Source organism: Atractosteus spatula, chromosome 16, assembly GCF_055471065.1.
Source record: "Atractosteus spatula isolate fAtrSpa1 chromosome 16, fAtrSpa1.hap1, whole genome shotgun sequence".
Taxonomy (NCBI): Eukaryota; Metazoa; Chordata; class Actinopteri; order Semionotiformes; family Lepisosteidae; genus Atractosteus; species Atractosteus spatula.
The window spans coordinates 171,978-316,156 of NC_142721.1; the positions used below are offsets into that span (position 1 = coordinate 171,978).

Genomic DNA, 144,179 nt, shown 5'->3' on the forward strand with positions numbered 1-144,179 from the left:
GGTTGACATGTTTGAAGAATATTACTTCAGGTGGCCGTTGTCAGTCCATCAAAATATTCATTCATTAATTAATAAAACATTAATTAATTATAAGCATAATTGTTATACATACCGTTAAAAGTTTTGAAGAGAATTGGTGATTATTAGTTCTTCACAGGATTTACTTTGATTTGATCATGACACAGAAGAAGCAAAGCAATTGATTCCTTCCATCCATCCATTTGCTAACCTCTTTATTGAATACAGGATCATGAGGGAGCCTGAGCCTGTCCCAGCAAGCAACGAGCAAGCACAAGGCAGGGTACACTTAGGACAGGACAGTCCACTGCAGGGCACACACTCACACCAGGACCAATTTTCCCAGAAGCCAATTAACCTGCCTGTATGTCAGGGAGAACATGCAAACTCCACACAGATAGGTCCAAAACTGAACCCAGAGCTCCAGCACTGCGAGACTGCAAAGATAACCACTACACCTGGGTGCCTCCCCACAACTTAATCTGTAATTCCATGTTAAAAGCAGTGTTTGAGTCAGTCATCCTGTCCCTAGGGAAGTGACAATCAGATAGTGCTGAAAACAAGCAGCATTCTTCTAGGTGACATTCTGACCTTTGTAAAAGCAAAAACCACATTAAATCCTTTATTTCTAGCGTACAACTATGAATATTTGCTAGATATTATATTTTCAGTTTCTCAATTAAATATTCGGGCTGCCTGGCTAAAATGACTAAGTTTTCTTTTTCCCTCAAACTGAATGATTGACTTTTCAGTCTTTGCCAGGAAATTGCACTTAGACTCTTCAAGGTTTCAAAGAAAGAGGTGGTTCACAAGTTGGGAGGTATTTCTTGAGGATTAAGAATCATAGCACTTGCTGTAGTAAGTAATCTAATGACTGAGTGGATTACACAGGGCCCCGTTCTGTGATGAACAGGCAGTTTCTTGTCAGACACATTCTGAAGGTTTACCATAGGTTTTGCTCCAGTAAGTATAAAGAATGAACCATTATTATCAGTGCTCAGTGCCACTCAGATTAAAACATATGAATAAAGTCTTTGCTTTCTGCTTTGGGGCCTTACAAAGGATTTTTGTTGTCTCTTCTGTTTTCTTAAGAAGATAAGGGCAAAGATGGATGGTAGGCAGACCAGCCTGACAGAACAGAAGAGGGTTCAGTTTCAGCAGATTGCCAGTCTGCGCAGTCAAATCGAGCAAGTGCAGGCACGGGTATGTGAAACAGAATCGCATCTTTTCACCAAGCCAAACAATCCCACACCATAAAAACAACAAACATACATCATTCGAATGACTGTTCAAGCACCTTCAACACTTCCTAACCTTATATTAGTTTAATGTTACAGGTCTGCCATGTAAAAAACTGCTTTTTTCCTGCTAACCCCCTGGCGTTTTGCATTTTTCCATAGAAAAACTACATGACTGTTCAAATTCACAACACTTTGATTGTTTTACCTTGTGAGAAACAAGTCTGGCACTAGCAGAAAGTCCCACCTCCAGTGCTTATTGCCTCCTCAGGACACCACTGGCAAAAAGAGTTTTATTAAATAAAGTAATGATGGCAAAAATGGAGCGCAGAGACCCTCCACTCCCTATAAAGTGAAAAATGAGCAAATTAGACTCTCCATCTCAGAAGGCTTAAACAAATGAGTTAGGGACCCTGAAATATGACAAAGGCCCCCCACAAAATAAATATCAGCAATCACTAATGGCAAAACCTTGTGCTAGTCCTGTTGGCAAACAGTTTTGTATTGTTTCATAGAGAGCACATCATGAATTACGTACCTGTAAAAGCATATTTTGTTAAGAAACTGTCACGGGCTGTAATGTTCCATAAATCCTCAGAGACTGTCCAGGGTATCTTCAGAAACAAAGAGAAACTTTTTAGCCCAGATCTAGTGGTGTGTGAAATTAACGCTCTCAGGCAGCGAATCTGCTCTGACAGTGCTTACACTGGCTTTGTGGACTTGCAGGTCTGTAATTACAGTATGATTTTGCAATGTATTGTAGATGTATTTATAATACTAACAGGCTTATGTTTATTTTTAGATTTTAATAGTGGCCTTACTGACAGAGATTTCTGGAAAAAAAGATTTTCTTCAGTAAAAGAGGGTTGAAAATCAGCACTGTAAATCCTAAATATAAAGTATAATTTAGTATTTAGTTCCTATCTCTTCTAAACGACTTCTAATTTGATATTAAAACTGAGTATGATTGACTCTTGACAGATTTGAGGTAAGCTTTGACAAAGTGCATGTTACTGTATGTACTTGAAATTTAAATCAATTAAATTTCTCCCTAAAACTATACTATTTACAAGTATTTATTAATTGACAGCTCTACACTATAAGAAACATAGAGAAATGTAAATGAAAGGCTTATTTAAAACACAGTTTTCATAAAATGTAATTATTAAATCAAGTATTTCTGATATGTTTGAAGTTTCTGCTAAAGAACATTCTAACAGAAGAAAGAAAATGCAACATATTTTTAGAACCGTTTTATGATGACCAAACTTTGCTACATATTTTGCAATGGAACTGATGGAGAAATAAAAATGGATATTTTTAAGTGTCATCCAGATATACCTGTAAGAACATTAATGAGAATTATTTAAGGTTAGACAAAAATGAAGTAAATTGTTGCCCCAAACTTTTTAAAGCTTCAGTGTTGACAGTAAAACCACTCAGGTCATTCAGATAGATTGTGCACTAGCTCTGAGGTGATACTACAAATGGTCTGGTAAGGATGAGGGTTGTTTCAGAAGCTTTTGTCATTGTTATCTTACTGGTTTGCCCTGTTGTGGTCTGATCTGATTTGAGTTGGTGTGACTCCAGGTTCTTGTTTTGTTTTGAAATTCCCTTGACTTTGAGCAAAGAAACACCACAGCCCATGTGCCTGATCTCCCAGTGTCTGAAGTCTTACTTGAGGAGCCCCTGACAGGATCAGACTTGTCCAAGAATTTGTTTTAATATGATTTACACCTGTGTGTACCCTCTATGGCCCTGTGTGATGAAGGGTTTGTCAAATTAAGAAGGACACTCATTGTGTACTCCCACAATCACGCCTTACAAACTGCTCTGTAAACTAGCTGAAGATACAGTGAGTCTGACAGTTGCCCTGTTATTCTGCAACTACTACAGCTTTATTGCACTTTGATTTTTTGGCAAAATATGTAAGCAAAGCTCTGCCCTGCAATGGGCTGGAGTCTTGTCCAGACTGTACCCTGCCTTTCACCGAAGCTTGCTGGGATAGGCTCCAGCTCCCTGGAATGGAATAAGCCATTAGAAAATGGATGTAAGCAAAACTGCATTTGTAACTATCTGAAGTAGCTTTTATGGTAAAAGGAAAAAATATTGATCGTGAAAAGAAGTAGGAATAGTGCCCTTTGTTCATAACAGCTGTTGCTTTCTTATTTAATCTGGTAAACTGAGTTAGACAATTATTCTTAAACCAATTGCCACAACACACCCAAAAGATTAATGCAAATTCCTATATACAATTCAGTGAATAAAAATGTAGTTAAATTAAGAATGGAGAGCTATAACTAATGGATAGTGAGAACTATGTCCTTACAACGGTCAGTGAGTTAGCCAGACTCTCAGGCCCAAAGAGAGCCAGTATCCAGTGTTCCAAGTTCCTCTGGGACAGAATTTGAGTCATCAGATGTGCTGTGTTCTTGCCACTGGCAGTGGCTGTTTACTGTTACATAATCATGGGTATTCACACAACAATAGTGAGAGAACATTTCTGCTGCTTTGCAGAAAGCACAGTCTTAACAGGAACTGTGTAATGACCCTAAAATAGTTTTGCAAGAGCTGTCATTTTCCACAATGAAGTCAGTCATCATTTTCAAAGAGTAAAACTTCCAGCCGGTCATTGATTTGTACGTCTCTACAGTTTGCTTATGTGCTTTTGCCTGAGAGACACTCATAGGTCTAGTGAATAAAGCTCTTTCATTTTTATTCAGTTCATCTTTTATTGTGTGCTGTGTTGGATTTTGAGCAAACGGTGACTTGAAGAATCCAGAAGTATTCAAAGAAGTCATCCCAGACAATAACTAAGTAGAGAAACTGAGACATAGATTGAAATGAGTCTAAAGAAATTAACTCCTGTGCAGGAGTGAAGCAAGACATGGCTGCTTTGAACAGTGCTACAGGTAGATAAAGCTGCCAGGGCATGTTGTAGAATCTGGTCCTTTGATTTGCTTTAAGGAACATATTGAAATGATCACAAGAGCAATAAACCCCTGGTACACAGTGGGCAATGGGAAGAGGTTCTTATATGTAACCTAATGTCCCGATTGTGACATCTGAATGCAGGCCTGGAAAGAGAGCTGTGAATAACAGGGACAAACTGGGTTTTCACAGGAGAAGAATCTTCTACAGTACCTGTTTAAGATGCCTTCAGTCTTCAAATACACTAATGAGTCATGTTTTTTTAATGTGCGGTATTCCAGCCTGTGTAGGTACAGTACACATTCAAATGCCACCATTCAGAGATCTTTATTCAATGAAGCTCTGCTAATCACCCTGTGAGTGACCGGCGAGGGCCCTGCAGGTGTTGCTCATCCCAGACATGACCGAACAGATCTGGGATGAACACATTGCCGTTGGCATCTCACTCTGACATGCTGCCAGCTGGCACAGGCAGTAAGCCAGGTGGTACGCCTCACCTGTGAATGATGGCTGTCTGTTGTGAGGATCAACTCTGCTCTCAACCCTGCAGCTCCTCTGTGCCTCAAGCAACATGTCTATTAATATAGTCGGATAAACTGTAAGGGAGAACCTGTCCTGCCACAGGGGAAAATGTTCATGTTCATGACTGATCAGACTGATCTTAATGATTGACTTCACCATGATCAAATGGACAGTCTGTGTATTTAAAATATTTTTATATCCTTTTCCTGATGTGCTCCTTTCTACAACTTTATCACTAAGTTATATCGAACGCTCCTTAGTCTTCATGGTTGAATATTTGCTTGAAATGCACTACCTAATGAGGAACAGACACTTATATACTGTATGTTCTGAAGTCACGTGAGCCACTATTATTGTACACAGAGTCACTTAACTAGTGGTTTAACTTTTTAAAGTTTGTGCACCTCAACTAATTTAGGTTGTCATAGCAAAGGTAGACACTTCTTATGCAATCACCATATTTTAGTTTTTGATTATTCTTCGTGGTTTTTGCTGACATTCACACCATGAAAGTGATTTTGAATTAAAAGTCTTCACTTTAAAAATGTGTACACAATTTGTTATTCAGCACAATTTGACAACTTTTTGAAAGAGGGTGAACACTTTTACCTGACTGAATTGGCTGTTTCTAAACTTGACATAGCCACTATAGTCCCAGCCAACAAATGGGGATCTAACTATTTCCAACTGATTTTAGGATGCCGTTTGAAAACATGAAATTTCAAAATCAGACCATTGCTCTGTTAGTAGAGCCTGGCATTCCTACAACAGGTTCTGTGAAAACTCACATTGCTTATAACATCCTATTTAATTAAATTCAGATTCTGGGAGAGGAAGTGAACCGAAAGCTGCTTGCCCAAGCATTCAGGGAGCAGTCCTGCCACCACAGACAGCTGGAGAAACTGGAGTCACAGCTTCAGGTGAGTCAGACCTACCCATCTGCTGACAGCAGTGCAGCTATTAATGACACAGTTACCCTGATGCAGTTAGTGTCCTTCTCTGTCACTGCTGTGAGCCTTTCTGTGAAGGTAAGGAGAGGTACTCCACTGAATGTAATAACTAAAGTACAAATTGAAATTAAACAGGCAGCTTCACAATCTAACTGTGGCTGTAATTAATGGAATAGACAGCTGTTCTGTTTCCTTTAAGATTACACTAAAAATAGTTTAGGATCTCTCAGACTATTGCAATGGCAGTAGTTATCCATATTGTAGGTTCAACATATTCCAGCACAAATAATTTACTGAGGCCTTTTTATTTGTTACATATAAAATAAAAAATTGCCAGTTTTTGTTATAAATTTCAGAAAGTCTACGACAGGTGAATATTCTATTTTTCTATTGTTCTTCAGAACTTACACACACAAAACCATGTGCCAGCATTAAGGTTCTTGTCACATACTGTGCTTCAGTGCATTTACAGTGCTGCACATTTTCACTCCCTTTCATAGCCCTTGTTGGCTTATTCCCTTCATACATAGTTCCGTGCTGCTGTGTCCTTTTGTTCTATACCTTTGTTATCAGAATTTTCCTATGCTGAGATACACCTTCAAATCAGCAGTTTATGATAATTTGTCAAACCACACGAATATATAATAGGAAAACCTGAAAAACAGGGCACCTCAGATGTCAGAATTCCTGCCTTGCAGCACTGGGACCCTGGATTCAGTTCTGGATCTAGGTGGCATCTGGGTGGAGTTATCATGTTCTTTCTGAGTTTCAACCCGCAGTACAAAGACATACTGACTTCCAGGAAAATTCCTGGTGTCCTGGTGTGACTGTGTCTGTGTGTGCCCTGAGATGGACTGGCATCCATCATCAAAAACATATCCTTTATTGAATATTGGGTTTCTATTAAATTTTTCTGTGTGCATATTGTATTTGCACAAAAGTACCATGGTTCAATTAGCTTCTCTTTATTCATTTTCAGACTGTCCAGAATGAAGTCTGCCAGCTGATTGGAGAGCCTGGTTTGGTTCTATACAGCAATTTCTTAATGACTCCAACCCAACTCTCAGCCAGAAGGTCATGTCCATTCTTGTTTATCCATTTTAAAATATAAAAGCATACCCAACAGCATGTCAAATTGTCTTCAGGTTTTCTATAGCTGAAAGGGCCATTAATCACTTTGAACTGTGGTTTACAGTCACCAAAATGTTTCAAACTCATGATTGTCTGTCAAATCAAAAATGTTAAATGTGGCAATGGCAATCATAGGAAGTTTTGTGATGCAGAAATTAGAAATGCTTTGTATCTCATGAAACTTACAAACTACTCCATTCTTTGAATGAGACATAAAATTGAGATCCTGCTGTAGGACAATTGGAGCACCAACTTTTGATATGCAGTTCATCACCTGCATGTTGTCTGGGACATCTGTGAAATGACTAATTGTTGTAGTTCTAAATTTCTAAATTTATCTTCCACAACATTTTTAGTTTAGTCTGATTTATACATTAAACAAAAAAATACTTTTTATATTAAGCATAGTTTTTGTCTAAAATGAAATGCTCACCAATTAGAAATTTAATGTGATATAGCTTTAGAAAAAAGTGTAACTGTTTGGTTTCAGCCTTTAAGGTTTGAATGTTAACATCCAAAGTAACACAACTGCAGAGGAACTTGTTAGAAAAACTTAAGTTTGAATGCAGATTGTACACTACCAGCAGCAAAATTCAGGCAAAATGCAGAGGACTTATGTAAGAATTGTTAGTTTTGTGTATCTGCTACAAAATAAGATCTGCATTCATGTTATGCAGTTCAGATGATCTTTCAAAGAATCTTGGCCTTCAGACATGGAATCAGATATTATAAAACAGATTCCACAAGAAAAGGTGAACAAGAAAAGTAGCTTCAGCTACATTATGATGAATATCAACTGCAAACAATAACAGGAAGAGTGCCACATAGGAAAACACAGAAGTTAATTCCATGATGAAAGTTGAAATGTTGAAAAATAAACAAACACAATGCATTGTCTGTTGTGCCTTTTCAGTCATGTGTATATGATGACATTCATTTAATCATTGATTTCAGTAACTCAGGAATCAGTGTTGAAGGTTTCAAAGGTGTTAAAAGCTGACTGACAGCTCCTGTGTGACGTCTGAATTGTGGTAGTTTCTGAAAAGGCTATTATGCATCACTTAAATTATCTATCACTGAAATTTCACTTTAAATGGCCAAGCTTCACATATCAGTAGGTGTGAGTGCTGCTGTGGGATTTTCCAGTTCAAAAAAGTCTCTTTCAGATGCTGTGAAAAAACAACAGTGCTAAAATCATGCTTGTGTCCTGGCTCTATTTCAAGTATATCTTAATGACACTGCTTGGGTACGTCACTCAAACTGTCGTAGACTGACATAGACTGAATTATCTTTACCTCTGTTAACAAAGCTATATTCCTTCTGCCAGTCTTCTGAAGCTCTTTAAACTGCATGGGTTTTATTGATAATTATTAATTTGTTTTTTTATAGCACACAGAAACACTCACCTAGTGCTTGGGCAAATGACCAACACATGGTAACCACTACTGAAGCTGAGATGCCTGCAGATAGACTATCTGACAAGGGGAAATGTGATGGAAACAGTGAGCCCAGCAACTCTGTTACCTTCTCAACTCCATATATATCCTTAAAGGACCATTCAGGTAAAATGTTTTATATAAACCATTTATATTGAACACAGAGAGAACATCCATCCATTTTCTAACTGCTTTATCCAATACATTGTCGCAGGGAGCCAGAACCTATCCATACAAACAATAGACGAAAGGCAGGATACACCTTGGATGGTACACCAGTCCATCGCTGGGAGCACACAGACACAGATACACACATTCACACCAGGGTCAATTTTTCCCAGAACCCAATTAATCTCCCAGCATATCTTTGGACTGTGGGAAGAAACTCAGGCAAACACAGGATAGCACCCCAGCAATTGAACACAAGGCCATAGCACTAGGAAACAGCTATGCTAAATACTGTGCCACAGTGAAAACAAGTATTTAAACAGAAAATTCATTTAAGGCCTGCACTGCAGATGGAATTTATAAACACCCCCATTTAAAGAGTTTGTTTTCATGCCAAAAGTAGGCAACTGGGTGTTTTCAGACCAGACTAACAAAGAGGTTTGGATGGGATTAAAAAACATTAGTGAAAGTCCAGTGAAGAGCAGCAACTCTGGGGGCTTAATTAAAAGGAAATTAATTAAAAGGACAGGCTGTAGGAACTTAATCTTTTTAGTTTCAAACAAGATATCTGAGAAGTGATCTGATCAAAGGTTACACTAATTTCAATTTCACACTAGGGAAAGAAAATGTTTACAAAGAGAGATATTGATGTAAGGAATGCAATACAGAGTCTCAGAGTGGAACTATCAGATTTTGGTGTGGTGCTGTGATAGACACTCAGCCTGTAGGAAAATAAGACAAACCCCAATAGGCAGAAAGGCCTGTTCTCTCCCTCAGCTTTAGAATAAGTATCCAATGATGCTGTCACAGTGATTGCACTGACAAAATGTAGCCATTCTGTACGTCTTTCTATGAGAACAATGTCGCAAATGAAACCTAATGTACCTAATGTAGGCATATTTGAATCTCCACCCAAACATATAAGATTTTATAGCTGCAGGTAGACAAAGCACATATCATGCCTGAAGATCGTTAGTCATCTGGGAGTGTCATTGAGAAGGAGCAGCTCGAGGCTCAGTGGCACAGCCACACCAACCATCTCAAACACATCATCACATATTTCCAAATGCGATCTGATGCAGAACAACCCTGAAACATGTGCAGGTAGGTACCAGACACACTTTGATTGTGATGCAGAGAGTTGGGCACAGTCTTGATATGGAATTACCAGCCTGGAATGAAGTACATTCTATATCCAATCTAACACAGATTAGCTGATGAAGGAGAAAATAACATCCTTTATTCATCTCAATCAGGACTGCCATCCATTTTGTCTGTCTATCCTGTATTAAGACAGCTGTGAGGAAGGACTTGATTTTGGATTAGGTAAGAAAGCCACAGATTTAGAAAACAGCCTACATGCCTCGGGGTGACTGATGAAACAAGCAACCACTGGGTGATCTGGTTCAGGAGCGTCTCCTCACACACCGTGTGTGCAGGGCTGGGCAGAGGCCAAGATACAGGGAAAATAAACAAACGAGAGAAGGGCTAATAATTGGTTGCTAAAAGCTAATTCATCAGAAGATCTCATTCTGAAGACATGACATGTCACATTAATTAATTTTAGTCTCCCACCACCATTTGAACAAAGAAACGTTTTCTAGTCTCCCCTTCTAATTGGCTCTGTTCACTACTAAATAGATGCAGTTCCCTTAACTTGTCTCACTTGTTGCTCTTACCTGTATCAACATTTTGCATTTTACGCTGAGAAATTAATCTGGTCATGCTTATTGTACAAGCATTTAAAGAGACAACATTTCATGATTCTAAAGTTATCTGAAGACAACACTGACATTCATGCTGGATCATTTAATTTTCAGATATATTCTGTCAGAGGACGTCCTTGTCTACACCATCAGGAGCTGATGACAGCACGTCTGATGAAAGTACTGTCAGTGCCAATTCTTTCAGCAGGTCTCAGGAAATTCTCAGCTTCTACCTTTGCTTGCCTTTATAGGACAGACAGTATTTTCCTAAAGGCTTTACTGAAGGAAAAGGCAAGATAATTCATTTTGGGGAGTGCAATGGGCATTACCATCCATAGGCAGACTTGAAAATTTAGTCTTCCCTCTCGGTATTACTATATCTCCATATAAACATAAGGTGAAGAAGGCTTCACAGCCGAAACGTTGTGTTTTCTCTCTTCTCTGGAATAAACCTATTACTTGTTCCTTATTAAAATGATATATTTCTAATTCAAAAAGGACGTCCATCCTCATGTAGGTACACTATATTATTCAAGGGATATTCTTACTCTTAACCCCTTGATATTAGTTCCTTCACTGGTTATTACTTTTTGTCTTCATTGATATCTATAAAGCGGGTTAGAAAAACAGCATTACTTTCCAAACTCCCAGTTCCTGTCCTTCCTTGCCTATAGCTCAGCAGGTTTGCTGGAAGTGAAGGAAGTGAACTCTGCTGGACACTTCGTCAGGCTGCATAACACCTCGCTGAACAGGAACACAGACCTGGGAGGCTATACGCTTCAGCAGCGAGTCGGAGGGGCTCCTGTCTCGCTGTATCGCATCCCACCTCACACGTGGGTCCCTTCTGGCCAGTGCGTCACAGTAAGTGGGCGCTGAGTGAGGGCAGGTGGGAAGCTCACTGGAGGTGGTATTCAAGTTGGAGTTTGGGGCCCCCTAGTGGTACTCAGTGGTAGTCCAAGAAAACCTTCCAATGAGGCCTCACCCGCAACAACCCGAATACACTGTCAGCAATCCGCTAATCCGCTAACAGAAGCTGTTGATTACAGCCATCGTTGAGTCCCAACATACTAAAACAGTGACAAATGACAACATTCCGGGAAACAAAACTCTTTCATTACAGGGAGGGAGAAGTCAGAAACTGTCTTACACAATAAATTAAGAAGGATTTTCGGAAGGTTAGGCTGAGAATCCCCAAATTTAAAATTAGCATGGACACTGGGGTTCACACACCTTCTCTTCTGAAAAGCCCCAAAGGATCTTTAATAAACTAAAAGTCAGGACTTCGGTTAGCACCTCCTACAGTGTACCCTGTCACCATACTGGGGCATCATTTTGAAATCTCTGGTCCAGGGGGAAAGAACCACCTGCTGGTCCACCAGCACCACTTACAGCTACAAGGTGCAGGTTCTCTTCACGCATTTTGAGCTAAAAATCAGGAGGGCCTCTGAGGTGAATGATGATGTTGGATGTCAGAATCAATCTGATCCCATGTTCTGTTAGCTGTGCTGACACGTTTTATTTCATTTTTCACAGATTTGGGCAGGAGGAGCTAAGGTCTCCCATAATCCCCCCTCAGACCTTGTCTGGCATGAGCTCCTGCGATTTCGGACAGGATCCGAGTGTGCCACAGTGCTGTGCAAGCCCAGCGGACAGGTGAGCACATACTCACAGTGCACAGGTGAGCACACACTCACAGAAGACAGGTGTAAAAGCACAGCACACTGCTGAAGTACAACCTCTGAGGTACAGAACAACTGGTACAAGGCATAGGCAAATATGTGAAAAACAATGCAAGTACAGCACCACAACTGGAAAACTTGAAACATACTATGAAGATGTACAAAGGGAGGACTGATGTGACAAAGGGTGAACATCTTTCCTTCTTCAGGAACAGCCATTCCATATCAAAGACCCAGAGCCTGTATCACTGAACCAGGGAGACTCTCATGTATCACATTAATGCATCATTAACAAGTCCTGATGGCTGATATTAAGCCATTTGTACTGTCTTTGCCTTCTGTGTACCATCCTTAACTGTCCTACAAAGTCCTAATAAAGTTTCATTGGCCTTCATATTGACAAATATTAACACTAGATTGGTTTGGCTTTTATTGGCTATCAGAGATTGTTTTGATTTTTTGAATCAGTGATAACTGAGTATTTGGCTTTGTTTAGATTTAAATTGTAAAGAACTTCTGTGAGTTTGTTCTGTAATGAAGATGCAGGCAATTTTACTCTAAGACTGTATGTTTATTTGTTTTTATGGGTGAGATCTCTTGACATGATAAATACATTTGTACAGTAAAAACCTGTACAATACACATCTTGTTGAAAAGATAGTAGGACCTTTAAAAAATAGGTTTGAAAAATAATATTTCACCCTCTTGTGGTCAATATGCATCATTGTATTAAAGACAAACCACTAGCCTAAGCCAAGAACAGTACTGTATCAATTTTGTGTGAAGTACAAGAAATAAAGCTCAAGGATTGCTGAATGTGTTTTACTGAGACATCTGAACCTGCAGTGAAATTACATTGTAAAAAGGCACTGAAATGCAATTAAGTGACTTTGTCCTTTCTTCCATATTGCAATCTGCATCTTGTGTACTTAAAAAGTCAGCAAAAATAACACCTTAATATTTATGTTCAGGCTTTTAACAATTTATGCTTAAATCCATACTGAACAGCATATAATTGGTTTACTTCTAAGATGTACTTTATTGTCGGGTTTCTATATCCTAATGTCCTTTAATTCCTATCGTATCAAATCAGAAAGCAAGGTAGTGTGGACGTTAGCACTGTAGCCTCAGAAGGGGGGAGCCTTCAGTTTTGGGAGTTCTATGGAGTTTCCTGTTGCTCCACTTTCTTCCTACCTTCCAAAGGCATGCTGGTTATGTTACATGCTGTTTCTAAATTGTTATTGCCAATTACTCCTTTATGCAAAGACTGGTGGGAGTCTGCAACAGGCTTTCCAGTCAGCTGGTTGAGGCCCAAACTCTGAGCACAATCAGGAAACAGCAGGATGAAATTTTAGGCTCACTTAACTCCTAAACTACCACATGGGCCCAGCAGCTCCTTCTCACTTGCAGACCTTACTTATGTCAGGTACACTGGTGGGACCGGTGTCCTGTCCAGGGTGTGGCCCTGCTTTGTGCTCAGTGTTCCTGTGATAGGCATAGCGGTCTTGAGCTTTATCATGAATAAGGAGTCTTCTGACAAACAATGCATGAAGTGAAACTGTTTTTCTAAATCTCCACATGATCTGTGCTGCAGTATATGAAGTGAGAGTATCATTTGCTGGCAGCCTGCTTTTTTATTTCCTTCTGAATTTTGTTTTCTCTTCTCTCAAGCCTGTGGCATGGCTCATGCCCCCCCAGCAAGTCTCTGTAGCAATGCCTTTTAACAGCGAGACAGTGAGTGCCAGGTCCTGCCACAGAGCCAGCACAGCTCAGGGCAGGAGGCCACTGTTAGCCTCACATTCAGTCTCTGCTCGCCAGCTTCCAGAAGATCAACAGCACAAACGCAGCACTTTGGCTCCACCACCCAAGAGGTAAGACCACTTTTTTCTTGAATAAACAGAAGGGAGTTGGCGCAGAAAAGATCACTCTTATCCTCCTATCTGGTGCCCCCTTCCCGAATTTCCCCCTGACGTTTACTTACCATGGCCTCCTAAGAATCCCCATCTCTGAACTGCTCTCCTCCCCACTGAGAGCTGGTGGCTGGGGAGTATACTGGCTCACTCTGGCTGCCGTTGCATCATCCAGGTGGGGCTGCACACTGGTGGTGGACGGGATCCCCATGACCTGTAAAGAGCTTTGAGTGTCCAGAAAATTATATCTCTGCTGGTGTTGCTGCCTGTTCTCTAAAGTCCAGAACACTTTCAGAGCCAACCCAATGAAAAATTTTGGTTTTCGTGATTCAGGGTTGGCACCAGTTATTAGATTTCATCCAATGGTCAGAGGTAGTAGATGACTGGATTGTTAAAACAGCAAGTTGAACAAGAGACTTTAACAATTGCACAAACACCGGAAGAAATAATTATAAAATACCCCCCCACACCATCCAAACATTTTCTAATTTTCAATTTATGGCAAGCAATGGGCACAAGGCTGGGTACACCCTGGATGGGATGCCAGTTCACAGGGCAGACAAACACCCACAAAAGCCAATTAACCACCCAGTATGTCTTTGCACTGTAGAAGGAAACCAGAGTATCCAGAGGGAACCCACACAAACTCCACACAGACAGCCCCCCCAAGTCAAGAACTGACCCTAGTGCTAACCACTGCACCACAGTTGTCATACTTGACCCACTGAGCAATCAGGAGGATGGACCCTGTGCAGTACCTTAGGAGGTCAGGAGACAAGCAGGTAGCTTCCAGAGTAAGCAAGGGCTAGGCAAGTTCCATGGTTCATTCATATCATGAAGAGCAAAGAGGCGGTTTAAAAAATGAAGGCAAGGTATGAGCTCTAAAGAGCAACCAATACCAGGCAAAGAGCAGAGGATTTTGGAGGGTTTAAATATTGTGAAAGGAGGAAGCTGCGCTGATTGATGGAGTGTCGTGGTTGGCTGATTGGCAGGAGTGGTGTCGTTTGGAAGAAGTGCTCGGGGCTGGTGTCTAATTAGCACAAGTGCACTTCTGTGTGGGAATCTGGTTGGATGAGGGCATGACAACAGTGCCGCCTACTTCCCATGTACCGAATAGAATAATAAGTTCTCTTTAGTTATAATTTTTAAATATGATGCAGTTTCATGACACTGTAATACTATCACTTCATCAGGATTTGATGCTTCCTTCAAACATTTATTCATTGCACTTGATGGACAAACCTTAAAAACCTCTTCATGCTGAATTGGATCTGGAATTAAAGAGGCCAGGAGATAAGCTTATCATTTGCTTCCTCTAAATGATTAATTTAATACAAAGATTTTCTCTTATCTTCACATTTCAAGATTTACTGGCTAAGACTCATCTTCTGTATTACTCCAGCTATAATAGTAATTCATTAACTCATAAATTATATTCTTTGGATATCTGATCATTTTGATAAATCCCTAATTTTATTTCTGTTGCTTATCCATGCATGGTTGACTTGCTTGCTTATTTGACTAATATGAAGAACAACAGCACCTTTCATATCCTGATATGTTTGTTTTAGTGTCACTCCACAGTATAAACATGATTGATTCTTTCTAATTATGTACACTACAGTGTTTGTAACTCTACTTGACAGATCGTTACAGAGCTGCTAATGCGCTCGTTATGTTAATATATTGTCACTCCAGGCTAAAGCCGCACTCCACTCCTTTTGCCCACTGGGACTGCTGTAATGTGTGACAGCTGGCTGAAAAGCAGACATCTTCAAACCTCTTCCTCCCCCTGTATCTCTGCAAAAAAGCATCGCATTGCTTTGTTGTATTTCAGGGAACACTGTTCCTACCTGGTTTCTCAAAAGCACGCCCAACAGCTTACCTTCTTGGTTTGGGAAAACTTCATTCCAAGTTCTATGTGTCCTCAAAATTAAAGGCCAAAACAAAGTGTTTCTAAAAGGAGTTTAGCTTCGTATTTTTTTGCAACTTAATTTTTATTGTTTTTCATCTTATGTGTTTTTTATTTGTGTTTTTCATCTTTTCAACTGTGCTGCAAGTTCTTGTAATTGCCAAGGACTATACAATTGCAACACTAGGAGTGAAATCAGATGCTATTTATGCAACAGAGCCGGTTTACTTCCTACAAATTCTATTAGCAGCTGCAAAAAAGGCGACTAATCTAAACCGCCTTAAGAAGAACTCTCATACCTTTGGGCAATGGTTGTCGGCAATGGAAGAAATGTATGTGATAGAAAGGATTACCTTTTTGTTGATACTGCAGATGAGGAATTTCTCAGAAAGATGGAAGCCATTTGTAGACAAGGTAGAAGGACCAAAGGATGAATTAGTACAATTAAGTTCTGATAAAAGATTGTAAAAGTTAACCAATGGTATGAAACTGCTCTTCCAGTTATACAGAAGTATAAAAGTAATTGCATGAAACTAAGACTCCTCTAGGTCACATTGATGCTACTAAGCTTGCCTGTATGTCTTGTAATTATGTTTTTTTATTTGTTCTTTTCATTGTAAGTTTGTTTCATCTGATTAACTTGATAACCACTTGTTGAGCACTTTTTCATTTTTAAACTAGGGTCTTCAAGAACTCAATGATTTTTCTGAGATGAAAAGAATCAGGAGTGTAGGAGATTCCATTTGTCTGCGAAGTATATTACAGTAATTGGCAGAAATTTTGTTCAAATGGAAATCTGTTTACATCCACAGATTACAAGAACTGTGTTACAATTCCAGCAAGTTGCTGTCCGGTGACAAGTCAGTTCTACTGCAGGAACATTAGAGTGTGACTGGGTGACACTGGAGATGAGATGGAGAACTAATGACATAGAAACAAATACAACAGGATTATTGAAGAATATAAATTGAACTTTTAAATTAATTTACACATACGAAAACACAAATCCATACTAAAATGTACATGTCAGACTTCACAGAATGGTTACAAAACCAGACTAGCTTGAGTGACAGTCCACACAATGGAACCATACAGGCCCATGGTCAACTTGCGTCTCCTGGACAGGCCACCTTCCAGCCCAACCAGCCACTTCCTGTCACAGACACCAGCTGTGTTTCTTCTAAGGAGACAGAAGAGAAACTTGCGCCCAGACACCCCTTTGCCTCCCAGCGCAGAACCCAGTACCAGTTACTGTGGGAAGGATGTGGACGACCTACAGGACCGGCACCCTGGTGTCACCGCGCTGCTGACACGAGCTGTGTCAGGTGGGCCCTTCACTCTTACAGTGGACACCAAGTGGTCATGGCCATCTGGCCTCCTCTTAGAGAGCAACAAGCCTTTCATTGTAACCAGGTCAAGAGTGAGCACATGGGACTCATTTCCCATACCAGGTCATAACTTTCTGGTCACAATTCCAAACTGTTTTACAAAAAGTGAAAAAAATATGACTGGAAATAGACAGATAGATGTATATATGTATGTATGTTTCTTTGTATGTTCTTAGAACAGTTTTTGTTTTGTTAATTTTGCAACAGTGTACATACTGTATGTACAGTACTGGTACATACAGTTTTAGGAGAGAAAATGGCCATGTCAAAATGCAGAGATTTATATACATATGCGTATGTGTGTGTGCTTCTTGATTTAGGTAAAGGTGGTTCAAGCCAGATTTCAGAAACAAGCTCTTGGAGAAGTTCAGCACCATCCAGTTTAATATTAGAAAAGCCTGTACTGGTGAGTAATGTGCAGAGACAGAGATTAACCTTTCTTGGCTTTTAAATAGAAAAGAGCTGCAATTTTATAAGTAGATGGTTGTGGGGTCCAATCTTAACTGGGACACTGCTGTTGTACCCTTAAGAGAGGACCTTCATGCACATTTACTTCAGTTAAATGTCATGTCCAAGTGGACAAATGAGTACAAATGTAAGCTGCAGAATCAAAAACTGAAATGCAGGTATACTGAAACTTTGTTTCCTTCTTCACTAAAGACTACGTTGAAGCAGTGAAATGCTCACAAAACAGAAAGAACAAAACCCTAATGAAATAAAGAAATAATATGCATGTTAAAAGCCTGTGCATCTTTCAATGAAACTGTGGCAATGTCACTGAAGTGCTGAATATCATTAACTAACAGTAATCTCTGCTGATTAGCACACTGATGCAATGTTCTGCTCCAGTAAGAAAGCTTTATCAACAGTGTAATTAACTAAAGCTGAAACTGAGAATTCATGTCACTCTTGGTTCTGTGATGAAAGTGTTCTGAAAATTGAGTTAATAATTCCATTTCCTTTCCCCTGCCTCAACTCCTTGTCTGTCCTCTCATCTGTGTTGCAGCCCAGACTGAACAGGAAGTCTCCTTTAGTTGCGCTAATTGCCCAGAGAACTGCTCGTTCCAAGTACGGTTTCAAGTTCCTGAGCTCTCCTCCAATCACTGCAGACATCCACGTTATCAGGAGATAAGACGGCAGCCACACTCCCCTCAGCTTCACAAGTGTTCACTACTTTTTCCATCTCCTAAGGGATGACCACACTCCTGTCCATATGGAAAAGTTCCTATTTCTTGATATTGTTGATGTTGTTGATGCTATGGCACAGGCAACACCTGTGCTCAGATGGGATACAGAACCAAAAAAATCAATATAAGGCATCAATCTGGCTATAGATGTGATTCATTTTAGATTATGTTTTTTGTTCACTGTCAACAGATTAAACTTTTTTTAATAATAAGTGTTAAAAAGTATTATTTTCACATGCTATAGAGCAGGGATCTTCAACACTGGTTCTGGACAGTGCCAATCCAGTTTCTTACTGAATTTATAGTTGAGATAAGATTTTTTGGAAAGATTGGGATTTTATATTTTATTCTACATATGAAAAGTAATAGTTAAAAGGCAACCTCCAACTTTACTTTAGATCCAATCAGTTCAGTTAAGAACAGTCTAGTCTTTGAGGGTTGAAACATATGCAGTTTCAGATATTGTGCCAAATAATCGCTAATGTAATAATTGCCTGCTTAAATGTGTGCAATCAAATTTTTCTCAATCTTTAAAAATTGGTGATTTAATGGTGGCTTGGAATATTACATGCTGTAGCTGGAATAGGACTCTCCATGCTGTGGACAACAAAGTCAGAGAGCCCTGTATGTGCTCTTGTATATTGTATTGTATATATTGTACTATGTAAGTAGCAGACTGATAAAAGTTACTGAAATACACAGAAAATCTTTTTGAACCCTATTTTAATCCTACAGAACAAAAAAATGAATAAATGGACTGAAAATATATTTTTTATTTATTTGCATTTTAAAAAATCATTTTCTTCAGGCACACAGGCTAAGCAAAACATGCATACAAATATTTTTGTTATTTTACAGTGAATACAAATTCTTCCTTTAAAATACAAATACAATTATAATAGGTCTTCTGAAGTTAGCTCATTCATAAATAAGCTAACACACAAATATAATCTCTCCACAGAAAGTCTTGCCACAGCTCCCTAGCACATATTTCTTATTCAGACACTTGATAGAGGCCCTAGCTTTGATTCAGCTATTTATAATTCTTTTCATGTGAAATTATCACATTCCATAGACACATGTCAACAGAATGCTATGTCTGTTTTCCTTCTAGTCTCACAAATAAGGACAAACATCGTGAATCCATCATACTGTAGGTAATCATAGTAATCTCATAGAAAGGGGACCGCCTTGTCTCCAGATAGCCAAAATCCAATAGATGTTGACAGAGATATTTTATCCTCATCATTAATCTCTTGTAAATCATCGTGTGTCAATCAACAGATCATCTTGAATTAATTCACCAAGGTGGTGAGTTGAATGACACAAGAAGAAGAACACAGCAGCACAGGTTTAATTTGTGTTCATAGGTCTGTGTGTTAGCACTTCTAATTCCATCTCAATATTACAGATGTAGGTTTAGTTTCTCTTATTCTTTGAATAAATAACATTGTTTATAAGGTGTTAAACAGGATGCGCACATATTCTTGGGTTAACAATCCTTCACTTGCACATTTGTATTTTTTTCTGTTATCTTCATTAAGACACAATTTGTTTTTGAGAAATTGTCAGCCCTCAGTTTCTTCACATCCTTCAAAGACACAAATTACATAAGATTTCCAACCAGGGAACTTCTTATAAACCCACACATTTCAAAAGAGCATTTAAGATATAGGATTTTGAACAAAGGAAAAGTGGTTAAAATATTAATTAATTAATTTTAAACAGAACTGTGGGAAACAAACGCTCAACTGTTTTACTGACATCAAAATATTGCTTTCAGTGATATAAATATAGAAACATTTAAAAATGTTATCAAATAGGTAACAACATTTCCTCATTTTATTTTTGTAATAGTGGTAGAATGTAATAGAATGTTAAACACATTTCTGAATACTTTTTAGGGACATTCATCAAAATGTTGCAGATGAAGAACATTTATTTCAAAGGGGTTTGCGTGGAATTGTAAAATCTGTCATCTTGTCAGGTCCCTAAATTAATCTTCCAGATGAGTCACCTGGTGAAAACAGACGCACAGGACAGAAGAAAAAGAGGACATAGAAAATGAAATGGATTAAGGAAAGAGATGAAAGTGTTACTTCACACACACAGCTTAGCATCCACCCTCCATGATGCTGGCTTGCTCCACTCCAGTCCTGATTCGCACTGAGCTCCTTGCGCTCGAGATGCACCTGTGTTTCGCTGGAGAGACAGCCCCTGCCTGCGCCGTGACCCTGCAGAACAAGGGTCAGGCCTCAACTGGAGCCGGTGCCGCCCCTGGCGGGGAGCACAGCCGGCCGGCTGGGCAGCCTCTGAAGGGCGGCCTTGGCAGTAAAGGGCCGGACGGCGTGCAGTGTCACAGGCTTCTCGGGAGTCTTCACTGAGGAGCGTATGATGGGCTGGTGGCTGTCGATGTTTTTCTGGGAGTTTCTGTGAGTCGCTGAACTGAAATACAGCAGATTGCATGAGGTATGTAAACAGGTGATGTAGAACAATGGCTCGCAGGGATGTGTGAAATATTTTTACGATGCTAAACGAGATTATTTCTAGTATGTACAGTAGCAGTAACCTCATTTTATCTCTCGATCAGCTCAAGACTTCCTGAAGCAGTCCCCAGGTATGGTGACTGGGCACTGTGATGTATTCCTTTGGATTAGATGTTAAACTGAGGTCTTGACTCATTGGTCATTAAAGATCTTTTGGTTCTGCTGATAAGCATAGGGATGTTAAATCCCACTTTGGCCTTGTACACTCTATCCTACATTCAAATCACCCTTAATATAAATGGTGAAGTTATTTCTCACCTCTTCACTTGATCTGCTGTGTAGGGGAGCTGCTATACTGTATGTCACCCAGTGTTTCTATTTCTTTTAAACAGTATGAGAGAAAAAGTGCTGTTACACTTCCTATGCATGTGTCCAACAAGTGATGATCCTCCTGTCACAATTAATAGTTAGGTTTGTGAAGAAAACTTACAAAATGACATTACACTTCACTGCAATTACCAAAGGGACAGTTACATTTCTATAGCAGTTAACCTTAATTGATCCCTATGAAATATCCATCCATCCTTTTTCTAACCACTTCTTCAAATGCAGGGTTGAGAGGGGAGCCAGCAAACAAAAGGCACAAGGCAGGGTACACCCTGGACAGGAAGCCAGTCCATTGCAGGGCACACACAGACACTCACTCCTGAGGCAATTCTCCCAGAACCCCAATTTTCCAATCTTACCAGTATGTTTTTGGACTGTAGGAGAAATCCCAATAAACACAGGGAGAACATATAAGCTCCATGCAGAAAGCACTCAGTGAACCGATGGCCCCAGTGCTGCAAGGCTAACCATTGTACCACCATGCCACTTTCTACATGAACTAAATTTCTATGTTTTTTATAATGCAATTGTCTCTTTATGAGAGCTGGGGATACGTCTTCTGTGCACTGCTATCTTATCCTAGGAACAAATATCCGCACTGCCAAAAAATGCAAGCAGAATGTCTCCGGGAAGTCGCACCTCTGATTCCTGGACCCTCCAGCTGCTGGACCAGACACAGGCCTCAGGACATCCAGGCGGCAGTCTGGTGCAGCTGCCGCCTTCAGTTCTGGACGGATCTTGGGCTTCACCACCTCCGAGTCTGATCTGCCTCTCTCCGGGCCCAGCAGGGGAAACTCCTTGTCAGGCTGAAAAGCTCTGGTGGCACTGGAGCTCAGAGAGCTCTCCTGCTCCTGACTTGGCACAGGAGTGCGGAGCCGCCGCGCCTTCATGTCTGAGAGCCTCCGGGCAGCAGGGGGCACTGTGCGCGGAGGTGGGGGAGATGGACCCATCAGGGGATCGGGCGATACATAGTGGCTCCATTCCTCATGGGAGATGACCTCTCCGCCTTGCAAAAAATATGAAAGTCAAACCCAAGTAATTACTTGTGCTGCCAAGTGTCCCCTCAAATTTGTTTCAATTTTGACTAATTTCTGATTTCTGTCACGAACGTCCTGAAGATATTCCTGTGCACAGTAGAGTGTAGATCACCTTCCATTTAATTTAGATCAAGGGAGCACAACTCCTGTTCTGGAGAGTCAGAAGGTTTCTGGTTTTCCTTTCACCAGAGCCCTTTACTACCTCACTGAACTCATCTGCTTTTTGGACAAGTTGCAACCTTTAATTATTCTTAAGAAGATGGAAATTTATAACAATCTGCTGTTCAGGGTCTCTGGATGACTGCAAGTGGACTCCCCGATTTAGATCAAATGATAGTAAAAACAATGAATATACCGTCTTGTATACACAAGGTGTGGTAGTAAATGTTTAAGTGTCAATTTGGTCTTGCTGGATCTGACTCCCAGTTCCCAAATCTAATTCGACAGATGCTAACTGAAAGAACTGACATAACAATCAGTGCCTAAGCTGTATATTCCACAGCGTCCATACTTGACAGCATGCTCCCTTCAGTGTTTGCAGATCACCTGGCGGTGGGGAGAGGGCTCCTGGAGATTGGAAGGAGGAGTCTGGTGAGGCGCTGTTAGTGCCATTGCAGGACCAGGCTCCTCTGATCTCTTCTTCCTCACTGCTGTCACCGAGACTGCGGCCCTCCTCTTCCTCATCACTGCTGTGCGAGATCTTGAGAACCTGTGGCTCCCGCTCCTTCTGAACAGCCTCCAGGCGCCTGCAAGACAGTGCAGACCCTCCACTTCACTCAGCTGAGACAGAGGGTATCAAAGGCCACATTGCATGCACATTTAGACACATACTGTACCATGGTTTCTGTGACATTCTCGAACTGTGCTCCCAATACATCAGTCTCCAGAGGTGTACATTCTTTGATACTGATAGATATACTGATCTTTCTTAAAGAACACATTATTCAACATCATTTGATATCCGGCTCTTTGAAATGTGTTTTGTAGTTAAATGAAAAAAATACAAAATTAAGGAAATACTTGTTATGTTCCTTCCTCCACGTCCTCAGCTCTGCAAACACATCCTCTCGATCCCGGGTTTCCAAAGCTTCAGTGTCGTAGGTGTGCTCAGGAATATGTTTGTGCTGGGCAAAGGGGCTCAAGTGAGGGCTGGGTGCCAGCTGCCAACAGAGAGTAGGTGTGAAAAATGCATCTGCACCTTAAAAATACAGCATTTGTCCAGAACATGACATTGCAGACAGTAAAATTACAAATTAATGGTCTTGGGCATCACAGCCACATCAGAGCTCTGTTCAAAGTCAGAACCTTAAATCAAGCAACATCTTTAATCTTAAACTTCTGTCTTTCCATCTATTTAACAATAAATAAATTTTGTAAACCAGAAACCAGCTGTCAGTTCCTTTAAATATGATCACAGGGGGAAAGTGAGGACAGATTTTAAAATGACCCATATACATATTTTTTTTAAGAAAGCCAATGCACAGCTATATAATAGTGGAGAGGAGTGTGTGTTAATTACAGAATTCACACTATTTTTCTGAAATCTAATCCAGGATGTGTTTTAGAAACATGATTATTGGTTATTCATGGCCTCTTTTTTCTGTTCCTGACTTACATTCAGTTTCTGTTTCCGAGCACAAAGAGCTCTAACAGGGTTGCCACAGATCACCCTTCCGACACCTGCGGGAAAAACAAGTCAGACGTCAGCTTGGACCATGGGAACCCAGAAACTGGAAAAACGAAGAGCCATAAGAAACAGGATCCAGAGAAGCTTGCTCGGGCTGGGATTGTGCGCAGAATTCTGCAGGAAGAATGGACTGCATGGAAAGCATGCAATCACCCAGAGTGATTTCCTTCTGTTATGCGAGACTCTAAGCCAGGTTGCTTGGGTAACAGCTGCAGAGATCAGCATATGTGATAAAGCAAACCACTGGCTCTAAATCTGAAATATCTAAAATCTACACAAGATGTTTAGCGTGTTTGGATCTAAGATGTGGACACAACTTCATTTAACTGTTTACATTTTTATATTTGGCAAAAAGAATATAGGTTTTTGCCAGAAGAAGAAAAAATCACTGTGTTTACATAGCTATTCACCATAATATCCCTATGTGTCACAATAATAACCAGGAACAAGTAGCCTAGGTCTTTAGATTAGAATTATTAATACCTCCACCCAGGATCCATTAAACATGCCCCTGAATATCATTTTTGCATTATTAAGAAAACAGTACATTCCAGATATAGCATGAGAAATAGACATTACTTTTAATGGTTTTTAACTTTAAAATGATTTTGGAAGAGTTTTTGGAACTTGCGCCCTCTGATTTGCATTTCACTGTTCATAATGTTCCTGATGTTCATGCTCAGCTGAGCTGAAATCCTACATGATCTCCAGCCAGGTGTCGTGAGCTTTAGGAAAGGAGTGGGGAGCGTATGTGTGACTCTGATAAAAGACGTGGCCACCGTGTGTCAGGTCACTGGCGTCCTGCTCCAGAGATGCGGGGTCCGAGTCAGAGGACCCCGGGCAGGAGCCAGGGGAAGAAAGGGGCCTGGCACTGCCAGGACGACCCGCACTGACAGGCCAGGGTGCTGCCCAGGGACGGAGGGCTGAGCTGGGACGGCTGGTCACTGGGCGCAGACCAGAGGCAGGCCTGCCCGAGACTGCGCTTACAGCTTCTTCTGTGGAGTGAAGATAGAGACAGCTTTGAAAAATATATCTCTTTTCTATTGTGCTTTTAACACGCGTATGCTCAGCGTTAAAACCTCATTTTTTAAGTAGTCTTATCAGATCTCTCAGATCTGCTATTCCAAAATCTATATACACATCACTAAAAAACAATTTAAAGGTCTTTTTAGCACACATTCTCAGAAGGATCAATGAGCCCTAAATCTCTTTAGCCCAATATTGTACCACTGACAAGTGGTGACTATATTTTCTGCTCTCAGAAAAAAAAGCCTCATATTCTGGGACTCTCCCCACCCCCCCTCCCTTACACACACACTTTAATGGGGAGAGACTCTCTGTTTTGTTCTGAATTATCATCACCTACCCTCAATGTCCAGATCTTGAGCTAAAGTACTGTCTTTGATGGAGTCCTTCACTATAACCCAGTCTTCGCTGGGGGTGCTGGCAGGCAGAAGGCCCTTATCATCAGCAGGGATGTCGTCCAGGTACTTCAGCTGGGGAACCAACTCCTTCACTGCTCCTCTGTAGCAGTACTGCTCCGACTGCATATGGATCAAGGAAGTGTTGTCAGACACAATACCGATTCTCATCTGTTTCAAGCTCACGGGTTTGTCTTTTCACATAATCCCTTTCTTTTCTCTTAGACTATATTTTACAATCAGGCCTCAAACCTGCTAAAGGCTGTCTATTTGTAAATTTCAAGTTTTAAACATTGTATTGTTTTACAGCACAGTGCAACAATAAAAATCAAAGAGGCCAAAGGGGGTGGAAAATGGATGTGAGTTAAATGAAAATGACCTTTTGAAGAGTTTGTCTTTCATATAAACGCAATGACTGCTATAATATAAAGCAACTGAAATATTACACTTTCTTTTGACAGTACAAATCTTATCTCTTTTGAGGAAGATAGTTTGTAGCACCACACTGGACATCACACAATTCTGGCACTTTAGCCCAGCAAATGAAGACTGAACACTGCAAGAGCAGAGGTCAACTACAGAATTTTAATTTAATATTATTTTCCATTAATAAAGCAGCAGTACAGAGTAGTAGTAAGAAGCTATGGATTCATAACAGGGAGGATATGGGTTCTAGTCCCGGGTGGGGCACCGCTGTAATAGTCCACTCACATTGCTACAGCAGGATGCCAAGGAGAATACAAATATAAATTGTGCACGATTAAATCAGACCAATAAAATAATAACTTTAAAATGAAAAATAAATTTGAGAACCTGATTTGCTCCTATGAATTGTACCCCTTTTATTTTTTATGCAATGCTGACAAATAACATACAGTATGTTCAACTAGACTGCAGACTAAATTGAAATGTATTTTTTCTTGTTGCTTAAATGCTTTTCTTGAAACATTCCAATGGCCTGAGATATTATTCTTCAGCCACATCATTGTAAGTGCAGAGCAGTGTTTCTTAAACAGTGTACTTAGGAGACATGAGTGTATCTTCTGCAAGGGCAACAGATCACTGGTATCTCAGCAAATGTTCTCCTTAGAGACACTATGACTATAGCTGGAAGAGTCCAGTAAGCCTCATATTCTTTAATAAAACTAAAATTATTCAATCAGGTAAACAGAAAACCAAAGAATATGTAAACAAAAACCCAAAAGACAGTCTCCTACAGAATTCACCTATGCAATTGATTGAAGACTCTGTCATACACAACACTGCCATCAGGTTCTGAGAGGCATGTCTATGTTTTACTTATCTAAGCATTATTTTTAAGCTTTGTTTTGAAGTAGTACAGAACCACAGTCAATCAGAATATCAGAATAATGCATAATGGCTTTGGAGTACTATACACATGATACATCACTGGTTCAATTCCTAGCATTGCCAAGTGACTGACACAATACATTTTCAGAGGTGACCTGTAGATGACTGTGTCCCACATCTTGTCAGAGCTCTACAGTTTTGATCTTCCAAACATCAATGCCCTTAAATGTCTAAAAGATTTATTTAATTTAAAGATTTTAAATTGTTTTCTGTGTTTTACAACATGGATGTCTAGTAATTTTACAAGTTTGTATAATGTGAATCTGTTTTTGTTGAGGGAATGAAAATAAGCTCAAAATATTTAATTAAACAAATTCATGGTTTAATTATAGGTCAATGGAGAAACAGGTTAGCTGGAATAAAAGCCCAGAGATATTGTTTTTTTAGGTCCAGAACTGAGAAGCTCTGCTTTTTTTCTTTTTAGAAATTAAACTCTTCATATGGCTCAGCAGCTCTGCAAACTCATCATTATAATGACTCAGCAACTCTGTAAATTTATCATTCACGTGACTCAACACATCAGCAAACTCATCCTTAAGATGGAAAAGAAGGTGAGAAAATTGGAAAAAGAAGAACAGCGCCTTGCTTCAGGCCTGTGTCTCCTAAATACACCAGTCTGGGACTGAATTAGTGACACACTGCCTGTGTGGCTTAGATAAACGAGCCCGGTCTCATTTTGTTGTACTCCCTGTACAGTGAAGCACTTATGCGGCGCTTATGCATATTCAAATGGTTTCTTCTTTGAACAGCAAATGCTGCCCACTCCACTTAGTGGCAAAGGAAGGTTAATCTACAATACATATCTATCCAGTAAGTGGTGTTCTGAGAGAAAGGGCCATTTAACCTGTTTTCAGATTTACTGAACTTCTGTATCACTGGCAGGAATGGATAATTTTTATTCGCCCATTTCTTTACAAAATTAGTCAAATTAACAAACCAATTTGTTATAACAAAGATGCACAGTCATGGAGGAAAACTTATTACAGAAAAATTCTCATTCTGTCCTGCTCTTTGTTTGTCAAAATTAGTCAAATTCTGATCATGCATCAACACACAGTATGAGAGGTATAACTTCTAATAACAGTTATAGGATGCATAAAAATAATGTAATCATCTGATGTTTTATTATTATATTGATAATGATAGTTATTTTCATGTGCTGTAAATCATCATAGTTATACTCAGACCTGAGGCGTCATCAAAGTGTATATCAAAACAGTTATATCATTTCATGGCTCTGCCAAACACATCCTATTGCTCCATTGTGGGTTGTTTTCCTAGATGTGGAGAAAATTGCCAAGAAGGAATAGTTGATTCTTCACACTTCCATGGTAGATCAAAGAGTGCTTTCATGTTCTAAATTAAGAAATTGCATTTTCATGACCAGCTCTGCGATTATCTCTCAGGCCCACAAGGGGTATCTGAGAAAATTCATGCTGCCGAAGTAATCACAGTACACTAAAGCATGGGTGAGCTAAGCCCGTAATCTTATCAAGCAGACCCCCTTTTCTGCAGGGGAAGAGAATTAAAAAGCAAATTAAGAGGTTCCTTATATATCAAGCACACAGTTCAAATTTGGTCTTTGGAAAAAACATAGGAAAAGTGACAAAGGATTTAATTTGGTGTTTTTTATCGGATTAAATGCATTCGGTCACCTAATGCTTAAACACAGCTTAATTATAAATTCCGATTTAATAAACCACAACATCCGAATATAGATTTTTTTGTCCTTTTCCTATTTTCCTGCTCATTGAGCTAAAGCTCAAAATGGTGGAAAGAAGCACCCCTGAGTCAGACTACAATTCACCAATGGCAAAGTGTCTGTGTTGCCAATGCCATTACTAACAGAGACAGCAGACCATTTATCATATCAATAAGGGGTATCTCTAAGAATAATATTTATGCATAAACTCATTACACCAGTTTCACATCTCTTGTTCTGACTTATTATACTGGATGTTGCTTCAGATATTCTAATTTTTTATTGAACTTTATTGTAGATGCAGAAAGATGTTTAGCAGGCTTTTTGTGTCTAAATTCAGCACAGTTGTAATTCTAATGATGAATAGGTGCGAAACTACTTCTGAGTCAACACAGAATTTTGGACATTTGTTGAGTCAGAAAGTGGGCAATGTAATATCTGCCCACCCCAAACACAAGCATAAAACTCTCATTAATTATCCTTCTATATCCAGAATTTACACTCTCGTCTAGCTATGCCTGTGTTAAGGCAGATCACTACAGTGTGGCATGTGTGTGAATGACCCACACTGTAGAGAAGCTGTGAGCACAGCACACTGATTTAACAAGGCAGAAACCAAACTTGCAGCACAGTGCAACAACCTTGTTAAAATGATTTGAGGATCTGATTGATACTTCAAACGTTTTTCCTTAATGTGATTCATACATTTTCTACTGTTTTGGAATTTAAAAATTAAGACCAAAGGTGGGTGAACAAATCTGAAAAAGCTTAGAGCAGTTCTGCTTCCACTGTGATACGATGAGGCAAAGGTACTGTAATTCCTGATTTTTACACTCTTAATTGCATGTATTTGGGCTAACGTGCCTGAAAATACAAATATACATATATAATTTCTTAATTTAGAAGAAATTAGATTACTTTTTAAAAAGCTTGCCTTCGGTAAGTAACAGGCAGCCTGACTAAGTGTTTGAAAGAATGTAATATGCAAGTACCCAGAGGTACTTGCATGTAGGTATGACTAGTCTCCTGGATGTCATACAGACAGCTGCACAATCTGTCTCAAGCCAATAATCCATAAGAAGTCTTTGTCTTAGTCTGTATCTTATAATTGTTTATATACAATTATTGCTACTTTATGAAAAACAAAATCTCTAAAACATTAAAACAAAATACTCTGTGCAAAAAATCTTAACTAAAATTAAGTGTCAAAATTATTGTAAAGAAAACATCTTTAACTGAAATTATATTTAAAAATATGAATATGTCCGATTTCATTACAAAATAACAAGGATTAGAAAGCTTGAACAATCAATGCAAAATAATGTGTGGAATGATTAGAAAAACTTAATGCATTTCGGTGCTCTACATTTGCAGGTATTCTGTTTTACAGCACATCTTACATTGAATAACTGTATCTAATTCCTTTTATTTAGGGGTTAAAATCCTTTATTGGGAATAGACCCTGGAATCCACCCCCTATATTTATAATCATTCTTTTGGGGAATTAGAGTTTAATTTACATATTTTGTAATTCAAGAACTTGTATATACAGTAGCAGTAATTCAGCCTTCTATAGATCATCCTGACATTTACTAAGACAACAGAAAACACTGCCCCAGGGCCCGTCTGTGTGACATACATGTAAATTACATTAATGCAAGCCCCTGAGTTATGTGCAAGACACACTTTGTTTGAATAATGAAACCCAAGCCTGGCTTGATTAAGATAAAAAAATGATCTGATAGTTTACATTAGCCACTGCAGACTGAGAATGCAAGATGATTTTAATTTCAATTACTGGAGATACCAAGTATTTTTAATTATATCACATTTCTTTTTATTCAACGATAAAATAAAGTACTTGGGACAATGCAAGGCCAACTGCTACTGTATATGACAGTGTTGATATACAGTATATTAAATGAATGAACAACTGCTGAACACCTTAAATATATGATGTTGAGAATGTGCAAGGTGCAAAGTGATACCATAAAAACAACACATCACTATACACTAAATGTAAAACAGCAGTGCTCTTTAGGCCTCAAGAAATTAAGAATGGGCATGTTGGCTTTTTTTTTCTAAATCAGCACAAAATAACAAAAACATAGCATTTTTACAGATTTATGCTTTAGAAGCTACAAATATGTACAGTACATTAGTTACCGAAACAATAAAAAATCAAAACAGTGTTAATTTTAGGCTGCATTACTTTAAAAAAATCTGTTCATCTTGAAAAAACAAATTGAACCTGTCTCATCAGCGAACAGAGAGTAAGATATTAAGGGTTTCCTACTTTATTTTAATATGCTTTTTCGTTGCCTTTACAGTTGATAATTTGTTTCAATAGGTCCATTGTCTGATACACCTTCAGTGTTGGCAGCTGTTGGTCTGTAGCCCGATGCATTCTGGTTGTATCATGACTGAGGTTGAAGCCAGTACAAATGACATTATTGTGTGATTTACAAAGCAACCCAAGCAAAGCCCTGCAACCACAAGTTGACAGTTAATCTACGCAATGCTCTTGAACATCCTTTCTCCTACACCCAGGTTCATGAGTACCTGACAGCTGTTGGATTAGGTTCACATTAGTAAAGTCATTGAATCACTTAATAAAGTTTAGAAATAGATCCAGACACAGTTTCGTCAGTTCACCTTCAACAGTCGCTTTCTCAATAGAGTAGAGAAGCACAGGCAATGGAAGACAGACCGAGCAAATCAATTAGAATAACTGAAAGGTAATGGCATCATTACTCATATCGAAGTAAATATCCAGAAGCTGACCATTTGTTTTCACAGCTTTGGGATTATTTTTTTAATATTTTGCTCCACATATTTGCTCCCTTTAGATGACTTCAAACATCCACTTTTACTCTTCCTATCCTGGATGAGGGTCTTGGTAATTTCAAACTGTTTTTGCAAATTACTTCTCAATGAAAAATAATAAAAAAATATTGTTATTAATGTTGTTGCTTTGTTGATCTCTGTTTTTACACTGCAATTTTAGTATTTTGTGCTGGAAAACAAATCTTTGACAATTATCTTTTACTAAATTACCTTGAGGATTAATGTCTTTTAGAGCCCAAATTTCCAAATTCTGATATAGATACCAAAACCACTTTAAATAGTTCTGTATTGGAAACGTTTAACAATGATTAAAATTAAGGTTAACTATAATTATTGTCAACAATATAATATAATTAAAACAACCATTAACCAAATGTGGTTTGTTTTGGGGTAGTTGTTATTTAGTTCACAATTTGTGCTTCCGAGATGCATTTTATATCATGTTAGTGAGCACACTGTAAGAGAGCTACTGAAAGATGGTGCAGTGAAAAGGAATCAGACTCTGCCTCAGTCTCCTCTTTTAACTGGGAAAACAAATCCGTCTCCACTTTCCCTATGAGCATTGAAGATCATTAGGCTTTAAAAGCTGATGATCTCATGCAGTCTCTGCTGAATAACCGTGAACAAGGTCAGTTAAAAACAATTAGAGTGAACAGCACACTCTCTGGGCAAGAAACATATTTACCAAGAGAAATATATACCATGCTTAGGCTATGAAATGGTTTCTGACTGAATGTGTCCTTGCCATTGTGTTAAGTGTTATTATGCAGCAATGAGCAGCCTATTGTCAATAACAGTGTGATTACAAAGTACAAGTATGTTAGTGCTGTTCTTGCTGTTCAGTTTGGGTTTGCTATAAACTAGATTAGAGATTCAATTTAAGGTACTGATATCAACATGAGTATTACTGATATGACTCTCAGGCAGAATTTGCATGCGCAGCACCAATGCAAGTTGTATATAAATGGAAAGCTAACTACCTTTAACTTTAGTTGCAGGTTATATTAGATATTAGATATTATGAAACATTAAAATACAAAAACCCAAAGTCAGCTTAAATTAAAAAAGCAGAGATTTTCTAGCCGCAGGGTAGCTGGAGCCTATCCTGACAAGTAACGGGCACAAGCCAGTCCATCACAGGGCACACACAGACACAAACACGTACTCACCCACACCCACACCAGGACCAATTTTCCCAGAAGTCAAATAACCTACCAGTGCATATTCTAAATATAGGAGGAAACCAGGGCACCCAGAGGAAACCCATGTGAATATACTGAGAACATACGAAGTCCATGCTGATGGCACCACCGGCCTACAATTGAACCCAGGGCCCCAGCGCTCCGAGGCAGCAATGCTAACCACTGAGCCAACACGCCACCTGAATGAAATATATATTTTTATTATTTTGATTTATGGTGCCTTTTGTAAGGATCAAAAAGATCACCAAACACGTCACTCCAAATGTGAGTTACCAGGATCGTACGGCTTGTGTCCCTCTAAACCTGAGCTGTCTTCAACACCACAAGGGTTACGAGAAGCTGGGTACCTTGCCAGAGTCTGGATGTGGTGTGGAGCAGACAGGGTTACCCTCCAAGGTCAGCGTGGTCAGTCTGCAGCAAAGTCCCAGGTACTGGACCTGTGTGATGTCGTCAATATTGTTCCCTTCCAGATCCAGAATCTCGAGGTTATCCAGCATGCTCACCTGACTCAGGTCTGAAATGTCATTGTACGCCAAGTACAGTTCCTACGAAAATGAGACATAGTATATCATGTGAACAGCTGTGGCACTGGGAGTTGAACTGCACTTTGGTGTGCAGACTATTCAATGGCGATTAGAAAAAGCACTCCTTCTTAAGTAGGTTTTATATGGAGATAAAGGATGTCATGGAAGTCTGGGGACCACCCACCACCCCTTTGATAGTGTACAATGATTTATTTTAATAGAATGCTGTACAATAGAAAAGAGGAAATTACAATGAAACTCCCTTGAAAAAAGGAAGACATTGTTTGGATAAAGAAGCAAAAACATTTCTCTCTTGTAATCTCTTCCAAGGAAAAAAAAACAATGAACTACTCAATAAAATATTTTAAATATATACAGAATATTAACATTATGAAAGAATGTTAAGCTGTAGAAAAATTTTCAGAGCTACAAAGTTTGTTTTTTTATTTTATATGGGAGAGTGTGTGATATTTACAAAAGCCAGTGAGGTAAAACATCGCCTTAAAAAACGAATTCCCAAGTCAAGACAGGGCAAATATCTGGAAGATCATATTTAGAGCAAGTGCTGCATGTAGGTACCATATACAAACTATTTGTATATGAATATATCAATATAAAATAGAAATAAGAATCACTTGAAGAAGCTACTTCTGAAAAAGGCCTATGTGTTTATAATAACGTAATTTACAAAATCTCTGGACAATATGGTCAAGCACTAAAAAGGCAGACTGTTAAACAGAGTTAGAAGTGTAGAATTTGAATCCATTAATGTTATGCTGATAATTATATAACACACTAGCAGAATGTATTTATTTAGAACATTATGTATAATTTTGATCAGATTAAGTCCCATACTTAAAGGAATGTCCTTCTCTAACAGGCTTAAAGTACTGAATCTTTTTAGTCTTGAACAAAGACTACAAAGGGGAAATGAAAAATCCTCTAGGGCACTGACATAGTTAATTCAATGAACGTCTTCACAATCAGCAGTGTGACACAAACCAGTGAACACAAATAGTAACTGAGAGTGCAGTGAAAATTGAGAACATGAGGTATATTTTTACACAAAGAGTGGAGGGGTTTACCCAGCTGTATTATTGAAATTGATACTTTGACTTCTTTTAAGAATCAGATGGAAGAGATTGTCAGATCAATAATAACCAAATACTCTAGACAAGCCAAATGCCCTCCTCTCATTTGAAACATTTTTATGTTGTTAAAAACAAAATTTCTTCCTAGATAATAAAGACAGTGAATTTCTTATCATTAATCGAAGGTGTTCTTAATTTCTCTGAAAAATAGTCAACGTACTCAAATAATTTATATATTCATATAATATAAAATGCTAAAATAAACTATCATTACTTTTAAGATAACACAGTTTGGGAAGTGAACTGGTCATAAAAAAGGCATACTTGAAAAAAACACTGAACATCTCTGAGAGGTCAATAGGTTAAATGTTACTCTGACTGTCTTCATAATAAACTAACAAGATGATTCAGGTTAAATCACTGTGTACTGATTAAAATAACACTGCAGTCAGCATTAGGAGGTAGTAAACACAATTGTGACCATTTCCGTTTGTATAGCAAATGATTCATGGCCACATGCAACAAAGTTCAAGATTAAGTCCAAAGTTCAAAATACCTTCAAAGAGCAAAACGAGGGGATCCCGTCCAGATCCAGCAGCCCGCAGCGAGCCATCCACAACACCTGCAGGTGGGAAAGTGTGGTTCCCAGGTCCCTGGAAAAACACAGCAGAGGAATAAGCAACATTCCCCACTGCTCATATTCCACATTCTTACATCCCTTCTATCTGGATGCACTTGGTCTTGCGGGTTTTTGATTCTGTAGGACAGACAGACATCTGGAGGTCATCCTTGGAAGAATGACAGCCTATCCGTCCAGTTAACTGTCTTCCTCCCTGCTGGCTGACTGAGCCAAGATTCTGCTTTGCACTCAAGAATGGTGACTCTATAGCAGGCCCAATGACATTCACTTCTAAAGAGTATAAATAAAGCAAGGACTAATGCTGTGAGCCATAAAGAAGGCCTAAACATTTTAGATTGAAGAGACTGTTCATAATCACTGGTACATATTTATCTCTAGGCAACAACATTGAAGAAAAGGCAACACACTTTAGAAGTAAGCAGAAAGATGTAGAGGGCTGGAATAAGACAGATCTCCCTAAATTGAGAGATTCTAGCTTATGCTGTACATTGATAAATAACAATAAACAAACTAATTAGTTTCTTTCATTTTATCTGTCAATGGGCAAGTTAACTTTAAAGTTTTTAAGCTCTGAAGGTAATTAAAAAGATTGCAATCTGAAGCAAAGGGATAAGCGTGCGAGTCAGTCTCTTACAGCAATGTCACATAAAAGGACAACCCTTCATTTATATTTCTGCCACATAATGCAGCAATCACAAAAGTTTGAAGGCTGAAATTCTAGTATAAAACCAGATTGCCACTTGTGAAGATCATCTCAGTATATGGTGAGTGCCAGCTATTGATCATTCACTGTTGTAATCAAACTAAATGGAGTAACATTTACAATGAACTGCTACTGTAAATCCTAATCAGACATGTGAACTTAGGATACCGAGAGATAAATGCACATGCAAACTGTGTGGGCTGGACAGAGGTGCATACTGGCAGCACCTGGCACACAACCACAGAAACCAACTCACTGGTGTGTCCAATCAAATCAGGTGTCTCCACGACAGAGTGCTAACTTAAGCACTTGGAGAGGATCTGAACTGTACACACATTACATCTGCATCAAAAGAACTAAACCAGTCAACAAAACAAGGAATGGGCAAAAGAAGCATTTAGCAAACTGAGATAAAGACATTAGCTTATAAGACCTAAAATTGAACATCAGATTTTCCTGCAAAACAATTAAAAATCAGATTACATTTACAAACCCTCGATTATCAATTCCATTATCCCACGAATCAAGAAGGCTGTAGCAGTAAGCCACTGTTTACAATTACGGGACAATTATGGTCACAGGTGACTAGTGACAAGTGCACATGAAACCTGCCAACAGCTGGGCTGGGAGTAAAGTTATTTTAGTTCAATAAAGTTATATTAAGCTTTTTGTATCAAATAAAATAATTATCTCTATTTCAATCAATATCTGCCTGCATAACTGAAAAACAAACGAAAAACAGTCTAACTTTCGCCAGAGGAAAGCACAATAATTGTGATAATGCTGACATTATCAAAACAACAGCTTAACAATTCACAGGAGAATTGCAAGCTTTATGGCCCATCTTCATACAATCAACAATACACACGTTGATCTGATGTATGATTATTGTGTGACTGGCTGCCAGTATAGTTGTTTTTGCATCTCACTGATCTTCAGTTTCTAGAAGTATTACAGTACATGTCTCTGCTCATCCCTTTGAGGACATGTACACCTGTGCAACAGCTGCAAAGAGCAACACATAGTTTCTGAGTCCATTCTCTAACAAAGGGTGACGGCTTCAGCCCGGATGTCTTACAGTATTCATATCATCAACATTCTCTAAAACAGAAACCACAATAAATGCTCTAAGAAACTTAATTGACCATAACAGCTTTGTTGATAATTACAAAATTTTACTGCCACACAGAATGTGTCTGGTCTTGAACAGAACCACAGATTGCAGGCTGTTATTCTAGCTTTTGAAAGAAACCAGGTGTATGCATTTCCCAACTTCTGGATTTCCAGATAAGATCTCCTGCACTGTGTAGGACTGTAAGGCCGTTTGCCAAAAGTCTGAAATGTCTGATATTAAATAAAGGTATTTCTACAGTTCTTCACATACGTTTGCACAGGAGGTTTACCACAAAACTCAAGTCACAGTATTTTGTATATATTTCCCTGTAATACTCTGGAAGATTAGAAAAGACAAAAGTGTATCTCTGTGAAGTTCATAGAATTAACTGTACAAGGGCTTTCAATAATCTCTGTATTACAAAAGACAAAGGAATTTATTCTAACCTGCTGGAACTTTCAAATTATTTAAAGCAGTTCATAAACTCACCCATTTCTAGCACATAGCTTTTAAGCATACTTGACACATCAATGAAGAAAGAACAAGACATTGACAAGTACTGTAATCATCATTGTCGGTAGGCAAGAACCATCGTTTTCCTAGAAAATATCAAGAATTATCCGTTGGCTACAAAGTTTGACCATTAGAACACCTTGAGGAAACAGCAAAGTAAAGGTAATATACAGAGTGTGAAATAGCACTTTTCTGACTGTGCTAAAAAAACCTTTAAAAATATATTAATTGACCTATTCTTATGAAGTTCGTCACCTGTCAGAAAGACATCAAGAACATAGGTTTGGTCTATTACAACTGACCAGAGACAAACTTTTAAGAAATGTTATTCCAATCCCATTTTATTTAAACAATAACATAGTGAACACTAATACAGCAATCTTATTAGCAAAAACAGAAACTCAAGTGTTTTTAGGAAGGTATTGGCACACAATCACAATAGCATAGAGCAGCTATTACATGATCAAATTTGTCTTTGGAAATATTCCCAAAGGCACAAAAAAATGGGCTTTTAACAATGTAACTGCTTTACTGTAATTTCATGTCAAGTCAATTAATATAGTTTTTTAAGGACTGTCACTTACCTGTTATTTAAATATACTGAATTCTGATTTAAATGCACAGGGTAAGAGCTGTAATCAAATTTTCCAGTACTTGTAGCATGTTTATGGAGTTTCAGAATTCTCTCAGCGGTGACTCAAGACGTTTGACAGTAAGTCTCCCCCTTCCTGTATGAACTCAGCATTTAACGAACCAATATACTGTAATATAGCACTCTGACTCAGCTGCTGGTAGAAACTGCAAGAATTCTTTATGTACGGATGCCTATGGTAAAAGGTAATTTCAACCCACAGCAGATCACACTAGGCTTTTAACATGACAAACTGTGATCAAATAAGCAGACGTAGACTACATCGAGGCTGGGATATATTGGACATCACAATAAACAGCAGTTGTGATGTATTTCTGTTCCTCAGAAAAAGGAAGTAGAGGAAATGGTAGAAACACACCGAATTAATGGCACAAACTTAAAAAGAGCAAAGAGATAGTGGTAAAGTGGCGATTCCAATCTGAAAAAAAATAATCTACACTAAAGTAATGCGGAAATGCCCTGGACCATAATATGTCCAGAAAACATGTACTGATCAAGTTATCTTTTCTCTTCTTCAGGATAAGACATGCATTTAACATGGCATAGAGGAATTCTATGCTATATACAGGTATGCATCATAAAATACATTTATTGCACTTTTTTTGCAAAAGAAGTAAAAATCTATAGTCATCTTACCTCACAGAAACAATTAAACTGTTGTTCATCTTCAGCTGAATGAGGCTGGGCAAATAGGTGCCTATAAAATTACAAGGAGCATTTTCCAGTTATCAACAAAAAAAATGAAATGACTCAATGGAAATAGGCCACCTCTGGCATTTATCCATACAATCTTCAAAGACCCTCTAATCTAAATCACTGTGAAATACAACAGGTTACTGCCAAACGTGCCATTACAGTAAATCTTTCCCATCTGCATAAGCACAATGCCTACATGCCTGAGGGAAACAAACAAAGCTTTTCTTTAGCTGCTTTGCATGGCAGAAAACTGGAACCTGAAAACAGCATCAGAAAATGTCTGAGACTTGTGTGCCTTTTCTTCTTAATTTCTTTCTTAATTGATCTATTAACCTAACAGAGCCACTGATTTGTAGACTTTTTTTGGCCCTCAAGAAAATACATTTAAATGTCTGTAATCCATTCTCTACTTATTCCTTATATTGTCCCATGCTGCTTCTCATAGATTCTGTCACCTTTCTTCAAAGTCTGCTCTGTGGAAATCCTAAACCTTTGCTTGAGACCTGTGCAGTCCCACTACCTGACCTGTGCAGTTACAAAATAGACAGTACAGTTATACATCTATCTCACCAAAGTTTCCCAGGGTGTTTTCTCTTGTGTCCACACATATTTCAAGGACTTTCACTTCTTCCAGGTCAGATGTCCCAGTTATGGCTTGCTGAGTAGAGAAACATACAGAAGTAATTGATCAAATTGATCACTGAATTGCAGCTTCATATTGATCACTATTGATTTACAAATGCATTTTTCAAAACTGACATTTTACATCATAAGGTCCTAAAGTGATGGAAAGATACTAATTCTGCTTACTGTCTTGAATGTTTTGGTACCACAGAGGACAATAATAAAGTATTGTCAATATAAATGTAACATATATAATAGTATAATGGTAATTTTAGCAGCAGAGAAAAGGGAGAACTGTAACCGAAAGAAATAAAAGGCAGGTAAATTGCCACTAAGTATTCCCTGATGCAAAACTTTTATTGACAATGTTCATATTTCAGAAATTCTGGTAATTAATGAGAAAGCAAATAGATACATTCAGTAAGCTGTCCAAGGCCTATCGTTGATTTGGCTGACACTGAATGAAGCTGGGGGTGGCACAGTATTCCGGACCTGCCTTGCTGTCTGCATGGAATTTGTAAGTTTTCTCTGTGTTCGAGTGGATTTCCTCCAAGTGCCCTGGTTTCACACCACATTTAAAAGACATGCTGGTAGGTCAACTGGCTTCTGGAAAAACTGGCGTGAGTGTGTGCATGTTTGTGTCTGTGTGTGCCCTGTGATAGACTGGCATTCCTTCCAGGGTGTATCCTGCCTTGAGCCCATGGCTTGCTGCAACAGGCTCCGACCCCCTCATGACCATGAACTGGATGAAGCGGTTTAACAATTGGTGGATGCATAAGACTGAAAACAAAAACAGATCCTTTGATTTTTATACTGGTTCATGTTGCAGCATCGTCAACAAATGCATTTTAAAAATTCCTCATTATAACAAATAAAATCTGTTTTAAATCCACTGTAAACGGTTACACTTTGGGCCAAGCGTTCCAGTCTCTAAGAGAGTCTTCAGGAAGCAGCAGAGTTTATTGTACCAAATCACACCTGACTTTACTTTCTTAACCTGCCCTTTCCTCAATGATTTTCCTACCCATCATAAATATGCACTGCAGCCCCAAAGATTTTTTCATTTGTGTACTTCACTCTTTCAGAAATGAAATAAACGAACGGACTTTGCCTTGCGATACATCAGGATTTCACTTTGTCTAAAAAGTGTCACCACAAAGAATGCCTTTCAGCCCGTGGCTCATTATGAGAGCAGCGCAGGGGACTGATAATAAATCACATCTTCCAGCAGCTAAATGGCCAGATCTCTCTCAGAGTACTCAGCTGTCCTTATTCCCCAGAAAGCCATTTTAGCAAAGTGGTTAATGGCATGCCCACCAAGCCACTGCTCATTTTGATTTATAAGCTGACTAAATAATTTTCACAATGAAAGAGAAGTGTATTAGAAACTAAATGAACTAAAAAAAAAGCAACAACATAAATCAGTGAAAAATTGCACCAGCCACACCCTCCCAGCTGATTACTCAGGGTTGACACATGATTTCCATTCGTGGCTGAAAAGGGAGTGGAGGTTTTAGCTCAAATTAAACGTGTCTGATATCAATACAAATAAAGGAAACTGGAGGAGAGAACATTTTATATTTTCTTTAATGACACATCCTGTTACTCGAAGGCTCAAATAATCTGACTATGGCACTAATACAGAGGCATTAACCAATGATTTCAGCACTTCTCCTTCAATTTGATCATCAAGAGCAAGCAATAGTTTTGCTCCATATTTTCCTCCAGTACAGGAAATGAAAATATGATAAAACTGCAAGATTACAGTGGGGAGACACACACTTGTATCCTTGGAACAAGAATAAAGAAGGAGTGCTCTTGATCAGTAGGACAAGACCTGCTCTCCGCAGGGGTTTGCAGTACTCCATATGGACTCCACATACACCTGCTCCTTTTTGTTGTAGTTGAGCTCCAATTACAACTGAAACCTTAATTGACTTAAATAATTAGGATTAAATTGACCTGATTGACTGTTTTCAGCATTCAAATATGTTTGAGGTCACCTTTTAACTGTTATATTTCACTGAATAAAAGTCACGGCAAATACATCAATCAAGCATCTTGTTAGTTCTCTAAAATCAATGGTAACAAATGGGTAAAATCCTTACCAATTTCTCTGGTGAAAGATACTGTTCCACCAGAAGCTCAGCATCGTCATAAACTGCAGGACTAGGGTTCAGCTGGCCGGATCCGGCAAGTTCTGTCACCCAGATCCGAGCAGTACTGGGCCGCACCACCGAAAAAGGATCCTGAGAACACTGCATCGCACCTTTCTCGGAAAAACAACAAAACTTTGCTCCTCAGACATCATATCTGCTCAAGCTATCTCAGAGCTTAAGCAGCTATTAATCTTCAGTACCTTGATGCACAAGCTGTGGTATTTGCCATTACTTTGTGTGTCTAAGGAAGCATCCAGTAAGAGAAAAAGATTTAATTTAACTACTCTGGGGCAAAATATATAAATATTTTTGAAACTACACAGACTTTTTTAGATTTGTAGAAATCTTCACATCCCATGCCTCCAAACAGGTAATGTACTAGAACTTTACTGTGTAACTTGCTAAGATAAACAAATGTTCAACAAATTTAGAGAGAGGTATCACTGTGAAATAACTAAAGATGAACAAACAATATGTACTACACTTAAAATAATTAGTGACTTCATTCATGAAAAAATATGTATGCAATACTCCAGGTTTTGACAATACTAGTATAACACATAATCAAAGACTGACATAAACAATTGAGCTTAATAATATGTTTAAATCAGATGCTTTCTGAATAACAGCTGTACTACACACTACACAAGCAACAACTCATCTACATAAGACAGTGACCACCTCTGCAATAAGAAACAGAAAATTAGAAGAGAAGTTCTTTAATCTTCAAATGATATGTTCATTTCGTGAACATAACACTGAGATTAATCATTCTTAGTCATCAAGAGTTCATTGCACGAAATATGGTACTAAAGGAAAACCGTAAGGACAAAGAGACTACAAAAATCTGGAAACATGTTCCTGGGGGTGTCACAGTGGTGTTGTGGTTAGCTTTGCTGCCTCACAACACTGGGGCCCTGGGTTCAATTCCTGGGATGCTGTATGTGTGGAGTTTGTATGTTCTCCACATGTTCATGTGGGTGTTCTCCAGGTGCTCAGGTTTCCTCCCACAGTCCCAAAGACATACTGGTAGGTTAATTGGCTTCTGGGACAACTGACCCTGGTGTGAGTGTGAGTGTGTGCATGTTTTTGTCTGTGTGTGACCTGTGGTGTCCCATCCAGGGTGTACCCTGTCTTGCACCTATTGCTTGCTGGGACAGGCTCTGGCTCTCCTGCAACCCTGAATTGGAGAAAATGCATGGATGTTCCTTTGAATTGTCACTTGAAAACAGTTCAGTTCAGTTCATCCTTTTTCACTGTATGGTGCAGGAGTCTCCAACCCCAGTCGCAGACAGCACAAGACCAGCAAGTTGTGCGGGTAATCATTAAATAATAATTTTCCCTAAACTGGAACAGTTTTAATTGTGATCAACTAAACGTGTGTTTTGTTAAATGAATTAATTAAGTGATTGCTTGAAGAAAAAATCAGAATACCCTTCAGCACAAAAGAAACTGAAGATTGCTGAACCAGAGATGTGTTTAAGTTGGTGTTCCTTATTTTTAAAAGGGAGAGTCTAAAGCCTTTAGATACTCGGTTTCTCCAATGATTTTTATAGCACTTCCAAAAAAATGCTTTGAAAATTTAAAATGATTTGCACGGAAGACTCACTTTAACTTAACAGCCTTGGTTACAGCATGTTGAGCAAATTAAATTCATGCACATCAGCGAAACCAGTCTGGGCATAAGAGTTGGGGATCCAACTTTAAAAAAATATTTTTGCTTCAGCTACTGTGTACGCCTGCCTGGTGACTGACTCGGCGTGCTGGTAACACAGTACTCTGAAGTTATCACTCTCGCTTGGTGATTGCATGCGTATCAAACCGCAACGTGCACATCACCTGAAAATTCACCTGCCAATCTGAAAACACAGAATCCTGAAATGTTCACACCAGGAGACATGAGTGATTACATACGCACACAACAGTTGCATATATAAGTACAATTACTTGAAACTCTTAATGATCAATTTAAGGCGATTAATATACAGTGTACTGTTTGCTGGCGGGGATTATGTGTATGTTACAAGTTTATTAATGTTAACAGTAATCCACCAACAGTGGGAATCTATTCCTTTGTGCGAAGCACGAATAAATAAAAGAAATCTTACCTTGTACAAGCGAATTAAGGCGAACGCATTTTATTCAGGTATCAGTTTAGCCTTAAAAGATATGCGTACACATACAAGTTAAACACACATAGTTTGGTTAGCAACGCGGAAAGGACTTCCTGGAGACGGAGGGGAGTGCCTAATGCATCCTGGGAGTTGTAGTTTTAAACTCAGCCCGTTCATCCTGCCCACGCAAAGGATGCGCAAAACGATCTTCGATCTCAGACTAACTAAATGGCAGCAATGTAAACTATAATCTTTGAACACTAATATGAGATACTGGGACACAAAGAAGAACAAAAAGCAGGAAAAACTGGACTCCTGGAGCCTGGAGAAGCTCCGTGAAGTTGCCCCCCCTACAGACAGTACAAACGATTAAACCTACCTCATTCGTTAGTGTTGCGTTTGCACCGGTTTGTGTCGCTGTAAGTAGCGTTTGTGCTGCTTTCGGTCCCGAGATATAGCACCTTGTTTTTCGGGTGATCACGTGACTATCTACAAGGAAATTTACAGGTACCAATAATATCGGTACTCGAACTCCTGATTGTGATGTAAACAATGAGGACAATTTCTTTTCCGAGTCTGTCTGGTCGGGTGGGGTGGATGTTTCAATATATTTCAATACAGCGCCTTCTTTTCCTGGCTGTGACGTCACTCAGTGACGTACAAAACACCAAAGGCACGACCACCAGATCTTTCAGTTGTGATCCTTTGATCAGTTGACCCCAGACTTTGCAGCCTTTACACGAATAAACAGTCTTACATTTAGGAAGGAGTTACTATGTTAGTTCATCGGGTTAGGTGTTTTCTTTTCATTTTTAACCAAGTTCTCGAAAATGTATTGCTTGTGTACTCCTTTCATTGCTGAAGAGACACCAGTTTCCAAATTACCGCTGGTACAACACGAGAGCCCATATTCACATTTTTAGGAATAAGTTTCAAGATCGATATAATTTAAAAAATTAAAAACAAAATTGAAAGCACGAGCATAATAATATAATGAGCATAGACTTTACATTTCTATTCATTTTTGAAGTACAAAGCAGAAGGTGTTTCCCCCAACTTTAAAATACGATTAAAATTGTTCAAATACCATGTATTAATTACAGGAAGCAGCGGACACAGTTATATTGCAAATAACAAATGTATTTATTTCTAAGAGTTGGGGATATTGTGAATCAATAAAGACGTTAAAAAAATAAGCCGATGTAGTTATTTTGCAAATTAGTAAAGCATTTTAAAACTAGATTCAGTGACAGTAAACAAGCCGATCCACCTGGCGCTGCTGGCTTGAACAGCTCTCAGACCCGTGATTGGCTAAACCCCCGAGCAGCTCGGGCCGCGATTGGGTGAAGAGTGAGAATCGACACTCTGATTGGGTGAAGAGTGAGACTCGACACTCTGATTGGGTGAAGAGTGAGACTCGACACTCTGATTGGGTGAAGCGCCACAGCGGAAGTTCCGAGAGCATGTAGACACACAGGTGACGGATGTTCTTCTTGGTCCAGATACTGTAGCCCCGGTTAACCGTGTGTGCTGTATGAGTTTCCAATTACTAATCAATCTAAGAGATGTCGCCCTGAGGTCAAAACTGAATAGCAGACAAAGAATGTCATGGCATCCACAGCGTGTTCACGACTCCGATAGCATGTCATGTCATGGCGCCACTGTCGCGACATTAATCATATATCGCGATATGACATACCCCGACAAAACGCACCGCCCCCATGTCGCGACATGTAGCCCGCATATCGTTTTAACATACCCCTGCAAAAATGCCCCGCCCCATGTCGCGACATGAAAGGCCCTATGCTGTCGCAACACAACCTATCTGGGTACATCATGTCCTGATATGAAACCTTTGATGTGACAGCAGTGTCAGGGTGGCATGGAAGCAGACGCCAGTCGTGATATACACTGCCGCGATATACATGCGATATACATGGGGTCCCTGTCATGACATGCTGAGGAGGTCTTGTCGCGATGGTATCCCACAGTTACGCGTTTGTCAAGAGCGTGTCATGGTAGGGAAAGAAAAGGAAGACTTGCCTTATAAAAAAAACTCATAGATCTTACAATCACGGGGATTTTACATACATTACTATACAGGGAATAATGGGTATTTTTCGCATCTAAGGAGGCTCATATGTTTATGGATGCTAATTGTATTTAAAATGTTAAGGAACAAGCTAAACTGTAACAGGGCGTTTGAACTCGGCGGGGGGGGGGGGGGGGTGTCACCGTGGTCACATGATCATGGTCACATGATCACCGGAAAACAAGGCGCTATATCTCGGGAACGAAAGCAGCACAAACGCTACTTTCAACGGCACAAACCGGCATAAATGCAGCACTAACAAATGAGGTGGGTTTCATCGTTTGTGCTGTCTGTAGGGGGGGCATCTTCACGGAGCTGAAAAGAGATAATTACATTTCTCGCACCCAGGCAAGCAAAAAGGACCTCTTGTAATTTTTATGCTCGTAAACAGGAACGTCTTGTTTTAAAGCTGATAAGTGTTTGACACACAGTTGCAAATCGTAAACAATACTTATTTAAACATTGACTAAATCATATTACCTAAATACATGCACATACTGTATACAAGAGTAAACGCGATATATAACATTATTTAACGCGACTGCTGCTCCCGTCAGTGCTTATCAGACATGCATGTTAAGGGATGAACTATAAAAAAGCGTAAGCTCTCCAAAACTGTACCCTCCTGCTGCTTTCCTTTGCCTGCTGGATATGTCAGCACGCAGAAGCTGCTTTAGTCGCGGACTGAACTGGACCGGAGACCCGACATGTGGCGTGAGGGCTTTAAACCCGGCACTGCTGCTGTCGCCGGCCCCGCCTCCCCTCGCCTCCCGCCCCGCTCGGCGAGCAGCCCGCCCGCGGAGCGCAGGAGGCGTGATTGATGAGCGGGCTGGGCTGGGCGGCGGCGCCGTGCGCTCTCGGCACATTGCTCGGCAGCGGCGGAGCCCTTCCCCGGAGCAGCGGGAGAGCGCCTGGCGGCGGCGGGCATTGCCAGCACAGGCGGCGGACAGCAGCAGCGGCCGGGTGGGCGCGCAGAGAGAAGCACACCGGTCAGCCGTCGCTCCGGCCGGAGGATCGCGAGTTTGTGCGCTGGACTGCGCTGTCTCTGAGAGGTCGGCACTGCTCCCACCGCTCGGAGAGCGGGGGTTTTTGTTGGTAAGCAAATATCGTGCCGCTTTCTCAGTTTTTGTAATCATTCTCTGCTCGCAGCTAACGAAGCTTCAGATAAACATTATTTATTGAGGCGTGTGCGCGGTATTTTTTTCCTCCTTGGTTCTCCGGTCGTTTGGAGAGCAGCGGATCCGCCAAAATCAAAACAGCCGCCCAGCTCTACCGAAGTATAAAAGGCGTCGTTTGCATCGCGCACCCCGCTGATGGTGGGGTTTTTATTTGTAAGACGAGCTTTCCGTTTCTATTTCTTGCAACGCGCAAAATCGTGCGAGTTGTAAAACGGCTAAAAAAAGCGGCGATTTTCCCGAAGCAAAGCTACTGTTGTCGTGATAAAGCGTTTGTCTCGGCTGTGCTACCATTAACTTGCAGAGCGCACGGAGCCTGGAAACTTAGTGCAGGATCTGCTGCAGAGAGGCGAAGGGAAAACAGACACCGGGTCTCGGGAAAGATACTGCTGCCCGTTTTCTCTTACGGTGTTTAGAAAGGGCTCAGTTGGTTAATTGCGGCGAAACATTTACAGTATTTGCTGGTTTCCAGTTTGCTGCTTCTTGACTGCGGCTCTTTGTGGATCAAGTCTGACTAGGGTGTCGCCCGCCACAGCAAAACTGAAACCTCATTGTAGCACTGCGGAAGTCGCATTCCTCCACTCAACATCAGATATATTTAAAAAAACAACAATTTTACTTTATTCGCATTTTTTATTCTTTGAAAGATGCGGACTATTGCGTTGTTGACACAAAACCATTTTTAACGCGAAAGTGACGCCTCCCTGGTCGCGCTAATAACAAAGCAAAGCGGGAACCCGTTTGAAATCGATTATTGTTGCAGAGATTTATAGCAGCGCTTATATATAAACACGGTACCTGAATGTCATAGCTGAATGCGCGTCGATATATTGTATTTTTCAAAGTGGATTCCTCAGAGAACCGGAAGCTCATTCCGATGTATAAATCTGGGCGAACCCTTCTTCTGTCTAGATATATAATTTGACACTATTTAAGATCTTGCACGATGAATGCAAGAAGCATGCTTCAGCTTTTTTAACACTTATCCACGTCATTATTATCCTGGAAAAGACGGAGATAACACCGGTAGATTCCATATTGCATTCACAAATTTGAAAATCTAGACACATTTTATTGGAGTTTATACTAGTCCCAGGCTTACTGAATTTAGTTACCGTATTCCACCACCAGTAAGAAATCGTTCTTTAAATAAATCGCATTGGCCACTCGGATTTCCATTTTTAACAGTAAGGAACCGTAAAGAAGTTCCTTTCTCTTGCATAAAGAAGCGTGCTATGATAAGACATATCTGACATCACCCTGGTAAAAGCCAGTGTATTGGCTAAATGCACAGTATTGTGCTCTGTTTTAAATCACAAACCTCATTTTTAAAGCGTGCCAGAACAGCATGAGCAGTCGCACTTATTGAGGTAATGATTAAGAACAGTTTCCGGATTGGAAAAAAAACTTGGTTAAATTAGTTTCGCATTAACAATTTGTTGAGGGTGAAAAAAGCGGTCGATAATCCCTGTGGTTTCCAGTTGCACGGCGATGGACACATTGTGCGGTAGAGATCTTTCAGAAAGACGTCCTTATAACGCATGGCCACATAACGCCCTCAAATGAATTATCGACTTTTATTTAATAATAAATGATTTATATTCACAAAGAACTTTCAGGATTATTCCTCAGCGCTTCGTAAATTGGCCGTCACGATATCCTGAAAACCGAAGGTAGCCGACAGAAAGGGACTCAAACTCCTGACAAGTCTTTGGTGCAGTGTCCTCTGAGCGCACCAGATCGGACATGGACATGCACCTCAATGGCAAAAATAGTTCGGTAATAATGGGCGCCATTGTTTTGAGTACAAAAGTGAAACGCCGTTAGGATTTCAGTGAGCACAAGAATGATTACTGACGGGAAGCCCATTTGCTCCTGTGGGTGCCAAGAGCTAAATGATATGAGGTTCCCATTGAGCTATTCCTTAAAAAAGCCAGGGTGTCAGCTTCATCTCCATCAGCAGGCAGCTTGTTCCATGCTCAGACAACCCTTTGTGTAAAAATGTGCCTCCTCTTCTTTAAGTGCATTATCTCATAGTTTTCTCTCATCTTATCTGGTTAATGTTTTATGAAGTTCTGTTTTGGCCAAGCAAATGGTACAAATACAAACAGCCCCTGGGTTTTGCAGTTTTTTTTATTAACATCCAGTACCATCTGATGTGTAGGATTCTGGGGATTAACTTTTCTATATACTTGAAAAACTGGACACCCTACAGTAAAATAATTGATAATGGTTTGGGTAACCTTAAACCTTTTACCTTTCCAGTATACAAATCAATTTTTTGTCTCGGGAATGCTGCAGAGATATAACTAAAGCTTATTGACAAGACTGGTGAGCAGAAGAATTAATAGAAATGTAAGATTAGAGCCTTGAAGTAACTTGCATTAACAGATTTTACAATAACTATTCTTAATTGTGTCTATGAAATAGAGAGTGACAGTCTCTGGTTCATTGTATTTGAAGTAAGTTCTTGTTCTGACACAGGTTCAAAGACACTTGTGTTATTTATTGCCGTGCCCCCGAAGAACTGTGGTTTAGTTTCCCATTCCTGATTTTTATTTCAGCCAAACTTGATGACTTCATTGAAGCATTAGCTCAACTAACAAATCGCTTGATCAAAGTCTATACAAGGTTTTTTTTCGACTAAAATGTTTGGTATTTTATGTTACTTATGAAATTAATAGCACAAAGGCCATCTCCAACATGTTTTAGAGCTGAAAACAGTCCAACAGTTCAAATTAATCCTCCTGATTCAAGGGCTCAATTGTGTAACTGAGAGCAGGGCTGGAACCACATCTAGCAGGTGTGCGGCTCTCCAGGCCCAGGACTGGAGCTTGTGTTCCGCCTGAGATTAAGACATTTCATTTTAGTGTTTTGGTTTGTTCAAAGCCTTAGGCTCTTTTTGTGTCTGTAATTCTGTTTGCAAACTGAATCACTTGTTTGAAGTTTGTTTTGCTGCCTGCCAGCTGTCCTGAGCAGGGAGAGACACGGGGAGGAATATGGGACTATGCCTGTGTGTTTTGAAATTAGCGTCTGATGGGACTACGTCACCAGCGAAGGGAATACTCAAGGCAAAGGGAAGTGAGTTACTCTGCAATATTTGTGTAGGTCACACAGTTCCAGTATGCAGATAGAGTGTTGTCTTCCAGTCCTTTTAGGATTTCCTTTTTTCATACATAGTGCCCTTAATTTTGCTTTTTATCCAAATTTGCACCAAATTCTTCAGGGGGTCTATGGAAGAGTTCATGGTAAAATTTATTTTTACTCTTTGCTCAAGGCTTTAAAAATCAATATATAAAGAATCCAGGTTGAAGTTGAAGGGTTCAATTCTGGATCTGGCATTCTATCTGCATGGAGTTTGTATTTTCTTCCTGTGTTCATGTTAGTTTCCTCCCACAGTCCAAAAAACGTACAGGTAGGTTAATTGGCTTAAGGGAAAACTGATCCTGGTGTGACTGTGTGTACATCTGTGTGTGTCCTGTGATGGACTGGTGTCCCATCCAGGGTGTATCCTGCCTTGCACCCATTACAAGCTGGGATAAACTCCTGCTAATCTGTGATCCTGAATTGGAATAAGTAGTTAGCAAATGGATGGATGGTTGCACTTAGTCTCTTTGCCCTCAACAGTAATTGCACTCATCAGCCTCTTGTTATCGTAACTTGAAGCGGAGGTACGTTGTTTCTGTTCACACCTTGATGAGAGCTGGATTGCGTGGTTGCTGTGAACCTGCTGGGCAAGGCAACCTTTAAAATCACAGTGACCTTCAATAGAGCAGCAGTAGAAAAATGTAAACTGAACATGTGCTCATATCGGCTTAACTCACGGTCTTCCTTGTCAAGCAGTTTGCTGCTGAACAAGTCTAGCTGCTTGTCACTCTGTGCAAAAGACAGGTTGATAAATTGATCTAGCTTCTAATCACCCAAGAGTTTTCAGGTAGCAGGGAAAAAAGCCAGGCTTTCCAATGCAGACCCAGATTTAGTCATTGGAACTGCTGAACTGATTGAGCGTTTGCTCACTTTGAGTTTCTGCAGGGAAAGATAAACACAGTAATGCGTTTCCTTTCCCTCAGAGCACATTGAAACAAGCCTGTCCTTACAGTCTTCATCTGTGTCAACAATGAGATGAGGTGGAAAGTTTACCCCTCTTAATTGCCCTTGAAAATGAGTCTCTGTGTGCCGAAGTATTGACGTTCAGGGTGGCGACTGTGAAATGTTACTGTGCCTGACAGGGCCCAAAGAAACTGCTTCTGTATGGGTATCAGCTCTGTACTGAAGATTGAGCACCTGTCTTTAATTGCCATTTTCTAACTTCTTTATTCAGTTCAGGGACACAGCAGAACCAGAGCCTGTCCCAGCAAGCAACAGGCTCTAGGCGGGGTACACCCTGGACGGGACGTCAGTCCATCACCGGGCACGCACTCACACATAGGCCAACCTACCAGAATGTCTGGTAACTCCACAAAAATCACACAGCAAGAAAAAAAGCATGAAATGAGTCTAGAACATTGTGCTGGTGTCATTGATCAGTGAGGTAGCCCTGTGACTGTAAGAATCTTTAGAATGAATCCAGTTTTTCGTTCTAGTGAAGGGTGATGCAATTGACAAACACTGCTGCTAGGCTGAGGTGGTGGTTTGTCATTGTGAAGTTGTAGCAGTTTGGGTTGCTGAGCGGTGCTGTAACCTGTCGCAGGAAGAGAGCTGCTCTGAGGAAATCCACTGCTCAGAAACGCATCATTTACATCTTCTACACAATGTGGGGAACAATAAATGGCCAACAGAATTTTTGGCTATGTATTTAAAAGTGTAAAATTTAGATCATAGGATGTTATGTCAAAATGGAGTATTGTGTACAGTTTAGTCACCACAATACCAGATAATATTGCTGTCCTGGAGTCCAGAGAAGATCAACCAGACAGTCCTGGACTTGAAGGAGTGTCCTGGCCTAAGTGACAACCTGAAGGAGCTGAACCTTTGGAGAAAAGGCTCAAGGAGAACCTGATTCCAAGGGCTCAAAATCCTGTAAAATTATTCCTTTAAAAAATAATTTCAATCTTGAAAGTCAGCAGTGGTTATTTTCCAAATGAGCAGTAAGAGGAACTGGCTGACAACTATAGAAATGCAGTTTAAACAGAGTAAAAAAAAAAATGTCCCCTTTTCACTCAGAGTGGGTGTGGGGAGCAAGCTACCAGCCATATTGTTGAAACCCCCGGATTTGTGTATCAACTAGCAACTAATTATCAGACATGCTCATTGATGGTAGACTTTGGCCAAGAACCTCCTATCATTGAAACAGAAAGGAACATCTAAAAGAATAGTCTATACCAGCCCACGGATATCCAGATCTCATCTGGTGTTGAGTCGTGCATTGTAGTGAATGTAGTCAGGCTTGGCTAAGTGGCATGTTCATGTGCATGCTCTATTGATATACTGTATGTATGCCCAGGAGCTTTAGGAAGCAAGCTGGATATCTGTTGTTTGTTGGCTGTAGGCCATCAGATGTACATAAGATTGTCCAATAATGCAATTGTGGACATCTGTTAGTCAGACATGCTTCCAACTAAATGACATCAGGCTTTTTTTAGTGGGACTAAAAGTCAGCAAACTAGGTCATAGTTTATGACATTACATATTGTGGACTCGTTTAGGTTTTCTTTGTTTGACTGTGTACTGGGATGGATTGATAGTAGTTTTTAATATACATGCATGTCTTCTAGTAAGAGAAGTGACAGAACCAGTGAACGACTAATGGTGACATCAGAACTGTGTCCTACAAAGCAGGCATTGGTAGCCTTTTCCCTGAAACTTCAAGTATCCCTGTTTGTGAAAATGGGGGAGCTGGCAGCGTGCTTGCGTCTGCTTGACTGTTTCTTCAGAGCCCCTTGTCGCATTAAAAATGAGGAGCTTCAGAACTTTATAATTGCTCAGTTTGCCTGCAGAATTTTTGTGCACCTAATATTGTTCTTTCATTTCAGGACAGTGATTCAGTAAACGGTGTTATGAGATGATAATGTGAAAATCCACATTATACTCTCTTTCACGTGTAATTCTGTGTGTCCGAGAGTGCCTTGTCCCGTGACGCCCTAGACTGTGACTTATTGACTAACTGTGAAAACTTACTGTACCTCCTCTACTTGTTTTTTATATAGCACCACTGTGAGTGCCATGAAGGGAAATAAATGACATAAATTAGGACTGTAGTTCAAGTAGGTAGCTGCGTCAGCATGTGTAGGCTTCAAAGGAACAAGTAAAGGTTTATTCCATGTTTCACACCCGAAGAAGGCTCCACAGCCGAAATGTTGCGTTTCCTTTCTTCTCTTTTCAGCAGGAATAAACCTTTACTTGTTTCTTAATTAGGACTGGTCTGTTTTTATTTTGTATTGTACATTGAGGACTGCTCCTTGAGGCACAGTGGTATGGTCTCATGTAGCCCAGTGATGGCAACAACAGCAGCAAAGTTGTTTGGGAGTGACGGTGCTGGTCTGTCAGTGTTCAAGCCTCATTCTTCTGACCTTTCCCAGGAGAGGTTCTTCTTACCATTATCACTGCATTAAAAATCAATTATCCCTTATGCTGGCTTGTGGGTCTGCTAACATGGATCTTTTAACCAATTAAAGTCTCTAATGGCTATGCACAGGGGAAACAGACCCACTATCCCTGCACTGTTCTGCAGATTTGGATCCATTATCGTTGTTTTTTTTGGTTGTCTGCAGTAGATCTATATAAGGCGGATGACATGGTTCATCAATGATGCCCTGCTTTAAAAGGCAGGCTTAATGGAGGCTGAAAGGGGCAGCCTTTTCTAATTAAAGCAGTAGCAAAACGTGCAGGCCTTGCGCACTCCAGGCTTTTTCCATTTGCTCCCAAGCACAATTGTGCGAAGGGGACAATATGCATCAAGCCAGCTTTCATCTGATCTTGCCATTTCAGAAATACTCAGGACAACTGTGTCATTTTGTTTAGTGAAAACTCCCTCCAGATGTAGTGCAATTGAAGCATTTTCTTGGGTTGTTCCTGAGCTTAGGGTTGTGATAAGGTTTGGGCTCTGGGTTCCTGACTACAGGGCTCCAAAACGTTGCTTTCATTTGCTTTTTGAACAAAAAAACTTGATGTGTTGTGGATCCAGTTGGTCACGAGCACATTGCCTCCTCCTTTCAGGCTTTGATGGCTGAGCTGGTGGGCTGATTTGTAGAACACTTATTTGCCTTGAGCAGTTCATCACATTTTCATGCCTCTGGTAATCGCTTGAGTAAATTCCAATATCATCAGAGAAGACCTCACCTGCCTTGCAATCTTTGACCCCATTTAGGAGTAGTGTTCCCACTTCCATCCCCAACAGGACACCTTTTCTGCAGTCCATAACCATTACAAACATACTATTATCTAAAACCCTTCTGTATGAAGTCTTTCTCCTTAGAGCGGTTCAGTTATAAGTGCTATTTGTTATGAGGCTGGTGTCTCATTTTCCATTTAGGTTTGAGATTTCTTGGGATATTATGAGGAGAACCCATTGTAAAAGTATACTAAGATTTCAGATCTTTGGCAATAACTTTACAGTAGAGGAAGACGGTTACTGCTCCATTTTATTCTTAGTGCAAGTAAGAGCTTCATTTTATAACATGTCCATGGTCGAAACGTGTTGATAAGGCTGTGGGTCCACACTGCTGCAGCACAGCGGATAGGAGGGTGTGGCACACGAGCACCTTTCTACATTCCAGTCTATTTTTCTAGTGGAAATGCTGCTAAAATGTATTTTCGGAACTGAAATATTGGCTAGCGTAAGCACGTTTGGGAAAGTTTGGGTTTCCAAGGTGGGTGGAGAAAAGTGTAGGGCCCCCTATCTGCCAGCACACAACACAGGCATTGCTGCCTTCCCATCATTCCTCCTGGTTCCTGAAGCGCAGAGGCAGCACAGCTCAGCATTCGGCAAGATAACAGCGATGGTTAACTCTAATTGTTCTGCCAACGTTCTACAGTTTCTGGCCCACTGGGTCTTTTTGTTTACTATGATGGGTGATGTCACTGTTGTCGGTTGTTTATAAGCATGGCCTTTTATATACAGAGCTGTGATGTAGAGTGCATCAGAATTACCTTTTTGCTGCGTCTCCAGTAGCTGTGCATGTCTTTTGGGTGAATGAGGAAGTTATTTTACCACAGGTAGCAGCCCATTTTTTTCAAAAGACTTCCATTTGAGTTTACTGTTTGCTGTTTTTTCCTCTCCTGTCAGCTGCATGGACTGCTGGTGCACAGCTCCAGTCCTGCAGGGCCAGAATCCTGAAGTTGAAGACAAGTTGACAAGTGTTAAATCGGTCCAGTTAAGGTAATAATGAGGTCACTGTGGCCATTATGAGGAGAGATCAAGTGAAAACCCACAGATACTGCGCCCTCCAGGACTGGAGCTGTGCCCCACAGGCGTAGAATAATGATGCTTTCTTATTTTTGTGTTTTTCTTCTTTCATTAGGGCAATGCAACAAGTGCAAGGCAACCTAAATCAGGGCGTCTGTGAAGCAAATGAGTGTCGTTAGAGAAGTGGCATTAATCCTAAATTGTGTTAAAGCACATGATGTAATTTTGTGGGGAAGACATTGTCAAGATCATTTCATTTTAAGCATTTCAAGTTTACTGATGGGCATTGTGTGAACTACCCATCTCCCAGTAATATTTGCACACCATTGGTCCTGAAATTTTCTCCATCCCCTTCTTTTGGCATCATAAAGTATTACTCTTGCCTATTGTGAAAGCAGAGCCCCCTGTTACAGTAACAACACAAAGGTTAAGGCTTAATCCATGCTGAAAGGGAAAAGTAAAGGGACACCTGAGTTAGGCTTCACTGACAAAACCTTCTGTCTCTTTTCCTTTCCTATGCAAGTTGACGCAGCTACCTGCTCAAACATAATAGATTAAAATCACAGCAAATGTTATTGGAACCAATAACTCACTTTAGGTTTTTACTCTGTATAGTGAATTAAAAGCGAAATGCATCATGCTGAAAAATAGAGCCTCGGTTTACAACTTGTCTAGCTTGTTGTATTCAAACCATGTAAAACATCCCACATGGTTCTCCTCGTCTGACAAGAGCCCAGCAATGGACACAGGAGCCATCTTTGTCTTCCCACAGATCCCTTTCGCCTCCCTCTGCCATGCAGACCAGATTTGAAACAAATTGACCTTATATGGACAGTGGCATCAGTCAAAACGGGGTTATTGCGCAAGCTGGTAGACCGCAGTGTTTTGCAGACTTCGTTTAACGTTGGCTCTTGCGCCAACCCCATGCCTGCGTTGTTGAGCGGGGGGACTTCTGCAGTGCAGTACGTTTCATGTGAAGATGGGCTGGCGGGCGTCCAGGTTGAATGCCAGTTTCATGCCATGCTCAAAGTGCGTTAGTTTGACCTGACTGAGAAAAAACAAATACAGTACTTCAAAATTGACATGGGGGACTCGATCCCTCATGCGAGCAGAGGAGATGATGATCGGGTTAGATGAGCTTGAAAGTTTTAAACCTTGGCGATGCATGAGCTCCTGCAGGGTCACTGCTTTCTGGTTTTATTCCACCCTGGACTCTTGACAACTTCCATTTGAATTAATTGTGTTAGCCTCGTTCGTCTATATTACCGTGGTGCTCAGGTCTTGACTGATTGAGAATTGTAGGGTACCTATAAAAACCTAGCGTTTCTTCACCCTTTTATTTTAAAATTGCTTACTGCAACTGGAAATACTGTGATCTGGAGCTGGTGTCTTTTGGAGGAGTTGGCAGCCTTGAGCAGTGCTGTACTGTCCTTGCTGACTCAGTGCAGTCTCGCTGAGGGTGAAAACGGTCTTGACACATGTCCAGCGGACCCAGCTTGCTGTCTCATTGCGCCATCATGTAAGATTATCCTCACGTTCCTGGGCCTGATACCGTTTCAAAACGAGCTGCTCATTTCTACCGCTTGAGGCTTCTGGATATACACACACACGCATATCTCATGCATATTGCCTTGAGTAAGGGGACAAGAGAATAGAGTACAGCATCACTGTTATTTGAAGCAGCAGGCCGTGTAGATCATATTACTGAATGTAGAGCACAATTAACATTTATTTTCAGGATTTCTGCTTTTCTCCTTGTTTTCAAGGCCCTGAATAACAGTAATGTGTTCATGCAACTCGGCTACCTTGTGTCATGAGGGCAGCTGCCTCTTGAATTAAACTTTTGTTCACTGGTTTATTTTCATTTTTTAATTTGGCTTCATTGCTTTGTTTCTTTCTGGGAAATGCAGGTGTATGTCTTAGTCTCAACATTTTGAAACGGAAATATTTTTGTAGGTTTTGGTTTATGCTAGAGTATAGGTTTGCTACAGACTTTGTTTTTTAAGTCCCCGTCAGGCTTATTGCTTAATTATGACCATTTCCCCTTCATGATTGCCTCATGAATACTGTGTAAATTCCTGGCTTTGTGAAAAGTAGATTTTTAAAGAAAATGGGTGGAACTCATTTTCCTTTCAAGAGCAAGAGATCACGTCTGAGTTATTGTAGAGGCAAAACAAGGTTATTCTTCCTGCTTTCATCCTTTTATAAGGATCTTACTCATATATAACCTCCTTTCATTAAATTGAGTTCATCTGGGCAATACTTTTGGCAGAATAACTTTTATCGGCATACTCTGCATTGGTTTTCTAAAATGGGAATTTTTTTTTGCGAGTTTCAGTCTACGAATCCGTTGGCATGCAGTTTGATAGCTTGCCGAAGTCGGTGTTGTCAGTGTAGAAATCTGTGCGCTTCTTGCAAACAGAATTGGAAGAGCGGCCAGAATGTTGGAGTGCCGTCTCCCAGGCTGGCGGCCTGGCGATGTGGACCTCATTAAAACCCTTTTGGAGTCGCAGCGTGAAGAACAGCTGATTGTTCATCAGCAGGAGAAAGTTCAGTGAGCGTGATTCCGCCAGGAGCCACGCCTCCTGGTTCTGTTTGAAGGTGCTGTCCCCAGAAGGGCTGCTTCCCCCACTGTTTGCACAAACACTAATCCTGAAACAAGCATGAGTTTCTGTTTGGTTATTAACCATTAATTTGTTTATATTCGATTCAGCTTCGTAATTACCCCCTGGTTTGGGTTAGCGCGGCAGCTGTTACAGGGCTTCCAGTTATGTAAGCGGCTCAGTCTTAGTTCTCTTTTTTTCTTGCAGATTGAAGGCATCAATCTTTTATCTCCAAGCGTTTTCTTGTAAACATGAAGTGAAACGCTTTTATTTCGGTTTGGAAATATTTCAAAATGATGCATGCTTTCACTCCAGCTCTTTGACCAGGGTCACTGCCTGGTGCCCATGTGTGTCAGCTGAGCGGTTTCCTGCTGCGCTTCAAACACACAGGCCAGACCCAGGACCAGAGAGGGAAAAACTCATTGATAGACTTTAATCTATTTAAATATTCAGAAATCTGAATATTTAAATAAATTTAAATCTATCAATTAGTTTTTCCTCCCCCTCATACCAGAATCAATACCCTCACTTCCACACACACAGCCTGGCAAAGTGTTTGACTTCACACCCTGGGTTGTCACACTAATGTACTAATGTGAAAAGGCCTTGCAAGTATCTGCGCTTTTGTTTCTCAAATCGGCTACAGTATTTCATTTTTCTTCAGATTCAAAATTGACAGTTTTTTTTAGCTTTTCCAAAAAGTGAGGAATCGTTTTTTTTCATCTGCAGATCTCCAACAGCCGCTTTCAGTGGATACATTCCAGACCTCAACCAGTGAAGCACTCAACTGTATAGAGCCATTTGGGAGATTTTATAACCGAAACCAGTGTTGAAGTTGTAGTTTTCTTTGTGCTTTGATGCACCTGCACAGTAATTTTTTTAAACCAGTGTTTCCCACTGTATCAGCAGTTTGTGGTTTCCAGGTAATTTTAGCCCTCAGCAGTATCTGAAAAAACAAGTTAAAATTTAAAAAGCTTAGTTTCAGTAAATGTTTTTAGCTGTAGCTCTGTCTCGTTACTGAAAGACATCTGTATTTGCAAACCCTTTACAACTTTTCTCTCCTTTTGGTTCACTGTGGATCTTAGACTCCTGCCTTACACCAATGAGCACTTTCAGTTCTGTTTCTGTGGTATAAAAACCTTGTCATCCTTCTGCATGATCAACTGCATCAGGCCGTGGGAGAGAGACAAGTTCAGATTGCAGCAGTGATGTGGTTGTGTCTACTCCCTTTTGTGCTTGGTGCTTTGCTTGCCGTGTATTAGGCCTGTGTCTCGTGTGCTGGTTTGAATTGGACAGGAGGAAGTAAAGGCCTTGTTTTAGAATCTGCTCTTAGTAGATTAATTTGGTTAAATATGGTTTGTGATAAGCTGATAGAGGGGTTTCATAAGAGGTTTGCTAAACCGAGCTACATATACTTCAACATGTCTGTCTGTGTGCTCCTGTGAGGAAGATGAGAAAATCTGAGAATGAGATGAGAATGCTTTCTTCTGCTGCATATTTCCATCCCAGTCTGATTGTTTCTGTCATTTGAGAGAAACATTCTCTCACCCATTGTTCACATAGGCAGGTTGGAACAGACCATAAAACCCCATTTTTGTGGGCAATAAATCTGTTTATATGCAGTAGCTGTTAGTAAATAAAGTGGTATGTTCCAAGGAAGCCATGTGTCATTTGCTAGAGTAAAGCTTAAGCTATAGTACACACAACCATGGTTCTCAGAACTGTACAAAAGACTAAAATCAGATTAAGATAAATACATGTATTATTATACATTTATTTATTATAGTCTGATTTCACAAGGCTAGTAAATAGGATTGCAAACTAGATCTGCCTTTAAGTAATAGCATTTTGTGTTTTTTCTTAAACTTTTATTACTGTTTAAACTACATGGGTTTTTACTCAAAAACAAAATCATCCATTCATCGAGAATGCAGGGTAACGGCGAGCCAGAGCCCAGGCAGCCAGACAGAGACACACGGCAGGATAAGCTCTGTTCAGGACGCCAGTCCATTGTCCATTGACAGACCCAAGTTGAGGAAACTTTCAGTAATGGGCTTTGTGCCAATTTGAGGATAGGATCTCTTTTTATGTTAATCTTTCTGAACTAACCTGCCTGCTTCCTAATCTTACATTTGATTATATTTGATATGCTCTCTACTATAGTGTTACAGTCCCACTCCTGGGGGGACTCCACTGACAAAACATCATGCTGGCTGTCGCTTCCCTGCTACCTCACCGTGTCGTTTTAAAGAGCTTTTGCCGTTATCCTTAAGCTCTATGGCTTCGGATATAGAGGAGAGGGTCAGGAATTTAGGGGGATTCTAACTTGCAGACATTGTGCAGGCGAATATCTCGATGTATGTGTCCCCTTGTAGAATGTCGGTACAGAGATTTAAACTAGATGGATTTACTCTTTGTAGCTTGTCAGAAGCAGCATTTGCTCGACACATCTATAAATATTGCGTTACCTTGCTTCACAGTTTGGCAGGTACTGTTTGGTTGCTTGTGAGGTTGCTAGGGTACAGATGTTCGCAACAAGAAAACCGTTTCCATCACAGCTCCCTTAAAAAAAACAGGCGCACACACACAGTCCAGGACTCTAGAATTGCTTTAACCCCTGTGAGTCGTCACTGGCTCATCACAAGTGCTTTTTCGACAGGGTGCAGCATCCTGTCCCCAAGCAGTTTACAGTTGTCTGTTATGAACCCTGGTGATATCATGCCCACCTCCACTCTCGGCCTGCGGGGCTGCAGCCGGGCAGGTGAGGGATGAGTTCTCTGCGCTTGCTGCAGACACACCTGATGCACAAGGAGTGTTTGCTGTCATCCGTCTTTGCTTGCGGAAAAAGAAGGAAGTTCAGTCAAGTACAGTAAGAGCCGGGTGTTGTCAATAAAGCACCACTCCCTGCGATGAAGTAAGAGATTTCCAAATGCGTGTGGTTTGCAGAGGAGTAGATTTTACCTGCCTTGTTTGGGCAGATCTTTTGACCTTCCATTTTATAGTTCTTGTTCTGTCATTTTTGGGGTTGTACCTTGTCTAGACTCATAGTCATTTCTGCATCTTCTGGGCTTCAGAACTTCTCTGTATTGAGCTCTGATGCATGCAGTCTGGTTTCACAGAAAGGAGAATTGAATGGCCATTTTTTTTCCCTCAAATCAAAAAGGATAATTTTCATTGAAATGTGAACGTTTTGAGTAATATGAATTTTTACATATTGCATTTTTATTTTTAGTGGGAGAATTAGAAAGTTAGAATTTGGAGCAAGGAACAAGTAAAGTAAGAAACTTTGTCCATGAGGGAAAAAGTTTATGGAGAGGCAGCGCTTTTATAAATTTGAAGTATTATGGAAATTCCAGTACCTCCCCGTGTAAACTACTGAACTTAAACTTTGTGTTGTATATTCTTACTGTAATGCTTTACGTTGCTGTATAGATAACGCTGGCATCTGGCAAAAGTGGTAATTAAAAAAAACAATTTTCACAGCTTTACGCTAATCTCTCCTCTCAGGAGGAAAACACAGGGCCTTTATCAGCAGCTGTTTTCCATTGATCTTTCAGTTCTCTGTCTGATCCCGGTTGGGAGAGTTTTTCCTGTGCCACACTGCTGACAAAGCCCTTTCCCAGCGTTTGTTTTTCCTCCCTCTCCTAGGTGTCCCTGCGATACCACCATGCGCACAGGGACGGTGGGAGGGGCTCGGTTTCCAGGCAGGCAGCACTCCGGCGAGAGTTTCCTCTCAGGAAGCCTCCTGGCTCTGCGTTGGTTTAAAGCTCCTCCGCTTTGCACCTACAGCTTTTCCATTTAGGGCTGCAAGTCCTGTGCGATGCACTGGTCCTTAGAATAGCATTTCTTTACCAGATGTGATGATTAACTCCATCCTCATTGCTTGTCCTATGTGTTCATACATGTCCGTCCATCCATTTTTTTAACAGCTTCATCCCAGTCAGCATCACAAAGCCAAGTAACAGGTGCAAGGCAGGGTACACCCTAGTCTGTCAAAGGCCCACACACACACACACCAGGTCCAGTTTTCCCAGAAGTCAGTCAACCCACCAGCATGTCTTTGGACTGGGGGAGGAAATCGGAACACACAGAAGAAACCCATCGCGAACATCAGGAGATCATACAACCGCCATACAGAGAGCACCCAGTTCCAGATCTGAACCCAGGGCCCCAGTGCTGCGAGTCAGCGATGCTGGTCACTGCTCTACTGTGCTGCCCCATTTTCATATACAGTAGATGTCACACAAAAGCAAATCCTTTCATAAAGCAGCCTTCTCTTTGCTTGCCTCAAATCAATGTGCTTATGAGCTGTTTGTAGATACTGTACATACACGAGAGATTTCAGCCTATGCACACTGAGGGACAAAAACTAATAAAAAAGACTAAATAAATGTGAGTGCAGGCATGCTATGAAGCTAGTTATTTTCACAGAGTGTGAATGCACCACAAAAATTAGCAGTGCTTTATGTCCTGGATGGTGATGGATGGTGTTACTATAACTTGGACTATTAGTCAGTGCCATTAATGTCTTTTAGCCTGAATTCGGAAGCTGAGGTAGGAAAAACACAATTTTGCTGTTAGTGATGGTGGACCAGTAGGTGATGCTCTTTCCTCAGGACCAGACTTTCCACGCAAATACCATAGTATGGTGACCAGAGACATTGCTGTAGGAGCTGCCATTATTCAGATGAGACATGATATTGAGGTCTTGATAGTTTGGTCATTGAAGATCCCATGGTACTGCTCATAAAAAGAAGGGAGTTACCTTTGGACTAGCACAATCCAGTCTCCATAAATTTACCTCCTTAGATTAGCTGATGAAGTAAATTCTCGCATCTCCTCCTGAACTGCTGTGTAAAGGAGCTGCTGGCACAGTCGGTTTATCCTGTGTCAAACGGGTACAGGCTGCTTCTCAGTAGTGGATGTAGTGCATCTCCCACCTATATTTAGAGTGTTGTGGAATTCTGTGGGGATGAAAAGTTTATATAAATACAAAATATGTGGCACACCAAGGCTGTCCCTGTCATCTGTGCCCAGATCCATGGGTATAGCCTGAGGTGATGGTTGTTAACTCAAGCACATGGACACACCCACACTGCACATTGAGTAAAGACTTGCACTAAGTGGGCTGCTGGTGAGCTCCCAGAAACATTTCCAACACAACCTTGTTCGTTGTTAGGGTAAGAGAAGTCTCGCACAAAGGTATTGCTTTATAGCCCATTATAGCCCGTTGCAAATGGAGAGCTAGTCACTTGACAGTCGCTCTGCTGGATTAAAAAATGCATCCTGTAGCAAATGTAGGACCCACACTTGAGAAGGTGTGCGTTTGATATGTCTGCTAATTGTGAATCAGTTGCTATACCTGAAGAGTGGCCCATTTAATGTGTTAATGTAATGTCACCAAAGGTTCTAATTTCTATGGAACAGTGGGATTAATTTAGCAAGAGCTGCTGAATTCACAGTGTGTCTGACATGATCGCTAGATGTGTTGATTCAGGAGCTGTATGTGGGTTTCAGAGTCTTCTTCAGAGACTCTACACCAGTGCATCTGCAGGTGGCACTTTTCCTTGCGGACCAGAAATGGTCTATAACCACAAGACAACTCAGTTTTGTAATTTTATTAAAAGTGGTTCTTTTGCAATAAACTTCAGTGCAGTTAACTGCATTTAAATAACTAATTTATCTCATTGCTTATAGATTATATTTAATAACTGACCAGTGTTTTAAAATGCCATAAACACAAGATTCATTTGATCTATTTTAGGTAGATATTTACCACGCTATAACAAGAAGGAAACACTTTTATGATGGATGTGTATTATTAATAATAACTTATTTATAAAGCACCTTCCCAAACCTCAGGGAGCTGCACATAATGATAAAGAAAAAAACAAAATACAATAAAAAAAATAAATGAAAAAAAATGAAATAAGAACATGCAGGATAAACTGTAAGTCATATATAAGCCATAGAAAAAATTGAGTTGAAAGATCAGATTGGAAGAGAAGCTTAAGAAATTTTCTCTCAGAATCGGAAGAAGGGCATTCTGTAACAAAGGAGCAGGCAGAAAAGGCACAGTCTGTATGTGTAACGGCTTTGTGCAGTTCATATGGAATATTGCATACAGCTGTCTGTGTGCTTCATCCTGATACCATATACAGTCCCTGTCCATAGTCAGATATTTTTAATTTCCTTAACATTGCTTAAAATTGTGCCCCCTTCCATATTTCTGTTAATTCACAATACTTGTCAAAGCATGTGCTAGGAGAACAAAGCTTTCTTGTCTATCCACAGGACTAGAGAACTCCTCTCCTTCAGAGATCAGTGTTCAGGGAGTGGCTGGGGGCTTTAATGTACCTTGTTTTTGTTACTCTGAGGTTGGCTGACCGTTTCCCTCTTGTGCACTGGAGTGTGATTTGAGCCCTTTGTCCTGCAAGCACTGGGAATATCGTGTGTCCTGCCGAGGATTCTTGTCAGCATCCCACCAGGATGGACATGCACCTCACTTGGCTCCTCTTTCTGATGTGGGATGATGTCACCCCCGCCTGATAATTCAATTCTCTGAAAGTGGAGGAACTTGGCGCAGTTGCTGTGGTTGCTCTTCTGTTTGTCTTTTCTGATAAACTTGTCATGGCCAATGTCAGCTTTCCTAATCAAGGCAAAGCTGCTGTCTTTGTGTATTGCAGTATTTCATATCTTACCCCTGCCTCCCAGCTGGAGAATCTCTATTCTATATCTTTTACTCAACGTGCAGGTTAATATAACTTCTGCAGTTTGAGCTGAACAAGCCAAACAAATAACTAGAAAGAGCACAGATATGGCGTTCCTGAATTAGCCTGCACTGAAAGAGATCAGGATTAGTTTCATTCTGGATGTCTGTAAGCTTGGCCTATACTGAAAATGGATGGCAGTATCCATGACAATTACATCTCCTCCATCTGAAAGGGAGCAGTGTAGGTGGAGCCCAACACTGTGCCTCATCCGCTGTTGCTAAGGAGACACTAGCAATGAATCGGCCTCACTCCTTCAAACTCAGTGCCTCGCTCAAGACTGGAGGGTCACCTCGTCCGCTGGCTTCCCTTTTGCTCTTGATGAGGCGATTGGCCCAATTTTATAATTGAACGGGCAAGTCACACTAGCCCTCAGCATTTCTTTGTACCTATTGTAAGTTGAGTCGGAAACCTTTCTGAATTCCACTGTCTAAAAGGGCTTAAAAATAAATGTTGAAAAAGTGAATAAATGATAAAGTGTTCCTACAGCTGTGAGGTCCTATCTCTCACCCCCACGTTCAGACTAAGACTGCTTTTGTTGTGGTTCTGTTTTTTACAGTTTGAATCCACCCGAGAGGAGCTGATGAGAGCCAGCTAAATCTTTACTGATTCTTTACCCTTACTGAACTGCCGTTAAAGAATTTCATTTTCTTTGATCCATATCTTAACATTTCCAAAACTGATCGCTTTATTTCTTCCTCCCGAGTGTTTTTGCTGTACCAATCCTATGACTCCTTGTTCACACCACCATGGCTTTCACAGAGAATTCCCAGCCATAGACCAAAACCAGCTGCTTGTGTTGTATTCCTGCCCGTTCGAGTCCAGCCTCTGTTATCCTTCTCCCTGTCTCTCGGGATCCTCCGCTCCAAGGCCTTGACTGACAGCTGCAGTTATCACCGCCAGCTGGTCATTCCAGAGGCCACTGCTAATTGCTCTTCCAGATTAGCAAATTAATGAGATGTGCAAAGTGTCGAAACAGCTGGCCAGTTGTTGTAACATTGATAGGCTAATAAACCTGTCAGGTAGATGGGTGGACTTTATTTAGGTCTTTTTCTGCTCACTGAACTGGAAAAAGCATTCAGCTATAAATTCCTTGGGTTAGAAACGAGATGACATTCCTTATGCTGGATTGAATTAAGATTGTGTTTTGCTGTCATCAATACTACAGTTGTATAAGATTGCTTTATTGTCTCTTGCCATACAGTTACAGAAGGCCCATTACACAGACTCTCACACAGTTATTCAGAGTCATTTGTTAGGATTTGGATTGTTAGTGATTTGTTTATTTTAACCCCTTAAGGATAGCAGACTTGAGGCGGAATCTGGCTGGAGTTTGTTTCCCATAAAGCCAGATGTGAAAAACTTTTTAATTCACTCTTAAAAGGTTTCCTTGGTGTGAAAGAAAAATGCTTTCCCACACCTGAAATATTGATCATTCTAAGGCTTTATTTCAATCTCCATTTGAAAAGTTTAAAAACTAGTGCTTTTATGTATCTAATTAATCAATGTATATGTAAATAGGCCGTCGGAGCAGAATTAAACATGAGCCTGAACCTAGTTTGAGTTAGCTACAGATTGCCCGTGATCTCCCATTCTGGATCAGCAGGCCTACGCAGTTCTCCGCCCTCCTGTTCCACTGCCTGCTCTTGAGTTCATGGCTGAGTTCATTAGCGCAGCGCGAGATAAGTGTGAATAGGGGCTCTTATTTCAGACACACTCTGCCCACACACAGCAGTTACCATACAGCAGAAGAGAACATTTTGTTCTGCAGACTTCAGAACAATGGAACTATACTGTGAGTGTGTTTTCAATTTCTAAAAAAAAATATTGTCAAAGCTTTACACTTGTAAATTAAAGGATCAGAATCCAGCTTGGTGTGTGTTCTTTTAGACTGAATATTGAGTAGGTCTGGGGAGGCTCATCAGTGGAGTCCTTCAGAATTCAGTGCAAAACTATGCTGACTAAATAGTCTTAAGCCACCTTATCGTATAAAAATTATATTTTATTCAATTCTACTAGTAACGCAACATGAGCTGAAGCATCAAGGTGATAACTAATGGGTGCCAATACACATTAAAAAAGCACAATTCCGTAAAGTTCTTAACTGGTCATTTTTGCAAATATTTCTTCTTTATAGGCAAAAACCAGGGGAGTGAATTCGTGGAGGACTCAGTGCCTTCTGGTTTTTGGGTGAGGGACCAGTTAAATTGTAAATCCTATGTATGTCTGAGAAAATAATAAGGTTATTCTTAAGGTTTTTACAGCTGATTACTCAGACTAACATTCACTTCATCAAAAGTATAATTATTAGCAAAACCTCTCAGCCTGGTTAGAAGTATCACAATTATGGTGATAATTAGACCGAGCCTGTGAGTAGTTTAAGTGTCTTACTAGAACTGACACAGCACGTTCAAGTTAAATCTGTTTCTTTTTAATCCACTGGTCCTTGACTTACTGTACCTTCACTACTCCAGCATTGAGTTTTAAACCCTTTGTAGTCATTTGTTTTTGCTGATAACTAAGATCCACAGGCATGCTGTCCAGAGATGAACATTACTACAGGAACCTCATTTTATAAAGCATTTTGAAAATTGTGGGAATTCATCCTAGAGTCAGTTCTACAACAATGCCTTACAATACTTAAAATATTGTAACTTACAATAAGAAAACAAATTGTAAAGAGCAACTGAAAGGCAAAATGGATCTGAAGTGTTCAGACAAGGTTTTAGAAGGATCTGATTGCTTCCAGGAAAGAGAGGCCATTCTGACTGAAACCAATTAATTTAATTATTGTTAAAATTAGTGACCAGGGAAAGGAACATCCAGATGGAACACGGAAGGTGTTCTTTCGTCTAATCATTTTTTTCCCCCAAATTTGTAGAAAAACATAACGACTGAATTATGGCCTCAAGTCTGACTTGTTTGTTCTCCCTTAATTGCTGAGCAGGATTGCTTCACAGCGAGTAACAAAACCCTTATTGTCAGAGAAAAGAACAATGATTTTGCTGACTAGTTGAAATTCATCTTTCTAGAAAAAAGCCTGCTTTCGTTTTAACAGGCTGTGTTTTAGGTGCAGCCTTTCCAGTGACAGTTTTTCAGTTTTGACTTGTGTACCGAGAGAAGGTCTATATCCAGCATTGAATGGTTTAGTTTCTTTAAATCTTTGTAAATCTGAAAGTTTCTCAAACACATTTTTCCCCACTGTCATCAGCGGTAAGAGTTTAAATGTACCAAATGCATCTGCTTTTTTTTAAATGCATCAATTTAACAAGCCAACAGAAATATTTAAGTTGCTTAAGGGTATGGGTAGCATTCTGCAAGACATGACATGCTACAGTTTCGTCATACACTTCTTTTAAGAGCCAAGACCAGGAGTGAGCTGGGCTTGGAGGAAATCTTTCATGAACGTGACTCAGCAGGTCAACGCCATTCTTTCACTTACCAGCTCACAAAGGTTTTCTCCTTTCTTGGCTGCCAGAGTATCAAATTAGATACTTACAGAAAAGACAAACCTGCTGGTTTATTCTGTATTTAGGACCCAGGATTCAAAGAATGTTACCAGTACATACGTTATTGGATCTTCATCTTCTTTCCATAAACATATGTACAACAATACAGGTACAGGTTCCTTTTCTTGTAATTAAAAGTGTTGTATCCATACATAGTTTTGACATCTACAGTTACTATGCTACATCTACAGTTATGAATTTAATAGTGGATATTTAAAAGGGAAATTCAGTAAAATGTTTGTTTTCTAGCTAGCATCTGCCAAAATGCAGAACTAAATATATTTACTTTCAGGTAAAGACAATCTCTTTTTCATTTTTCCGTGCAAAGTGTCCATGATGTCGTTTTTTAGACCGCCAGCACTGTGTGGGACAGAGTGTATACTGTTATTCTGCTGGGGAGTGAAGGCGGATTTGTAAAGCCCTGCTTTATTTTTAGACCATTCCCTCCTGCAGTTCTCCAGGGGGCAGCGGCCACCCTGTTAACTTCGCTGCAAATGTGTGGCTCAGCCTGTACATTATTGGAAAAATGTCATGCAAAGAGCCAATGTCAAACAGACTCCATGCATGCTCTAATAAAGTAATAAAAATTACCCAAATTAATTGATGTGTTGTGCTATGAATATTTTGTCAAGTCATAGTAGTTGCTACAAAAGAACGTCTCTAAAAATAGCAGGAACAAGCGGGTAGGAGGATATTTCTTTTTAACACGACTTTCTTTGGTTGAATTTCCAGCCAACATCGTGCACCAGCCAGCAACACTGTTCATAGCTGCCTTCAGTTAGTTCATTTTGGGATTTTAATTTGAAGGGAGAATCTTCTTTTATGCCAGGTTCATTTATGTTCTTAGAAACCTAATAACGTTTGGTATGTGTGTACTGTTAAGCTGTTATATATAGTATCCTGAGGTACATTTTTGCAGAATTCCATGTCACAACAATGTGCATTCTAAAGGCAATGCTGAGCAAGCTGAAACAAAAACCCCTATTTGATCATGCTGATTGGCATTTAGGAAATCTGTTACAGGCATTGAAACTGAAGTTGAATGTACTGTATGGAGGCAGATGCAAAGGCACGTTGTGAGCACTGATCCCACATGGCACATTGTGTCTGCAGAGTCCATGAAGTACATGCATCTCAGCAGTTCTACAGTACATTGAGACAAAGTCAGTTAGTGACAGAGCCGGGACCTGACTCGGCAACCTCCCTTCACCACCCAGCCATCTAGTCTTTCTTTGTTTTGGAAAAAATTGCCACAGTAGGTGTGACAGTCCCGGTTCTGACTTGAGTACTTTGTATGGGAAACCTCAGACAAAACAGGGTAAGGGCATGTCTCGACAGCAGTGCTCTAGTTTCACTGCAGCACACCGAATCTGAGAATGCAAGACTACTCTTGAGGAATCTGCCTTGCACTCTCATTAAGAGGCTGTTGGTCTTGTGGCAAAGCTGAAAACATGAAGTTTATCTAACTTAAGGGGTAGGGGGGTAAGGGAATTGAAGCCTCCCACTTTGTGTGATGGAATGAGGAGTGGTTCTGTGTGGCTCTCCAGAGCACTGGCCTCGGTGAAGACCGGGCACAAGTTCACCTTAAGCTTGATATATGGCTTCTAATAGATGTAAGTGTCAGCTGCTTCTTTCAAAACCCAGCGAGTTTTAGTTTTTTACCCAAACAGCTAACAGCTGGCACTCAGGAGAATCGTGACAGTCCTGAAGAAGTACCTGCGCAGGGCCTCCAGTGTTGCGGACGCGTGCAGCCGCTGCCTGGCCTTGTTCATGACTCTCTCCTCTCCCACGCAGACGGTGAGGCCCAGCGGCGACGATGACGGAGTACAAGCTGGTGGTGGTGGGAGCTGGAGGCGTGGGGAAGAGCGCTCTGACCATCCAGCTCATCCAGAACCACTTTGTGGACGAGTATGACCCAACGATAGAGGTACTGTGTCCACCGGCCTTGTTGGTCACAAAACTAATTTTCTGCTTCCTGCTTACGAAAGATATTTGTCCTGTCCTGGAGTACAGCCTCTTTACCTACAGGAACACCCGGATAGATCTCTGAAATCAGAGATGCACAGTTTCAGAGTTGCAGAGCCTCCATCCAGCAGGTATCGAGGTCTGGGCCATTTACCAGTACTTCCAAATTCTGTAAAAATCACCACCGGTATCATCATTTGTTTTCAACTGCCCTAAAAACATTTTATTAGGAAGATTTAATTTAATCTTTAATCTTTTCTCAGTTCAAGTTGGTGCAGGTTCAACTGATTCACTTTATTTTCTCATGGAGATACACAGTTTTTTGTTGTGGTTATCATGTATTGCAATGGGGATTGCCAGAAATTCACAAGTTGGTTTTCTTCCCGAGAGCTGCAGTTTGTGATAAATCAATTAACTGCACTGCTCAATTTCTAAGCTTTGACAAAACTGGATGTGTTGACCTTTTCTTTCAACATTGTTTTAGAATCATGTATTTTGGTTTGCTTTAAAGTTTTAAGTTGGAAATGGGGTTCTTATGAGGAGTGAATGCTTGGAAATGATTTCCAAGGCAAACATTAAAAACCCCTACATATTTTGCTTTTTTTTAACAATTCATTAGCAACTCATTGGGAAAGGAAATTGTTTTACATCTGTTCTGAAAATGTTTCCTGTGTTTTGTAGTATTTCAAACAAGATACAGAAGAAATGTGGTTACAGCTTAATGATGAAAAATGCTGTAACCACATTTTTTTCTGTCTAGGTAAGAAATAAATTAAATGCTGGATAATACTCCAAAAGAAGCAACATGACAGGTATCAACTATAGATGTATCACTGGATAATACAGTTGTTGATGAGTTTCCTTTTATTTTTCCTGCCCTCATTCTGTTAATTCCACAGCTTTAAAGGCCTAAATCATCTCTGTCTGTGTGTACATTCTGTATTTTAAAGATCAAAGAGAGAAGCTCTGCGGATGAGTCGTCCCTTTCAAGTTATTTGCTGGTGTTCTGCTGGCAGCCTCTGCTTGCCAGATAAGTGTTCTCTAGGTGAAGTAGCAGAGATCAGAGGAGACATGCATCACTCAATACAATAATGAGGAGGGCTTTCGAAAAACTGTGCTGTTTAATGGGCATAGATAGAGGCAGGAGCAGTACTGCATGTACTAATCTTTTTTTTACAGTGGGTGTGTACAGTCTTAGAGCCCGATGGATGTGTAGGCACTATTATTAGTAGTAATAACAGACTGCAATTGCATAGTGCCTTAAGATGTGCATAGAAATCAGCATTGCTGATCTGAGTGCTTTTAGTTCACAGCCCTGTCGCAACAGCCTGTGGGTTTCACATAACGCATATCAAAAATCTGTGGTTAACATGTTTTGCTATGTAAAGAAATTATTTCACAAATTTCTGATTAAACAATTTCTGCATTAAAGGCGACTATATTATTTGGCCTATATATGAAATCGTAATGGATTGGTGTATTGTGTTGGCATAGTTCAGGGCTCCATGCTTTCATATTCTCACTGTCAACTGTGGTTAGGATCTATAGCAAACTGCTTCACAGCATTAATAAAAGGACTACCTTAAGTATTAGAACTAGTGGAGGCCTAGTTTAGCACAGACATAAGAAGGACAACTTGTGAGCTGTTTTTCTTGGAGTCATAGAATGTACACTAGGCATGACTTTCTTTTCTGAAAAGTGTGGGGAGAAAGGAGGGAACCACTGTACCTTTGGTGTGTAGTTTTGTTTGCTTTGTATGTAATTTAGCTGTGGAGTGTTGGCTGAATCTCATGGCTTTATTCCTCCTTTCCTTGCTAGGACTCCTACAGAAAGCAGGTTGTGATCGACGGGGAGACATGTCTGCTAGACATCCTGGACACAGCAGGTCAAGAGGAGTACAGCGCCATGAGAGACCAGTACATGAGGACTGGAGAGGGCTTTCTCTGTGTGTTTGCTATCAATAACACCAAATCCTTCGAAGACATCCATCAGTACAGGTCTGTGTTTAGTGAGGAAGAGGATAGAGGAAACTTTCTGTCACAGCCACACTGAATTTAAGTGTAGCACACATGGTGGTACCTCAAATTATTGATAATTATTACAAATTTGGCGTGCTTCCAAATGACTGATCTTCACACTTCAGAGAAGTAGTCTGATTGTTGTATCAAAGACTGGTCACTTGGCGTGGGAGCTGAAGTACTGTTGAGGATCCTGGGGTCTGACTTCATCGCTATAAACCGGCTTATCACACTTGTCCCCCTCTCTGAGCTCCACAGCAGCCCCAGTCACTGGAGGGCTAAGTCAAGGCACCAATGGTGAATACAGCTGGCGCTTATATTCAAACTGCAGTCTCAGGCACATCTGAGACAAGTGCCTGACTTTGTGGTCTAAATTTATTTTCAGGCTGCCTTTGCCATTGGTGCAAATCCCAGAAAATGGTAAGGCCTCCACACCAGGCCTGACAACCCCACAAGACCTGTTTCACAGACTGTCTCAATGTCTGATCATCCACATTTGAGAGGCATGTAAACTTAGCCACTAATAATAATCTCAAACAGAGTCTGAAACAAGCTAAGAAGCAGCTAAGCAAGAAATGGCAGAAAAAGCAAGTTACAGGTGTTTGCAAAAGGAAAATGATAGTTCCTTCAGGCCCAGAGGTAGAAGTGATGTAATGTTGTAGCGTTTATCATGGCTAAAGAAGGTTTATCTTCTAATTGATGGGATTACAAAGCAGTGCCAATGAAATCGATCCTGATTCAGTTAGAGATGAGAAGGCATCTGCTTGTGTGGAGGATTATTCAAGGACTGGCTAAGGAGAAGGGAAGATGTACTGGAGCCCTGACATTTAGCTTTTCTGCAGCATTTTGCGACCTTAAAGAGGTGATCTACGTGGAGTTGCTCTTGGGAGGCAAGCCATTTCCCATAGCTCTCTTTCCCATAGGAGAGCTACGGTGACATCAGAAGGCACAGCTGAATTAGTCCCTTGATGAGAAATGCTTGTCAACTTGCAGCCTAGAGAACTTGAGAACTCATCTCTGGAATGGCCCTAATGTGAAAACAACAGCGGTGCACTGTCCATTGACCTTGAGAGCCTGTGGTTGTTCTGTACGTGAACTGCGGTGTTGTGCTTAATATTTCCCTAGCCTTTCAGTACCAGATATTTTGCAATAGCTACCAGCAAATGTAGTGGTTAATGGTGTGGGACAACACAAGCTCTTTGTCATCGCAGCTGTATGATCTTTGTACTTTGCCTGCTGTCATTAAGGGGCTCTTGGCTCTATAGGTCATAATGTCAGCCAGGGGTGATTCAGTATGTACTGGAATCCAGGATGAAGTGGGTAGATGTGCTCACACGCACAAATGAAGGGCACTTGTTTCTGGGCAGTCCTCTGCGCCTCGGAGGACCGGAGGCCGGCCAGTCGCCTGGCGTCTGAGGCGGTGGGATAAACCCCGGCACCGTGCTGACGGCTGCCCCGTGTGTCCGCAGGGAGCAGATAAAGCGGGTGAAGGATTCCGACGATGTCCCCATGGTGCTGGTGGGCAACAAGTGTGACCTCCCGGCACGGACCGTGGACACGCGGCAGGCCCAGGAGCTGGCCCGGAGTTACGGGATCCCCTACATCGAGACGTCGGCCAAGACCAGACAGGTAAGGCCGCTAGGAGAGAGCGGGAGCTGCAGCAAGCACTCCGGCAACTCACTCTCCAGTCCTCCAGACAGGTCAGGCCAGCAAGCCTGCAGTACGCCCAGTCTCCCTTATTCGCGAGAACACATTCTTGACTGGTCTGCAGATATCAGCCAAATGCACGTACTGGGAAGGAGCTTTCCTATTCTGCATAAGTACCATTGCTATACCTGTACTGTACACATCAACAGACTTGGCACTCCTGAAACACGTTTGCTGTTCTTTTTCTCACTTTTTTCCTCACCTTTGTTGACAGTCTGGTTCAGGGTTTAGTTTTTCAGTTCCCAGTTCCAATTCAGTGTTCCCACTTCCCAGAATTCAGTTCCAGTACCAATGGGCGTGGCTTTGGGAATCAGTTTGAAAGAGGGCATTAAAATTGAAAAAATGGAAATGTAGAAATGACCACCAAGGAAGGAACAGGAGAAAAATCCTAAAAGGATTACTACTGTACCAATCCAGGATTGGGGATTAGAAGGCATGAGCACGTCTTCAAGATCGTTTGCCTGCTTTTTTGTGCTTGATATGGAGGGGGGTTAGCAGTACAGTTACAGTATTTTCTCGGTTTCGTTCAGGTAGAGATGGAGAGCTCTTCGGCTTTCTTCTGTGTGGGCTGTGTGAGCTGCCTCGCACTCCAGCTGTGGTCTAAGCTTCGCTATGAGTCACAGAGGATTGCATTGCTTTTATGCAGGGCAGCTGAGCTAGTGAACGCAGCTCTCTTTCGTCAGCTGATGCTATCGTGCTTGCTGTGTCTGCCTCGTGGTTCTGCCAGTTCTGTGTGAGATAGTACAGAGCATCCGACAGGCTTTTGGCTCCCTTGTTGCAGTAGGTTCTGTTTGCATACTGAAGCGCTTCCCATGCCATGCTCCAGTCCAGTTCTGTCCCGTTCAGACAGACAGTGTACGCCTTCACACTTTTACTGGGAACCTGTTCGTCTCCCATCGCCTTGACCTGGGCAGCAGTCGGTTAAAGCTCCTCTGTGCTGTGATCAAGATGAGGCAAGGTTCCTCCTGGGAGCTGCAGTTCCCAGTTGCAGGGGTTAGTGTGCTCATTATCCACGCTGGCCTTGTTGTTTGGTGCTGTAAACAAGTATATCTAATATTTCAATGCAGTAAAGCAATATGGTATCAAATATCATTTACCTCTATGCTAGAACTTAAAGTAAAAATGTTTCTTTCTTGTTATCCTGTTTGTCTTCCAAAAACCAAAAATTAGTAACGAGATGGCAGCAGTGTGATAACATTGCATATTTAAGGGGATAAGAGCACACTTTTTAAAATGCATAACCCTTTTTAGGGGGGATGCTGATTTGCAAGCATTTAGTCATAATCCCACAGACGGTAGCTTCGCACCAAGCCAACAGACACACAGCAGTTGTCTGGACTCTTGAAGCCACGTGTCATCTGCAGGTTGAGCTGACCTGTCTCATGGCAGTCCAGACCCATCTCGTATTCCCCTTCAGTGGGTGAACAAGAGTCTGCTCGTTCCTGAATACTCATGTAAACGCCCCTTAAACCTGAAGTGTTCAGTTTATTTTTTCTTCTGTCTCCCAGTTGTGCTTTCCTTCCCCAGAGCTTTGACAATCCTACTTTAATAGAGACTTTACGGGCTCCTGATGGTCTCAGTGCTGCAGGGATGCACATCATGCTAACACAGTGCCATAATACCGCATTCCCAGTGCTGCACAGTGGTGCCCAGTTGCTGGTTGGCCACTGCAGTTTTCCTCTTCTCTCTAGCTTCCAGTGGGGAAACTGGCAGTGATGTGTTTAGAAGACTTACGAAAGTGATTGCCCTATATTGAGCGCTGTTATTTATTGAGAAATGCTGTATTTAGTCTGTTGCATTTCACCTCCAGGTACTATATATGATGTATAGACATCATTGATACCATGTTTCATACAAGTGATGTGCTGCAGTGACTCACTTAAATGTTTGCAGTTTTCTATGAGCTCAGTGATACAAGCTAACACGCCAAGTTGTGTTCCAGATACCCAGCAGTCTCATCTTTGTAGGCTCATAGGTGACCATCTCAACTTTGAGTGTCTGTGTTGGTATGTGTGTTTTCTGCAAGAAAATAACTCCAAACCCTACTGAATCTGAGTCTTCAACACGGCACACTGAGTAGTGTGGAAATTAGTACGTCATTTGTTAGAAGTAGGAGTTTGAAATGGATCCAGAATTGAACAGGTAGCCATTGAAAGTTATTGGTATAGTGATAGAATTTTAACAAGAACCACGAAATCTGAACTTACAGTCATCAGCATTCTGTATGAGCTGTAGTCATGAAAAAACATGACCAGAGGCACTAGAAAAAGTGCATTACAGTAATCTGGCTGCTTTGATGTTAACAAAAGCAAGTGTTAATCTGTCATGTGGGAAAAGAATGTCTGATTTTCTAAGAGGAAGAAAAGATAACCTTAGATGTTTTTTAAACACGTTGCTTAAAGGACAAATTTATTTTGATCTAAGATAACACTGTAGTTTCTCATATCAGCCATCCAGTTAGAAGGTAAACCACCTTTTTACAGTTTTTACAGTCACAGTTTTTTAAACTGACTTTGAGGTTCCAATAACATCTTTATTAGAATTTAGTCCTGAATAAACATTGATGTCTTTGTATCAGCCAAGCGGCTCGTAAGGTTGTATACAATACAGAGCTGTTTTAAGTGATGCATATAGGTGAATCCTTGAGTATAACAATGAATGTTTATCTCATCTTCCAGGATATTTCCCAGCAAGGGTAGCATTTAGAAAAGCCAAGTCAGGCGAATTCTTGTTAAACACCTCAAATGCCTCCTCATTAACAGTTAATCAATTAAAATGTCAAATATATGTACACCAATAAATTTACAGGGAAATACTACCATACAAAATATTAAAAACTATGAACCATTTTCTATACAAAATCATAAGTGTTACAATGTAGAACCAGATTTAGGGAAATTATCAGTTCTTATATATAAGTGTTATAAGTGTATTAATCGAAGATTATCTTTGTAGTAAAACGTAAGAGTCTACAGGTATTAAGTTTCAGTTCTCTTTATGTTAATGAAACAGTCATCAGGTCTCTGTTATGTTATACCTATGTTATGTAACCCACAAGAACATTTTAATAAATCAACAAATGTGGTTGTACATAACATAATTCAACCCTTAACATTGTCTTTCTGTAATGTGGATGAATGAAACAAATGGACATCCCGTCCTTTGGATGAGACGTAAAACCGAGGTCCTGACTTTCTGTGGTCATTAAAAACCCCAGGGCGTTTCTCGAAAAGAGTAGGGGTGTAACCCCGGCGTCCTGGCCTAATTTCCCATTGGCCCTTACCAATCATGGCCTCCTAATAATCCCCATCTATGAATTGGCTTCATTACTCTGCTCTCCTCCTCACTGATAGCTGATGTGTGGTGAGCGTTCTGGCGCACTATGGCTGCCGTCGCATCATCCAGGTGGATACTGCACATTGGTGGTGGTGGAGGGGAGTCCCCATTACCTGTAAAGCGCTTTGAGTGGAGTGTCCAGAAAAGCACTATATAAATGTAAGCAATTATTATTATTATTATTATTATTATTATTATTATTATTATTAAATGACCTTTAATTGTAGCTTTGCAATTTTCACAGTGATAAGAAAAATTACCAAATGGAACCAGAGACGAATAAATGTTTCCAGGGTATATAGGAATCAGTTTTGTAGGTTTTAGGACATGTAGGAAAAAGTTTATTTTATACCAACTTTGGGGACACTATATAATATATGACAATGATACCCATTGAATCTGATATCCGTTTTATTGAGCTTTTAGTTTCGCACGAGCAATTGCTGTAGTTGCATGTCCTTGCCAAGAATCCAGTTACAGTTCTTTAGTTTGAGCCTCAAATTCAATGGCATGTCATTTGGGTTGACTGCAAGCGCTCGTGTGCTTTCAACAGGCCCACTTCCGTTTGTTAAAATCGAACTTGAAACCCTGTACATCATGTAAAAGTGTTTGACTCCTCTTTTAAAGAAAATACGGATTATATCTTGTTGTCTATGACTTCGTGAATGTATCGGAGTAGCTCAGTTCTCATACTCATGAGAACATGTATCAGTTGAACTTGCATTTACTTTATAAACACGCTGCAGGGGCAGTCCTCTCGGTTCCTAACGGAGGGGCGCAGGTGTTCGTGAGTCGTCTCCATACCCGATCTGCGAGAGGCAAGACGGTGACGCCGGGGGGAATCTGTGTTTTGCTGCTCTCACTGGCCGGCCTTATCTTCCGCAGGGCGTGGAAGACGCATTTTACACTTTAGTCCGGGAGATTCGCCAGCACAAACTGCGGAAGCTGAACCCCCCTGATGAGAGCGGGCAGGACTGCATGAACTGCAAGTGTGTCGTGTCATGACCACGGTGAGCGTCTATGGGCTGGCTTCGCTCTGGGGGGGGGGGTGTTATTCATCTCCAGTTTGTTAGCACTGCCATTATGGGATGAAACTATGTGCGAAAAAGGCAGGTAAATGTGGTCTGTGTGAGAGCACTTGTATATACTGTACTTTCTGCCCTTCGCACCACATTCCTGTTAATACTCAGTGCTGTTTTAATCAGTAAAAGCCAAGCTCCAGACTGGGATAAGAAATACAAATGGATCTGAGTTCTAGAAAGGAACAAGTAAAGGTTTATTCCATGCTGAAAAGAGGAGAAAAGAAACAGCAGTTTGGCTGTGGAGCCTTTACTTGTTCCTTTGCGGCCTACGCATGCTGACGCAGCTCCCTACATGAACTACAGAGTTTTAGAAAGACACTACATAGCAAAAAAATATAAGTAGTCATAATGTAATCCCTGGAATATTTATTATTCATTTATCCACATAGTGACCACAGTAAAGCAAACAAATACCGTAGGAGATTAATGCTAACAAAGAACAGGAGTGGTTACTTTTTACAAATTTTATGAAGTGACGCTCAGTTGCTTTGAAAGGTTTAGTCAAAGAGTTACCCAGGCAAAACTAAACAGCAGGGTCTGTGACTTGAACGGTTTGTGGAGTATCAGTTCGCAGGTGCTTTTAGTATTTAATGGACTAATGCTGAATGCCTGGGAGGTGTACCAACCCCAGATATTTGTGCTCCACCAATCGCCGCGACTGCAGTAGAAATACAAGCCTCAGTAGTGGAACAGTGCTCAGACAACCGCCCAGCTGCTCTGCCAATACTCTGCCTCTTTCTTGGTTTGTTGGGGTGGGAGGGAGGTTCTGCCTTCTTGCCCATATGGCCAAATGCTTGTCCCTCAAACCAAGTGGATTGAATCCCAAAACATGAGTTGAGACTCAGCCTCTCATCACATTATTGGGTTTTGTCTATCTTCTGAATTTCACACTATTGAGCTTGCAAACCATCTTACAGTTTTCTTCCATGAGTCATTTGATTCAGATTCTTGATAATAGCCAAAAGCAGAAAGTTATCTTGAGCACAAGTCTTATCGAACGATTTTGGCAGCTGTTCACTGCTGGTGTCCTGATTTCCTGGAAACTTGTCTCTACAAGTCATGCTGTTTCCTTTCCTGGACCCAATGCAAGATGTGTATCTCTCCCTGGCAGAGAGCTTCAGAGTAAAACCTGGTGCAGTTCAGTTCTTGGCCCTGGTGGTGGTCAACTGAAAGACAGGGGAAACTGCCTCAGAGAGTCCCCAAGGAGAATGTGAGCACATCTAGGGAATGTGTGGCTTGTCCCAAAGAAAAGTTTAGAAATGCAACCTGTCAAAAGGGCCTCTTTGTTAGGAACCACCAAGAATGGAATTCTGAGTCATTTCATTTCATGTAGACCCAATTTCACCAGCGTACGTTTAAGAATTAGGATTCGTACGCACGTCTTTTCATCACCTTACAGTTTGTTTCCTCCTGCGTTGTTTTGACTTGATATACAGGTCTGCTTTGGATAGCAAGTGAAAGTCCTTCTCTATCAGGTTTTATACCTCTTTCTAAAAAAACATTAGGGTTACTGTGATGTTATTAAAGCCAGTAATGAGATGATGTATATAAATGACAGTATTTGTGTCACTAGACCTTTCCACACAGAGGCCTCTTTTAATAGTTAAGAGGCTTTTCTGACAGCTACAATACTTTGAATGCTGTTAACAGCAATAGCAGGAATAATATATTCAGGATGGTATGCGACATGCCAGAGCATCAGATTGCTTGAAATAGTTGGCATAGTACATCTGCCTTTCCTTTTTGTCGGCTATTTTGGTAAAACAGAGTACAGAAATAAAGAGCATGAGAGTTCTGGGGAGCCCTGCCTATTGAAGGTGGAGCTCTGCAATCTGGGTTCGAGTCACTAGCTGACTGTGGCTGGGATTCCCCAAGCAGAGCTCTCAGCTCTCTGTCACGCAGCGCCCCCCAGTGGCTTCTCCCCCCACTCAGCGCTGAACCTCCGTGGCGCCTGTGACGCATCTGAAGACTATGTATATGTCCTCCCTCTCCCCTGTGTGCATTCATCCTTGCGAGGGCAGATGTAACAAACCCACAGATGACCATTTCAAATCAATTGTGTATAATGAAAATAGCCAAAAAAAACATGACTTTAAACTGTATAAAGTCTCTCTCATACTTGTATCGTTGCACATTAGATCAAAAGAAACCCAGGTGTGTCTGCACTTACTGGGACCTGGTGCAAGAAACTTCTCTTTCCTCTCTCATTCCCAGCTCTGGCACAGACTCCGCAGCAGACCCAGGGGGGTCACAGAGCCCTGCTGGATCTGAGCAGAACCTCCCTCTTCCCCTTCTATCTATAACAGCTGCTCTCCTCTCTCTCTTGCAAAGTTTACAGGGTGGCAAAGGAGCGGTCTTTCAGAACAGCGCGGCAGAACGGACTTGAAAGGAAGAGCTGTGAACAGAGGAGAGGAGGAAAAGCATCGGGACTAACTGTTGGAAGGGGGGCCTCTCCTGATTTGGGAGCCCTGGATTCGGTTCATGTCTGCTTGACGCACAACACAGGACACAGCTACTTGTTCCCATGTGTGTTGCACTGTGGGAAACGGGAATCACGCTTAAATTATTGTTTTACAGTCACAACACTGGTCTTACCCTGACTGTCACCTCCTTCCAAAAGACTGGAAACTGGTGGCTTCTGAACCTTATTTCCAAGTCCTTAACATTGGAATCCCTCTTCAGACTGCAGCAGTAAGTTTTTGTGACTGTCCCTGAAAGAGTTTTTAGGTGATTTATTTATTTTTAAAGAGGGATTTTTTTTAATGGAAGTTTACCATGCAATTCTTTTGTTTTTGAATTTGCAGATTTGTTAAAAGGGTATTTATTCTTAAAATCTGCCTCATAATAGTTTTATTACTTCTTACATTTGTTTTGGGTGGTAGCCAGTTCTCAGTTTGACTGCTGCTAGGAAGGCACGTTTCCTTCTGGTTGGCACAATGAGGGAAGACGTTTTCTTCTTTATTGCCATCACTCTTCTTATGACCACAGACCTCAAAAAAACAAAATTCACAAACAGTCAGAAGCTTTTCTGTTTGGGCGGTAGCAGTCTAGTAGGCTCTAATGCTTTGATAGGTATAGACACATTTTAGTCTGGGTAGGGATGGGGGTGTTATTATTGCTAAAGAATGCTGGAGTTTCATTTGCTGGATTTGGACACCCAGACCCTACTTAAATGCAAACTTCTGTAATTGTACTGAGTAGTAGTCCTAGCAGACTTCATTTCAGGTGTTGGAAAAAAAACTGAGTCATATCCTTAAAACCTGAGCGAGCCGCAGACATGACATGGTGCGTGGGACAGTGAGTTGGCCTTTCTTAGGGTTAGGGTGTCTCATCAAGGGGGTCTTGAAATATACCTGCTGTGTTGCTTTCCTTTTAAAAGTGGAATCTCCACTTTGTTGTTATCCAATTGCCAGCCAGTCTAGAGCTGCCACGTGCAGCTGGCTCCGGCTCCGGCAGTTTGTGTGGAGAGGAGGCATCTGCAGGCAAGCTGCTTCAACCTGTCCCTGACTTCCCACCTTTTGACCTAAAACAAGCGCCACAGTCCAGTACAGGAGAGCTTGCGCTGATTGCAGGAGCAAAATCTCTTTTATAGATGAATAAAGCAAATCACATATTTCTGTTTCAGCGAAAGCAAAGACAACCCTTGCCAGCTCGTGCCATCTTCCCAAGCTGGTGCTCTGCCCATAGTGTGCCACTGCATGGGGAGTCTCAGAGTGGCATGGCCTATGCCTGAACCAGTGATGCCAGGGCTATTTGCCTGGTCTCTGTGTGACCACCTTTACTGGCTGACTTTGGTTGATGGCAAAGCTATGCCTAGAAAGACTCCCACACGACAGCCATTCTGCACCAGCTCATCACACAGCAGATCAAGTGCAGTGAAGGATTTTCAAGTAGATCAGATTGAGCCTCATTTGGCCAAGACAACAACAATCTTTGTCCCGTGGGATCTTTAATGGGCACATTTTGAAGCCATTGGTTTTGTGTCTTATCAAAACCATGCATAGTATCCCCTGTCAACATACTGGGACGTTGGTTTGGAAAATCAGGACCAGAAAGAAGAATTCCACCTACTGGTCCACCAACATCACTTTCAGTAAGGACTTGATTTCCTTAGAGATCTCCTATATCAGAGGGTGGCAAGGTGGTTAGTATTGCTGTCTGGCATTGCCGGGGCCCCGAGTTCAATTCCGCTCAAAACCTGGGTTGCCATCTGCATGGAGGTTGTATGATCTCCCCTCGTTCGCCTGGATTCCTTTCTGGTGCTCCGGTTTCCTCCCACAGTCCAAAGACATGCTGGTGGGTTGATTGGCTTCTGGGAATTTGACATTAATGTGAGTGTGCATGTCTATCTAGGGTGTATCCTGCCTTGCGCCTATTGCTTGCTGGGATAGGCTTGGGTTCCCCCACGACCCTGAATTGGATAAAGTGGTTTGAAAATGGCTGGATGTATGAATTCCTTTATCAGTAATGATCAGACCCAGGCTCACTCAGGCTCTGTGATGCTATCAGGCTGTAAAGTTGGTGATGCTGCTGTTTGCTGATTTTTACCTTAGTGGGTATATCACATCTTTCCCATTTCGCTAAAGAGGTGATGATTAAACTTTCAAATTCAACTGGGATTGCTGAGAAAATGTTGTCATATCTGTTTACCCTATAACAGAAGATGTAATGACCATTTAAATTAACATCATTTTGTCTGACATTTTGGATAGGCAAAAAAAGTCTAATATTAATCTAAAAACATCAGTTTCTCTATATTGGAAACAAATTCAGTGTTGAATTAATAGCTCTTTTTCTTTTTAGGTAGTTTTATTATTTAGCTAGCTTCAAGCTCAGCATGAATGCATTGATTCTCAGCAACAAACCAAGAGACCCTCATCAGAACACTTTTTAAAGCTTCATGGAGTGCTGACGTTCTGCACATAACCTTGCTTTCTTCTTTTGTTGATAGGTCGTTTATTACAAAATCTTCCCTTTTGTTTTTGAAACATTGTTGATGAGGTAAACTTCAGTTAGTTTTGCAGAGTGAAAAACTCACAATCAGCAGGCACTCGTCCTGTTTTGTGTAAGATGTTAATAATTCATAAAGGCAAATCCAAAAGGTTTGATGAATTTAATAAGATGTTAATAATCATCGGAATCAGAGGAACTTGGACATAAATTCTTACAAAATCTCCTTTTGCTAAGGTTGTGCCAGGGAGTGAATACTGTTTGCTTAAACAAGAATTCTGATTCTAAGATTTTAGCCAGTTTAACCCAATTTCACTCCTAAATACCATACATTGCTTCTTAACTGTTCATTTGGATTAAACATGAAAGGCACCCAATTTTAAAACTAGTGGGTGGACAGGCAGTTGTCTGTGATTTAGAGGTCTTGCACACAAAGCTTCTGTAAGTGACAGGACCCTTTGGAGATACAGAAGTGATGTTTCTGATTGACAAAGATCCAATATCCACCATGAGAAAGCTACCCAGTAAGCCGAGTAAGAGTTCTGTCCACCTGAATCCTGTCCCAAAAGAACAAGCGGCTCAAAGATGCAGCACAGATGACATGCACACAAGTGCACAGGGACAATGTAGAGACACCAGTTACCTGGCAAGCATGTGTTTGAGGTGAGAACAAACTGGAGTACCCATAGAAATTGAGCATGCACAGGGACAGTTTAAATAAGTCTAATGTTTAAATAATTTATTGGAATTGCAGGAATATACCTAAAGTTTTGCTTCTCTTTCCAGATTCTGCTTGAGCTGAAAGGATTTTGATTTAAGTCACTCTTCCCTTTAGAATTGAATTGTATTTCTCAACAGAATGGCCTCAGGAGATCTTTGTCCTTAAACATTGTTTGCTTTTTGTTCCTCAAGTAACCCCTGTCCACTAAAGTGTTTTTCCTGATCCCATTTAAACATTCCAGATGTTTTAAATCAGGAATTTTGAAAGAAAACTTCCCCCAAAATTGTCCTTGCAGGTAACCTATCAAAATGCGGCTGCGTAGTCAAGTGTTGAGCTGTTGTCACTTCATGACAGGCCGCAGAATTGCATCACAGTCACAAGACTAATCTAAAGCAGATGTGCTGAGAGAAATACATTTTTGATTCTTCTGCACTGGTTTTAAATGTTTTATTGAAAGATTATAATGTAAAAAAAGGAAAATGTCTTTGATTATACAAAACTGAGTATGATTCAGAATAGTTTATCAAGAGTTGTTCATCAAATGTTTATCCCTGCAAAACTATGACAATTTTCTGAACAATGTCCATAAGAGGTACCTTATACAAACCTTCTTTTACAATAGTATTTGTAAGCTGTATAAATGTTTATGTAAGGCCACTATAACATTTTGCTTTTCTTTGTTTGGTTTTGAAATATAAAAAGGATACAGCCCTTTCTAGGGTCTCCAGATTGCTGCTTGTGTTGAAGATCTAATTGGCTCTCCTGAGGCAAACTCAGGGCCATCCAATGAGAGTGCATTGTAAGGATCCACTGTGCTGTGCCTCAGTCCCTCAGAATGCCCTGAACTTCCAGGTTTGCTCGTCGCCCAGGATGTAAGGGTTCAGCGATCTCTAAAGAGCAGGAGCAATCGCTTCTGCTACCCTACACATAGCCTGCAGCGTGCTCCTGCTTTGAAGGGCAAAACTATTTTGGTCCTCGCAGGTGTGGATTAACCTGGTGTGAGAGGTTGTCACGGGTCTCCATGGCGACAGTAGTGCGACTCGCGTGTTGCTACAGAACCTCACCTCGGCCCCCTGGGGCACCCACAGTCCAGTCCTGGATGGCTGTACGTGTTTGTGCTTCACCTCGAGTTAATGTGATCCACCCTTCTCAAGGCATGGGCAAAAGGACTCGGCAGTCGACAGAAATGGGCCCTCCGGTACTGGAGTCGTAGTAACAAAAACAAAGTAGTTTTGTCAAGACCTTTGCTGTTTTCTGTCCATCACATTTCATAATTACACGGTTAAAACCCATGAGATGTATGTCCATCCTAGGCATCGTCCTCAATCAAGCCTGAAAATCATCCTCTGGTTTAAAGCCCAAATGTTAAACATTAGCATTTTCTGGCCTTATTCCAGCACCTTTTGGGTGCAAATTCAAATGCTAAACCTCATAAAATGACTGTTCATTGTCTCTTCTTTAGTGTATGTAGATATTTGCATCTTTTTTTTATTTTATACATATGATTTCTGAGCCAGTGCAGTGCCGACTTTTTATTATAGTAAACTTGCATTTCTGGAACCATTGTCACTATATAACAAATGATGTTTTACTATGAAAAACTGTGGTATTGTAAGACTTTATCTGTACTGTACATAGCACTACACAATTTAACCTTATACAGAAATGCTACAATTCCTGGAAAAACAGCCTTTAAAAAATGTCATTGTGTCACGTCTCATTAATGTGCATCTTCTGGTTGTCATGGAGAGGCTAGAATGTCAGCAGCAGGTGTTTACCGAGTCTTTTATTCACAGTCTGTTTTCTTTTTTGTGGGTGTCAAGCTCTCCTCACTACACTTGAATCACACACACCCAACTACTGTACATGTGCAGTCAGAAAAAAGTCAGAAAACACCACTGAAGGGAGAATCTACCCATGATTCCTGAGCTGCTTCCTTGACAGAATATGACATGGGAGTTTACAGAGGATGAACTACGCTGGTAGTTGTTCATTAGCATTGTATTTGACATGAAAATGTAAAATGTCCACGATATCCAAACGTAAGCAAGGTGCTAATGCCAAACAATATAAAAATGGATGAGCATTGTCAATGTTGAACACATCTTGCAGTGCAGCCCTTTAAATCCGAATTTATGGTGAATATTACTGCACTACAATAAGTTGAGAGTCCAGCTTCATATTAATACAGGATTAATGTGAAGACTGTTGACTTTAAAACAGTTCAGTGTAGGCTGTCCTTGGCTTGCGTAATTTGGAAATGGGTGTATTTTATACTTCCAGGTCAGGTTGTGCAATTCTGATCAGGAATAAGTGACTTACTGTTAGTGGAAATACTTGAATAACTTGGAACTTAAATTTAATTGGTCAAAAGAGCTTCTATGACTTTGTCATTCAACAATAAATCATGGTTCACTTAGAAAACTATTTTAACCCAAAAACAAAACAATTCTAAATAGCTATAGTTCAAACATCAACATACAGCATCGTTAAAGAAGGAACAGGGGTGAATGACCATGGCATACTGCCGCCCCCGGTGGACACAGCCCAAGACCATGCTGGCGCTTGTGGGGTGTGTTGGCATACTGTGGCAAGGGGAGTGTACACACATTGAATATGTAAATATACCCCTTTGTATATCTAACTGGCTGCAACCTTCACTAGCACTGGTGGGATGAAGATGGATGATGGGGCAATATTTCTGAAACACTTGTGTGAGTAGCCGAGTTGTGAATAGAATTCCTAAATCCTATTAAGTAATGCTTTTAAATTAAATTAACATATCCCCTTCATATTTCTGTCTATATTCAATGTATTCGTTTTATTAGAACTTACAAGAGTTGTTCCACTGCTTGCTTAAGCTTTTTCCTGCATTTGCCCTTTCGAAACATGCAAAGTTTTGCCCTTTACTGAGGATACAACCCCACCTACAGGTTGTACTTTGTAGCTGCATTTCTCGTAAACATGACTCCCATGATTCATTATTAGAATGTTTATTTCTTAAGCTTAATTGGTAGAATTGAGTTACTGGACCCTTATTGCAATAGTAAAAAAAAACAGATCAGTGCTCCGTAGTTGCCTTAAGATATATATAAAGAAGTGAATACATTTTTGGAGAAGCAAGATTTCCATGTACAGACTAGGACCGTGGAGTGGAAACTGAACAGCATCACGTATCTGTGTAGTATGACTTTTTGCGTATGCAAGCCATTGCAGGGTCATGGTGAACCAAATGAGCATCCTCTGATGCACCCGGTCTTGTGAACATGCTCCTCTGCGATCCCATTTGTATTGTGTGTGTTCCAGAAGGAATTGCTCCATGATACGGGTGTACGAATACATCAGCTCATTTCATGGTTCAAAAACAGTATGTGTACAGTACATATACGCTGAAAATGAGATGTGAGATTCTGCTTAGTGTAAGGATTTGCTAACTTTGTGGTGTGTTTGACCGAGTTATTTTATGGTTCGCACTCACAATTTAAACAAATGTATTTAATAAATCTTACTTAATGATTCCAAAAGCGAGAAGTGACATTTAAATGTGGGGAAATGTGTTAGTTTGTGTTGTTGCAGTGCCTCGTCGGTCACACACAGGTCACTGTTAGAAACAAGGGTCATGGAAGGAGATCATCTCTATGTCCTGTTTCCAACGATATCTTTCATGAACATGTGACTGTAGTGAAAGTCGCTTCCTGACTTCGCGCAATACAGCTTTAAGAATAAAAAAATAATGTACACCGCTGTCGTCTGCTGTACGTTTACTCTCACAATCAAATATGTGATTGCAAAAACCCTGATGTGATGATATTGCTTGTTTTTCGTCTTTGCTTATTTTTAAACAGTCTGCACATTGGTGATGGTGGAGGGGAGTTCAGTGATGACTGGAGTGTCTACAAAAGTGTTAGGAATTATTATTATTATTGTAATGAGTGGAGTCGAAGCGTCAACATGGATATCCAGTCTCATTGCTGCTCCTAATCCCTGAAGGCATTTTCCCTTGGAATAGCAGTTTACAAGCCGTTGTGTGGAAAATACAGTATTCCAAGAATATTGGCTCGTTTAAATATTACTGTTTAAGTGAACATGCATCGATTCAACTGTTTTCTGCTTTATGTAATTAAGGGTTGTGTGGGAGCAAGAGCCTATCCCAGCAAGTATTGTGTGCAAGGCAGGATACAGCTTGGATGGGACACCAGTCCACTGCAGGGCACACACAGACATCAACATGCACATACTCACACCAGGGCTAAGTGTCCAAGATGCCAATTAACCTACAATGATGCCTTTGGGCTGTTGGAGGAAACTGGAGTACTGAGATGAAACCCATTTGAACGCAGGGAGAATAACATACAAACTCCCCAGGAATTGAACCCAGGGCCCCAGCGCTGCAAGACAGCAATGCTGACCCCTGAGCCACCATACTGCGCAAGGAACATACACTGAGGTTCATGTAGAAGTTTGCATTCTGCCGTTTTTAATTAGCGTGATCATTAGGCATACTGTCCTGAGCAGATTTGAGCTCAGTGATTGAGAAGTCCAGTGAGGGACAGTTATTGGTATTTTGGGTTTCCTTATAAAATCAATCTGTTGTTGTCTGGGCTATGTATGTAAAGAAAGTGGTCGGTTCCACTGAGACTTTTTTACAGGGACTTTAAGAATATACCTCCAATGGCCAGCACTGCTAAAACAAGGCTGGAATTTAAACACCCACATCCTCAGGACATCTCCACGAAGGCTACGCACTTTCTTCCAAGCGCACCGCCATACTCTCCTGGCGTGAGTTCTTTGCTTTGACCACATAAATTGTCCAAGAGCATATTAAATTTTTATACTTCAGATAACACATCGAGTATTTTTCAATGCTGCTTTTATGAGGTTTGTGTCCATGAAACATTATTCTGGTCTGAACACTTCCAGTATTCAAATTCTAGGATTAAAAAAAAACTGTGAATTTATTTGGAAGAAAAATTCCAGACTTTTTCCGTTTGATTTTAGATACTATACATACATATATACATATTTTTATATAGTAAATTTTCCACATGTAATTCGTGTGATGATTTCTGATTGGTTACAGTTAATAATTCATATGGTAAAAACCTCTTAACAAAATGGTTTGGGTACTGAAACAGACTGATTAGAAAGCTTGTTCCTCTCCAACTACTTTCATGAAAGCATGAATTTATTAAGCAGAAACATTTTGTTTGGCCCCATTACGTTTTGTAATATAATTCACCAGGACAAGGTGACAGATTGTATACATTACAATGCAATACATCACATAAAACTTAAAGCTAAATTTACAGATTGACGGTTTAAAATATTTTGTGCGGTATTTGTTACATGAACGTGTTTCACTTGTATTCCTCGACTGTAACATCATAAATCTAAACAAACCGCGTCTATAATAAGCGATATAGACGACACTGGTACCGCAAGGCTAAATTCAACAAACCAGAATACGTCACACATCCACGTGACGAGGGAAACAGGAAGTGCCCGTTCTTTGGTCACGCGACCGGAAGGAGTGATACCGAGAGGAGGAGGAGTTTGTTTTCTGGTGGTTGGCTTCCTGTTGTGGTGGTACAGCGGTAGTATTGTAACATACAGCGACTTTGGTTGGTGAATCGAAGAGGAGCTTTTTAATATAAATATTAATTTTGTAAAAGGCTTGGTAGCCAAAGAGACAGAAGTCAAATTCGGGTGACACGCTTTAGATTTCCAGCGATAAAAGCTCTAGTGAGCTCCGCACGGATTGAGCGGGGAGTCGGTCGATCGGGCCGCGGCTCCGGTCCTCGGTGGGTGTTTTGAAGGAACAGGGAAATCCAGAAAACAGGTTGGAATAGGAGTTGTTTCCATTACCCACATCGAGAAGTGCCATTTCCCGGGTCTCGCCATGGCCGTGGTCAACGAGAGCGCTCTCAAAAAGATGCTTTCTAAAGTAAGTTGTGCAGAACAAGATGAAACCGTGCTTTCCCTGTTCGTCTTTCTTTTTATGTTTGGGTATCGCTGGTTTCAAATATTATAGGTATCGGCTTATCTTTATAGTTATTTAGTCCGTTATCACTGTCTTTCCGAAAGGCGTCAGGAAATATGATCTAAAAAACCTTTTTAGTTCCTGTGTTTAAGCGAAGCTTCAAAGTAACGTTTTTGTTTCAAAATCGCAAGTCGTAAAGGGGTGGAGTAAAACGAAAGGAAAAAGAAAATTCTTGATGAAAATAACAGAGAAAGACTGGCGACTTGTGACTTTAAAACCACAAACGGCCATCATGGAATCCTTCATTCACTTTCGCAAATGGATCAAAATGTTAGGCTGCTGCTTTTCGTTTTTTTCCGTGGATTTGTCATTTGCTTTAATGGATTCACATTAAATTTGCCATTGAAGTGCATTTGCTCTGTATACAACTGAAACTCTCCAGTGGCTTGAAAGGCGAGGGCACCTCCTGTTGAGTCTCACCCTGGCCGGTTTGAACGCATCAGCTCACAGGAACTGGGAGTGACCCCATACTGACACAGCTGGTCTAAATGCACTTAGGATTGGGCAGCCTTGAGCCTGCAGGTGTCCTGAAGCCTGCTTCTTCTCCAGTGGCTCGCAGTAAACATCTTAATGAACAAATTGGCAATTCCAAAAAGTCTGGGGGTCTAAAATACAAAATAATTGAAAATCACCAAATCATGAACCATTAACAAAAATTACACAGAGATGTTTTTGGCATACTCCAGGCATTTCTGAACTTGCCAAACTTTCTCTTTTTTAGCAATACAAGTACAGGGACCTGACAGTGCGTGAAATTACTAATGTCATCTCCCATTATAAGGACTTGAAGCCTGTCATGGATGCTTATGGTAAGCAGAGCCCTTGTGAGTTTTGAATTGTTTGTTTCTTTACCTGTTGAGCATTGCTACACATGCTATAGACACCTTGTCGGTTTGATGGCAGGATACTTTAAACGAGAGCATATCATATTGATGTCAGTCCCACAGAAGTAATGTGCTGAGTGTCAGGAGATGAGACTTTTAAAATAAATTCTCTCATTTTCATTAGCACAAGTTAACAGCAGATTCATATTTAAAGATGTGAAAATTGTTAGTGTATTTGTGATATAGCTTCTGGTATGTCATTCAGTGGCCTGCAGTTTTTTTTATTTAAGCTTATCTTGTTTTTAAAATCCACACCTTAACCCTTTTTCTGTGGAAGGTAATTAGTTAAATGTTGATCTTGTGTGCTTGATTTCAGTGTTTAATGATGGCTCTACAAGAGACCTGATGAGTCTCACGGGAACTATTCCAGTTAGCTACAGAGGTAAGAGTGGGCCAGTGTTTGGTGTTGGCTGTGTCCCAGCAGTGCTGTGCCCTTGCCTGAGCTGTGCCAAGGATGAATGGGCTGGAGTTGGCTACAGAAATGGCTCTTAAAGACCTCTGGGTGAGGTCTTTGAGTTTCTGTAGAAACCTGGCAAGAAATCGCCAAGATCAAATATGTCACCCCCAAACCTAGCAGTGTGTGAAATCAATAATTACGTTTGTTTCTACTGAGCACTTTTCATCTCAAAGGATGCCAGAGCACCAGAATGGGTCTCCTATCCTGGAGACCTGCAGCACTCAATACAGGCTAGCACTGCACACCAGATCAGGTAGAGAAAGGCAGAATTACAAGGGGAGTACATAAAAACACAACCACAGGAATTGATCCCAGGGCCCAGGTGCTGTGAGGCACCAATGCTAATCACTTCACCACCATGCTGCCTGACATTGTACCTTTCAGCTTGTAATATCTTGGATCAAACAGTATCTTTTTCTGTAATAAATTTAATCTGTTATCTGTCGTCACTGTGAGTAATGGAATCTACAAGAGAGAAAAGCCTGAAACAAGAAGATCCTTTACTTTTACTGTTTTTTACTGTTCAGTATTGATATTTGTGACAATGCTTTGTAAATCAGAGCTCCTGTCACTCCTCCAATATAGAACACAAGTATGGATACAAACAAGCAGGCATTCTGTTCATCCTGCTCATTTGCTAATGTTTGGGAGTTAATTGATCAAAGAATCTCTTTCAGCCGTTACTTAGAAGAAACCAAGGTGTTGGCTTCTGCACCATGGCTGTTTCCCTGTTCCCACAACCCTTTATAAACATTGATATAGGCTGTGCCATGGGGAGACATGAGGGCTGAAATTGTTCACATTGACAGAGGCTCTGACAGTAAGACAAGGAGGAGCCTTTGAATGGCCATCCTGTGTGAGTGTGAGTTGTACCAGTGAGCGAAGGTCTTCTGCGGTTGGCCAGTTTAATGCTCGTCATGGAGCCGGAGACATCAGAGTATGTAGGCTGCCCTGTGTTGTGGTAAGATCAGACATTCACGGTCCTGAAATGCATAGAGCACACTCTCTCTCAGTCTTTGTAGTAGAATATTCTGCTCTAAACAAAACTCCATTGTCCACATACTGAACATAAACTTTTTTAATACGTCGGTGATCGAGGGGAAGATTGTGAGTGATGGAAAAACTGCCGGAAAAAATCAAGCTTCTTCCTGCAGTTTTGTATTTGTGAATGAGCCAGCCATTAAACAGCCTGGGCAGAGGAATGTGGGAAACCATGGGTGTTGTCCAGTGAAATCACACTCTCCTGTGTGAATGCAGTGTCCAACAACCAATACAGTGGCATGTAATTGAAAGCTCCAACCTATTCCGATTCTTAGATAGAACAGGTGAAATCCAGAAGGTGATCCTCGGATTTGAAAGTTGAGGAAGAAAAAAATTTTGGGATCTTGTCAAAATGAGATGAGGGAGTAAAAATAATACAATTCTGGTTTCTTTATAACCAACAATAAATGGGAGAGGGATTGTTCTGTATGGGTGAGGATTTCTGTACAATCTTTTCCTCCAGAGTGTTCTTGGTGTCACAAAATGACAACTCGCTTATTTGAATTGACCTTTTCCCATTGTTTTTAGGGAATGTGTACAACATCCCAGTATGCCTGTGGCTCCTGGACACCTATCCCTACAACCCTCCTATCTGTTTTGTGAAGCCCACCAGTGCCATGATGATCAAGACAGGCAAACACATTGATGCTAATGGCAAGATCTACCTTCCCTACCTGCACGAGTGGAAGCATGTGAGTCAATTGGTCATTTTTTTCTTTTGTACCTTTTTTTGCCCTTTGTACATTATAGGACAAAAATCGGTAGGTGTACTTTGGACTTAATACTTAATAAATAATACTATAATTCCATAACACTGCAAAACAGGTGTGCCGTGTTTAATAAAATAAGCTTAGGCCAATCACATGATAGGATCATTTGTAAACCAACAAAATAAAAGCAAAAAAACAGTTGTGATTTAATAGCAGATTAAGCCTTAAAGCTGCGTTGATTATTGCCCTATTTAAAACCAGTGACACTAAGTCATTTCTGAATTAGACATACTGTATTAAGAGCGTGGACTATATGGCTTTTGCCATGTGTGTATTTTAGTATTGCTGCTATCCTGAAAGTTAAAACAGATTCAGACATTATTTGCTGTTACATACAGTATGGCCTACAATCCTCTCACTCCCTGTTGTCTTAAGTTCTTAGTTTTCACTGAAGAATGGTACCGGCACTCCCAAGCAGTGAAATGCCCTGTTCCATGCGATTAGAGTGTCAGGGTCCTTTTAAAACATGTCATAAAACTTAACCATTTTATCTGATCAGACTACACGTGGTCATTTTAGATCAACTAACATTGTTTCACTGTGTTTAATGTATTTAGTCTCTCCACTTTCTCATATTTCCATAATTCATTGTAGTTGTTACAGCAGCTATTCTGCTGCAAAAGGTGTGATAAAACTGGTCACACAATCTCTGGAGAAAATCTGAAGCTGACCGGGGCTGTTCGTCATCCTGCATCAAGAGCAAACAGATTAGATTACAGTGGAGATGGGCACAGGAAGTCCAGACTGTTCTGCTAAAGCTACACTGTCAGTCCTGCCAGTGTGTGAAATAACTCAAAGTCTTCTAACTGGATCGAAGGGAGCCTTTGAGCTGTTAATTTCAAATGAATTTCTTTGAACTATCAAGCAAAAAACGTCTTCTAATCTTACTGAAAAGCTGGCAGTGACAGTTTAACTCAGTAGCAATTTTCTGCACTAACTGTTGCCATTCGGTTTCTTTGCTCCTCAGTGCTGTTGTATGGATGTGAGATTTTAAAAGTACATGAGTAATCATAACGCACATGTTTGATAATGATATAATTTTAAGCTCTTTCTTGTGGTCCTTCATTCATCTGTAGGTATCAGTAGTTTCACAGGTGGATTTCTTCCGTTTGGTTTCTGCTTTGTGAGAGAGTAGTATGCTGGCCAAACCAGGCTTTAACCCAGACTCATGCTGTTGTCATTGCTCCACCAGCCTCAGTCAGACCTGTTCGGTCTGATCCAGGTGATGATCGTGGTCTTTGGAGAAGAGCCACCTGTTTTCTCGCGTCCCACCACACAACCCCCGTACCAGCCATACCAGGCCACTGGACCTCCGAACTGTAAGTATACAGAACTCTTACCCCAGCTCAGAGCACGTCTCATCTCTTTGGGATCTGAATTTAGCTTCCTTGTCAAGATCTGGGCTTTCCAGCTTGTAAAATGACAAATGCATTAGTGCAAAGCCAGTGCAATGAACTCCTTTTAATTTTTTTTAAGTTGAGATTTAGCTCAGGCTTCTCAAAGGATCTGTAGTGGAGATTTTCAGAATATCAATGCAGTGTTCGTTCCTGACACTAGGTGTCTCTTTCTAGCTTTCTTTAACACTGTAGGAGATCAGAACCATTACAGACTGTCTGAAACCTGTCCTCTCTCTTAGCTTCCTACGTGCCAGGAATGCCAACAGTGTCTCCTTATGGACCAAGTCATACTCCAAACACAGGGTAAGGCTGTCCGTCCATTAGAAATATGTAATTGTAAAGCCTAATGCAGTCATCTGCCAAAATATTATAAAGACTCACCAAATAATGGGTCCCCACGAGCAGCAGAAATAGCTTGAATAGCAGGCGGCCTGTGTTCTCCAAGGATCTCCTGGCAGCATGAGACTCGGCTGGGGTTGGGTGTAGGGGGATGGTGTGGCGCCCAGCTCTAGGACTGGGAGCTGGGGCTTGCGGCTGTGGTCAGGAGACACAGTTAAGTCCGTCTTGTGACCAGTGGTGTGACAGACATTTCCAGGAAATGCTCATCTTGGAATATAAAATCCCAGCTATGACATGAGCAGTAATTTTATGGTTTTGTGTTTTAAATTTTTCAGAATTAATGTGTCCCACCAGTCTTTAAGGAAAATAAATTGAATAAGAACCTCCAGCATTCACAGTAGTTGGCGGCCATTGTGACTGAAAAAAATGGACTAACAGCTGAAACCAGTTTGTAAATATAAGCCCCGCCATCTGAAGTCATAATGATGAAGGCACTTGGAGTGACATTGTTTCCTTACAGGCTAACATGGACATTAAGGGTGAAACTGGGGGGACACTGTGATCCCCTTGTTACAGGATGTTGTCCTAGATATAAATAGATGGGTTCCCCTTATAAAAATGGCAGATGACAACATTGGAGAAGCCTCTGACCCCAGATCTGTCGTGATTTTAACACCCCCTCTTTGCCCAGACCAGGAGTGATTTCAGGCAACTCCCCCTTCCCGCCTCACACACACTCAGCCAGGCCTCTGTTCCACTGCCTAGCTCTGAGGGCTCCATTCAGGCTTGTGATCCTCACATAACAATCAGGCTTCTTGAAAACCATTTTCTGTGACTTGTCATTTCTCCTGTCCCCTCCAGTGGGTACCCGGGCTACCCCTACCCTGGGGGAACCTCGTACCCTCCAGCAGGCAGCACCCCACATTACAGTGCCCAGCCCCCTGTCACCACTGTGGGTAAGTTGAGACATGTAGCGTAAGGACCACAGCTGTAGTATTGCTGGATTTTGAACTCCTCATAAGGTGTACCATAAGCATCTCATAAGGTGTTTGTAGATAGGTGCCCTGAAGTCATTTGCTTAATGGATGTATTTTATAATAAAGAGAGCTTTTAATTTCAGTTCAAAGCAATTTAACCTTACCGTGCAGTTTAAAAGCAATTCAAACAGTTAATCTGGGAATGTATTTGTTATGGTCCTAGTATTTATTATCCAGACATAATTTAATTTATAGCATCACTAGCATCATATTGGCATTACAACAACGTTAAAGATCTCATTTATATGTATTGGTTTATCACTGAAACCTCAATAATTCTGTTAGCTGTGCAAGTGTTTGTGTTCAGACAGTTTATTTCTTACATTTGGAATATATTTCTAAGACAACACACAAGCCTGTTCAGTAGCAATTTCAGAGTTCCCTGTAGGAGCAAAAGCAGGAAATATTTAATTGAATGGTTGATGTATTTGTGATCTTACTTTAATCATGGCTTAAGCCTTTTTTTTCCTTGCTAAAACTGACTGTGACAGAATTGGTCAAAGTTAAGATTACCTCACTGCTCTGCACAACCCCTCATCTTGTTATAATGTCATGTGAGATTGCATGTGGAAACTTTATCTTTGCCTCTGAAGTACAGTAGACAGGAATTTTGACCTTGAGGCATGAGGGTAGTTCAGACCATAGTCATGAAGAATAAAGGTTGTGAGTTACTGTACCATACTCTTCTGTTCTGGACATTTTCCAAGATGGATGTTGTTCAGCCTGCAGTGATGCCTCAGTTTCATGCGTAATGTCTTGGCACAGTGTGTCTTCTGGGATCCTGGGATAAGTCCTTCGTGCGTCTTCTGGCCTTAGCAGCTCAAGATTATCCTAATTTATGAAGCATTTAAACCAGCCGAGAGCACAACTACCCCTGGAGGGGACACTAGTCTGTCACGGGTTCCTGCTCCAGCAGGGTAAAGTGGGGTAGGTTGGAGCAATCGGGAGCAAACTGCCTACCCATGGGAGCAGCAGCAGCAATGTCTGCACATCGAGCTTGATCCCATAACTCTGGTGCAAAGGGCCCAGTGGCTGAGCCGGCACTCCCTTCTGCCTCCAACGCTTTCATGAATAGCGCTTGGTAGGTACACAAGCCATTTTAACACAGCCCCATGTGTGAAATTCAAGGTGTTTCAGATGTATCTGTACTGGACTGAAAGAGTTAAATCCAGGAGTATGCTCAGCGTTCGTCCTCCCTCTGACCCCTGCCCTTCTGTTTGAGACTCATTCCTATTGTGCCTACCCTGGGTTATGGGCAGTGGGCGGTGCACCGTTTCTAAGGTCATGACTGTAACTGGAGCCCCTTTATTAAAGGTCAGCTGGAGCTGGGAGTTCAGACTCGGAGGCCCGGACACAGGTTCCCACCTCCTGTGGGCTATATTTAGGTCAGAAGGAGAGCACGGAAGGATAAGGTTCCTTAAAGAGCTTGAAGCGTGCAGCCCAGATTAAACCTGACATTCACACTGGCCTCTTGCAGCCTGCTGACTCAGGCCTGCATAGACAGTACAGCCTGGGCCTCATGGACAGGCCAGCACTGTGTGTTTTTCAGAAAAAATCAACATCTGCCTGCACAAAAGTGCTAAGAATTCTTGCTAGTATTTAGCAAGTCTTAAGATGAGCCTTGAGTAAGAAAGAAAATTTCCAAGAAAGGCTTTGCTGTTTTTTCTTAACCATTTTATAAAATGAGACCAAACATTTAGTGAAAATTACTGGTGTTTGAGACTGTACAAGCTGTGCTGCAGTATTTTTGTTTCATGCCATACATCTCATTATAATTATAAGATAGTTGAGCGTATCAGTTTTCAGGCTTATACAACCACTGATGCTTTCTGCTTCAATACAGCATAGTAAGAAGAAGTCCAGTGGAGAATGCTAATTTCCCATATTTTGTATTGCTGTCTTTTCTTGTAATCTTAGTGTTGTATTAAAGTCAAATCATTACAGTTATAGATAAAGAGCAAGGCTGCACACAACAATATGTATTGTACATGAAGAAAACGCCTCCAGAGAGCTGTTAACAGACAGTGCAGACAGGTAGTCATGTTTTTACCTACTGACTATACATAACATGCTTTATGTCAAAATATTTTGTTTGAAGAGTAGCTAAGCCTGATTTTACCTTCCTAACAGAGCATGGTTATAGAGCTGCACGCTGCTCTGCTGTCAGTGTGGAGGCATGGCTCAGGGGAGGGCTGTCTCACGAGCTGTGCTTCTCTGTTCCAGGGCCCAGCCGGGACGGCACCATCGGTGAGGACACCATCCGCGCCTCCCTGATCTCGGCAGTTAGTGACAAGCTGCGGTGGCGCATGAAGGAGGAGATGGACCGGGCCCAGGCCGAGCTGGACGTCCTCAAACGCACGGAGGAGGACCTGAGGAAGGGCCACCAGAAGCTGGAGGACATGGTGTCGCGGCTCGACCAGGAAGTGGTGGGTGGTGATCTTCTCCTCATCAGGGTGTAGAGGATCCTTCCAGCTGTGTCACCTTTTACAAGCCTGCTTTACAGCGTTTACAGCCATTTAGCACTTTAATATAGCCATAAATCTGCAGCAGACTCAAACCTGAAACTGAATGTGTGGCCTAGTCACAGGCATATTGCTAAGGTAAGAGCTGTCTATAAGCATTCCTCAAGAAACGTAAGAGAACATGAGCAAATCTACCAAAAAGAATGGGCAAAAATTGCACCAAGCCACAGTGCAAATTTGGTAGTCATGAATACTTTTGCAAGGCGCTCTTAACTCTTCACGTCATGAAGTCTGTATCGTCGTTTGTTGTAAACTAGAGCCTCGTGAAAAGGTTAAATTCTTTTCGGTGCAGGATATGACTAAATATTAACATTTGTTATATTTTTTAAGTCTATATTGGGTTTCCTTGCATATTTGAAGTTTATGATGATCACATCACACAGTGGTTCTAGAGTATGTACGGACCTATGCCATCAAGCACTTCACTCTGCAGGACTGCCAGGCACTCCTTTCCGTGCTACTGCAGTGAAGCAGGTTTTTCAGGGCTCAGACAGCTCTCTTAGGAAATATTGCTGCTGGCGGTGAGGGCTGCGGTGATCGAAGAGCTGGTCTTGTGTCTGTGTCTGCACCAGGCGGAGGTGGACCGCAACATTGAACTACTGAAGAAGAAGGATGAGGAGCTGAGTGCCGCGCTGGAGAAGATGGAGAGCCAGTCGGAGACCAACGACATTGACGATGTCATCGTGCCCACGGCGCCCCTGTACAAGCAGATCCTGAACCTGTACGCAGAGGAGAACGCCATCGAGGACACCATTTTCTACCTGGGGGAGGCGCTGCGCCGAGACGTCATTGACCTGGAGGTCTTCCTCAAGGTAGGAGAGTTCAGACTTCTCTGTCCAGTTCGGTTTCACTGGGTTTGATGGGAAAAACATGCGTTCCAAGGTAATAATGTTGCTATCAACCGGTTTGAAGTTAATTGAGCCTTTAACAGAACTAAGCGATAAAGAGCTCATCTAGAATGGCAACTAAAATAGAAAGTGGGTTTGTGTGGGTTCATCATAGTCAGATGTTACACAGATTTTCTCCTGAGTCACAGTTCTGTTATTCAAGAAAATCATGGTGTGAGAAGGTGGGACAGGTGGTACTCAAGAAGTGCACTGGTGATATTGTTTTGTTTTTATGAAAAACTGCAACAATCGCCGTGTCTCGTTTCAAGCAAGGACCTAACCTAGGGTGAAATCAAACCAGACGGTTTTCAGGTAAGGTAGTCCCATATATAAAAATATTTTCAAAATGCCCTTCAAAGAAGGCATTTATACTTTTTCAATGTCTAATTCCTAAAAGGTCACTAAGTTTCTGATTTCATATCAAGCTGTAACTTACCATACAATGTTTACACTGAGCATATTTTAGCTGCTATATAAAGTAACGTGACCTTAAGTCCACCGATGTCCTGCCTTGACCTTTCTTACTTAAAAAGACCAGGTCAGGGGTCCTGTGTGTGATGAAGGCTCTGAAGGTCTTGACTTCATCTTGCCTTTCCAGCATGTGCGTCTGCTGTCCCGCAAGCAGTTCCAGCTCCGAGCCCTGATGCAGAAAGCCAGGAAGACTGCCGGCCTGAGTGACCTCTATTGACCTCCCTTTCGACAGTATACACACTCTTTTTAGTAACTTCATGTTTTACTTTTTCTCTCACCTAGACAACAGTTCTCTTTCCCATCTTTTTAAAAAAAAATTAATCAAATGTATGCAACACTGCCCCTCCCAAACCCTGTAAAGAGCAACAAAGCAGTCCTCTGTGCCCTTTGAGCTGGATAGGATCTTCTAACAGCATTATACCTTGCCAAGTGTTTTCAACACTAAAGAGCGTATTGATCTTGAGAAGCCGCAGCAGCCTAGGTAAGGCAAGAAGTTAAAATTTGCCTTCTAATGTAAAATGTAGGAGGCTGTAAAAAATGTGAAAACAGAAGGACATACTATAGTTTGTATATATTTAAATGTTTGTGTATTACACATCCTTTATTGCAACCGTGCGTACTATGCCTCAGTCTGATATTACCACTCAAGGATCAAGAGGCCAAGATCTGCATTCTCTCACAAGCACTACGTCTTCATCAGCCTGAGGACACGATAAGGTTGTGATTTTATTGGGTTCCAGACCCTGTATTAGGAGTGCTGAGCATGTTGCAGAGAAAGAAACTGGACTTGAGCCGAGTTTGGTGTATGATCAGGAGTCTGATTCCCTTCATCTGATTTATAACCATGTGAATGCTTGATTCTCATATGGGATCTGTCCTGACCAGTGGCTTTATAATGATTATGAAAAGCATTACAGGTTTGCAGTACAAGGTGTTTTTGGGTTTGAGATAACTCAATAATTCTCTTTAGATGGGGAGCACCTTTTAGCCAGATCTTTTTTTGTAAGACCAACCAATACAGTTTGACCATTTTAAGTTATTGTGAAGGATTGAAGGAAGTGTTAAGCTGTTTTCCAAAATAAGACAGTATATTATGCTTGAATGAGGTGGGATCCTTTATTTCCTTTGTTTAAAATGACACAGACGCAACCTCAGGGTCCAGGAAGATGTTCTGGTCCTGTCCCTAATCACCTCTTCTTTTCACCCACAGAACTAGGGCTTATTAATTAAGCTTATTCATTACAGCCCTGCTGTTGTTTATACTGTACGTATGAAGATGTTTCAGTCAATTTTGAGTCTATATTATAGGGTGTTGCTGGACTTAAGAGTGTCATTTTAATGTTGGACTCCTTGGGACTTAAGAGAAAGCCAAAACTTACAGATAAGACTTTCCTCTCTTAGCTGGATTAATTATTTATAGAAATTGAAAGCAGCAAAGTCTTTTCAATATAAAACAATACCTGGTTAAGCTTTTTGTTGATTATAAATTTTATTCTTCTGTCTCTTTTCACTCTGTATAAAGCTAATTGTATCCTTTTCTCTTCTACATCTATGAAAGAGTGGAGGTGAATATTTTGTTTCATAGTTTTTTTCAGTCACTGTAATCCGAAGCTGTCGCAGTGGCTTGAGGCCATCAGAGTAACTTCCCAGTCAATGAAGTCATAGTGTAAAAGGGAATTTAAGGCTGTTGGTATCGATTGTGATGAAGGTATCACCCTTTGCTTAAGTATAGTGTATATTAAGTGAAAATGAAAAGTATTTTTTTTCTTTAAGACTTAGCTTTTACTAAATGCACTTTGAATGACATTATGACCTTGAGCATTGGTTATGGGAATTTTATTTAGGAATAAAAAAGGTTGCATTTTCAGTTGGCTTTGTTCTCATTTTGTTGAAGACTTGTTTTACACTTCTATCGTATATAGCACGTTTCTGGTGAAAGCACTTTACAGGTAATGGGGACTCTCCTCCACCACCACCACCACTGTGCAGCCCCTACCTGGATGAGGGTTCTCCTCAGTATACGTAGCACAGTATTGTAGCATATCTGAACCTATAACAGACTTGTTAACTTCATTTTCAGTACATTTTGACTGAGGTCTTCAGATTATAAAAAAAGTACAGATGTGTGACTGCAATTAATTAGAAGGTGGATGCAGAACTGCAGATAGTTAAAATATATACTAACAAATACAATAAAATACTTTATAGTCAGGGTTTGGGATACTCCACCAAATTGTTGGTATAAAAATCTTACACTTCTGCTATGCACATTTTTAATTGTGGCAAATAAGTAGGTCTTCAGTCTCAATACATATTTCTTCAAGGTGTTATCTGCTACACAGATGTCTCTAAGGGGTGGCCAGGGTGTCTGAGGTTGACAGCTTGCTACATTTGCAGATTTGAACCCGAACCAGGTGATTGGGGGAAAAAAAACTGGAAAATATGTGCAACTGTATTTAAAACCGAGAAAAGGAAACCTCTTTCCACAATAGGTTGTGAAAAAATGTGGAAAAGTTGACCACGCCCCAATGCAGGCTTCTTTCAAGAAGGGGCTGGATGCAATCCTTGCATCGATTAGCTACTCCTTACCGAACTGGTTACATGGGAAGACCGGGGGCCCCCAGTTGTAACTATTCTTATGCCTCAGTGTCAAAGCTTTCATGTTTCTGGTATGGATAATTAAAAGCACAGACCAGTGCTGTGCATTATTTATTCTAAAACACATCCCTTTTACCATAAGTATTAAAGAGCAAGGAGAGATACAGGAAAGAAAGAGCTTAGCCCATTGTTTGTCCTGGAAGTTTATTTGGTGGTTGGAGATAATACAAGTGATACCCAGCTGCCTTATCCTGTAATTCGGTCTTTTTTTACACCTTTACAGAATGACCCATTATAGACAACACTGTAATGCAGAATGGGGGGCATTCACTACCACAGAGTGAAATACCAGTAACCAAAGGCTGAAATGTGAAGAAATCAATACAAACCTCCCAGCACATATAATACTTGGATAAATACACAGACACTACCAAGCGCAAAAGCCAGCTTCCCATTGCTAACGGAGGTTCTCCGTCTTTATGCACTACAGTGGCTCAATACCTTTGGTTCTCTGGTAAAGTTCTTTTTTTAATTAAAAAAATAAATCTATCTTGGTCGTTCCTGAAGGGCAGTAATTTTACCCCCGTTTTTTTCCATGCCAGCAGTTGCACCCCTTATTTCATCTATTTCTTTTGTGGCACTTGTCTGCTGATGGACAAGAAAAAGCACCAGTTTCAGAGGGGCCTTGTGTTAGTTACAGTCAGGTTATTCTTAACAAAACAACCCAATTTCAAGCCCGGTTACTTTAAAGGGCAGGTGCTGCGGTTTCAGTCAGTGAGTGTGGAGAAACGTGGCCGGTGGGGAGGCAAAACACAGACAGCAGCTCCAGTCTGGGATTTGTCTCTGCGTGAAGGAGGAGGGTGGAAAGGAATGATTCTGTTGGTCAGGTAAAACAAAAACAGAGAGCCAAAGCAAGAGCCATCTCCTACAGCAGAAGCCAGTTTCCTTTTCTTCAGATGCGAATAATCTACCAGGAGTGCAAGGACGACAGAGAGAGACACACACACACACACACACGAGTGTTACACAGGCCTTGGCTTGTGTGCTGGGAGCACGTTCCAGCCCCCTCTGGCTTCGAGCTGCTAGGGCCAGCGGCTGGAGGGGCTGCTGCGCTAAGGGAAGCGGTCAAGATTGGAGTAGGGCGGGGGGGGGGTGACCAGTGTTGCTGCTCTTCCGCCGGTCAGCAACCTTTACAGCTGCAGCTCCTTCTGGACACCCCAGAGGGTGTCGGCACTCTTCCTCAGCTGCTCCTCCTCCTCCGTCTTCAGAGTCATCTTCACCACGTCTGAAAGCCCGCTGTTGCCCAGCACGCAGGGGACGCTCAGGAACACTTCGTCCTTAATTCCATGCATTCCCTGAGGAAAAACCAGGCAGAATGGAATTTAATCGAAAATGATCTTTGTAAATCCGTGCTGATTATTCCCTTGTATCAGATTTCCCTACATCTGATCCTCTGGTTCAGTTCTTGTTAAATGTTTGGCAGATCATTGCTGCTGAACCTAATGTGAAGAGTACAGGGGCCTCAAAACCACTTGTACTATAATTCTTCAGCAAGGGTCCTGGCCTGGACTCACCTTGACCAAAGTGGACACAGGGTGGACCTTGCGCAGGTTCTTCATGATGGTCTCCACCAGGTCGGCCACAGACATGCCAATAGCCCAGGAGGTGTATCCCTTCAGCTTGATCACTTCATAGGCGCTGCGGGAGAAAGGGGCATTAGAGTCACCCAGCGGACCTGGCTGATAGTAACAGCAGCCATCCACACAGCTGCTCAGCATTTCTCCAGCCCCTGCTGAGGATCCGATGGTCCGGGGAGAGGTGCCCAATAGCACAGCAATTCAATACTGTTCCTCTTACACAGGGCTTCAAAGAAATAGTAAGTGATCTCCATTTCTATACGTCTTTGGTTATAAAAACACAGAATCACAGTGATTGCATCAGCTCCACAGTACAGTAAAACCCTCTTCAATGAGCCGCGGCACCACATCACTGCTAAAGGAGCATTCCTCACCGGCTTAAGCTGTTGCCAAGGAAACACTTTTCATCTGTGCTGCCCAGATAGACTTAGGCATTGCCACCAGTCAGTAAGTTTGGCCTTTCTTCCTTGTGAAAAAGGAAAAACTTTAAATGGCTAGATGTGTGTTGGGTGGCTGGTCTTGGGAAGTCACAAACCAGCAGGGTTAATATGACATCCTTGAATCACCAACTTGTAAACACTTGGAACTAAAGGAGCTAAGCAGTCATTTGAAAAGGAGATACCAACTGTAGGACACATCCGTCTAAAATGAGCCAATGAAATTGATCATTAATTTAAAATTGACCAATAATACCTGCTAGATGGTCCCTTTTCTACTACTACTGTCCCTGTACTCCTCAAAGTTTATAATAAATAAGGCTGTTACACTATTACTTGTTTTTTTTAATTGTGAGAATACCCTCCAATCCCAGTGCAACTATAGGAGGAATACGCCACACACTGTGTCCTCACCTGTCCACCACCTGCTTGTGTACTTCCTTCCAGTTCTCCTGGTCCTTATCTGTTCCCAAGGTGGGGTTCAGGTTCTGCAGGGACACCCCAGCCACGTTCACCCCACTCCATACTGGCACTGCAGGGAGAAACGCCACATTAATGCCTGCTGTTTCAACAACACGGGCTGAAAAGGCAGACATGAGGGAAAGTAACCGGGTATGTCCACCTCCAGCTTGTAAAAGGATTTTCCAGAGCAACAGTTCCCAGCCCCGGTCCTGGAGGAACACTGTCTGCTGGTTTCATTCCAGCTGAGCTCTACATCTCCTGGGATAATTGACCAGTTAAGTCTAAGCAAGCAAGCAGATCTGTTTCTTTGGTCAGTCCTGACTTTCAGAAGTACCCAACTTCAAGGATACAGTTTCCACACAGATCTTACACAGCCTCTCCTCATCATACCGTTATTTCAGAGTTAACAGCTCTTACTAGCTGATCAATTAATGATCAGACACAGGTGGGAGTGACACCACCAGACACACCCACAGTGTGTGCTTTCTCCTTCTGTAGAGGAAGACGTGGTTGCATTTCAGGCAACACACCTGAATGTTGGTACAGGGTGGATATTACAAATCCGTTTCGACCTTTTTGAGAGCTGAAAGAACATTTACGACTATACCCCACACAGAAATTTGATCATTTGGGATTAAGAACCCTGTCTAGAGACACTGGTCCTGAAATGAAACTCGGAGGGCGTGGGCACAGACGGCGCCTCACCGCTGGAGTCGCCGTGCTCCCCGATCACCCAGCCGTGGCAGCTGGAGGGGTGCAGGTTCAGCCGCTCGCCCATCAGGTAGCGGAAGCGGGCGGAGTCCAGGTTGCAGCCGCTGCCGATCACGCGGTGGCGGGGGAAGCCACTCAGCTTCCAGGCCACGTAGGTCAGGATGTCCACTGCGGGGAGACAGCAGAGGGCGTTAGCTACAGGGCCGCCATTCCAGCAGCGCTCCAGCTCCCCGTCTGGAAGCAAGCAGGGGTGGAGCAGCTCAATGGATGTTCCAGTCGATTACACTGAGTAAAGGGGAATTAGTTAAACCTCTGAAGCTAGGAAAAGACATGAACATGAAAGAAAGAACTCATCCTCAGGAAGTGGACTTATTACATCTTCACAAGTAAACAGGAGAGCTGCGGGATTGTGCCTGCTGTCCTGAGCATTCCACTAAAAGCATAAAATCTGATTATTTTGCTGGTTTCTCATACCAGAAACTCTGTAAACTTTTGCCTCCTGAGCCCACTACACAGTAGCAACCTCTTCAAAAATGATTTAATAGAGAAGAAAATTTGACTAAATGCACCACATCAAACAGTGTTTGATGAATAGTGCTGTCTGCTTTGAGAAAATATGAAAGCTAACAGCCTGCTCACTGGGATTAGAGAGGACTGAGAGCACGATTGATCTCTCTCAGGACTGTGGCATTGAGAATATGACGTTAGCAGAGATCAAAGATCAGCTACCCAACAATTAGCTTTAATAGTAGCACGTGAGAACACACACAGGTGGATGACAAGGGGATAGGGATTCCCAACAACGCATCCTGGCATTCTCAAACTTAGGTGAAACTCCCCCAGTGTGGTCAACCAAGAGCTGGCTACAGCTGTGCAGTCCTCCCCCAGCTCCTCTCTGACCCGACCTCACCAGGCCACAAGTCCTCCCCCTGCCCGTGCGATTACTCACCAGGGTTCGAGACAACAAGGATAACGCAGTTGGGGCTGTACTTGACAATGTTGGGGATGATGAACTTGAAGATATTGACGTTGCGCTGCACCAGGTTCAGGCGGCTCTCTCCCTCCTGCTGCCTGGCACCTGCAGTCACCACCACAACTTTGGAGTTGGCCGTCACGCTGTAATCTGTGTGGGGGCAGGGGTCAAAGGTGAAAGGTGAGTATCAGATGCTGACCAACAGGGACCAAATCAACCACTTACTGCACAACCACTTCCTTCTGAATGGCCAGAAGGCAAGGGCATTTATCAGGATTCTTTTTAGCCATTTTTGTGAAATATAAGGATTGAATGTAGGTTAACTTAAAAATACAGGATAATATTGCAAGCTACATTGAATGTTAAATGCTATAGTTCAGGCCTGTCCAACCCTGGTCCTAGAAGGCAGGTATGTCTGTGGGATTTCCAAGTCTCTTTAAAGCTGCTAAACTGGCCCAATTAAGCCAACAATAAGCTGATTTCACTAAAAGCAGAGCTGAAATGAAAATGTGCATAAACACTGGCTCTCCAGGACCAGTACTGGGTACCCCTCCTGTAAGAACCAGCCAGAGAGTAACACCTGCTGAATCCCCACTGTCACCCTCCCCCCCCAACTCCACTCACCTTTATCAGCAACAATCTTTGGGGTGCGGAGGAAGAGCCCCCCATGCTGCAGGTCCATCATCTCCCCCTTCAGCTTGTCCTCAATCACGTCCACCAGTGCCAACTCGTCGGCCAGCTCCTGCAGGGCCCAGCACAGGGAAGGAGTGAAAGTGAGGTCTAACAGAGCCTACTGGCTGCACTTAACATCTAAAAACGTATAAATGAGATTAAGCCATTTGGCCCCTTTAGCTCATTTGCTAGTTTGCAAATAATTGATGCAAGGATCTCATCCAGCTCATTATTGAAAGAAAAATTGTATCAGCTTCAACAAAGAGGCTGGGCAGCTTGTTCCACACTCCCAAAACCCTTTGGGTAAAGAAGTTGCTCCTACTCTCAGTGCTGTACTAACAAGGAGCACTTGGAGCTGGGCATGTGTGGCTTTGAAGAGTTTTGCACACTGGTGCTCACTTGGATCATACAAGAACTATTGTTCTGATATCTAGTGTTCCTGATATCAGTCATGGGCAACGCTGCCTGATGTACAGTGTTCTAGACAGGCATTTGCAAAAATTCAGACCATGATGAACCTAGAGGACAATATTTTGATAAACTGAAAGAAATGTCAAGGGAGACACTGGTTTCATGACTTGCCACTGACTCCGTTTCATGCCTGAAAGTTCAAAGTGATAGACAATGTTTGTTCAGCAGCCCTCCTCAGGAAAAGCTGATCCTACTGCTTTGCTTCCCTGTTCATGGCTGTCTGCCCTCATTGAGACTCCAAGGTGTGAACAAAGGCAATTCTGCCCTCAGGCTGGGGTCCAGCTTGCAAGCTGTAATCGCTGAGTACCAGTCTGTAACTACTGCTCCCTGACAGTCATAACCGAGCTGTTCTTTTCAGAACAAATCAACACTCCTTAATGAAGTCAGTTTCCACCTCAGCAGCTCCACTCAGTCTCCAGGAGATGCCTGCCACGTCTGGTACATTTTGCAGGTCATAAGTTTCCCCCAGCTGCCTCAGTGCCCCAGACACACGAGGACCGTCCACAATGAGGGTAACAGACTCACTTAACCCTGCACCCCAGGGACGAGCACATCCAATTTACACATGAATTCCTATTTACATAAAGTGCAACATTAGGAATTGAAGAAAGGAACACTCTATAATCCATATGATGGGAACTGAATGGGTGCTGAAAGGGCTGCTGTACAGCAAAAACAAATCACATTCGTATCGGACTCAAAAAGGATGACTAATGACAGTAGGTCTTTATTCAGAAAGATGTAACAATAATGAAATATCTAAAAAGGCACTGGAGATCTGGCACTTAGCACACCTGTGGCTCTTTAGTTCAAGTTTCACGAGACTTGGTTCAGTGAGCTCATACGATACAAATATACAACACAAAACTGATGGAGAGCATCCACCCAACATCTTCACAAACCAACCTGAACACACCAGTAATAAAACAAACAGTGAGATAATTAACAATGGGGTCTGATGGAAAAAACAATTAACTTTTCTAAAACTAAAGTGCAGAGGTTAGGCACCTCACAGCCTCCGAGTAGGTGGCAGTCCTGGTCTTGATGACCTGAACCTCGAGTTCTCGCAGTGCCAGCCTGGGAACACCTGACAACCCCTCCCCACAGGACTCACCTTCATGAGGACGCTGATGGCACAGGCCATGCCCACCATGCCCACGCCCACCACCGTCACCTTGTTCTGGGGGCCAGTTGGCTCCTCCTTCATCACGTGCTCGATCAGCTTGTCCTTCACGTTCGCCATTTCAATGATCTTGAGAAAGAAAAGGCGAGGCGGTGAAACGGGCTGCTGTGGCCGCAGTGACCAAAGACACCAGCGGCCCTTCTGCAAGGTCACTCCCCAGCTGGAAGAGTCTGGCCTGTTGCTAGCAATGTACCAAGGAAGACCAACACCGAAACCGCCGCTCTTTGACATTGATCCCCATTTCTACTACTGTCTATCGACCGGTTACAAAAGGTCTCTTTTAGAGACATGATTGCCCAATAAGTCAAGAGAATACAAGCTGGTGCACAAATTGACGGTTCTTTTATAAATGCATCATGTCGTATTTCTGGAAAAAGAAAAATGCAAAAATATGATTGTAGCAAGACTTTCAGTGTGCATCTGCAAAGACACTTCTGAATAGTGAAGCCAGACAATAAAACAATCATCGCTTTTGGCTGTACAGGAATTTCTATTTGGCTGGATTTAAACTGGTTGTGCTTTCAATTAGTTTAAACCTCTTTTAACTCCACATAAACAAACTATTTTTAAATCATAACACCTTGGTTCAGAAACGTGGACTGTACTAACATTTGATTAAAAAATAATTACAAGGTTTATTTAATTTATAATGTAGTTCCACCTGTATTTGGAGACCTTAATGAGTTCGGCTAGAAAAGGCTCTTTTGGCTGATTGTGTTGGGTTCTGGGGCTATATTGCAAGGACACCTTGAAAAACTGCACGTTCTGAAACTCCGATTCGGGGAAAAAAAAATCAAGGGATGTTTGGTTCAGGACAGGAATTTTAACAAAACCTTTATAGTAAATGGCTTATTACAGGACCTTTTAAAATCAGAATTGTGGATTTGTATCGTGAATGAGATTTATATAATGGAAAGCATAACATTTTCTCTGAAACTACAGAAAGGCCTAGCAGGCAAACATTTTGTGTTCTCATTAAAATCGGATTCCACGTTCTGAAAGAAGCCAAAGTAATATTTCTTTGTACACTGGTTTTTTGTTGTTTCTTTAGAATGACCAAGCCTATATAGAGTTGAATAATATACTGGATTTCTGGATTGGACCCCCACACCGCTCCGGGCCGATCAACAGAACCACACTGCGAGGCAAGCTGCGATGACAGGAGCACGCACACCGTGCCGGACACAGGAGGCAGGACTCCACTGTCTCGGGTAGACTAACTCACTTGCTCACTCTAGGAAGGAAATGGGGACCAACAAGATAGGACTGGAAAGCGGGTTGAAATTAACCAAAAGTTTTACGTTGTTAAGATTTCAAAACCATAATGGTAAGTGTTGATGATTGATGCGAGCGCCCACTCTGCCATGTCCAGTGTAAACCACATAAGAGATGAGCTGGGGAAAGTATGTTACTCATTGTAATCTGCCCAAAGCACAATACAGAAAACCTCTAAACCTTGGGGAGGTTTGACTAACATGACCTAGACAAATAATTCATAAAGGTTACACAATGAGTTTCACTCTTAGAGAAAATAAGTGCTTCTCATTGATTTTGACAGCAGTTGAGTTTATAATGAGGCAAGAAAAATTAAACCTTTTTTAGCCAAGAAGAAACTAAAGCTTTTATGAACACATCAAACTGTTCTCCAAGCCCGTTGCTTTTAAACCTTGATAATATTGACTAGTGACAAATTGACAAGGACATCAAACTAGTTATCCTAGTTGACCATTTATACTATCTCACAGGAAAAAGGCAGCCCAGCATAGAGACAACAACACGTCTCAAACAAATATGAGCCAAACAGGGCAACACTGTATCAATTTGATATCGCCATGTGGCTAATATTACTTGAAAAGGAGTGGGCTAGGAACGTATATATAAGGTCACTGTCCTCACTACATATACACAGTATAAATCGATCTCCCCTCAGAGCTGTGCTTCCTGCGCTGAGCACAGCCTTCACAGGCTTGAGCCCCTGTCAGACTCCATGGCAACAGCGGTAACCACTCAGCACAAGTCTGACAGATGTTTGCCAAACCACTTCAGTGTTATTCACAACAGATTTCACTGTTTATTCAACAGGTGATAGCAGGCTGTAGCCAATTTCTGAACCCCGGACAAGGCTAAGCAAATATTTACAAGTGTTCCAGTTTCTCCAATCTACTTTTACCCCAGCGTCTTCTTCCGACAGGACATACACACCCGTTACATACGAGAACACACTCATCCTGCATGGCAGCTGCATTTTTAATGTAACCAGTAACTTGAAAGTAAAAACAAAACAAACCACTTTTGTTTACACTTTTGATACAGCACTGAAAATGAACACACGCCGACTTTCTGAAGCGATTCCGCTTTAAAGCGTAGTGTCACGGGAACTCCAACTCTCCACCATCCTTTAAGGGTTTTCTGCCCGGGCTGTTTAAGTAGAGTAGTTTGTCAGGCTACTTTAATGGAAAGGATCGTACCAGAGCTTTAGGACTGAATTTTACCATTTGCAAGAATGGCTAATAGTATAATCTTGCACATCTTCTTCTCGTCTGCTCTCTGAGACTACCCCTAAAAGCTTCCTTCTGATTTCTGCTGGAACAGAATCAGCTTATTCTGTGAATCCATTCATGTAGCCCCACCCGCCCTCTTCAGCGCCTGCCAAGATTCTTGAGCAAAAAAAAAAACTTTTTTCAAGCCCAGGCAGATTTAATCATAACAGGAACCCAAGTTGCTCTTGTACAGAAAGGGCTAATTCACATTTCTCGCATTGTAACAATCGTTCCGCAAGGACCGCTCTTGAAGTGGGGTTTACGGTCAGTCTATACACACAAGTGTGAGGAATTATTAGTCTGCCCAGGAGCTCAGAGTTCATCCTATCAACTGCCTCAATTAGACAATTGCCTAGTCTCCCTGGTGTCAATACAGCTAGACCAGTGCCCTAAAAGCACGTACTGTATGGCGAACTGGTTGAATTTATTCGAAGTGAAAAGAAGTCATGCTTGGAAGTTTCTTGTCCTCGCATTAACACCAGGGAAAAAAATACGACGGAAATATTTTCTCGGCAAGGATTCCTCCGTGCGTTTTGTTGAGAGTTATACTAGCGAAGGATAATGACAGCAGAAACATTTCGAGCTTGAAAAATACATGACGGAAAACTACCGGTTTCCCTTATTTCTGCTACAGCTACTGACTGTAAACCCGTTCGACTGCAAGAATCAGTCTTTTAACCCGCACGAAAGTCTTATTCTGCTTAATGCAAGTTTTATGGAAAAGATGTTAACCTTCTGTTCAAAACACTATGAACCCGTTTGATGGCTATTCGATTTATTTTATTCTATCAGCTTGGGCCATAGCCTGTATACAAGTGTTTGAACCCCCCCCCGTGCAATATGACCATGCTTCAGTCATTCCTCCCTCGTTTCTCTGCGCAAGTACGGAATACAATATTTCTGAAGTGGGTTGGGAGTAGGCATGAAGTACGGTAAATGCTGAAAACGTCACGCTTATAAGAATAATCAGCTTCCATAGGAACTGATGAAATGCAACACGTGGTAAAACGTTCGCCACGCTGGAGGTCTTCCAAAATCAAGAGCCCTCCCCGTTATGCGAAACGTTTGCTCTTCGCCTTCAGAAAGGCTTGAATGATTCTCGATCCGTTTTTACGTGCCCGTTTATAGCTTCCGAAAAAAAGGTCCCGTCAAATTCGTGAACAATGCCTTAATCGTGAATAGCGTCCATGCAATTAACCAAATAAGCTCATATTTTACTTCCTTATCTCATTATTTCTAGAAAGTCTTGATGAAAGAACCCACTGTCCAAGGATAAGCAGGGAGCCAGCCTACATTTCCCAGTGTACTCCTGGGTTATTACAGCTTTTCCATTGATGCGAGGGACATTTCAGGAAAGTAATCAGCGATGTCCATTTTGAAAGTATCGCTAGGACGCACAGATCTCACATTTTTTTTAGAAGCAGGAGCGGAAAGGGTGTTAGCTTGTTTTAGACGGGCCTTTGATAAAGTAGGTATACGCAAGTGTAATAAACCTAGGTGCGTCCTAGTTGTGATAAATAAAACTGATGCAGTAATGAACTTTTTTTTACATTCGGAAACCCGCAGTAGAATAACGATTGTTCTAATAAACAATTAAGAAGTCGATTACACCTGGTTAATCGACCAAGAGCATCTGCGACCAGAAAATTGAGCCAGTCAATCAAAGGTGACCTTTCCTGTCGCGAAACGTCAATGGGCAGGGCGTCAGTGTACCGGCTTAATCTGGCAGCAGATCCGCCCCTCAGAATCCGTTATTTTACTGTAAAATAGATGCATCCAGCAATCTCAAGGCTATGAAGCGAAAACTGGTATTTGCTAGTGACAATAATGTGATTATAACAAGTATATATTGATCACTTCTGTAGATGTGATCGTGATTATGTAGTCTATACAAATGCATAATTTATAAACCAAAGGCAAATGTTATAATATCAGAATACTTTCAAATACTTTTCAAAATCAACTTTAAGGTAGTTATGGCAGAAAGTCTTATCGTGGTTAACGTGATCAGCTCAATCGAGAAGGTATTTTATCATGACTAAATGTACATAAACCGGGTTTGTCTTCAAAACATCATGCTGGCAAAGAACACTAGTCTTTAAAACCAAATGCTACATTACTGAATGCGCATATTACAATGCAGCATCCACTTCAAACTCTGATAAATACAGGGTGTTAATATCGTGCTACATTGTAATTTCTAATATTGCACTAAAAATGTTCAGTCCAAAAGCGACCAAATATTAAAAGCCTCATCCTGTTAGCACACGTAGATGTTAAGGTGCCCTTTTATGTCCTAAGCAGAAACAAATGTAAAAAGAAACAAAGCAGCAGTGAGTGATCTGAAAGCAGCCAGCCATCGCGGTTATTCTGTGGCAGGTCGCTCATATTTCCTCTTTGCAGCATCACGTAGCCCAGCACATCACAGGCAGGCGGCCGTGGGCGCCTTTTTTTTTTGGTACTCGGAAAACAAATGCGGGAACAGAAAACGCTCTGCGCGGCGCCAGTTCCCCGGGGTTCTGATCCGGACGTCCAGAAGATGCTGACTGAGACTTCTCGGCTGCAAACCAAGCTTACCTTTTATTAACACAAGCGCAGCACAGTGACGAGAGATGTCTTCGGCTCTTCCTCCGCAGTGACAGCGGGAGGCGGAGCCGCCGGTATTTAAAGCCCCGGCGGCCCTGACGCCACCTGCTTTAAATATGAATCGTCCTGGGCGTGTATTGCGCACCGTGTTCACAGTCACGTCCGGAGAGCAGAGCAGGGAAGTGACACACGCAGGAACTTGAAGGGTGGGTCTTCCCTCGGCCTACGCTCTTCAGCTTGAGCTCTGTCGTGCAGCATCCCAGCCCGTTCAGATCAGACTCATGCGTCAAGGCCTCGGCTGCCTCTGCCGCTGGAGTTTCCCAAGCAACGCATCAGCAGGTGGCTGGAGCCGAACTGACTGTTTAAAATGTAAAGGAACAAGTAAAAGCTTATTCCATGCTGAAAAGAGAAGAAAAGAAACAAAACGTTTCGGATGTGGAAACCTCTTGACACCCGAAGAAGCCTCCACAGCCAAAACGTTTCTTGTCTTCTCTTTTCAGCAGCAATAAGCCTTTACTTGTTCCTTTGCAGCCTGCGCATGCTGACGCAGCTCCCTACTCAAACTGTTTAAAATGTAGATGTAATTTAATTTTGTTCTAGTTTCTCCGTACTTGAAAAAACATTTGTCCCATACACCTACTAGAAAAAAAGTATGCCTTTAGTAGAAACCACAATGCTGGCATAAGCCCAGGTCTGAGTTTCACAAACAACGTAATGAAGGAAGTTAAACCAAAAGTGGCAAATTTAATACACAAGTGTGCTGCAAAAATGTTTTGACTGATACATATTAAGTTAAAATACCAGTATTGTGCAGTGTTGACATTAGAGGCCGTGAGTGGGTTATGCGAGCTGGTAGTCAGATCAAGTTGGGGTGTTACCCATGCAGAAAGAAAGGCGGTGTACAGATGCATAATAAAAACAGTTTTAATACAATGTGCAGCCAGTGACTTATATATAGTGGTAGTTACTGGTTAATGCCTTGTTAGGTAATAAACACAGGTAAATAGTCTGAATAATGACAACACCATGGAACTATAAAATACTTGTATGACTCTGTCATCTACCGTCTATTAATATGGGCGAAGTGTCTGTTTGTACATGTGCCTTAACACCTTCTGGATGGTCCTGAGAAGCCCGTTCATCTCTGCATCTTGCCTTACCACACACGTCCGCAACAGCCTTCATTCAAATCACTTTTGTTTATGTTTGATTACATTTTTAGTTTGTGGACAAAAAAGTCAATGATTTATTTTAATTTCCTAGAGTGACATGTCCCCCAGACAACATACTGGATTTTTGGTCTGCGAATTGTGGTCTGGAGGGAAGACTGCCTCTTGACCAGGTCCAGCCTTGCATGGCTTCTCAGCTCTGGCTCCAGGGTGAAAACACTTATATCCCTGCTCCCTCACTCTGCCTTGAGTTATGTGTTTCTTTCTCATGCATACAATTTGTTCAACTAATAAAAAAAACACAAAGACAATTTATCAGTTAAGGAGCAGTTTATAGGTGCTGTGCATTTAAGTGCAGTTTTATGATCTGGGTTTATTTTACAGGGTTGGGAAGAGACAGGTGTGCCAGGCAATGGCAGCTTGTGTGGAGCACTGGGCTGGGCTCAGTGTGCATAGTGCCTGACCATCTCATGCCACACATGGAAAACCTCAATTCAGACTCTTAGAACCTGTGAATTTTTTTACTGCAACAAAGTCATTTGATTAAACTGAGCTGTTTGTTTGATTAAATCCCATATTTAGAGAAATTGCATAGGAAAAACATTCATCAGAAAAATGCCCATTTCTTGTTTGTGTATATATATAAACCAATCACCAGGTCTGGCACTTGCTAAAATTTGAATGTGTGTGTTGTTGAATGTTGTTCCAACATTGTACAGTATCTCGAGGAAGTGGAATGTAACTGAAGATAAGTTGGCAGCTGTGGTAAAAGACATTTGAGAGCAAGTATGTTCAGTGAGCAGCACATGGGGAGAGAACCAGAAACTTGTAAATTGCCTATTTCTCACCCACAACTCAGAATTCATGAACCTGAATTGGATGTGATGTGGAGGCACTGACACTGCAAAGTTTCAACTCTAAACTTGACTCTGTGACAGTAATGTAGCACATAGGAAAATGACACTGAACTGCTAAGAAAACCGATTATGCTTTTATTCTTGGGTATTCTTGTGTAACTGAATCTTTAACCTTTATGTGGGAATCCAGTTGCTCTCCCAGAACACTTGTTGAATTAAGCTTTCAATTACATGACCAGCAACTTCTTATTCCCACAGTTCTCAGTTTGTATGGGATTAAAAACGTCTTCTGTAGAAAATCTGAGACATTAAAATTTAAGTACATCTCCCATTAGCCACAAAGCCCATCTTCACATTGTGAACAATTAAGTGCGGCCATACATTGCTGCAGACCAGTCATACTGTACAAGCAAGGACAAATTAGACAAACTGGAAAAAATCTAACAGTGACGTTGAAAGGCGTTACCAGGGAAACAAAAACAAAACCCAGCCAACCCTTTATACTTGCGAGTCAGTTAGTCCCAGACTGTGAACAGGGAACTTCTGACTGAGGCTTTACCAAGGACAGAAAACACTTTGTCACGAGAGCCCCAGTAGTTTGTCAGATTCATTAGTGGCTGCTGAGCTGTAGGTCCATTATTGTCTAATGAGTAAACTGATGCAAAAAGTCTAAAATATTCCATAGGGAGGCAAAACAAAAAGTAAGGCCTGTCTCTCCTTTGCAGTTGACCCCTGTATGTTTTAGTATTTACAGGGACAACGTTATCCAGACTGCCAGCCTGGCGGGAGTCACTGAACGAGACTCGCTGCAGGAAAAGCCCCTTTAAGCTATGATAACACAAGAGATAAGGATCATGGGACTACTCCACCACAACACGAGAGTTTCTCCATTGTCCAAGGCTGCAGCAAGGACACTGGGATTCCACTGTGCGTCTGGAGCATCCTAACGCCACCGCAACAGGCAAGGAGGCAGGTCTGGCACTAGATGAGCACATCCTGACACACCTCTGCTGGGCAGTTAAACATTGGACACCACTGGTGGTGAAACCATAGATGAAACTAGTTGAGGAAACTAAATTGTAGCTTTAGGCTACAAGCTTTCTGCTTTTTGCAGATGAATGTCTTTACCTAAAACAAAAAAGATGTGATGTGCGGAAATCCTTGCTCCAGATTGCACAGGAGACATGCTTGTCAGATCACACAAACCATTTATCTTCAGCTCTGTACATCAGCAGGTGTTGGTGGATGTGTCAAATTCAACAGGAGAGTAAGTGTTGTTTTACTCCACTTTAGTTTGGCTTTAATGAAGCATATATGTTGTATTAGTGTTACTACCATACTCGTCACTGCTAAGCCTGTCTGCCTGTGCTACACCCCAACACTCTTTTGTATGAGCAACAAAGTGAACAGCACCTGATTGGCTTGCTATTTATGACACAGCATTTATTTGTCACAAATGTTTCAGAACGGGAAACGTCGGGAAACTGTTCTTTTGTACAGAGCTATACTGTCACGCTCCAGTCCTGGAGCAATCTGTGAAATTCAGAGCCCTGCCCACTTCCCAGCGCCAAGAGAGTTAAGCAATATAACGAAGGAGGGAGTAGCAGTCTTGTACATCCAGCTGCAACCATATTTCAACATTTCCTGTTCCATTCAGGATCTCAGGCCCTTGTTCCACTTTAACATGTGATTAAACTGGACACTCCCTATTTCCCTATTAGTAAAGAGATTGATTCAATTTTTCATGGTTTTTAAATGGTTACTAGGTGTCAGTATATTTTTTATAATATTAAATCTGACACCATTTTAAACCTCAAACCACATAAGTCTTAAATAGGTACAAAAAAGGTGGTGTACTAAGCTTTGAGGTTTGTCACAGCATGCAGGGCTATTTGATTTTACTATCTTCAGTACAGGACCAGAGAGGTGCACAGCAGGTGCACAGCAAGCAAGTACAAACAAATGTAAGTTAATTGCCAGCTTGTCTGCATGTTGAATGTGTAGCCTGGCTGTCCCTTCAGTTTAAACTGTTGCTCTACAGCAGTGTGTCCCATTCCCTGGCTGGGGAGACAGCTATATCTGCTGGATTTCACTCCAGATGAGTTACAACCCTCCTTTACTTACTTAAGTCTTTTATCAGGCTCTTGCTTGTTTAGACTTTTGCTTAACTTGTTTCTGCGCTCAGTCCTTAAAAGGTACTATTTCCAGCAATGTCGGCATACAGAAATGTAGGCAGCCTCTCTTCAACTTGCTTACCTTTGTTTCTGACTAAACTCTGAATAAGTGATCTGTTTAAGATGAAAAGACACAGACGGGAATGGTAGTTTTTCAAACACCCACAATGAGCTTTTTTCCCCCTTCTGTAGAGGTCTAGTTGGTTAGTTTCAGGCAACACGCTTAATTGAGGGCAGTTCCGAAACTCTGCAATCGGTACAGGGTTGATACCCATTAAAAACTTAAGAGCTCAAAGTAAATTTAAAAATCTGCCCCAGACTGACTGAAATCAATTAATCTGTGATTAGCAACTTGGAGCAAAACCCAGAGGGGACAGTGCTCCTACAACTGGTCACACTGACTAACTCTAATACCTGTGAACGTGTTGCTCGAGTGCTTGTCTCTACAATATACTGTACATGTATATAGCATCAGTGCAGGATCTGTGTACCCAACAGGAAAATCCCAGTACCTACGCCACTACACATTTTGTTCAGCAATTGTCCCCCAAACACAAAAAAACCTTTTATGAATCACGTGAAAATCATTTTTGGAGAATTGACTCATTTTATGCCCACCCACTTTTCCTTTAGACTAAATCTGAAAAGTGGAGTGAGTGAGATGGGTGACTGAAATGTAAAAAGTGTTTAATTTTATAGCCTTCATGTCTTTAGACTTAACCCATGAGGTGCCAGGATGTGTACTTGTGAGAATGCCACAAAATTGGATGATTGAATAACCTGCTATTAACCGCAGCATATCCAGATCTGTGGAAAAGACTGGATTCCACCTGGAATACTATGGCACATTTTTAAAAATGACACCACAGACCTGAAAGAGCTCATCAATAAATCTCAATATTTCTTAAAGCAACCCAATTGATTCCTTTGATGCTTTATTGATAACACAGTGCAGGATAGCAGAGTACACATGAGATATAACTGCAAAATGATAAAAGCTGCTGTGTGGATAGAAGTGCAGGTTTGCTTCAGAGAATGCCATGGCAACCCAGGGCTATCCTGGAACACAGCCTGCCATGTGGGACTATACCCTGCAGGGTACTACGATTGCACCAGGGACAATTTAAACACACCGATTAACACATCCAGCAAAGCACCCATTAAAAACCCATGCAGCAGCTGAGACACCATATAACCTCCCCCCAGAATGTTCCCCAGGCCCAGTGAACTGTAAGCCAGAAACACTTACTACGATACCACCCTGTTTTCTTCCATATTTACTTTTTAAATATCATGTATTGAGCTCGAAAGAAACACCTACCCACTGTAGTACCCATTAAAAATTAAGATTTAATGTACAGAGTGAGAGGAAGGCTGGTTCATGGTTTGGGAACAAGGGAGCCTTCAGCTGATCAGGCCACATGATTATTTTAAACCATGAAAATGTTTTAAAGTTTCCTTCATTGCCCGTTCTTCCTCCGGCACTGCCTGATTTTTTAATTTTCACTTTTAATAATGGTAACGAAAGCTGCATGATTTTTGCAAGGTTTTTTGTAAATATAAAAGTGCATATGGTTATTTGCTCTTGCAACATTGCTCACCCAAATTACAGGAATCAGAAACTGCAAACACAAATTTGATCTATTTACATAGCACCTTTGTGAGTGTTATGTCTTGTCACAATTATCATTTTTGGTTACGGAATACAGTAGGAGCAAAGGGGTAAATAACAGGACCGGTTCAGTAAAGGTCTAGATTTGAAAGAGCTTAGAGAAGGTGGCTTATGGCATTCATCTGTTGTGGTTAATAATCAATGGTTATTGTCTAGTAAATGCTCCTATGTAATGAAGAATTTATTGTTTGTGATAATCTTCACAATAAGTTCAAAGGACATGACCTGAAGAGAACTTTCATATTGTGTGTGTTCTTAAAAAACAAATTGAAACACATCAAACATGGACACTATTTTTTATTAACAAGCCTTTCATAGGAAAAACATAAACAGCTTCAAATACTCTACTGCAACGTTAAATAAAAAATATATTTAAATAGATTTTTTCAGTTCTCCTGATTATAAATGATGGGAATAAGCCTCCTTATTATCGAAACAGCTGAGTCTGTGCACTTCATGTAATTTAATTTTTCATTCTTGAAAGGCTGCTTTTTGGGTCCATTAAAATACATAAATTTAAAAATGAGATAAAAATGCATTTTTCTCCCAGACGGGGAACAACTGGCGTTGTTATGCTTGTGATACACAATCATGCCACCAGAGAGCAGTATAATCAAAGCAGTGGCTGTGTTAGGCCTCATGGAGGAAGATGGTTAAACAGTGTGCTACTGTTGCACAAGTACTGCAGAAGCAGTAAACAAAACTGCTACCTTCCTCAGTGCAACTTGTCTGCCTTGAGGAGTTCAGATTTGAAGTTAGAACTACGTTTCCAAGGAACTTGTCTACACACAATGATTTTATTTTCAGAAAAAAATGAATTTGTCCTAAATCCCAGCTTGAGCTTCTTACCGTTTCTTAGTTTTTACTGACGAAAGGCTCAACAAGGTGCACCATTGGATTTCAGAGTGTTCTTTTTTTATATTTCCAGTATGTATTGATAATTGTAATCCAGATGATCTAGCCGTTAATGTGGGTAATAGCAGCAACTGACATCCATAACGTTGGCCATTGTGATCCTGTCTGGAGAACCCAGCCATCTTCCAGGGCAAACCCCTTATTAAACATCGCCGTGTTAACTGACACTGTAGTCTAGGTCTTTCTCAAGATATTCCTTAAAATATTCTACACATATCATACTATGGTTTCATTATGCTTTCATTCTGGTTGCATACACCAGACTGTGATATCAGCATGATTTACGGCAGTAAATGTTATTAAAATCAGCATCACAGAGCTCTTATATATGTCCTTTACTGCAGATTCTAGCAAGATTTTCTAATCATGTCACCATGCAAGAGACACTGCAGGGCTGTGCAGTATGAGTTGGTCCAGTACATGGGCACTGGAACAAACAATCGCTGTGTGGATGGTGTGTGAACTGTCATGCAAATTGTACGTGAACTATGAGCTGTGCTGCCCCTGGTGTGTGCAGAGCATCAGGTCCACTGGCCACTCCTTCCCATCATCAGAGATGGAGCACCTCCTGCCACCCGTCTCCCCCTCCCCCTGGCTGTGTTTAGGTCTCAATCCGGGCAGCTCAGGGACAAACAGAGCAATTTGTTTTCCTCTCCTGCTCCCGGTGACTTGACTGGCTTTTCTTCAACCATGTGGCCTTTCCCCGGCTCGCTGAGCCCCTGTCGGAGTTGCCCCTCCTGCTGTCAGCCTCGGGACTCCCCGTCATCGATTTCTGCCCCTGTTACAGAGAGAAATAACACGGCCCCCTTCCCCCTCACTGTGCCTTGACAAGAGGTGTGTTAGTTATCGAACAGGGGGGCTCACAACTAGATCTGTTACTCGCTCTACCAAAAATGATTTATGCTCTGTCTGCATGCCTCGGGGCAGCGGAGCCATCTGACCTGCCTGTCTTCAGCTGCTGTCCCGGCTGCCCTGCTTGCTGGAGCTCACTGGGTCAGACCCTGCCTGCACGCTCTACAAGTCCCCATTTGGTCACTATTTGGTCTGTTTTTTAAATTATTAAATAAGATAAAAGTTTCAAGCCATGCAGCACAGGCCATTTGTGTTCTTTGTGGCACAGAGCCAGCTATTTTCTGCCCCAGGCTCTTTCTTTGAGCTCCTTAAAGACCCAGAAAGTAGGATCAGGCAAATCCAGTGATCACAGGTGAAGTAAGTCAAGCTGTCTTACTTTGTCTCCTAGTGGCTATAGTGTCCATATTCATTTTTTATTTTATTATTTCTTTTCCAGTGGTTTTTCTTATGTCCACAATTTGGAATTGCCAGTTGTGCGTTTTCGGGCCTGAGCTCAGAGATGCAAAAGTCTGTCTCTGACTGCCCCAACTTCGATTCCCTTACAGCAGACCTACAGGCTCAGAGGACACTGCAGGGAGCCAGGAGACCCCAGCTGACTGAACCCAGCTCTACCTTAGGGGGTGCAGTTGCCTCACAGTACATCTTAGTTACAGCTGACTAGTGGTATGACTCGGGTTCGAGCTTGACCAGTGTCACTGCCCCACTGAGAAACCTACAGGGTCTGCTCCTCGAGGCAATATTTGTTCATAAAACAATTGATTGGATTTGCACCCGAGTATTAAAACGCACATCACCAAACACAGCAGGATTGTCAGGCTTCCCCAGCTCCCTCGGTTGTGGTCTATATTATGCACAAGGCCAGGCCAAGCTATGTTACATTCTGCTGTGTCTGCGCTTACAGGTTTCATGCAGTTCTGAGCACCTTTGTGCCATCAGGGTGTCAAGGCTGCCCTGATGCATCTTCAGTAATTCTTTGTTGAGAAAATGGTAGAGCGACCACACTGAAGGTCTGAGCTCATTCTACCATGTCTTTCAATTCAGGTTAGAGTCTGCAGGGTTTTATTGTTGTTTTTTTCCTTCAATTACCCAGTTCCTGCCTATCTGATTTTATTGCAAGGGGCCTTAGGAGTCTGTGACACAAAAGACAATATCATATCAGCTACCACTGAATTACAAACAGACCTGTGGTTACAGTAAAAATGAAGCCATTTAAAAATAGAACAAGGCAGAAAGGGTTCTGCAGATTAGCACATTAGTCATCACAGCTAGGCCTAGATTTAGGAAACTGTAAACACATCTTGGCAAACTGTCTTTGTTTACTAGACATTTTCTTAAAGTACTAATTTTCAGCTATACTTCCTAAAGTAAGCCTTGCTCTGAATAGTTCACACTTTTCAGCTTTAAATGCATCATTAGATTTTCACTAATAGGAAGGAGTTAAGAAGCTGTCCTTGTTCCTAAAAGAAGAGTGAGAAAAGGTTTGAGGGGGTGTGAGCTCAAAATGAACCAGAAGAAAAAAATCCTGACTGTGCTTCTTTTCCAGGTTATTAGTTTAATATACCTGTCACGATTATAGTCCCCCCTCCTTAAGGGTGCTCCAGCCCTTTCACTAAGACTTTATTCTCTGCACCTGTTCCCTATTCCCAGCCCACCTTAAAAGCCAGGCGCTGACGCTCATCCGGGCTCTGCATCTGATTTCCATATCGTGCGAGTCCGGGACCAGGAGGCGCCTGGTCCCGTTAAGGTTTTAACCTCGGTTCCCGTTCCTGTTCCCCGTCCGCTGGTTCCGACCCGGCCTTCGTGGTTTTTAATCTTTCTTCTGATGGATCTTCTGGTTCTGGACTTACCCTTGTGTTTTGGATTTTCCCTAAGGATTACTCTCTCGGATTGTTCGCCTCGGCCACACCTCCCCCGTGCACCAGCGCACCTTGGACACGCCCCCCTGTCTTCAGCCCCGTATTCCTGCATGACGTTTCCCTAGTGTTTCCCCCACTCCGTCGGACTGTGTCGTCCGCATAGGGTCCGGAAAGAACTGTTCGTTACAATACCGGTAGTGGGTCGAGAGCTTCTTTCCAACCTGCTTACAAAATGAGATTCTCTCCATTGTTCTCTGGACAAGCATACTTCTCCTAATCTGAAACATCTTTTTATACTGGAAAGTATTCTGTATGCAGCGCCGATGTTTGACACATGATGACTTCTATAAATTCCAAGCCACAGTATCTCAGGAGAAGCAGGAGAGGGGCTGAGATGAATGTGTTTCAGTAAAGGCAAGAGTGCAGGTTGCGGCCTCTCTCTCTCTCAAGGCTAATCTGCACTGATGCTTCTCCAAAGCTGAGCAAGGTTTGCTTTTCACCCTGTCTGGGGAAGGATTTTAGTTTCTCTCTCTGCCCCAGTGCCCAAACTTCCTGGGCATTCTGAGGAGCACAGCAAAAACAGCTAAAGCTGTTTCTGGCCCTGCACTACATACAGATAACATGGCTGGGACAAAACAAACTGGAGGACAGGTTCTGCAGTGTTGCTTTCAGGAAGAGAGAGCAGAAGCTCCTGTCAATGCAGGGAGGAGGTGTTTCTTTAAACCTGCAAGAGTAGATGCCTTAAGGGCTGTGTTCACCAAGAGATCCTGTTGTTCTCTACCATGCTATCTTATAATGTTGTAAATATATACATATGGCAACATGACAACAAAAAATAAATAGTAAACTATCACAGAAGTGTGCTGAGGTAACAGTACCTTTAGGCATTTTAAATGTTTAACTTTGTCACACTAGGGGCTGATTTTTCCTTTGTGGGACAGTTAATGTAGCAGAAAACACTTAATGAATATGACTTTGTTTCCTGAGCCTGCTGTGACCCTTCCAGTGTAGCTTAGTTTATTAAATAGTTGCAGTGTTCTTAAAAATAGAGACGGGAGAATGACCTCCCCACAGCACAATTGTGCGTAGATGTGAGTTTCCAGGTAGGGGCCTTATTGGATTAGTAACACAAGATGCTAGTTTTTGTGATTTAAAACAGGAACAGTAGCAAAATAATGCATAAGGATGAATTTGGGCCTTGGCAGTCATTTTAGTCAAATAAAACTGTGTGACTGTCATTCAGACAGCTTGTTATCAAAGAAGTCTAAAGGCTCCAGATTCCTTACACTTGCTATTTCTGGTATATCATTACTATTCAATATACCATTATTTACACATTGATGGAGTGTGAAGATTTACATACCTGTCTATACTGTTTGCTGAAGGTTGTTTCATACAGTAATTAAGAATGTATTCTCTTTACAGTGATTAATCTCTGACTCAATGGGTAAACACCTGTTGTGTGATCCCACTGCATTAACATCTCTTCCAGCATTAACATATTAAACTGGACAGAGGATGTTAATGCTGGCTTCATGCCTGCATCCATCCTCCAGTTTAGCTCTGTTTAAATGCATTGCTGATGTCAGACTAAAAAAAGTAAGAAAGTGTCAGTAGAATAAGTGAAGGGAGTAACAGACCTCATATGCCCTTGTTGCCTTTCAAAGAAACACTTTCCTGAATTTTATTCTGTAACCTCTGGTTTGTATTAATCTATGTCCAGGGGCTTTTCTCGATAGTTAGTTAGATCCCCCCACAAATCATAGCTGCTCATTTAAAACTTTCTTCTAACTTCAGGAAAATAATCCTCACACACCTCATTTATTTGCCACTGGGATATAAAAATCAGGCCAACGTGTCAAGCAGCTGTGCAGGGCTAACCCTACAATCAGAAGGTTGTGCTGTTGTTCCTATTATGGCTCAAGGCCCAAGACCTGCTTGCTCGAGGGTCTGTGTGCCCACGGGGATGTCTTCTAAGCCAAGATCTGAGTTGTCTCTGGTGCACAGTGCTACTAAATAAATGGGACTTTGAGCCAATTCAATTTTTGTAATGCTTATCTGCTCTGGCCTGTGCTACTGGTTGGAAAGATAATGGTTTTGAGCTCCTGCTGTGGTTTGTGCCTCAGCATCCTCTTTCTCCTCTCAATACAGTAACATTCACACGTGGGATAGGAAGAGCAGTAACATCCACCCGGAGAGCCTACAGCTCATCTGACTCTGCAGGTTGTGTGTCTCCTAAGGTCTTCATGGGACTCAACCAACTGGCCTGGTGACGTCACAGCAGTCACACATTACAGCACTTTTAGGGGTGCTTGCACACATCACTGAAGCAGACAAAAACTGTTCTTTTTATTTGTGTCTACATTTTTAATCAGTTTCCAAGTTTAATAGGCTGAAAGAATCATAACATCAACAAGTGAAAACTGGATGCCGTGCACAAGTCAAAGTAGAGCCAACACATCCCTTCAAACTTTCTAATGATGGACACTCAATAAGATGTTTTTCCCCTCATCATTCACAAGAAGCCTCATGGCTATTCTCTTCTCCACACAGAAGCATAGACGAGGCAAAAGTACTACAGGTACAAATAGAAAACACATTTCCAGGGCCTGATGGAATTCCACCTACTGTACGTAAATAATACTCTCTCTTACAACCAATTAAAAAAAAGTCTACCAGAAGTTACTCAAGAGAATTTAATAACCATTGACTGGAAAATTGCTAATGTAGTAGCACACATCCATAAAATTGGTAACAAAACAGAACCAATTAATTATAGAGCAGTAAGTCTTATGTCTATTACACTTAGATTATGGAAGTGATAATTAGAACTAAACTAAAACACCATCTGCATGGCAATAAGACTCTAGTATATACAGTAGTCAGTGTAGACAGAAAAGGTAGGTCTTGTTTAGCTGATTGGTTGGACTTCTTTGAATGTTCAACAGTAGTATTACATATAAACAGAGCATAGGATGTAGTATACCTAACTGCTTTATGCAATACAGGGTCATGGATGAATTCTATCCAGCAAGCAACTGGCAAAAGGCAGGACACACCCTGGATGGGACATCAGTCTATCGCAGAGCAAACAGACACACTCTCAGAAAGCCAGTTTTCCCAGAAGCTAATTAACCTACCAGTATGTCATCAGACTGGGGGAAGAAACCCTTGTGAGCACAAACCCCATGCAGATAGCACCCCTGGAACTGAAGCCAGGGTCCCAGTGCTGTGAGGCAGCAATGATAACCACTGTGCCTCCCTATGGTATCCTTAAATTCATGTTTGTGCAGTAGATTTTAATAAAGTTAACCAGATAATTGGACATATGGACAAGTGAGGAACTTGATTTGCTTTTAAGATTCTGAAAAAAACTGAGGATCCACCATCGAAATGCAAGTATATTCCTTAATCATCTTTTGATTCTTTGTGTTGGTGGTAAAGACATTGCATAGCAGTAGAGCTGTTTCTTTATCCTGAGAGCAGAGAGCACAGCAATTAAAAACAACAGGGCATAACTTTTGCAAATGAGTACTTCTATGAGTTAAAGCTTCGAGGATGTTCATATTTTGTGAAGATTAGTTAGTACCCCTTCATATATGTGATGCTAATGGATTTTAATGATGTGATTAGATCCGGGTGCCATGCCTTCATTATCAAACATCAGTTTGAGAAGTCCTTTGGTCATGCCGTTGTGAAACAGTCATTTTTTTGACGTGCCTGGGGCTGCTGGTTACAGAACTCCATTTGAGACATGGAACATGGATGATAAACCGAATGCTTTTTGGCACATTTTGTGAGACACTCCTGCCAAAATGAGCAATTCCACATTCTTGCCTACTGTTTCCATTTTATTTTGCTGCTCATTGTTTTAAATAAGATAAAAAGGGCAGCATAACTTGCCAAAATAGTAAAAGTGAATAATCAACTTATTCAGGTTTTTGGCTCACACCTGTGTGCTGTACACTCTGTGTTCATTGTGGAGCGCCTCACAGGGTTACACACTGGGGCTATTCAATAAAGATCAGGCACAATGGAGAGCTTTAGAGGGAGTCATACCAGGCCTGTGAACCTTCCTGCTCTTGTCCTCGGTAGTTTAATCACTTGTTTCTTTCATTAATGGGTATAATTACTCTAATAACCTCTGCTTTGGAAAAGAAAATAAACAGTGCACATGTTTTATTTAATTAAATGCTTTCAGGTGTCTGTGATTATGAGCTGCTCTTCAAATTGAATAATAAATAAAGCTGCAATTGAATTATCCTTTTTCATTGTTCCTAATTGGATTTATAACGAATGGGAAGGGGTGGTTATGTGAACTCTTTCTGTGTCTTGGAAAAGAAAAAAGCCTTGCAGACTGTAGTCTAATCTGTTTGGTTACAGGCTAAGCTACCAAATTGTTTTGGAACTGTACTGACTTGCAAGTAGGGGCTGAACAAATATAAAATACAGTATTTGTGTTCAGCTTCAGAAAACTACAACAGTAAGATCATTTGCTTTTTTGGTAGGCTACAATGAGCATCAAATTTTCAACCATTCATTGCTTAGAATGAAGCGATTTGGACCTGTGGCAAGGCAATAATACTGTATGTACAGACTCTTGAAAGAAGTAAATAGCCACACAGTTTTCAAAGACTAAGCTCAGTCTTCTCTCATGCCCAAGCATTCCCTGGCTCCATAATTGTTTAGTTGATTGCTCTCAGCTCCAATTCTATTTTGTCTCCACTCTGTCTCTTGAATTGCCCTTGTGTTTTGCTTGCTTCCCTTTGAATTGATCCTGCCCATTTGACTGTGATTTGGATTTTGTGCTTGGAAATTTGATCGACTCACATTGTGTCTTCAGATCCCTCTTTGTACTTGTAGTGCAAACCCAGGCTCTGAGCCCTGCGTGTTTTCAGTGTCGATTTCGGATTGTGCTTTGGATCGCCTGCTTGCCTCTACCTGCTTGCTGCAGTCTGCTCAGCTTGCTCAGCTAAGAGTCTGCAATTGGATTCACTTTCCAGTTTCCTACCACTGCTCGCCATGTCAGTGCACAGGAATTACAGTGGTCACCTGTGAGTGGGCTCACTGTTTGCAGGTTTAGATAGATTTAGAAGATTTCCTGGCAACATTTTGCATTATGGTCAAGGCTGTTATTCCGCAATGATCTCTTATTAAATTTGGAGTCATCAATAGATTAAGGCAGCTCAGGGCTATGAGTTCTGAATTGGGAAAAATGAGGTCCTGCAGACACACATCTTTACACACCAGGTTGTCAGACCCATTTGTTTTTAGACACCCTGCGAGAGCTACAGTGCCACATAAGGCTAAGATTTCCTGATTTCAGTGCATGCTTGCAGGCAGCCAAATCAGTAAATTTGTTGTTCTGCTGAAACCAAGCAGGCTGATTAATCCCACTCTACTTTGTTGGCAGTCTGACAGTTCTGCGCCACTGCATAGGGAATCACAGTTCATCACAGTTCGCAGTTGAGTAGTGACGTGACTCAAAGCTCAGACCACTGACGTCTGGGCTGTATGGTTTAACGTGTGCTCTGAGCTCTTAGTGAGGGCCTTCGGAGTCTGGAGGGCCCACTCTCTTTCTGTCTCTGTCCTGGACATGGACACTATTTCCACAGAGACCATTCTGTATTTGGACAGATCACAGGAGTAATCACTGGGTCATCTTAATGTGTTGGACAAAGATTATAGTTCTTTCACAGACCATAAATTTTGAAAAGCACCCAAGCTACAATGAAAGATGTTTTTATCATGGCTAGAATATATAGGTACGAATATCCCTGGGCCCAGTATTGACCAGCCCTTGAGGAACCCATGTGTAAGAGCTTTGCCCCGACTTCTTTATGAAAAAACAGGTTAATGAAGGTTGCGATGTCTTCTTTGTTGGCCATGCAGTCAATGTTGCTCTGTCTCTGTTCCCATACATGTTCTCACTTGTTTACAGGTCACAGTCAGGGTTCTTCTGCCAAACTTCACAATGTCCTTTGGCTGTTGGAGGATTGTCGGGATTCTCTCGAAATGGACTATTGCCCTGATCATGCCTTGTGAAAGGATATCGTTGATTTCTGTTGAACTCCCACTGTTCCACACCCTCCCCAACAACCCATTAATTTGTTTTTATATGAGAACTTTTTTGTTGTTTTGAAATAATTAATAGACAAATAACATTAGCATGCAGATATAACCTCTCAAACAGCACAAAAAAACATATTGGTAATGACAGCTTCCTAACTACAGTACAGTACTTCTGAACCATACGATCAGATTTCATCCAAAGCTTACAGTACATCATCCTGAAATTGTATAGTTCTACATCTTTCCCCTGCCCAGCTTTTTTCAACTCTTGAATACTACATCCATCCATTGCCTAACCACTCTTCTAATTCAGGGTCGGGGGAGCCGGAGCCTATCCCGTCAAGCACTGGGCACAAGGCAGGATACACCCTGGACAGGACGTCAATCTATGGCAGGGCACATACAAACATTGACACCAGGGCCAGTTTTCACAGAAGTAAGTGAATTCCACAGCATGTTTTGGGACAGGGAACCGGAGCACCCAGAGAAAACCTACATGAGGATGGGAGAACATGCAAACCACATAGACAGCACTCCAGGTCCGGAATTGAGCCCAGGGCACCAGCTCCTCGAGGCAGCGATGCTAACCAGTGCGCCACCATGCTTTCAATAAAAAGATTCTCATCCAGGCAAACTTGATACTACAGGTTATTATCAGTATGACAGCCTATTAATTCTTCAGCAGCCCCTATGTTCAATATGACTGCAGTGTCCTCTGGTCCAATATTTTAATTATTATTTGACCTACACCTAACCTTGTAAATAGTAATCACACTAATGTTTACGTCTAGCAAGGTATTCTACTTAGCTAGCTTCTCATATATCTTTATTTTACAACTGCAAATTTGTAGCTGAAATGTTATTTGCAAACACTCCAGATATAATATTTCAGTTGGCATGTGGTGGGAGTGTGGTTCCCTGCTAGGTAAAATCAATTTGCAGAAGAATTGTACTCAGCAAGGCAGAGAGAGGGGTACTTAAAATATGATTTGCAAATGTTACGTTAGAACTTAGTAATAATAACAGCACTGATTCTCTGTCAAAATAGGGAGGGGGAAAAAAGGAAAATTTTCATAATATCTTAATAGCAAAGTCTCAGTGGGGTTTTAGAAAGAGACACCTTGACTTTCACAAACACTGGCTCTGCCAAGGGCAAAGCTATCCCCAGGGAGAGCCTACCTGACTGCCTTTCCCCAATACAAAAGATATGCTGGCAAGGTCATTCATCTGGGACTCAAAAACACATCTTCCAAACATGCTGAATTGAGGTTACTAATCCAGAATCGAATGAGTCATGAGCCCAGACCCATCAGTGTGGGTGTCAACTAGAAAGGCTCAGCACTGTTATTTTCCCATGAATCCCCCTTCACAGTTTTCAAGCCAAAGGCTGTTACTTTGAAAGGGGATCTCATGAAACGACCTGGTGTTAATTGTAAGCTCACCTTTTCCCTTTCAATCTAAGCATATTTTCTAGCAATCTAAGCAATCGTCTAGCAACCACTGTATCTGGCACAAGGACTAGGTACATACAGTAGATGCCCAATCTTGGTCTAAAGTCTGTAAAGAATGCTTATTTTCAAAGTGGTACTATCTAACTAGTTTATTCTATAGCAATAAAACAAGAGGTGTGGCTTCTTTTCATTTCTTTCTATTTTTGTTCTTCGTAAAGACGGTTTGCTGAGGTGGTTATATAACCTTAGGGTTTCGCACTGAGATGTGATTGACTTTTTTTTCCTACCCTCTCTTCTTTTTCTCAATGGCAAAGTGAGTGGCTCAGTTTTACTGGTAATCAGTAACACGCAAAGCATTCTGTGCTGCTAGTTCAATTGGAGCACTGTTGCCTGTCCAGGGTTATTGCTGTGGTTTATTGATCTGGCCGCAGAAAATGGTATAGCACACAAATAAGACTGCAGCTTCAGGACCTGATACTTAAAGACAAATCCAACACTTCTGACTCTAGTTTCAGGAAGGTTCTTGTTAAAGTATTGAGGGGGGCTCCGATCACTTTGACTGCTCAAGGTTGAAATGTCACTTTTCTTCATTTCATTTTCTGATGACAGCTGATGCAAACTGGGAGAAAATATACAAACTCCACAGAGATAGCACCCCAGGTCTGGAACTCAGGACACCAACCTGACAAAGCAGCAATCCTAATCACTGTGTTACTGTGTTGCCTATTCAGATACTTGCTAATAAAGCAGTACTGATCTGCGTTGGAAGGACATGTAACATGTTACTGTGAAATTAGTTAGAGACAGAAATAGTTTAATACTTTTAAACTGGAGTTACTCTGTGGCACAGAACCACCTCAGTCTATTGCTGTGTGATGTGTGAGGTGGAGGTGAGATCCACTATCTGCACTGCAAATACCAGTATTATCTTGAAAAAGATGAGAATGGTTTTGCATTCCAGGAACAACTACACTCTCTGCTAGGATTTATGACCTTTCAGTTTCTTCTACAGCAAATGCTTAATATGTGCCCTTCATTTGCCTTTTCACCCAGAAATAATCACTCGCAGTTTTGGAGAAAAAGCAGTGTTTTCGTCCTCACTCCTTGTCTTTTACTATCATTTTTTTATCTTGAGACATTATCACACAGTGTAGCAGTTGGCAGTCTAAAGAAAAATCCCTGCAGCCTTAATCATCAGTTTAAGAAAAAATGTTTTGAAGACAAAATTGTCCAAATTCAGTACGCAGTTTCTCTGTTCACGCTTGCTGCCAACAACAAAACAGCCACGTTGAGAGGTCGTGGGGTGATAACGAGATACTCACAGCTTGTTACTGTGTATTATTAAGAATCCAAACCATGACATTGAAAGTTATTTTACAACCTGAAGATGAGCAGAGAAACAAAATAGGATTATATAACATGGTCATGCTTTAAAATGACTTTTTCCCCCCTTGAAGCATTTGGAAATCATGTTAGTTGCAATACCTCTGCTATCTGTGCTACCTGTTTCTATAGCAGGTCCCCAGACATGTCCATTTTACAGAGGTTATAAAGAGAACCACAGGAAGAAATATCTGAGCCATGAAATTTCAAGTGGGGTAAAAAGAGAGATGAAGTGTGTAAGCAGACATGCTGGGTACCAGGAGGGTCCTGCCTGAAGGCCTGGTGAGGTAGGTACTCACTGAACTACCAGTCCTTCACTGACTCCAGCCTGAGGAGTAAAACGAAGGCCCTTTGGAAAGTGGCTCTGCAGAAGGTGCTGGTGCACAACTTTACCCATCAGTCTTTTGCTTTACATTGAAGCGCCTTATAGACCGCCTTCCCATTTTGTTTTGGAAGATCCATTGGGTCATACAGAATGAATCAGGTGACACCGATGTAATCGGAACGTCCAGGATGAACTCCTGGCTTTGTTGGGCAGGGATCAGAAAAATGAGCACAAGGTTGTAAAGGCAACAAACTAAAATCTTTCTGCCTTGGAGATCCAGCTTCTCTAATACACACCCCTGTCTATACTCAATACAAACACTGCACAGATTACAAAAGAAAGTTAACCTTTCCTTTTTGAGATGTCGCTGCCTCCCAATCTGCTGGGCACCTCAAATCATTAACTGCTCAACTCTGCATGATATTACAAACACATTGCATCCTGACAAAAACCTCTTTTGTACCCTGCAAACATTGTAGATATTCAACTATGTATAGTATAAATCTATTCAACTACATGAAACAAGTTAGCAGTTTAAAATAGAAAATTCTCTGTAACCAATTTGTTGGTGGTCTCAGGTGGCTGTTGACAGACCTTGTGCCACTGCTTTTAAAACCACACAAAATGGACAACTTTTATTGACTAATAAATTAGTTTGTATCAGTCCTGTTCCCTTTGAAACAATACAGCAGTTATTTTCAAAGCACCAGCCTCAACCCCTGTCCTTCGTAAAAACATAATTGAAAGAACTTCCACGTGCTCCATTTTCCCCTTAACCTGAAGCCATTACTGACACCAATATGATGTTTGTTCTGTAGCCCATCGGCTCCCAGCACTGGTCCTGGGCTTGGAGGTAGGTCTGAAATTCTGAAACTGGTCCATATGATACCAGTTATGTATCCAATTTGCCTCTTGACACATGAAAACAATTTTAAATATATGCCCAAAATCAAAGAAATAAAAAAAGATTGAAATCAATTAGCCTGGAATTAAGAACTCAGCTGTAGCACAACCCAGAAGACATGCTGTTCCTTCAGGACCAGGGCTGCTCCAATCGCTCTGCTTCTCTCCTTCTAACCCATCTCTGATTCTTAAATAAACTGTGACCTTCTGAGGAGAGAAGCTGAAAAAACATTAAACTGACTCCTATATCTATAGCTTGTTAGCCTCAATGCAGCTGATTGTAGATTATAGCATTGTACACCAGTTATTGAAACTGGATGATTTGCTTTCTTATATAAGTGCTCTGTTATCCTGAGACTGCTGTAGAAGATCCCTACCTTGAGACGGCTACCTGGGGAGCTTTGCAGATGAAAACATTCTGCACGCAGATGACAGATGAGTGTTCTGGGAGGATTTCTTGTCCTTATTTACATAAAATTACTTATCAAGCAAAAAATTTCCGCAGGGGACAAAAATGACTAGAAAGTTTGACACAGAGCAGCTTCCACTAATTTTACAATCAGATAAATCAACCCTTCATTACTTCATACCTACTATTCCAAAGAGATATGAAATGCTTTAAAATAAATACAACCTCATTGCCTAACTCCACGTGAAGTTGCCCGTATCCCAGTCAGTTAATGGTGACGAAAGTTTTTATTCCGGATGGACTGAAGTTCCTCAAGATGCTGTTGTAGCGGCCTCTAGTGGTAGCCTCATTGTCACTGCACCGCTTCAGCCTCTGCCACAGCAACACGGTATAAATCATGAAAACGCTCTTTTATTAATCTTTCTGTGTCTCATTCCCGACTCAGTGTTAATGCTGTATTCAATCTCATTTCTTTTTCTCTGGCAGAAGATCTATGACTACCACCACTTCAGCATCAGGCCTGTTGCTCATTGTTCCTGTTTGCCTCTATGTCAGCGTGCATGACGTATCACGGGATCCTATATACAATACCTACACAAAACCGCTGTTCCCTCCCCTTTGTCTAGAAACCTGGTTTCCAGAGCCCTTCTTTTTAAGCCATTGTTGCAACTTCCATGGTGTGAGCAGCCTTCCCAGATAAATATGTGCACTTTAATTCTGCCTCCCAAGTGGCTAAAATAAAAGCTGAAACAAAATGCAATAACTCCATTGTAGCAAATGAGTAAATTCATGTGTCACAGTATTACATTTTACAGCATTGAGAGAGCTCCCCCATTAATAGCGCTATGGGGAATTCTGTGTATACATCCATATTTGAACATAATTCATTATTTAAAAAAAGTTCATAAATAAATACAGTAAATATTTCAGCTGTACATCACAAAATTTTCTGTCCCATCTGCACACCCAGCAAAGAGATCAAACAGAATGAAATGGCAGAGAACTTGGCCTACTTTCTCTTAAAACTCACATATGGCATACGATAAAATATTCACTGCTGTTTTTTTAATTTGCTTTAAAGAGTTTTTCTCCTTTTGATATCAATGTGTAAGCGAAGAAAACTCAAACCCTCTTTACACTCAAAGGTATTTGATCAGTTATCTGGAAAAAAAAACAACAACAAATAAGCAAAGAAATCTGAAGACAATCTTCAAAAAGCAGGTTAGGCAGAATTTATATGAGCTGAGTAATGCAAAGCCCGTTGAAGCAAATGTAGTGTTTCTCTTCAATTTTTCTCTCAGAGATATTTGTTTCATGCACTTTGTTATTTGTTGGGCTTGAGAGTTTAATATTAACATTTGCAGCAAACTTTGGTTGCCCTCCAAATAAGGAGAAAGCTGTAGATTAATGACTTCAATCAGGGACGTAATTCATTAAATGAACAAGATGGGTTGAACAGCCTCCCCTCCTTTGGAAACTGTCTTATCATCTTAAGCCTCAACTGTGCTTGTTTTAGCCTTGTGGGCCTGTAGCCATGTCTTGGGGCTCGACCTGATCTATGGGTTTGAGACAAGGATGCCAGTCACCTGTCTCTCGCGACACTGGGCCAGCTCCACCGTGAGACCCTACTGCCCTGCACTGCCCAGAGGAGTCTCTGTTCCTCCTGGAAGCTGCTTGGATCTAACGTATGAGCAGACTCCTTGTCACCTGTTCTTTCCTGTGTTTTTTGTAAGCGTTCTTTCTTTGCTTGGCTTGACAGAGCTGTGTTTTGCAAGGAAGGCTCAGTTTCAGCTAGACAACAAATGGCCATGTTTCTCACTTTTGTTTCAGACTTGCTCCATGACATTTGTAGTGCTCAACCAATCCCTAAAACAATGGCAACTGGCAACTGTCACATCATGTCAGACTATAGAGGCCAGTTAACCAGTGAAAATTTTGTAATTAGATCATGAACCACATGTAATGGCTGTATCATAAGACAAAAGAATATAGAACAGCAACATAAAGATAGTTGTAAACTCGAGGAGGAAACACAGCTCCTCGGCTGGAAGTTATTAGCATGTGGATCCCAGGATCTTCTCCAGCATTTTCTTGAAAGAAGCCAGGATATTGGCCTCTAAAACACAACTGTTTTTGTTCTACCCTCCCATCACTATTTGTGTGAAGAAGTGCCTTCTACTCTGACTGAAGGATGACATCCAGCTGTTTCCTGAGAGAAACACAACATTTGGTGTCTGAAGAAGGCATTACAGCCCAAACATTGTGTTTCTTTTCTTCTCTTTTCACCATGGAACAAACTTTTATTCGTCCCCATATTATTTCTATATTGATGATCCTGCATTTTACGTATTAATAATTGTTTACCTAACCTTACATGTAACATAAACCAAATAACATAATTATTTGGGTCACCTTCTTATGAATGGACACGCCTTGGTAATGTTGGAGGAAGGAGTGGAGTCAATGGATTGTGCGTACTATTGTTCCTTCAGTATAATTTGCAAGATACCATTAGGCCCAGGAGACTTATAAAACTTCAAAGCACTATCTAGAAAGACCTTGCCATGGCAGTGTCTATACTGGCCGTGGTTCATATTTCTTCAGTTAAAGTGGCGTCAGTTTGTGCATCTGGGTTTTAAAGAAAAAATACCGTTGTGCTGCCAGATGACTGGCTCCATTTTTTCAATGTTACTTAGATCAGAACACAATGTGTTAAGATGCAGACATCTTAGCTTGTCTTGAATCTCACTGAGCAGTGTAGAATCTCTTCAGATTTTTGTTGTGTGTCTTGTCAGGCCTGAAGCCCAGATGTTTTTCGTCTGACAATAGAAATGGGCCCTTTCAGATATCTCAGGGTGAAGCAGCAGTTCCAGTGTCACAGCATTCTAAAGCTCTCAGTTCCATCTGGAGACTAATTGCCAACATTATACCACTTGTCTTCGATAACCCCTGGTTTCCAAGGCCGCTGTCACATACTGAGGGCGTGAGAATTAATTCTGTTCTCCATTTTTCCTGTTCTTGGCCTTGGATCCCGGTGCTGAAAATGTTTTTTTGTCTTTTGAACATGTGCACACACCTACAAAAGCATGCTATGTACAAGTTGTAGACCTGAATATCGTAGGAGCTCCGTCTGTGGCAGTTAAATGTGAGAACTGCTGTCGACGCACAGCTTGTGTTTGTCAGCAGAGCTCCCCTCTCGAAACCAGCGGCCTGCCTGTTGAGCTGGATATCAGGAGAGCGTGGAAAGTGCCTTTGTTATCCTCGGTAGCCAGTGTACCCGAGGGGGAGAGAAGCCAAGATGAGCAGGAGTCGCTCAGTCGGTACCCAAACAAGCCGTTTTCCCCCCAAGTGAAAAGAACTGAAGAGATGCTATTTATTTGCCTGCTAGCTTGTTTGTTTTTATGCAAGTTTGAACATTAATTATGGGAGCCTCCCTCAAAGTAAAGCACCCTGAACTCGATCCCTAGTTACTAAATCCTGAGAACTGAAAACAGGGGTCCTGCTTGTCTTTAACAGTACATGCATTATTATATCATATCCCACATAAAGGCTGTCACATTATATTTTGTTATATGTGTAAAGTAAAGATATTTTGTTAACCTATTTTTTAACTTTTATATTCAGGGTTGTAGTTTCTTTATCAGCTGTTGGCTTATATTTTTTAGAGCTTTGTCCCTTAACGTTCTAAGGTGAGTAGAATCCTGACCTGGACATTAGCACTCCGTACACAGTTTTCAGATCTCTCAGAACACAAAGGCAGACATACTGCCCTGCGGTTTGAATTCACAAGGAAATCTTACAGCTTACTAGGATGAATGAATGCTCAATAATCTTGAAAAGCAAATATAGTTCAAGAAACGATTTAATACAGAGGTTTGAACGAGGAGCTATGTCAACTTGCGTTACCTGCAAAGCAACGAGTAAAGGTTAATTTCACGTTAAAAAAACAAAGAATATAGCAGTAATTATTTGTTACAGTTTATATCATATAGAATTTGCATGATAATAATGCTTATGGCTACAGCTTTATTTTAATAGCATCTTGGATTTTAAATTGTGTGGAATTTAATTATTTTCCAAATTAAGTTAATGTATTGCAGTAATATTGAAATATATTGTCCTTTTTTAAATGAACTTTTCACTCAGGTACTAACCAATGAGAAAGGTGACAGCTCTCAAATCAAAGAATGTTAATGAATAAAATACAGAGAGTACAAAGGCAGAATGCTGTAAATGGGTTATTGTTATTGTTCCACAATTATTATCTAGATTATGGTGTAGTTTTTATACGGCAAATACTGTAGAAGATCTCTATGAAATTCAAAAAGGCTAAAAGCCAAATTTCAAAATTTGGAAAACACCTGATAAACATACTGTATATAACATGAGATACAATGAACATGAGTAAGCTACTTATGGAAAATACACATAATTTCATCTGCAACATAATGTAGGGAAGGAATAGTTAAGTTATATAGTTAGAAGTGTAAATCATTGATCAAAAGAAATATTATGTTATAACTAATATATCAGTAAGACCTCATCTAGAATACAAATCTGGTCAATATATTATCAAATGGATATTGTTGCTTTGGAGGACACAAAAGGAAACTAAGGAGAAGTCCATTTTAAATCAGAGTTTTAAGTACTTCCAGAAGGCAATACTTGTTGTAGGAGTCAGGACCACACTCAATACACTGACATCGATCAACAAACCACTAGGAGTGATGATTGGAGCAATGGCAGGAATGGGTCCTCTTTTTGTAGGTAAGTATTGTTATGTTATTGTGCTGGAAATAAAAAATATTGTTTAAATAAAACAGTCAGCAGTTAACGTTCCTCGCCTTTTTGCAAGTCAGTGAGTGCTTAAAGTGTAAAACAACCACAAATGATTTGTAAGTGTTATGATTTAAAACCCAATACATATTCATAATTCACATGACACACATGACAGAGTGTTATTTCACACAGTAGTTAATTCTGTACAAGATGTATTATGTTTAAATCAATCACTTCTTTAAAAGACATACTGTAGATGCACCTCTGTGTTAAAAATGCATGCCAAATACAAAAAAGCAGGAAAGACACTGGACTTGTTTGGGTTCATGGTGACGTGCTGTGGGTTTCACTGGGTTCGCAGTGGAAATGTTGCTGGATGGGATTCTAAGAAGGTTAATTGTTGTCTTGAGTGTTGAATTGTGTGCAAAGAGGGAGAAGGCCCAGTGACTGCGTTTGTGATTGGGGGCACAGGGGCTCCAGGTAATGGTTTATTGATACTGTGTGACAGCTCTCCCTCCCGGTGATACATGGGGACGCAGAGCTAAAGCAATTCATTTAAAGTTCAGGTCTGTCTGTCCGCCCCCCTCTCTGCCTCATCTCCCTCACATGCCCTTTTTCCCCGCCAGCACCCAAATTTCATTTCACAGATGATAGGCTTCTGCCCCACAATCCCGCGGCTGTTTGAGAAGTACCCCGACCGGCTGTTTTAACTCTAATCAGCTTTTATAGCTCACCACAGAAAATAAGAGGCCCTGCCAAAGACCACATTTTCTCCGGCTTCTGCGTCCCAGAAGCTAAGATGAGCAGAAGAGGGGGCCTGCTATTATTTGCTGGCCCAGTGAGTGGCCGTTCAAACTGCTGGTTTCAATCAATCGCTGTGGTGGCGGCGTGATTGTGTCAGCGGGGATAGAGATGTCAGCGCTCTTGTTCTGCTGCAGCTGGAGAGCAGTCTCCGAGCCGCACAGATCACACAGCCTTCTCACGATACCTCTTCTCCCTCTGCCTCTCTGGTCTTCATTCTCTCTTCCTCTCCGGTTCTGTCTCTTTCTGTGTCCATCTTTTTCCATGTCCCCTTCCTTCTCTCTTCCTTTTTGTTTAGTTTTTACCACCACTTGTATTGACAATTTCAATACAAATCCGATAATTTTTATAATTTTTAAATTTAATATGTGCATATATACAGTACTATATATTTCACTAGAACAGAGAGTGCTGTGATGTTCATTTAATTTTTGGGTGGCAGAATTCTGTTGTAAAAGCACATTCTTTGTGAATTCATTTGCATCAGGCCTGTTGCAAGTGTACAGACACAGTTCACACCAGCAGATTTTGTCTTCTATGCTCTGGGTGTTTATATTAGCAGCAAAGCTAATGCAGGAATCACAGGGGATTTGCATTTTCAATCTTTCTAGCCACTGGGTCACAACTCCAACACTGCGAAGACTGTAAAAGCTGTCCAAATCCATTCCAGCACTAGGATTTCATAATGCATGTCACTGGCTGCCCAGTTCGTATTGCAGGCTGTTTGGTTTAATGTGCCCCTGTGCCTGCACAACTGTATGAGAGAGTGTTTCCTGATCAATAGCAGCCTCACAGCAGCTATAAGAATTCAATGTCCATTGTCTTGTTGGAGAGTGATGGAGAGGAAGGGTGGCAGAGGGGATTCCTAACTCTCCATTCTCTGCAGTGCCTGCTTCCATTTGATTTCAGCTGCATAATTAACTTTTCTGAACTGACTGGTTTCCATTCCATTGATGCTATGTGCCGTTAACATCCCACTAAGAGGACCCTCCGCACCACGCCTCTTCAGCCATAAGCAGGGCTCATAAAAAAAGCATCATTACATGCAGGAATGATCCAGTATAATGCACAATGTCAGTATTTATCCACCTGTGCTGCCACAAGGCGCATCGCATCGGATTAGTGTTTCTGCACACTGCAACATCTTGAGCGAGGAGAGTACAGTGCACATGGTCACTTTCTTCCACCAGACAAAGCAGACAGAGCAGGGCTCGCTCAAAAACATCCTGTAAGATTCTTAAACAACTTCCTGTAGGAACGGAGGGACAAACAAATTTGCAGATTTGAAGACTTCAAAAAGAACCTGTAGGACTAATTTCACAAAAAACTTGAAAGACTACTAGAGTTGTGAAGAATATGTGCATGAATTAATGACAACTTGTTCAGACAATTATCTTTTCCAGGTTTCGTGCATAATAATTTCACAGGGATAGAGCAAACAGTATGTGAAATCCAAAATGACTTGTAAACCAACAAGAATAATCTATGGAATCTTTTTAGTAAATTCTGTAGACCACAGAGAGTGTCATATAATAACAGCAGCAGCTATTATTGCAGGAGGATGTATATTATAACAGCAGCTATATAAGTGCCTCCCACATACAGTAAGTGCCCAAAATACAAAGTGCTGATGTGTTTATGTCTTCTCCAGCTTGTGCTTGGTATTTTGTCTATAATACAGTACCTTATTTCATGAATAGGGCAGAGTAGCACCAGAGCCACTCTTGACAGAGCTGACAGAGTAATGAGGTGGGGCTGTTTCTTATTTTATTGCTAGTGCTAAAAGTGTCTGCATGTTATTTTAATATGAAAGTTTTGATTTTTTGTGCAGAGTTCTGGACCCTCTAGGCTCAGTTTTAAAGGTGGGTATCTGAGTGCAGCCCCTACTAATGTTAGTGGGATTTTGTGCTTACTTTTCCTGCTGAAGAAATGAAGCTTGTCCAATTATGTCAGGCTGGCTGAGTAAGAGAGAATAACTGTGACATCTCCAGTCAGCTTCAAAACACAACCAGTAATTATCATGCTGTAGTGTCTTATTTTTCAGTTTTAATTTACACACGTTTAGTATCATGCAAATGTTTGGGTTATTTTTTATTTTAGAAATGTATTTTACAGCTCCTGCAGTAGATAAAGTGAAAGCATATTTGGAAAACAAAGTAGAAGCTGGAATTCATTCATTCTAAAATGTTTGATTGGCCCCTGTAAAATCCTGATACAAATCTAATTGAGGCCCTGTGGAACTTCCAGGAAACAGAAAAAGGAAAGTGGAGCCTACAGCCTTAAGGAAACTTGAAGGACATTTGGGCGATACAGTGCTACACTGTGAACATTACTTGTAAATAACCAGTGCTGTGCTGACCAATTACTGTATGTGACACTAATTCAATTATGAACATCCACATAGGACAATGTGATGAAGCAGTATTTATTACTAAATATTGTTTGTTTTTACATATATGAATGCATGTGTATTTATGTAGACTTCTTAATAACTGATTGAGCCATTCATTAAACTGCAATCTTTTCAGCTATAAACTGGCTGCACTCTCAATCATGTTACATTCGTGTTTTTTGTCATTCAGAGATACTCCTGCTCAGTGCTTCTTGTGCATGACTGAAGTGAAAATAGAGGCTCTCACAACACGCAAACAAGGCAAAGCACACAACCGAAGACAGCAATGCTGCAGGCTAATACCCTGTGCTTCCCTGGGTGGTAATCAGATGATACACCTGATAAAGGTGGAGGGAGGTACTGTAGATGTCAGTGTTGAGCAGAGGTTCCCAATCCTGGCACCAGTCTTTGTTCCAGCCAAGCCTTCAGATACACAATCAAACCTTCGTTCACTTATGATTAATTTGAACTGTTAAATCCCAGCTCTTAAACATGAGCTTAAGAGCTAGGTAAGAGCTTTAACCGTTGTATTTTGTAAGGATGTGAAAACAAAATCCACACAGATGACAAGAAACAAAATGCAAATGAATCCAATGAAGCAACCTCCTGGATCAAACAAGGCTTCAGTGATCTGATGAAGGCTGGAGGGAATGAGATCCAGCAGGCGTGTAGGGCACCAGGACCAGGACTGGGAAGTGCTGGTGTAGAGGCTGGAGGAGGGTAATGTCAGATACAGTACACAGCAGAAGCCAGAGATTGAAGAGAAGAGATCCTATTAGTCAAGGCCCAAGCAGGACAGCACAAACAAAAGGAGGCACATAAATTCTGAGATGACATGAATAATTATGGGGCCTGGTTAATGCAATTGCAGTGATTGCGCTCTGCTAGATTTTACGCAGCATTCTACATTAGCCACTGTGTAATTATTAAGGCGCTACAAACTTAATTATCCCTGCCAGCACCAAATTCTCCACTTGATTGCTAACAATTTGCATCTTATACTGCAATTATTTACATTATAATCACTGGGCTTTAATTACAAAGAAAATGCTTGTTTTTATGGGCTTCTGTTATTGGAATTCTTTGTTTAATTCGAATCATCAAGGCGCCTACCTTTTTGTTAATTTGAAGAGCTGTAATTTTCAGCCTATTCGCTTTTTCTCTCCTCTTGCTAGGCTGCTTTCCAGTTTACTGTCGCCATCCCTTGAAAAGAGCTAGCCGTCATGCACCTTATGTTCATAGTTTGGGGATTTGGACCTTGCGGGCTGTTTCATAAAAGGAGATTGATGAGATTAATCTGTGAAATAAAATATGATTAAAGCTACAGAAACTGGGCTAGGCCCTGACTCATGAGCCTGTAGACTTCCGAAGCCCTAGACCTAAAATAAAGCTGTGAAAAGATTTGGTGGTAATGGCTGTCCTAACAAAGCCTTTGTTAACGACATGCTTTTTGATTGGAGTTACAGGTAAATAATAATAAACCTGCCACTTTGCCACACCTGTGATAATTCTGCAATTTTGTATGTTAACTTTGTTCCAATTTCCCCACAATTTGTATCATGGAATACCTCTCCATTCCTCCCTGTGTATTCACCATGATTTCACTTTCATACTTTAAATGTGAGGTAAAATAATCCACTTTACTCTGATTAAACAGCAGTATCTAAATTTCTGCACAGGTGAAGTCTAGGGTTTCTTAATGAACTGCCTCTCAGGTTCACACTCTTCTTTAACATAAATTCTTTTTTTTGCATAAGCAGGTTAATGTTGTGTGTCAGGTTAATTCTGTGCTTTTATTTCAGGACTCTACTGTGAGCTGGGATTTCCTCCATGTGAACTGAGTGAATGAGAACCAGGCTGATTGATTGTGCTCATTTATAACACCTAGAAAGGTACATTTCCCACAGGTTACAGGTCTGGGCCCATCCAGTACTTCACACAGGGGTTGCAAATTCTGTCCCTAGTGTATCTTGTCTCCTGCTGCAGAGTGCGAAATCACATGGTCTCTGTGAGGATATACAGTACCTCCCTCCTATGTACTGATATTTTTCTAAGTAATGTGGGTATTGTGCAAGCAATGTTCACTTGTTTCAAAACAACAAAAATGTGACGTAATTTGCAAATGTAAATTGTGACATTATTAATGTGAGTTGTACATTTGAAACAAGGATATACTGTAGTTATGTGTATTGAAAACTCAAATCCTTAGAATTCAGAGCTTAAGCTGGGTTGAAATCAGCAATCCAAAACTCTCCCTCAATCCTTAAATAATAAACTATGATTTATCTAGTACTTCCCATCTAGGGTTCTCAAAGCATGAACAGTTTTACAGTTTATCAATAAGAACAGTGAAAAGGCACAGCCTGCCATCTAACAGTATGCTAACAGCACGAAGACAACTGATTTGGAGTCAAAAGTTTTAAAGGTCAGAGAAAATACAAGTCTCTAGAGTAGGTTTGACTACAAAATTAGTTGAATATCCTTATTTCCATAGAGAGCCCAGATAGCTCCCTGGGCTAAAGTACTTTCTTGTAAATCCACAACTTTTCTAGGAACTCAGGTTCCAACCCCACCTCTAACTTTGGCCTGGTGGCACAGTGGTTAGTTCTGCCTCACAGGGCTGGGGCCCTGGGTTC

The 144,179-nt window shown here is 41.2% G+C and overlaps 5 protein-coding genes and 2 long non-coding RNA genes across 8 annotated transcripts; 5 read left to right on the plus strand and 2 right to left on the minus strand.

Moving 5' to 3' along the window:
- The first annotated feature begins 1,157 nt into the window (after nucleotides 1-1,157).
- LOC148819336 (uncharacterized) lies at nucleotides 1,158-8,352 on the plus strand. Its single transcript, XR_016094307.1, has 4 exons — nucleotides 1,158-1,221; nucleotides 5,531-5,629; nucleotides 6,639-6,733; nucleotides 8,180-8,352. It is a non-coding gene; the product is annotated as an uncharacterized LOC148819336 (long non-coding RNA).
- A 1,138-nt stretch (nucleotides 8,353-9,490) lies between these two features.
- Nucleotides 9,491-17,025, plus strand: LOC148819337 (uncharacterized). Its single transcript, XM_088935176.1, has 6 exons — nucleotides 9,491-9,498; nucleotides 10,775-10,961; nucleotides 11,634-11,753; nucleotides 13,451-13,650; nucleotides 16,697-16,926; nucleotides 17,015-17,025. Exons 1-6 carry the CDS (start codon nucleotides 9,491-9,493, stop codon nucleotides 17,023-17,025), a joined length of 756 nt encoding a protein of 251 aa, XP_088791302.1.
- A 284-nt stretch (nucleotides 17,026-17,309) lies between these two features.
- Nucleotides 17,310-18,940, plus strand: LOC148819338 (uncharacterized). Its single transcript, XR_016094308.1, has 2 exons — nucleotides 17,310-17,395; nucleotides 17,996-18,940. It is a non-coding gene; the product is annotated as an uncharacterized LOC148819338 (long non-coding RNA).
- Nucleotides 18,941-18,946: 6 nt separating this feature from the next.
- Nucleotides 18,947-43,235, minus strand: lrrc56 (leucine rich repeat containing 56). The gene is made up of 13 exons (XM_088934711.1): nucleotides 43,141-43,235; nucleotides 40,982-41,142; nucleotides 38,820-38,907; nucleotides 38,190-38,250; nucleotides 34,488-34,584; nucleotides 32,664-32,861; nucleotides 25,140-25,317; nucleotides 24,553-24,768; nucleotides 23,702-23,766; nucleotides 23,107-23,246; nucleotides 22,633-22,832; nucleotides 21,689-22,055; nucleotides 18,947-20,621 (listed from the first exon to the last, which is right to left on the minus strand). Exons 2-13 carry the CDS (start codon nucleotides 41,135-41,137, stop codon nucleotides 20,432-20,434), a joined length of 1,956 nt encoding a protein of 651 aa, XP_088790837.1. The 5' UTR covers nucleotides 41,138-41,142; nucleotides 43,141-43,235; the 3' UTR covers nucleotides 18,947-20,431.
- Nucleotides 43,236-46,003: 2,768 nt separating this feature from the next.
- On the plus strand, nucleotides 46,004-82,366 carry LOC148819340 (GTPase HRas). Its single transcript, XM_088934713.1, has 6 exons — nucleotides 46,004-46,333; nucleotides 69,434-69,566; nucleotides 71,423-71,601; nucleotides 73,092-73,251; nucleotides 77,551-77,675; nucleotides 80,079-82,366. The coding sequence occupies exons 2-5, from the start codon at nucleotides 69,456-69,458 to the stop codon at nucleotides 77,668-77,670; spliced, it is 570 nt and encodes a 189-aa protein (XP_088790839.1). The 5' UTR covers nucleotides 46,004-46,333; nucleotides 69,434-69,455; the 3' UTR covers nucleotides 77,671-77,675; nucleotides 80,079-82,366.
- Nucleotides 82,367-88,953: 6,587 nt separating this feature from the next.
- On the plus strand, nucleotides 88,954-101,130 carry LOC148819341 (tumor susceptibility gene 101 protein-like). Of its 2 annotated transcripts, XM_088935134.1 has the most exons (10): nucleotides 88,954-89,362; nucleotides 90,180-90,267; nucleotides 90,659-90,724; nucleotides 92,369-92,532; nucleotides 93,803-93,929; nucleotides 94,247-94,310; nucleotides 95,208-95,302; nucleotides 97,607-97,809; nucleotides 98,478-98,717; nucleotides 99,391-101,130. In XM_088935134.1, the coding sequence occupies exons 1-10, from the start codon at nucleotides 89,318-89,320 to the stop codon at nucleotides 99,478-99,480; spliced, it is 1,182 nt and encodes a 393-aa protein (XP_088791260.1). In that variant the 5' UTR covers nucleotides 88,954-89,317; the 3' UTR covers nucleotides 99,481-101,130. The 2 variants fall into 2 exon arrangements, with proteins under 2 accessions (XP_088791260.1, XP_088791261.1); XM_088935135.1 differs by lacking the exon at nucleotides 90,180-90,267 and having other exon boundaries at nucleotides 89,233-89,362.
- Nucleotides 101,131-102,048: 918 nt separating this feature from the next.
- Nucleotides 102,049-113,707, minus strand: ldha (lactate dehydrogenase A4). The gene is made up of 8 exons (XM_088934926.1): nucleotides 113,525-113,707; nucleotides 108,339-108,476; nucleotides 106,706-106,823; nucleotides 106,058-106,231; nucleotides 105,103-105,276; nucleotides 104,350-104,467; nucleotides 103,436-103,559; nucleotides 102,049-103,216 (listed from the first exon to the last, which is right to left on the minus strand). The coding sequence occupies exons 2-8, from the start codon at nucleotides 108,465-108,467 to the stop codon at nucleotides 103,052-103,054; spliced, it is 1,002 nt and encodes a 333-aa protein (XP_088791052.1). The 5' UTR covers nucleotides 108,468-108,476; nucleotides 113,525-113,707; the 3' UTR covers nucleotides 102,049-103,051.
- Between the last annotated feature and the right edge of the window lie 30,472 nt (nucleotides 113,708-144,179).

Excerpts from the sequence above, each read along its gene's own strand:
- ldha (XM_088934926.1), bottom strand. The coding sequence starts at position 108,467 with ATGGCGAACGTGAAGGACAAGCTGATCGAGCACGTGATGAAGGAGGAG. Across the intron at positions 106,824-108,338 it reads CCATCAGCGTCCTCATGAAG|GAGCTGGCCGACGAGTTGGC; the intron begins GTGAGTCCTGTG and ends TGGGCCCTGCAG. Across the intron at positions 103,217-103,435 it reads CTGTGTCCACTTTGGTCAAG|GGAATGCATGGAATTAAGGA; the intron begins GTGAGTCCAGGC and ends GTTTTTCCTCAG.
- LOC148819341 (XM_088935134.1), top strand. The coding sequence starts at position 89,318 with ATGGCCGTGGTCAACGAGAGCGCTCTCAAAAAGATGCTTTCTAAA. Across the intron at positions 97,810-98,477 it reads CGCGGCTCGACCAGGAAGTG|GCGGAGGTGGACCGCAACAT; the intron begins GTGGGTGGTGAT and ends TGTCTGCACCAG. Across the intron at positions 98,718-99,390 it reads ACCTGGAGGTCTTCCTCAAG|CATGTGCGTCTGCTGTCCCG; the intron begins GTAGGAGAGTTC and ends TTGCCTTTCCAG.
- lrrc56 (XM_088934711.1), bottom strand. The coding sequence starts at position 41,137 with ATGCAGTGTTCTCAGGATCCTTTTTCGGTGGTGCGGCCCAGTACTGCT. Across the intron at positions 23,247-23,701 it reads CTCGGAAACAGAAACTGAAT|CTGGCACCCAGCCCTCACTT; the intron begins GTAAGTCAGGAA and ends CTCTGTTGGCAG. Across the intron at positions 20,622-21,688 it reads GGAGGGTCCAGGAATCAGAG|TTCAGCGACTCACAGAAACT; the intron begins GTGCGACTTCCC and ends GCTGTATTTCAG.
- LOC148819340 (XM_088934713.1), top strand. The coding sequence starts at position 69,456 with ATGACGGAGTACAAGCTGGTGGTGGTGGGAGCTGGAGGCGTGGGGAAG. Across the intron at positions 69,567-71,422 it reads AGTATGACCCAACGATAGAG|GACTCCTACAGAAAGCAGGT; the intron begins GTACTGTGTCCA and ends TTTCCTTGCTAG. Across the intron at positions 73,252-77,550 it reads CGTCGGCCAAGACCAGACAG|GGCGTGGAAGACGCATTTTA; the intron begins GTAAGGCCGCTA and ends TATCTTCCGCAG.
- LOC148819337 (XM_088935176.1), top strand. Across the intron at positions 11,754-13,450 it reads TGTGCAAGCCCAGCGGACAG|CCTGTGGCATGGCTCATGCC; the intron begins GTGAGCACATAC and ends TCTTCTCTCAAG. Across the intron at positions 13,651-16,696 it reads TTGGCTCCACCACCCAAGAG|GCCCATGGTCAACTTGCGTC; the intron begins GTAAGACCACTT and ends GGAACCATACAG.